This window comes from Meleagris gallopavo, chromosome 3 (assembly GCF_905368555.1).
Source record: "Meleagris gallopavo chromosome 3, MGAL_WU_HG_1.1, whole genome shotgun sequence".
Taxonomy (NCBI): Eukaryota; Metazoa; Chordata; class Aves; order Galliformes; family Phasianidae; genus Meleagris; species Meleagris gallopavo.
This window is the reverse complement of record NC_139406.1, coordinates 82,405,941-82,527,836: the sequence shown is the minus strand read 5'-3', so window position 1 is coordinate 82,527,836 and position 121,896 is coordinate 82,405,941. Positions and strand designations below refer to the sequence as shown.

Here is a 121,896-nt window from a genome sequence, read left to right as displayed (position 1 = left end):
TCAGCAGCCTGCTTCCATCCATGTGCAATGAAATTCTGTGCCCAAGGACATCCCTGGTCACTGCAGAGCACAAACAGTGCCCTGATTGTGCCTTGCCCTCTCCTGGAGATGCAGTCGCTGTGGCGTTCCTAATTACAATGAAGCCTGCTTGTGGTGCCCGTTTTGCAAACTTGCTCAGGCATCCACTTGACAGCAGTCCTTGTGCAGCACTGGGATGTTCCTAAAGAGGAAACAGGATCAGTTTTCCCTTGCATTTGAAGTCTTGGTCCCAACCATGACCTGCTCATAGAAACCCATCTGCTTCCAACTGAGGTTGGCAAAGCTGTACTGTTTTGTGAGCAAAGTTTCTTTGCTCCAGGAGAGCCCTGTCTTTGTTATCTCTGCAATAACAATTTCCAGGGCTGCCACTGTTGCTCTGGCTGAATTACAGTGATCTTCCAGATCTCTTGGTTCAGGCCCCAACCCCACTGTGACTGGTGCTGTGCTAACACTGAAAGCCCAGGTGGGTCTTGTTCTGCCGAGAGCTCCTGAGATCCATGGAGCGCTGCTGGTTAAACAAAATAGGTCAGCACTCCAGACACACATCCTTACACGCACATTAGCCAGGAGAGACGCAAACTGGAATGTTAAGCTGCCAAGTGGCTGTTCAAAACTGTGCACAAGGGCAATTAAAATATTAGCATCCTTTCATGTAAGCAAAGCAAGCAGAAGTGGCAATTAGTTTCTGTTACAACTTGCAGCCCCAGAGGAAAGGCGTCAGAGGCATTTTCTCCTTTGCCACCTGACACTTGCATCCATCCACCCGACAGCTCATGCGGGGACACATGGGGCTGTGGGGGAAATCCAGCTCCACCAGGCAGCATTGCCCTGGGCTGCCTCGTATACTGCTGTGGTCAATGGCACAGCCCAGGTATGTGCTCACCAACAGGCCGCAGGTGCTGCTGGAGCAGTGGGGTTCTTTCCTTACCTTAAATTTCAGCCACAGTGCTGCTGCAGCACTCACAGGGGTAAGGGACTCCCCTGGCACAGCTCTGTGCCCTGGCGTGGCACCTCTAGATGCTGGTATCGCAGACGCCGCACCCAAACCCTGCAAGTACCCCAAGCACGGGACAGAGGCTTGGTTCCCCGTTCCCAGGCACTTTCATGTGGGAAACAACAATCTGACGTCAGGAAACCAACTATCTGCAGTGGGCTGAGCATTCATTTTCATCTGGATGGTGTTTGCTGATTACCACAAACCCAAATTGCAGCCCTGAAGCCACCGAGCTCCTGTTTGCAGGGTAGAGCAGGAAGAGGCCAACGTTTGTTTTCAATTAAGAAAAAAAGAGGCGAGAAAAAGGTTACCAAAATGTCTAGCCTTTGTTTTATTGAGTTACAACAAATGAGCAACAAGTTAGAAAAGTAGGATTTATTCAAACTCCCTAGCATTGTACTTGTGCAGTGTGCTGAAACAGGGGTAGGGCCTGGCAACGCAGCCAGCTTGCGCTCCCGCACCCACGCTGCTCCTCCTCAGACCCGCACGCAGACACTCACACAAAGGAAAACTAGCAGTACTTGAAAACAAGTGCACTCAGGGATCTAGAACTGATCTAACAATTTAGTGGCAAGGATTAACTGGAAACATCAGTTGTGTGCTACAGCTTCTAGAACCGGAGGATGGACGTTTGTTTCTGTTGTCCATCTCTGTGCTAGCTGAAGAAAGGCAATCAAGTTCAGGTTATGAAGCATCGTTTTGTCACCCCAACCCCTCTGGGGGTTGTACTACGTGTTCAAACAAAAAGTGCTAAAAACAAACAGACAAACAGAAAAAAAAGGTGTTCCAGCGAGATCGTCAGAGAGCTGCAGCCCGGCCCGCTTTGTGAGGAGTGGAGCACGGGAGCTGGAGAAGGCGTGCTTCAGAAGAGCACAGGAAAGCAGAGATTTAAATACTTCAGTAGCAGATGGCCATAAAACAAAACAAAAGAAGTCAAAACAGGAAAAAAAACCCAAAGCCCCAACTGAACCAGACCAACCTGACCCTCCCCAAACCTATAGCGCACTGTGTGGGCTGAAATGTAAACGGCTGTGGAGTGGGAACCCAGGATCGGATGTTGATTGGCACCAAAGAGATTCCAAAAAATTGCAAAACTTTCTTCAAAGGCTTAAGAGAGGCTGTGGGCTCTCCTCCCTGGAGGTCTCCAGAAGCCGCCTGGAAGCGACCACGGGCTCCCTGCTTTGGGTGTCCCTGCTGGAGCTCGAAGTGGGTCATGTGGACCCTAAGGTCCCTGCCAGCCTCAGCCATAATGGGATTCAGTGATTCAGAAAAGATCTCCTCTCCCTCCTCCCCACAAAACACACTTCCCTCCCCCAAACCAACCTTAACATTTTCCCATGGCATTGTATGCAAGAATAACTCGCATCTATTAAAAAGTTAACAAAATTTCCACATTGTACAAATCTGTTCCAGTACAGGAAGAGACTGGACAGGAAAGTGGGTAGGAAAGAAGCTGAGGAGTAACCTATATACAAGGACCCTTTTTTCTTTCTCTCTTTTCTTTCTCAATGCAGTAGTAGGACTTTGGCACTATGAACAACCCCACGACGATGCTCCACCAGAAGATTTCTCACTGTGCCTCCGCAAGCACGATTTGAGACACGCTGTCTCACCCCAGGCAGGAAAATAGATGTTCTATTTTCAGACAGAATTTCCCCTTCATTGTCAGGACAGTGCAGCTGATGAGTATCCCTGCAAAAGATTAAAGAAACGTATTACTTTAAAAGGCATTTTGAACAAATACTTGAGCTGTCAGCTAACACAGCATCCAATGTTCACTCCTGAGGATGCACACAGTGGCACTGCATTTGGTAGGAACCACATCCCGAAGCCGATCCTGATGCTGCAGGAGGATGCCAGGTTGGTTCTGTGGTACCAGCACACTGATGATACCCCCTGCAGATAGCTGATGGGGGCACACAGCCCAGCCTTGCCTCTTGCTGATCCTTTGATGTCACAAACCCCTCGGGCAGAGCCTCACACTGTCAGAGCAGACGGACACAAGGCAAGGCCTCTCCACTGGGGATGACTTTCAGCATGGTTTTCCCCACTGAGCCAAATGTGAGAGTGCAAGAAGTGCAAGCACTCGTGCTGAAGCTGCGTGCAGCAGCACAGGGTCGCTCCTCTGCACCCATGCTCACCATAACCCTTATTTCACACTTTTTATGAAGGCTGCTCCGTTACCTCCCAAAGAAGCAGAGGGCTCTGTCTGGCATCCACAACTCCTATGTCAACAGAAAAGGCAAAATCCTCCCTGTCCCAGCAGCCTTTTTTCATACAACCCCCTGCTCCTTCTAAAAAAGCTGAGAATGTTTAATGGTTGCTTTGGTTTTGCTTCTTCCTCTGAAGTTCTTCATTGCTGTTCAGCTTGTGTCTCCAACATGGCCTACTGCTTTCAGGGGAAATGGCAAGTTAGCTTTAGTTCTGCATAAACCACTGCGAAGTCCCACAGTGCCTTCAGGACACCCAATCTGGGCAGCAGGCACTGCAGTCATTGAGTCATCGTTACGGATAGAACATCGAACCATAAGAAAAATGGGAACTTGAACAAAAAGGAAGGGAAACTCCAGTGCTGGTGGCTTTTAACCATTTCAGACACTGAGGAATGTGCAAAGCCACCAACAACTGATGTCAGCTCCAGTGGTGGAAAGAGCTGGGGACATTGGCAGAACCCGGACCCACTGATGCTCATCAGCATGATGCGGCAGGAATAAAAATCATAGAATCACAGACTATCCCAAGTTGGAAGGGACCCACAAGAATCACTGAGTCCAACTCCTGTCTCCACAAAGCACCACCCAAAAATCAGACCCTATGTCTGAAAGCATTGCTTAGACGCCCCTTGAACTCTGGCAGCTCAGAGCTGTGCCCACTGCCCTAGAGGGGTTGTTCTGTTCACCACCCTCTAGTGAAGAACCTTTCTCTGGGGCTTTGTGGCATGCAGTCCCTGGCTGTTCTTTGGCACATCTCAGCAGAGCTCCCAGAGCTGTAAAATGTACCTCGTGGGGTCACAGCTGCACCGTGCAGCAGAGATATACTTCAGGACATTGTATGCTTCCATGGCTGTAAAGAGTATTTTCTTCTTTGCTCATTCCCACCACAAACTGCAGACTTTGGTGTCTGCACCTTGCAGGGCTGGGGCAGATGGAAGGTGTGGGAACAACTCTGAAACAGCAGTTTTTTTGGTGAAGAAGAAGTAAATTTCTGAGGAAAAACAAAAGCTCTGGTCTGAGGAAATCCTGGGAAAACCCCACAAAGAGACAACACTGTGAAGAAAGCCAGCAATGGCTGCCAGCCTGCTCCTGCTGCTTGAACTGTGATTCTTTACTCAGAGGGTGATGAGACACTGGCACAGGCTGCCCAGAGCAGCTGTAGATGTCCCATCCCTAGAGGTGTTCAAAGCCAGGCTGGATGGGTGGCAGCCAGCCCATGGCAAGGAGTTGGAAGTAGATGATCTTCAAGGTTCCTTCCAACCTAAGCCAATCTATGATTCTATGAGTTGATGGATATAACATAAGGCCAGTTTCTATTCATCCAGCTTGAACAAATGGTGATAAGAGAGCTGATTTTGACCCATGGTGTCAGAAGGCAGGAATCTCCACTGATGGACGTGAAGTAAGGCACTCTACTGGTACACAAGGGACCTGAGACTTCATTATCAAGCATCAGGAGCATTTGTACTGATGGCTTGCTGCAGCCACTCAGCATCATGAAGGCACCATACTGAAACAGGGCTAGTGTTGAGGACACCTGATCTTGCTCCATGGAATTCATATGACTTTTGCAAAAGCTTCAAGCAGGCAGAACTGTCCCTAGAGGTCTTCAAGAAGCATAGAGATATGGCAGTGAGGGACATGGTTCAGTAGGCATGGTAGTGATGTGTTGATGGTTGGACTGGATGATCTTAGCAGTCTGTTGCAACCTCAATGATTCTACAATTCTAAGCATAACAGAGATTTTAGCAACCTGAGAATGAGATTTCAGAGCCATGTATGAATTCTGCTCCACTGAGGACAGGTGGCCATGAAAGTCCCACCAGCTGCAACAGAAGCAGCAACTACTGAACACACATCACTTTAGAAGAACCCATTTTCTAAGGCATGAGGTGTATTTAGGCTGTAATGCAAATACACCCTACTGGCTTCTAGAACTACATGAGGAAACAGACCTGAAAGTTCTGCAGCAGTTCAGGTTTTACAGAATCTGCACATGAATTCCTGCCACAACAGAAGTATGGAGACTGAATGCAGAAAAATGTTCACTTTAAAGTGTGCATGTCAGGAGGAGAACTTAACAACAAAGGAGCATTTCTGTACAATGTGAAGTTCAGCAGTGGACATTTCACATTGTGGCTGTGGCTGTGCAAGAATCAAGAGGAGAAGAAGTTCCCCTGTCAGCAGTTCAGCACTAGGCAGTGCCTCCTGCCTGCAGCCAGGATGGTAACGTTGTCCCTCCGAGGTGCTGAGGGCTGTGGTGTAAGGAATAATCAGACTTCTATGTAAGAACAAGCAGGAACAATCTCATCTTCAAGCCTCTTGGTCTTTCAGCCATACTGTGGATGTCACCTAAGACAATGACCTGTTAGTTCAACTCCAAAGTTATAGTTAAAAATTAAGGAAGACAGTAGATTGCCTTCACTAAACTGATAGTAAAAAATCTATCCTGAAAGAAAAAGCAGATGGATTTTTCACTGTTTCCATCAATGCAGAGAATAAAGCTCCCATCTTTCATGCCACCATGGCTGGTCCCATACACGCACCAGAAAGCAGGTGTCAGCAATTCTGGGCTGAGATGTGCTGGGAGAGTAAAGCAGAACAAAAGAGAGAAAGGCTTTGGGCCTCTGTCCTGCAAAATGGTCGTCTGAACTTCCTGAGTGACCCATACGGTGAAAACCCTGCTCTGGTGCATCTCTTCTCAGCAGGTGCATTTTACAGCCCTTTCAAAGCTCCTCACCAGAAGGATAAACTGGTGGAAGTTTATTGCAAAGTTCCTGTTAAAGTTCATCTCTGATGGCCCTTGGGCCTCCTTCCAGCTGTGGAGCTCCATGGTCAGCACCAGGGTGCAGCACGAGAGCTTTGTGAAAAAGCAGTCCAAGGTCCCCTCCTCTGCTACAGAACCATAAATTACTAAGGTTGAAAAAGGCCACTAAGATCATCTAGTCCAAACATCCACCTACCACCAGTATTACCCATTAAACCTTATTTCTCATGGTAACATCTCCACATTTCTTGACCTCCAGGGACAGTGACTCCACCACCTCCGTGGGTAGCCTGTTCCAATGCCTCATCACTCTTCTGAGAAGAAATTTTTCCTAACATCCAACCTGAACCTCTTGTGGCACAACTTGAGGCCACTGCCTCTCATCCTATTGCTGTTACCTGAGGGAAGAGGCTGACCCTCACCTCACCACAGACTCCTTTCAGGGAGTAGTAGAAAGCAATAAGGTCTCCCCTGAGCCTATTCCTCTATGACTGAACAATCCCAATTCCCTCAGCCGTTCCCCATAAGATTTGTGCTCCAGACCCTTCACAGCTTTGCTATCCTTCTCTGGACACACTCCAGGGCCTCAGTGTCTTTCTTGTAGTGAGGGGCCCAACAGCACTCAAGGTGTGGCCTCACCAGAGCTGAGTACAGAGGGATGATCACCTCCTTGCTCCCGCTGGCTGCACTATTTCTGCTAAATGCCATGGGCAACACTGGGCAACACTGCTGTCTCACGTTCAGCCAAACATTGACCAACACTGACAGATCCTTTTCCTCTGTGATGCTTTTCAGCCTCTGGGTCTGCCCCCATTACCAATGCTCATTCACAGCCCATCTCTCTCCTCAGTTACATTACTGTAAGTATCTATAGCTGAAACAGCAAAATTATGTGCAATAAAAAACCTAATAAAATAAAATAAAATAAAATAAATCCGACAGTGCATTTATTTATCACTCATTTAATTTAAAATACCAGATCAGAACTGAGCTTTGGTTTTCTATGTGGCTGCTCCCCATGCACCTCTGCAGCACCAGCACAGTGACAAGAGATACTCCTACCTCTATGCAACCACCACAGACTTCTAAGAAAAATCTGCACCTCTGCAACATGGAGTGGTTCAGCCCTAGCACTAACTCTTCATTTAGCAAATAGCCTTAATGCAAGTGTGGGGACCTCTACCAGTTCTGGCTATGGTAGTTCCTTTTCAAAAGTTTTAAAAACAAATATTGAAGTACCTTACACTTGTTAGACATCAGGAGACTATTAATTCTTTCTGAAAGATGTGTTCTTTAACTGTCAATGCTGTGCTTTCTGTCGGGTATATCCTACCTTAAGGAGACCCCAGCTTGGGAGAGACAAGATCTGATCCTGTACATCCTCATACATGCACAAAACATTAAAGGTTGGTGAGCTCAGCTCAACACGCCATCAAGAAGTGCTGATGGTACTTGCTCCAGTTTGTACCTGTCTAACTGCGATCAGAAACAGACTTCAGGTCTCCAAACAACATATCTTTTCACACTGAAATATCATGTAACACTCCCCTCCTAAAAAAAATGGCCCCGCAGCTTGCTTTTAAATTCAAGATCCTGTGAAGAAAAGCTGCTAAAACACCCACGCAGATTAGTCTGGGGCATTTCCTAAGCATCTATAGAGCAAGCAAGCAGAACAAAGCAGGCTGGAGACAGTTCTCACCTGCAAGAGGAAGAGAGCACATTTGCATGAGCCACTTCATACCCTACAGCATTTTTTTTTGCTTGCTACTGCATACAGAAACATCTCTGGCTCAGGCCCTTCCCTCTAGACAGCTTTTATTCTGTCAAAAGGAGAAGAGGTGCAAAGCCTGGTGTGGTCTCTGTTCATGGGAGATCAGCAACCCCTTAGCAAGCGGACTGCTAGGAACTAGCATCACCTAGTCAGTCTGCATGGCTCCACTGGTATGTTTTACATCAACCTCTGCAGAAGTTACATTTAAAGGACACATTTCAGGATTTAATGGATTGATGCAAAAAAAAAAAAAAAAAAAAAAAAGCCCTTAAATGGGATTTGACTTACAAGGAGAAAAGGAACCAGGCAAACAGCGCTAACCCCTGCCTACCAAGCAGGTACCTGCTTCCATTTACAGGAATGCCATCCCTTGTATTCAGGCACCCAGCAGGCACCAGGATCCAGGTTCAGGGATTTGCACTGAAAAGGGGCTACGGGATGCTAGAAGCGCCCCAGAGTGAGGCCAGTTCCGGGAAGCAGGGCACCCCAAGCATTACCTGTCTATATGTGGGCATTTTCTCCAGGTATACTTTCAGAGTCAAAGTCTGCCAGCTCTGCCTGGCCCTCAGGTGCTGCCTGGCTCCACGTGTCCGTGCAGTCTGATGCGGCATCATCCTCGCCCACAGTCACCTCCACCCAGTTGACCTCCACTGGCCCCTCATTCTCCTCGCATCCGTCACGGCTGTTGCATTCCAACCTGCCTGTATCCTCTGCTTGATTCCCCAACAAAGAGTCTTTCAGTGGTTCGCAGTCTCTTTTTGGTCTCACCACCAGCTTCCCCGAGTTCTCTTCATTCAGCTTTTTGTGCTCCTGGTAATGCTGCCGAGACACCTCATTACCATTCTTTGGACTCTCAATGAGTTTTGATCCCTTTTTCTGACTCTGCTCATTATGGCCATCAGCATACTGCTGCTGGTACTGGTCAACCCATTTAAGCAACCCTGATCTTAGCGAGGACCGGTTTTCCTTGAACCAGCGAACGATTTCAGTTCTTGTGAGCCCAGTCTGGGACGCTAGCTGGTCATACTCTTGTGGTGTTGGCCACTGGGTTCTTGCAAATGTACTTTTCAGTAGATGAATTTGCTCCTGGGTTTTCTTAAGTGTGGCAGAGGATCCCGATAAAGCACCGGGGAGCTGGGAGCTGTTCATCAGTTCTGCTTGGTTTATTGCACCATTAGGCGTTCCTTGTTCCTTAATTTTTCGGTACGATCCCATTGAGTCCAAAACAGCTTGCTCCATGCTGTCCCTTATCTTTCTCCTCTCGGAGAACCAGGAATCAATCTCTCTCCTGCTCAGCTTCGTCTCCACTCGAAGCCTATCCAATTCTCCCTGGGTCGGAAAAGAACATCGTAGGAAACTCTCCTCAAGGGCCCTAAGCTGCTCTTGGCTTTTCTCTTTGAACCTCTGGGGTGCATAATCTGCATATGGGTGGAACGAGCGGCTGTGTCGGCCCAGTGGAGGTGCTATTGGATCCTTCCCTAAAGCATCACCAGCAACTTGCACGATGCCCCGCTGACTTCTGTACCTGTGGTCACTGAACCACTTCTTGATCTCGCTCCTAGAGAGCCCCGTTGCCTCTATCAGCCGGTAGACTTCCGCGTCATCGGGAAACTGGCTTGCTATGAAACTGGCCCTCAGCTCTGCTATTTGCTCCTTGGTCTTTTTTCGCTCGCTGGCAGGTGTCAACGGTACAGCACTCAGCTTGGCAGGACTCTCAGGCACCTGAACTACATGAGGTCGCTTGGCCTCTGGGACGTTTGACAGGGTCTGTATTGTCCTCTTTTGTCCCTGGTTTGGGGCAACAGCAAGTGTGATCGGTGAACAGGAAACTGCTGATCCATTTGAAACGGGAGTTAAAACCAGACCAGTCTGGCCCAGTATCTGACAAGGCAAAGCTGTCTGGATGATAGGAGGGGGAATTTTTGCAGTTGTCAAAGGAGCTGGCAGGACAGTGATGGTTTGGGGGACTGCCTGGATAGTACCATTGAACATCTTCTTTCTTGCCTCTTCTACTTCTTCAGGTGACCAGCTGATACCATGCTTCAAACGTTGCGTAGCAAACCAGATTCGGATCTGTTCTTCAGGATGCTTTGACGCTGCTGTCAACCACGACAATTCTGCTTGTGTGGGGTAAGGAAATTTGTTAAAGGAGTTGATCATGGTTGCATTAGTGTCCAGTGCAGAGTTGTATTTGGTACTGTTCAGAGGTACCGGGACCTTGGGTACAAGGTTAATATTTGGTGGTAGCTGTACAGAGGGCATAACATGAGCTAACACGTCCTGGAGAAGGTCTCCATTTATACACGCAATAGCTTCAGTGGCTTCAGTTATGATGCGGGGGAGAGAACCATCCACATGGTTTTCTGAAACTCCCTCTTCTGGCTTTTTGGGACCCTTCTTGGTTTCCCCTTTAGACTTTCCCAATTTCATCATTGGTGTTTTACTCACACTAATTCCCCCATGAAGTGAATCCTCACACTCTGCATTTTCCACCCCACTGCTCGTGACAGTGACATCATCAGTGGTGGTCTCAATGGACTGCTCTAAAACAGTCTGGTTATTGCGTTTAATTAATTTCAGTTTAAAGTTACTCTCTCCTGGGTGGTACTTTGTATTGTGGTCAGATAAAGAATCATATTTTTTGGTTGTGAAGTTGCATTCAGCACAGACATACAGGGGGTTGAGAATAACATTTGGATGCTGAGTGTCAACATGCTCTGTAAATTCATTTAAGTTCTGTGTAGAGTAAGGGCAGTATTTACACTCATAACCACCCTGGGGTTTCTTAGACTGATTTTCAGCAGGGGGCTTCGCCTCAACCACTTCGCACTCTTTCACTGAGCTTTCTGAAGGCCAAGTTTTTTTAGCATCCTGCTGTGGTGTGCCAGGCCCCTTCTCTTTCGCAGTTTCTGCACCCTCTGGGACTTCCTGTTCCATCACTTCAGAGGTTCGCACCATACAGGGAGTCGTTGACTTTCTTTTGCTAGCCATGGCAGCCCAGGCTGCGCTTCCAGAAGGTGACTTCTATGACAGGTTGAGCAATAAACTGAAAGATCTTGTAAACGGCTCCAACCTTCCTTGTTCACTTGACTCTTGTTTTGTTTAATAAAGGATTTCAGCCCCAACTGTGACTGTCAGCTCACATTTGCTGCATGACACCTGTGAAACAAAGCACACCCATTAGGCACTGATCTGTAAAACATGGCTCTTGCAGAAAGCCATCACTCAAGATAGGTGCATTTACAATACCATTCTGGACAATGCTGAACTCTTCCTTTTGCTATTCTCTCCATCAACTTAAGAGGAAAAATCTGTCCACACAGAATAAAAGCAGTGGACAATTCACAATGAAGTGTGCCACAGGTAGAAAATAGCTTTGAAACAAACAGGGAAAGCTGAACAGACAGGAGGTTTTAATCTCCATGAGAGTCAATTTATTTAGCTGGAAAGGAAAGCAGACACTGTTATAAATACTGTATCTTTTTATAGAAGCTGTAGTTTCTATTAATTATTATTTTGAAGCATGTAGATTTGAAATTGAGCGTGATTATTAAATTTAATTACTTCCCACTGTCACTTACCTTGTAAATATGTCTAGTAAATGATTGTGGTTACTAATGACGGATGATTTCTAAATAAAGCTATGGGGCTTGCCTTGCTCGTAAAAGTAAAGGCAGTGAGAGGAGTTAATGCAAATCAGCATTTTCAGGGGTCTGATTAGAGCAGATCAGTGGAGGCCTATCAAGTCTCTTCTGGAATGAAAGTTTCTTTAAAATACCCTTATCACCAAATATTGATTGTCAGACAGTTAGCTAAGGTCCAAGACCCCTCAGATCCCTTTTAAATAGGGTCCCTTCCTGTAACCCTACTGATATTCACATCAAGTCCTGATCTGTGCACTTAACTGCCTACAGAATTAAACAATATTTTTAAAGCATGATTCACAGTGGTTTTGGAGTTCCCAAATGTAATAATTCCATCAAAATACGTATTTTTAAGAGGATATGAAGTCAGTATCAGTCAGTATGACCACAAAGGAAGAAAAACCACACTGGCTGTATTACGATCTACCCATGCTCATCAGGACTGAGTGGACGGAGTGTAATTTAGTAGCTGTACCAGTCTCATCATGCAAAAAAAAAAAAAAAGAGATAACTCTCCTACTATTTGACAAGATACCTTTTCTAATGATTCCTTGATTCTACTTTGCTATTCTTCGTGATCAGACAGGCTTGGATCTGTAACACTTTTAGCCTGACGGGAAACTCATTGTTTGCCATCCATTGGATGGGATATGAGGGGGCACCAGTGCTTACAGGCTGTCATCGTCATTGCCCAAAGCATCAGCACCTACAAGCAACCCATGTTTTGGGTTTCTGCCATCTCTCTCTTAAAAAAAATAAAATAAAATTCCTTTTAATAACAAGCAAGTAGATGAACAATGGAACAAGTGATGCCCGGTTTTCTGCAGATTTGTGCTGACTGATCTTTACACTGGATTACATATTTTTACATATTCCTTCAAAATTCCCCTCTATTTCCCTGCACAATCGTCCTCCCAGAGAGTATTTTGTCTGAGGTCTATGGCTTGCTGTGTCCCACTGCAGATGGGATCAGAAACCAAACACACAACTATCTGAACACTACTCTTCCTGCCCACTCATTTTTAATGAAGTTTGCAGAACTTCAATTATCTCTGATGCTTCTTCCCTTGCATCAGATCTGGCTGAAATGGGTCAAAAGGTGAAAGAATGGTACAGAATCAGCTCCCTAAGCAAGGCTGCTGCTGGAAACAAGGTGCAGGTCACCTCCTTCTGCCCTGCAGATCCCACTGCACATGTGATGTTGATGTTTGTAGACAATGGAAGGAAAGTGCAATGTCTCATTCTGGAAAAGGGTGGTGGGGATGAGGATGGAGCACAGCTCCCTGATGCTCTTTTGCTGCTCTGCCACCCAGGCCATGCTGCTTCACTTAATGGTCTGCTCCTTTTCTGATGTGTGACCTTCTGCAAAATTCATGCGACAACATCAGCAAAAGGAAGAAAGTCAAAAGGCATCAAAGACAGAGCAAGGCTTATTTATATTTCACTATCACCTCCTTCTTACCCAAAAAAGAAGTAAGAAAAGGCTAAGAACAAAAAGATAAAGGAATGGGATGGAAGAAAAAGAGTGGAGAAAAAGAACTATCTAGGTTACTGCATTGGAGCAATCGAATGTTTCTTAAAAATGTTGAATGTGTTGACTTTCTGAAAGCTCAGCAAGCTCTCTGCCATGTCAGGTAGCTGTGCCAAACTCCCACCTCTCATCAGGACATGGGGATCAGCCTCAAGCAAGGATGCTCTGACATTAAGCAAAGGCCAAGCTCTCTCCAAAACATACATACAATGGTGGATGGGTGAAAAATTCTGTCTGCAACAGTTTTAATAGAAAGTTTTACACACTGTTTCTTTTTTATGGCACAGTGTTCTTCTGTATTTCTAACTGCTTTGCTAACTCTACCCTGAATAGTTTTTCAGCCACACAGGAATCTTTATCCACCATAGCGGATAGTTTTGGAAGTCAAGAACAGAACAAATGAGTTCCCACTCCAGATGTACTTGTTTTCAGAAGGAAAGGGTTAGGAGACCACAACCAGTCAGATCACATTTGTCCTTCAACCTCAATTCCTGGAGCTTCCTGAAAGAAGAGGAGGAAAGTGAGGCCCGGCAACCATGTGAGTGAGGAGTTTATCGAGACCTCCAAGCCACTGTCCTCTGAGGACCTCAGTGAGTGCCTCACTCCAGATAAATCCATGTGAAGTTGCTCTGGATCTCCTAGTCAGCTCTAGCAAAGAACATGGACCAGCCATACCACAGTTCTGAGAGACAGGCAGGGTAAACACACAGTGATTGCACAAACCAGCATTTGTTGGGAGACACAAGATACCCCTCAGCAGCAACCAAAGCTTAGCAAGGTAGGAACATAAGTCACACTTCACCACCTAGCCCATGTTCACCATGCTCCAAGGGACAAAATTCACACCCAGTGCTCAATGAATTGGGCTGCACCAGGGACAGACTTCTGACAAACTCTGCCACTAAATCCATGGGTTGGATCAAGGCAAGTAACTTCAGTTTTGGGCTGCTGTCACCACGATGCATGGCTACAGACGTACTGGTTGCAGTTTTCCCAAGCATGGAGAAAGGCAGCCCTTGCCCCTGCAGCTGCCCTGCCTTATCTTCTGTGAGGTTTGCCATGCTGAATGAGGGAAAAGAGATCATAAAAAATAATTTCCGTTTTATTGTTTTAAATTTGAATTTTTGTTTTTAAATGAGCAGATGCATGAACCAGCAACAGGCAGCCAGGTTAAAACCAAAAGCACTCGCCTCCAAGCAGACAGCTGCCTCCGTGAACCAGCTCCAAAGCAAACCACAGAGACCATCTGCAGCAACAGAGCTTTCGGTTTGCTTTGCTTCTGCAAAGCAATCATGATGGGAGCACGTAGGTCAAAAGCAAGCACGTAGGTCAGAAGCAATGTGTTCTTCTCAGCATCTCTGCTTAAAAAGTACAGTTATGAGAGAGGCCCCAGCCTGGTTTTGTTTAATTTCCAAGAGCTAACAAACGAACCCAGCCACAGCTCTCTGATCTTTCAAAGCCCAGCTCAAAAGGCTCCAGAGCATCAGGCAGAAGAACAAAGTGGCAACTCAGTGGTGACTTGGTGCATGAGCAGAGCAATGCCAGATCTCCTTGCCGCTTGCCTAGCTCCGAGGCTGGGAAACTGCACAGCACCATACAGAGAAAATAAACCATGTTTTCAGGTCTGCCTGTCACTGGAAAAATGTCTGCTTGGGTAACAATGCCATCTTCCAGCAGAGAAAGGTATCTTCTGCCTCTATGAGTTTCTCAAATGAAGAAAGTTTGGGTGGTGAAAGAACTTTCACCTTGGTAAAGCTCTACCTGTCCCAGTGCATTCATCAGTTCAGAGCTGTCAAAAATAAAACCCCTGTGCAACTTGCACCAGTGGTACTAACAGAGCTGCTGGTGTGCATTGGCCTTACAAACAGCATGGTTCATGTAAACAGCTGGGAAAACAAATCACAAAGCTTTCCTGTGCTGGACTTTGCAATCTTTTCATTCCCTCCAATCTTTTCCTTGTGCCTGCACAACACTTCTATACTACTCCCTTAACCAAAAAAAAAACAAAAAAAAAACAAAAAAAAAAACAAAACAAACAAACAAAAAAAAAAACAAAAAAAACCCACCATGGCACCTCACTTCCAGGGCTGGATGAAATGGATGTAAAAGAGACTGGAAGGATAGAAACCCCTACTCAGTGCAAATGGATCTTCACTGTTCTCAGATATACTGTGGTTTTGTTTTTTGTTTTGTTAATAAAAAATCTCTTACAGTGCTTGTGATTTTCCACCAAGCCCTTTCCAGCTAGGACACAGGATACAAGTCCCCGTGTTTTGGAATATTACCCTTCCTTACCAAGCAGCAAATAAAAACCAGTTGACTACTACAAATGTCATGCTTACAGTTTGGCTCAGAGAAGGAACTGCTGCTGCTGGAGAGCCCCATAACCCCCTTATGGCCTTTTACTCCACACCTGTGGAGGCTGCTGGCATGGGAAGGTGCATGGTACAGCAGAGCTGCTCTTCTGCTCCCTATCACAGAGGTCAAACTCATAATCCTTAACATTGCAGTAATATTATTCTCCTACAAATGCAAGGATGAGAGATGATAGATTTATTTCATGGTGCAAGGAGGAACACGCCTCGGGTGATGTTTTTCCTGCCTTACAACTGTTTTTAGCATGCAGCTGCTGCAGCACTATCAAAAAGCATATCAGCTAGCACAGCAAAAATGTTGTTGGTCTCCACTGTGACAGTACACTTAAAAACATTGCTTAATTACATGCAGGAGACTAAGCAGAAGCAAGCAAACCAGGGCAAATAATTCCTGCATGATGGATCAGGGCTGTAATGATTCACAAAAGGGAAACCACAGAAAGAAAGGAAGGTTTTGTGAACTGCAAAGCTGAGCTTTTAAAGAGCATTTAAGTTTGAGCAGCCGAGAGCTCTAACTCTTTCCCTGCTCTTTATAAACTGAGTAAAACAAAATTGATGGAGAGGTATACAGACTGCCACAACAATAATTTTTCAAGACATGAAAAAATAAATTTGAAAATGCTATGTTTTCAGTTCTCGTGAGCTGCTGTAGACATTTTCTAATTAGAAAATATCTGTGTAGATACATGTGGCAGGTGCCACATACAATGGCAATGCGTGTGATGGCCACGAACTTTTCCCTACACGGGAGAAGCAATTTACAATTTACGATTTTTCTTTCTTTTCACAGGTGAATAGCAAAACAAAGTGCCTCCAAGATTTCTGACTCATGTCAACACAACTTGTGGAACTGGGTGCCAATACCTCCACGAAGTGGGGCAGATGCAAAAGTGATGCATACCCAGCTTGGGGGAATCCATGCCTGCAGCATGGCCACCAGAGGTTCTGAAGAATGCATGCATCAAACACTGCACACAGAACACTGAAGGACTGTGGGTGGGATGAAATGGCTCAAAAGGAGCTAACAATAAGAGAAAAACCTGGAGTGCCAAAGCCAATTCACATGAATGCTGCCTTTTTGCATTTACATCTCAGCTTCTATTTAACCATTGTGTAGAGGAAGGACGTGGACAAATGTATTCTGGAAAACACAGGTGCCCCGGAGAAAACCTCAGTAAGCTTTCCTAGATCAAACTGTGTTAGCCAGCACCCTGTTCTTAAGTATTTCAGAGTATACTAGTCATAATATATTCGCTGAACTAAAATGCTCACTTTCACACTGCTGCAAAGCCAAAGAAATGGCAAAAATTGTGGGTTTTCACTGCTGTTGGTTGTATGCACACAAGTGGCCAAGCCCATCCAAGAAATGGGTAAGTTGAACATTGTGTGCTGTGAATTTTCTATTTTAAGTCTTCATCTGCAAACACTGGCTTTTAATTCCCTTTTTTAAATGCAAGTTTATGTTTTTGCCCAGAGACGTTGCGGATGCCCCCACCCTGAAGGCATTCAAAGCCAGGCTGGATGGGGGTTTGAGCAACCTGGTCCTGGTCTGCAGCAGGAGAGTTGGAACTAGATGATCTTAAGTGTCCCTTCCAACCCAAGTTTAGAATCATAGAATCATTAACATTGGAAAAGACCACTAAGGTGACCTAGTCCAACCATCAACACATCCCACCATGCCCACATCCCTTATTGCCACATCTACATGTTTTTTTAACACCTCCAGGGACAGTGACTCCACCACTTCCCTGGGCAGCCAGTTCCAACTACTCACCACTCTTTTTGAGAAGAATATTTTCCTAACATCTAAGCTGAACCTTCACTGGCGCAACTTGAGGTCATTACCTTTTGTCCTATCACTAATTGCTAAAATCTGGACTGGGCCTGATTTTAGCATTTTTGCTCTCTAGAAAGTGATAAGAATAACCTACCCAGAATGAAAAGCACCATCTGGTTCAATATTTATACTGCGGCAACATTTGCTTGTCCCATTTAAGAGACAGGTTTTGCTTTGGGAGATGTCACCCTCCAGTGCTGATGGGATGGGGCAAGCCCAATGGGCCTGAGGTCATGTCCTGTGCCTGTGGTGGAGATGAGGAACACAGCCGGGATTCTTCACTTCCTGGCCACTGCTTCCTCCTCTGGAATACAAGTTGGCAGCCTACAGCTTGAAGACCAAATGGGGCATGTGGCAACCATGACTGGTGCACAAGGGCCAAATCTCCTACCTGGCACAGCCTGGGGAAAGCTGTTTTCCTTCATAGTTTGTGCTTCTGCAAGAGGTTTTAGGGTCCTACTGGACATATGGCTCTATCAATTGGAGTCACCCAATGGACACCAGTGTGCTTTCTGCACATGACAAGTAGGGACCTAAAATCCCTGTGGTGCCTACGGTTGCCCATGCTCAAAACTCAGAAGGTGCCAGTGAGTGTGCTCCTGTGGCCTTGCTTTCTGTCTGGGGAGGGAAAAAAATCTCAAGTGGCCTCTTCCAAACAACAGGACGCATGAATCACCCCAGAATGCCACTGGATACAACAGCAGTTGTTCAATACCCGCCCAGGGGTAAAGCCTCTTTCCAACATCCTCCATCAACGGTTTCCAGAAGCAGTGAGTTCCAGAGATCAGTCATACACTGTCAAAATTATCTCCTCTCATCAGCAACATGTCCGCTTGTAGGGTGGGTACTTGTATGTTCATCAGAGAGAAATAAAAAGCAACAGATTTCTTAAGAGAGAAATAGAGGCACTATAAAAACATTCATTCTAATTAGTTTAATTACTTGTCTGTGCAGCTCCCTGAATCCTCCTCACTGGAGTGGATTAAAGTCGCTGGATTTAAGTAATTTTTCATATTGAGTTTTACCCAGTACCATGTGGTGGAAGGACAAGAAATTCACAAACACAGAACAAAAATTATTTGTATTGTATTGTATTTCAGCTACATGGCCAAAATCTGCATGCAGCCACATTTGATTTTACATATTAAAACTGGATTATTTCATTTGAATATTCAGGTAATTTATTATCTTACTGTTATTCTGAGTTATGCATTAAGCAAAGGATTCCTTGTGGGGCTAAAGTTTGCTCAAGCAACTTCTAGAAACCATTTCCCATTTGTGCAGGTTAAACCTCTACAGCAATGTCAGGTTCGCTTTCTACCTCATGACTATCTAGGTATTTATATATTGTATATATTAATATAGATTTCATATTTTATTATGCATTCTTTCTGTTCAGACTTAACAGCTGTTATAGGGACACCATCAGTTAAATGTCTGCAGAGCAGGAAGAAAACAGGTTATTACAGAATCAAAGCATTTAGTTTCTTTACACACTTGGAAAACTTAAGTGACAACACAGAAGTTTTCCTGCTTCATGACTTCAGAACCTGCTCATCTCCTTCAGCAATTAATCCTGCCCTGGGAATCACAGTACCAAGCCAAGCATCAAATTTTTCAAGTAAAATTAAAGCACTCACAAATGTTTTTGCCAGTGAACTGCAAAGGGAAAACAAAAATCACATGTGCATACTGGGTGTTCCTTTTGTAAGACTTCAGGACAGAAATGAGCTCTAATGTTATTAAAAAGAAAGTTCTAATTTATCAAAAAGCAGTCCCTAAATCCCACTTCTGGCACAGGCTGCACACATCACAGCACAAAAGGGAAAAGTGCCCAGAGGACCTGACAGAGGGGAAGGAACTGACGGATGGCCACCATTTCTCAGCTGTGTTTAGATTTACATTTGAGGGAGAGAGAGAAAGAAGTCTGAATATCAGGGTGCTGAGTCTGAACGACAGACACTGACTTACTGAATGTTTGGCCAACACTAGTTGTCCGACACGTGGAGCATCCGTTGGATCATCTTCACCCAATACAGCAGCAGCACTGGAGGAGTCTACGGAGTTCCCAGAAGAGAGGAAGGAGCTCAATGAGGAACACACAACATTAGTAACCTGCGTGTCTTTAGCTGCACACCTCCCTCTTTGACTCATTCAAGATGTGGTAGAAAAACGCAGATGGTTTGTGATTTATAATGCTGGTGACTCACTGCACCTCTTCCCTTTTCCCCCACCCCCAAGGGCTTCTCTGCATATCTTCACGTTCCCAGATGAGGAGATCAGAGCGAAAATGCTACAAACAGACTGATGTAACATCTCCATCCCACGGAATGACTCTATCCTTGCCCCCTACACCATGCCATTCTTCTCTCCTGCTCCCATTTCCACTTCCAATTGCCTATGCACTATCAAACTCAGTGGCTATCACTTCACATCTTTCAGATTGACACTGCAGTCTGAATCTTGGCACTACCACAAAAGACTCCAGAACAGTTTCCCATCTTATAACACTACGTCTTAGCTTGTAATCGTAACACCTAAAAATATTCACCATCCAAGTAGAAAGTCCTGAGTTACAGTGTCATAAGTTACCACAGGGTTTGAGGTACAAAGCACAAGACATGCACAGTGATGAACAGAAATGTTCTACCTTGAGATTTCCAGAAGCAGGAACTTCAACACACCTTCAAAACGAAACCACCCCAAGAACTGCCAGCCAGATTTTCACAGAAGCTGGACACACAGCGTCCTCCAGATGAACCTAGAAGATGTCAGACAAACCTGATGCTCCAAACTCTTCCGGAAAGTGCCAACTTTAAGCAGATGAAGAGTCAGCTCTTGGCCTAACTCACATGGTTAGATATTCTAATGAACTCAGTAGGCAAACTCAGGTGACCCACACTGAAATGCCACATACTGGTCTGGGGTGCAAACAGACCCCAACATCTGCTTCTGTCAGTTTGGCAGCCCATGGTCACATGAGATCACCTGCTCACTATCCAAGTTCAGGTGAATGACCCTAAACTGCTAGCAGGTGATGGAGGTGTGTTTCCCAACCTGGATCTCTACTTAAGAGACTTCTGTGATACTGATGAAGCACTTGAGACATCTTCTTTTCCCTAGTATTGCTGGCAAAATACAGCTTATTGCTTAAATCTGATGCAACTTCTTCTCTCCAACCATAGCTGGTGCCCCCTCTCCAAACCAAGACAGAGACAATATCCCGGTGTAAAATCAGCAGGTCACCTCTCTGCCATCCCCAGCCACGAGAAAGGCAATCACAGACTGGCTTAAATTGGAAGGAACCTTAAAGATCATCTAGTTCCAAGCCCCCTGCTGTGTATCTTGGTGTACATAAGGTTCACTCTCATCCTGTCGCATCTTAAATTTTCAAGTGCTCTACCTGTTTAAAGGACTGATTGTTTCAAGAGAGGACTCACCTCACACCATGATAAAATGTAGTTCCTCTTTTGGAGGTTTTTCTTCTCAAAAACAAATCACATGATGTCCACTATTTAAAACAGGTAGCTTTCCTAGGTTCTTTCCCCTCATGCAGGAGTCTGCCTTGGGTAGTTAATGACCTATGGTGTTGAGAGGATCCATCGGTCCACCGTCTGGCAGCCTTACAGTTGTTGAGGTAGAATCCTCACACTAGGGCTGTGAATTCAGGCAGCACCGTTCTCCCCATGGCTCAGATGGGCAATTAAGGCATGAAGACATTGTGGCTGAGGCTTCATTAAATGGCCAAGCCAACTTACCGCTTGATGCTGTCAAATGCGATAGGGTAGAGACAATGCAAAAAATCATGCCCTACCCAGGATCATGTGGGAAGTAAGCAGGGCTGGAAATCATACCCAAGATGTCTGTGCTCCAAGCTACCGTTCCATCCTTCTGTAAATTCAGGTCATCCTCTGACTCACAAGTTAACGATATTTAACAGCCTATGCCAAAGTGGCTGGGACTTTTAGTTTAGGTCCCAGTGAATGAGTACCAAAGTCTCAAAATACCCCAACTCTCACAGCCCAGAGGTCTCATGGCAGGAAGCAAGCATCTGAAGATCAAAGGCCTGACCTATCTGCCTTCCCTTAGAAACTTCTCATCAGGGCCAACAGCAGAGATACCCGGCTCTGCATGTAGGGCTGCAGAGAAGCCCTCTGCTTCTGATGGTGCCAAGCCTCCCTCAGTCCTTACAAAAGCTGAAAGTGTAGAGGAAGTTTTTCTGCAGCTGCAGAAACGCATGGCTATCCAGGCTGCAACTGTTCCTCCTGGTCTTCCTTTGCTTGAACATTACAGCTCTCGCTCTTCCTTTTTCTTTTTTGGCCAAATTCTTGAAAATCCAGTATTTTAGGGGGTCTGTTCCATGTGACAACGATCTTCTCATGACAACATCTCATTCAGTATACTTGCTCTCTCTTGCTGGCTCTGGAAGCCCTGAAAATCCTGAAGCTGATCCATGCCCGCCCCAACACCTTTCAGTCAAGCAATTTCTCCTGCTATTGTTAATACAAATTGAGTGTTCCTAGTGTGCATCACATTATCCTTTACTCAGTTCCTTGGTCAGCTCTGAGGTCAAAAACTGAAGGAGTGACCCTCTATAAGATGCTCAGCCACTGTTTTCCATCACCATTATCACACATCATGTCTGTTGAAGTTGTTTTATTATACTTCTGTCCTTCATCTTCTGCAGTTCCGATTTAGATCACTTCTGCACATCATTTCCACCTTTCTGGCTCCCATTTTTATCTCAGCACTTTGTTTTCAATATGTATTCAATTATCCCACCCAAAACTCATATCACATAAAACACTGCTTTAGTATAATCCTATGGACAGTGTGATAGAGACAGAGGACCTACAACACCTTCAGCAAAAGAGGTAAAGAGACACTAAATAGAAGACTCTTGCAAACATTTGCATGCATCCTCTCCATAGCAGGTCGCAAAAACATTTTCCTTCAGTTTACTGGGGTTTAGGGCATCTAGTACTAGACCAAAAGCCACTTGTCTATCATCAGAAGCCAGCTGAAGCATCACTGATGCCCCCGATGTCTATTCCATCTAAAGTTTAAAATTAATAGTTGTTTGGATCTTAAGTTAATCACAGATTATACATACAACTCTTCTAAGAAAACCCAAGCACAGAGTTAAAAGCCTTTCAAACCCATGCTAGCTGATGGGGAATGGGCCTGCCATGCTCTGCACTACACTGAGATTACAGAGGGTATGTGCAGTTTACTCAGTGTCCCTCCTGGTGCCTACCAGGCAGAATAGCATTTTGCCCCAGGGATCATGGGACCAAACAGAGCTCCTTTTTCCTCCCCCTGCACCCTCTGCTGCTCTGATCTGTCATAGGACAGAGCCACTGCTCTCTGCCACACTGCAATGCTTTGCTGTTGGGAGCACTTGGCAGGGCCACAAAGGACCTTTGTTCATGCCAGGCCCTGGGTGCACAATGCAATCCTTCCCCCTTGTCACACACTGCTGGGTTTCCATGGCCGGGTCAGAAGCACTCCCCCCACTGCAGTGTTACCTCCTGCTTCCCATGGCAGCACTGCAGAATGGAGGGGACAGAGGAGAGTCAGGTACTTCTTTTTGGGGCATGAATTCTGCAAACTCCAACGTGACGAGCAGTACACGATAGATCTGTGAGTGCCCAAGCTCTGCCCTCAGTTTCTTCTTCACAGGACTTTTGCTACCAGGCTGCTGCAAAACCACCTGATTAAGACTCTCTGACTTCTAGGTATATTCTTGTCCTCCAGAGGCCAGGAATATGGCAGATAAATTGATCTAACATGATTCCTCTGAGTCACATTTCTCCATTTGCACAAAATCTGCCAGCCCATGTGTGTGCGTGTGTGCCAGTGCAGCGGGGTTCAGAATGCAGCCCTGAATGAAATGAGGGCAAGAAGTGTCCCAGGGTTGAGGATGGGAGCTCCAGGAAAAGATGCCAATGTGGGTCAGGGGAGGGCAAGCACAGCCTGAGATGATGCTGCTGGGAAAGAGTGGGATTTGGCAGCATGGGAGTGTCTCTGTGTTTTCATTTCACTGTGAAATACAAAGAAGAGATGATTGTTGGATCACTCACAAATTATTTAAAATCAGTTCAAAAGAAACAGTGCTTCTTTTTGAAAAAAGCAGAAGGGAGTGAAAAGCATTTCTGGTAAGAAATGAAGTTCCGTAAGATCTGATCATGTACTAAATACAGTCAAGAGGGACACCTGGAAATAGGATCAGACTAGCACGATCCACACCTTCACAGAGTTCTGCCACAGAGAGAGCCACAGAGAAGGACACACTTTGTTTCTTACATTTCTCATTTCAAACATCACAGGATTCAGAACAAACCAGTTCCTATTTCCAAACCCAACTCTGATTTGGAACAGCCAAAGTTCAGATGCTTTGGCATCTGCCTGGAACGCCCCTTACACTCCCAAACCACAGAGGGACAATGTTTCACCCAGACAGATTATTACTTGCCAATAAACTGTCAGTGACAACAAGAAGAAAGAACTGGCAAAACCTCCCATTCATTTCTTCCTTACCAGTGTAAACGTTTGTCATCAGGACACCTTAAGCATGATGAAGCTTACTTGACAGTTACCTCCTCCTGTCTCCTCCCACACGCTTTAATTCCACATACACACTGCTTTCTGCACAGAGTTATTACAAGTATTGGCCTTTCTGACTCCCTTGATCCCCCTTGGGCTGCTTCATAGCACGTCCAGATGAACAAATTGTAACAATGGTTCTTGAGCAATACTTCAGAACTGCAGAAGAGGGGAACCGCTCATTACAGCGACGTCTTACTGAGGAATATTTGTCTAAACCCTTTTAGTTTTTTCAACTGGGTTTTTTCTTCTCCTGTTTCTGGTGAGTAGGAGGGATCTCGGTTGAAAAAAAATCAAGGCTGGTTTATACACATGAAAAACATCTCCCTGAGGGAATGTGTCCCAGTCGTCTCTTACAAGGTCAATTGATTATTTCACGTTGCCTTTTGGCACGTCAGAAATCCCCTGTTGAGCAATTCTGCTCCACTAAGAAGAATCTGAAGAATTTATTTTTGAGTAGCTTCTTACACATAATCAATTCTTCCCAAAAGCAAGAAAATCTAACCACTATTCTCCAAAAAGACGACAGCAGAACGTAATGCAAAGAAGCTACAGGAAGGCAGAAGCACAAAACCAGGAACCAATTTGGAAGGCACTCCTGCTGCTCTCTGCATCATCAGAAAGAAAACAGGGCCTGAGCTTGAGTCTGTAACATCCCATAAGCCTCATTAGTTCAGTTTTCTTCTCTTTTTGTACAATTTAAGCTTCTTTCCGAACCCACCTCTACTTCTTGCTTTAATCCCCGAAGCTCTCCCTCGCTTGCCTCACTCATGGATTATCTTCTTGCTAAAGTTTTCAAAGAAGGCCAAAGAGAAGTCAGAAGAAAAGCATTAACCCATGCCGGGCGCAGGCACCGGCCCTGTCTGCAGAGGGATGGTGTGACAGAAGTGCTAAGTCTGTTTCCAAAAAAAAAAAGTGATTTGGGCAGTTCTTGCTGCCTCTGCAGCCAAATGGAGATGGAAACCCTGCAAAACCCTGAGCACAACCATCATGGAAAGCATTCAACAACAGCTCATGAAGTGTTTGTTCCATAAGAACCCCAAACCTGAATGCTACTGCATGATGTTGGCAGTGAAATAATCTCCACTCAGCCCATGCATGCTAACAGCAAAGTTCTGCAAGAAGTTCAGACTCACATCTCCTCTAACACAGTATGTTACCAATCCACAATGCTGCCTACGAGGGCCACGGAGCGTGAAAAGCAGGAAAATGGCCAGAAACAGATCTGCAGCAAAGCAACCAGAACATGCTCTCATTCCCAGTGACTTCAGCAAACACTCCTCCCTTCTTTCCTGTGTGCTGAAAATAGGCTCCAACCAACCAGACACTGACATTCAGCGAGATGCTAATGTTCGGGACTTGTTTGCCAGAACACGTGTGCTCCTTTCAGGGGAGGAAGGAGAAGAAAAACGGCACTGATTTTGTGATCTGCTTATGTTCATTGAGTTCATCGCCCCGTTTTACGATGTTTGTGAAAACTTCTCTCTTTAAAACAAATAACCAACAAAAACCCTGCCCTGAGATTGGTGCAATGTGGAAATTCTTGCCATGGCAACACATCAGCTCCAAGTGTGCCTTTCTGCATGGACCTCACTGCAGAACAAAGTAGGGCGGGGAAAGAGCATGCAAAAAATTTCTAGTGGTTGAGGCCAGCCTAGCAATCCCACCACCAAGACATGAAGGGAAGGAACCTCAGCTAAAACCACTGAACACCCGCATGGTGATTTGCAGGTTGGTTGATTTGCTTGCTTTGTAAAGCATGGTCCATGTATTTTGTTTCCTAAACAGCATGGAAAACTACCTTTGCAGCACCAAAAGGGAGCAGAATTAAGGAAACTGGACCATGCTCCTAGATGGTCTGCATACACCATGTGAAGTGCAAGGTCTCCAGCTTGAGGACACAGCCCAGCTCCCTTGCTGCCCCTCCAATGGCACCACTGGATGTTGTACTACTAGCACCGACCTGCTGTGGCTTCAGCACCCATTAAACACGTGCTATGCTTTCAAGCTTATCTTCGCAACCATAAGTTTCCCTTTGACACAGTCCCCTTTCCCTAGACCTTTAATGAGTACTTTAGGAATTCAGCACCCTGAGACATTTGCTGGAGGGAGACCTCCAGGCACATCTCATCTTAGAATATTCTTCAATCTAGCTATCTAGCCAAAATCTTTGTGTAACTGCTCAGGATCCAAAGCTGGCACTCAAGCCAGCTTTTTCCTCCCTCCCAAAAGTATTCTCTCTCCATCTTATCACTTGCAAGACTGTCCTAAGTGCTTGGATTGCCCAGGCGGGAACCATCTAGAGTTATTTCTCCTGAGGCTTTATGTGAAAGTTTAGTTGCACAACAGTTTCTGGGGTTCAAGAAAAACTATGTTCCACAGCTGAAAAAAAGGCAAGAGCTGATGCTGTTATCTGCAATCATCCAACCCCAAAATCCAAATAAGGTGGGAAGAGAAGAAGCAATAGTCCAGTGGTTAAGGTTGGGTCTGACAAAGATTTGAAACCACATCTTCAGGGAGTGTTCAAAGCATTATCTCAATCAAAATTCCTTTTCATGATTTCTTTTTCTCGTGGAAGGGTCACTGGAACAGGTTTCCCAGAGAAGTTGTGGATGCCCCTTCACTGGAGGTGTTCAAGACCAGGCTGGATGTAGCCTTGAGCAACCTGGTCTGGTGAAAGAAGTCCCTGCATCAGCTGCAGGAACTAGGTGGTCACTAAAGTCCCTTCCAACTCAAACCATCCTCTGACCTGCTTCCTTTCTGATGCCTTTTGCCTTCATCCCCACCAAAACATGAATGGGTTGAATAAGCTTGGTAAGAAGGAACAGGGCAAACTACTCACATAGCTCCTACTCTATGTGGCCTTCAGCAATGCTCCCGAGCCTCTGAGGAAGAAGGGTGCTCCTGCCTTGGGAGGCAATCATGCCCAATATGACCCAATGCATCCAATTCCTCTGGTATTTCTGTGGCCTCACAGCAGTAAATTAGAGACTGTTATGAGTCATAACATACTAAAATAAAGGGAATATGATGAAACGTAACACAATTATACACAACACTGCTGAGACATTGGATCTGGCTGCTGAAATCAGTTCCCAAACCCTTCCAAATACTTAAGTACACATCAACAAGCTGCATCAAAACCATGCCAGGTCAGGAGGGGACAGGCAAGAGGAAGCAGGTCACCCTGGCTTGAGTAATCTGCAGAATGGAGCCGGCGTCTAAATGCTCAATGGCCTCTTTTACCACTTGTAAAGGCTCAAGCACAGCACACCCGTTTCTTAACAGTGAAAGGTGGCTGGCACTAACCAAAAGTTCAAGGCTTCTGTCCATAAGACTTCTGTCTTAACTATTGTTGCATGAATGAGTTAAGCCTCTTAACATTAGGTCTAGAAAGATGAGTGGACAAGGGGCTCTCTGTGTTCTTCTCATCCCTTCTTTTTAGTTCTAGATCTTAGTCTTTCAAAACAAGGATAGGACAGATTTTACTCCTTTTGTAGAATAAATTAGCCTAAATGCTGAAGTCAGTCTTTTTGGACCAACGTAGATTCCACCAAGGCAAATTAGTGTTGTTGGATTCATTCCTTAGGAAGGATGAAGGATAGCCACTGTGGCATTTCAAGTTACTTCCTTGGACAATTTAGTGTTGGTATCATATGGCAAGAACAGAAAAATGCTCCAATTCCAGACTGCTCAAAGATACATTTCAGTCCCTCAAAAGCTGAACAATGGCATGGCCCAAGCTGTGGGGTTACAGAAGATGTCCTTCCTTGTCCACATCCCAGGAATGCCACCCATCCCGTGCCTTGTCCTTTGGACATTTAACCCATGTACAGGAGCCTGAGATGGAATCTAAGCCCCTGTGGTACAGAGGAACAAAAGCACTGCCTGATGCTCGCATAAAAACCAAATCCAAAACCACACACATAGCAGAAACCCACCAAAAGCATACTAGGATGGGAAGAGAGCAAAAGAATGATCTGAGATTTTTACCAGTTCTGAAGTAAGAAATCAATGGGGTGTTAGTGAAATATAAGCCTTTCCTCCTTGGACAACCCTGTTTCAACATGCAGGTGCACACATGCCTGATGTATATCAAATTATACAGTAACAGCACATGCCATCACTGTTTTTGTAGAGAGTAAATAGTGCCAGGAAAGAAGCACCTTTGAACCCAGCCCTCTGCTTCCAGTCCCAAGTGACTCAAAAGAAGGGCTGTCTGAAGATATACAGTAGAGGGTCAGTTTTACTCACAAGCTAGGAGAGCTATAAATCAGTCACTTTAAAATAGAATAATAATAATGAAAAAAAAAAAACAAAAAACCAAGAAAAATCCCTGAGGCTTTCTGGGAAGAAGTAAAATTGGGGGAAAAAAAGGTAAAGATGAAAAGTACCTGTAATCTCTTTAATGTGGCACTGAAGTTCTTATAAAGAGAAAGCAGAGAAATAATAAGAAAAGGAAAGAAAGGAAAAGAAAGCAGCCCGTTGACAACTAGCTGCAGATATGTTTTTCTAATGGGCAGTAGGTCAGCAGGGCATTTCCATCTGGCCTGCTTAAACCGGAGCTTTGATGATGTTACATATATGATTTCAATACAAATTTGATCTTTGTGGGGTTGAAAGTCTATTCTGTATGTGTGTGTGCATGTATATCACTGCATGGATGATAGCAGAGGGCTTTCCAGTGGGGAAAAAAGGGTGATCTGTAGGTAATGATGAAAACAGCAAGGATTGGGTTACACCTCGGCTGTTTTTAGGGTTAGGCGGGGGAAAGGAGAAGAGAAAGGAAGAGGCAGTGAAAAGGGGCAGAAAGGAACGGAAGAATAACTAAAGAATGGCTTTGTCCCCAGCCTCCTACACCCTGCTCTCCACCTGAGCCCAGAGCAGGTACTACCACATCCCCTCGCTGCTGCCCATGCACACTCTGCTCCCAAGGCTCAACACCTTGGCCAAGGCAGTGATGGTAAAACACTTTGCTCCATTTTCAATGGTGATTTGTATCTACACATAGATGAAAAGACACCTTAGGCATCCTCCTCCAAAAGGACTACAAAAAAGGGAAGACCACAAATTCACATTCTGCTTTTCTTTGACGTTCCACAGTGCTTTTCCAATCTAATTCAATAAGGACTGTGTAGACAGACTGGAGCCTGTAAGAGTTCCCAGTAAATTAGACACTTGACTAACACTAAGGAGCAGAAGTCAAGGTTTGAAGCACAGATTAGGCACAGACTGAGTAGATTTGGAGTCTGGCTTTCAGAAAACCCTACACTACAACCTCAGTAATCTCTTAAATTTAGTTAATGCAGGCTTAGGATAGGTTAGCAGTAATTAGATGAGACTATTCTTTCTCTTAAGGTGCATAAGATCCCCGGAGAACATCACTGTTTGTGCTGGCAGAGATTTGCTGTATACTCAACTGCACGCAAAACACAAGAACATGCAAATGCATTTAATCAGATAGATCCTAGGAAGACATAAATTGCAGCAAGAACAAATAAGGAGTTAACAATTTCTGATAGTTTTACTTTGCAAAGGGCAAGATAGAAAGGAGGATGCTTTTTTTTTTTTTTTCAAATTTAATTTCACAATCCCTGTAGATTATATTCCAGGAAATTACTCTGTTATGTGAATACTGTTACTGAATGACATTTTGGTCCCATTATCTCAGACTCTTCTTGGCACGTGTGTCAGATGTGATTCACCGTATGTTTAATGACATGCAACACACTGGTTCAGATATATCCTACTAATGCAACAAGCCAAGAGAGCCTCTATTTTCTTACGCTTCGTGTTACAACTTAACTCAGAAATGCCTCAGTTAGTCACACAGTCTTCATCCAATTTTAAGATCTCCCATGTAGATTTATGGAACTTTAAACAACAAAAGAAAACCTCTTGAGACAGATAAAACTGCTTTTCATAATCTTGAGAAAGACAGAATACTATTTAACTGCTAGCACTGGGAGTATCCTAATCCCAATACTTTCTCCAGCATTTTTGAACTATTCTTGTAGAAAAACTTCCCTGTATGATACAATGTAGGATTTTTATAGTGAGACTATTTTCCCAGACCAAGTTTTTCCGCAATTCCAGCTCGAGCACTACAAAAACAAACAAGCAGCAATCCCTGCCCAAAGAGTTTACACTGTTTCCTTCCTCAAAGCGGAGTTAGGAGGATTATCAGCTGTAAACTGCTTTGAAGGTAAAAGAAAAGAAAAAAAAGAAAAAAAATTGTGTGCTAAATATTGCTGTCCCCATGAGTCAACATAGACTCCTCAAGATGCTCTACTAACCATTTATACTACGATAAAAATAGTAATTTAGAGCAATAAGCTAGACGCTTTACAATTGGTGGCTCAGGGACAACAGGCAGCACCAAGTGTTACTGTCTGTGATTTGCCTTGCAGGCAAATCTGCTCGAAGGTTAAACCTAACAAATTTCCACTCATTCAGTCAGATGCGTTTTGTTCAGTCCCTTTAGCCCAATGAAGGCAAAGAGCTGAAGGTACTTCTGCCCCACAGAGAGCACAGAGCAAATGGTGGTGGTGGCCAGTACAACTCCAGGACACTGGAGGTGTCCCACCCACAATGCCCTCACCCTCACTGAGGCAAACAGGATAGCCGGCTCCTTTGCTCAAATGTGTGAGGTGATATCTCAAAAGATAAAAGATTAGATCCCACTGAGTCACCATCATTGCATCTGAAGGTATGTGCTTCAGGTGGACGCAAAAGAGAACACTACACCTGAGCACAGTGCTACTGATGCACCATGGAGCACAGTGGGGCTTTCAGGAGAAGCAACTTTCAATTCTACTGCTGACCAGAGACCTGATGGGAGCAGAATGCGTGGGTTGGGAGATGCACTGCAGAAGGGTGATGTCAGAAACAGGAACACAGGGATTGTACTGTGTACTTCACCACCTAAACTTACTTGATTTGGCTTTGATTATCTGGCTCTGAAGACCTGTCATTAAATGCACTGGGTTGAGAAAGCAATAAAAGCACGCACAAGCAGGACAGGAGGGCAGCTGGGTTGCCCAGAAGCTGTGCAGCATGCTGTGTGCAGCCAAGCAGAAGGGGATCTGCAAACACAGCACGGCACAAAGCGGCAGCTTCAGGAGGAGGTGATGAGCCCTGGCAGAGATCTCATACAGGATGGGGCTAAGGGAAATCCCAGTCACACAAAGCCCCTGTTGCAACCTAGCTGTATGGAAGTCACCATCGCTGCTCACCGCATCCCTGACCATGCTGCACTGCTGCTGCAGAGCGGCACTGAGTCCATCTCTGGGGATTTATTTTTGGGTGGTCGGCCTCACTGAAACTGTTATCCGCTGGGAAGGGAGATGTGTATCACCGTCACCTTGTGCTTACCTCAAATGCACAGCTCTCCTTGTCTGCTTCCTACATCTCTAATCCTCCTCTGACACCCAGCAAGAACAAAGAATAGAACATCCTGATTGGAGAGCACCCAAAGGGATAACTGACTCCAACTCCTGGCTCCACACAAGACCACCCCAAATCCAAACCCTACATCTGAGAGTGTTGTCCAAACACTTCTTTAACTCCTGCACCTTGGGGCCATGCCCACTGTCCTGGGCAGCCCGTTCCATGCCCACTGCCCTCTGGTGTAGACCCTGTCCCTGACCCCCACCCACCCTCCCCTGACCCAGCTCCATGCCGTTCCCTTGGGCCCTGTCGCTCCCTGTGAGGAGCTGCAGACCTCATCTGCTCCTCAGTCCTTGCCCTACAGACCATTTCCCACCTTTGCAGGCCCAGGATTTGGTGGCTTTGTACCACATCTGGCTGCCCCTCTGCCTCCCCACCACCTCAGCACTCACCCAAGCCTCTCGTCACAGTCAGCAGTTCATCCGAGTGACACAATTACTCAGCCAGACGTGGCTGGAAGGAGATACTCAGCCATCCCCATGACACACAGAAAATGTACACTTCATTGCTTTTGGAGCTTCTCTTAGGAAGGGAAGCAGCACAGCTCCTACAGCAGCAGACCCAAGCACAACTTAGGGCTGCAATACGCAGCACTACATATTACCCTAGAGCTGTGGGATGCTCAGGTTCTGCCCTTTTTATATTGTGTTCAATATAAAAACAGCCCCTACAGAATCACAGAATGGCTTAGGCTGGAGGGGACCTTAAAGATCACTGAGGTGGGGATCGAGGCCATATTATTGACTGCGATACCGGGTGTGTGCATGGATCCTAAGCCAATAACAGGCATTTGGTCTCACTTTGCTTTGATATCCTTGTCACTGCAATGCTCTGAGCACTGGGGAGATGCATCCTTTGTGCCAGCTTGGACCTTTTTGCTGGCTTACTTACTGTGAATTGAAGCCCATATAGCACCCTGCATTGTGGCTCACCCACATGAGGAGGCCAAGCTGCTGCAGCTGTGCCAGGGACCTGGCAGTTGAACTCCCTTACTGCAGTCCACATTTGCAGCAGAGCTTTTATTTCCCTTTGCAAATAATATTTCAGCTTTTTTAGGAAGAGTCCAATGACACATCAATGGAATCACAACTCCCACTGCACCCCTGGATCACATTCGGGCTCCTTAAGACAGCCACCAGCTTTAAGAGAGGCTTAAACAGAGGGATCCCATGTACAGAAATACGGGAATGCAGAAGAGTGCTTTAAAGAACTGCTTAATGCACTATTTGCAATACTACAGCAGCAACAATATTATCACTGAGATTAGTGTTGCTATATAGCATGACTCCAGCATAAATAGAAAGGAAAGCTTTATGTCTCAGTGCTGTGATGCTCAGCCCCATCCCAGCCTTCTGGGAGAGTACCAGTGCCAGGGACCTGGAGAGGCATGATGGAGACATGCGATGCACTACCTATAGTTTCAGAATCTTCTGCATGTGTCAAAACACTGAACAGCTTTCCCCTCCCTCCAGGAAACAAAGGTGTTATTTTCCAAATGCCATTTCACTACAAGGTTAAGTGATGCGATGCAAATGGAGACAAAGTGTGCAATACAGGAGTTAATCAGAGAAAATAGGGGCCGGGAGGGAATCCCACGGGGGTGACACATTTATTTCATTATTATACCACAAATGACATTAAGTATCCACCGAGTCCCTGAAGGCAGCATTCCTGCATAAGAAGCAACCCCACTCACCAAGCACAACTGAACCTGCGACCATTCTATAAATAAAAGGTATTTATAAAGAGAGCTGTTAAATATTTATTTTTCTCTTTAGACCCAGTTCTCTGTTCATCTGTGTCTGCACAGCACCGGGGAGCAGAGGAGCTCACCTAAAAAAAGACCAGGAACCAGTCCAGAGTCCGGCCCCAGCACCAGCCTCCTCCACAAGCTGGCGAGGGAAAAGCATCCAACCTTGCATAGAAGAACAGGCAGCAAACAAAATGGGCATGAGCTCATCCTCCAGGCAACGGTAGAGTGAGGAAGTCCAGCAACAAAGCGGCATTTAAGAAATGCTACCAAACCCCGTCCTCATAGAGCAGCTTGGTGTTAAGCATTAAAGAAGCGACAACCTTCAGTTGTCAAGTGTAACTGCAGATTTGCATTACATTTGCTTTGTGTCTTGGGAACACGCATACGTTTCTCACAACTAATGAATTACAGTGATTTATTCGGTTTTCTCCTTTGGGAAGCTGACAGTTCTGACGGGGGGGGGGGGAAAGAAAAAAAAGCCACCAAAACCTGTGGCTCTGAATACACACTTCACTGCTAACCCTTTGTAGTAGTGTTTGTAATAGTTTTTACTCTGGCTTTCCAAAAGCTGAGTTTTAATTAAATATTAAAAAGCTATTTGTTAAAATAACGTCGCCATAGCAACTGGAGAAAGCTAAAACACCCCGGTGTTTCTGACTCACGGCATATTAATCAACCTCCAGCTATTATATCATGAGCACCCCCCGCCAGGCCCTGTGCCCCTCCAGCAGGGCAGCGGCTCGCTGCTGGACTCTGCCCCAGGTTCAGCAGGGCTAGTTCCTGATCCCGGCCAAGCATGGGAGCCATGAGCTCCACTGCAGCTTCCTGTCTATTTCATAGAGTATCGTAGAGTCTTACCACAGAATGGCTTGGATTGGAAGGGACCACAAAGCCCATCCAGCCCCGACCCCTGCCATGGGCTGCTTGCCCCAAACCACACCAGGCAGCCCAGGGGCCCCAGCCAACCTGGCCCTGAGCACATGCAGGAATGGGACACCCACAACTCTTCAGGGCAGCCTGTGTCAGTGCCTCACCACCCTCTAAATGAAGGGTTTTTAAAATTGCTGGGGCTTGTCCTGCAGCAGGTGCTTGCCTACCGCCAAGTCCAGCATGTGGAGCTGAGACATCAAGGACCCAGGCAACTTTGATTTGAGGAAGTGGAAGCAGAGGCAGAAGTGTGGCTGCATGGCTCCGATGGAGCCAGGGAGAACCTTCCCCTCCCCAACAGCTTCATTTTGCTCTTTTAGCCTCCCTCTGCTCATCTTTTTCTAATGGAAAAAAAATACCTAATCGCATAGTTATTAATCAAAGGGAATGTGATGAATATTACAGCATTTGTACGCCAGCGTTGGTTTCCTGCTGCTTTGTTTGGGTGTCACAGACTGTGACTATGACAACCGCAAGCAGTTATTGGACTGATGTCATTTGTGACATCATGCTTAATGGAAAGAAAGGGAAGAAGAGACACGACCAGAAATACAAAGAATGGAATAAAACCTGCTTTCTTCTCTTTTCCTCACTCCTCCCAAGCCGGGTCCTGGGAGATGGCTGCACTGGGGCTGCTGGAAAGCTGGAGCAGCTCTGGTGTTAGCAAAGCCTGGGACGTGCTGAGTACTGGGGAAAAGCTGCCCCCGGCTGTAGGATGGACGTAGATCTGATGTCACATGGAGGAAATCTCCTCACCCTCTCCTGGCTGAGGGCCGAGGGCACCATCCAGAGCCAAAGTCCTGCACAGAGTGCTGCCACATACTACTGGCAAAGCTTTGCTTTGCTTTGGTAAAAAGTGTTTGTGAATTCACCGCTGAGTCTCCAAATAACAAAAAACAATCCTGCAGCCCTCAAAACCCATCAAAATCATATGTGGCAGAGAAAGGCTTCCTGCAACAAGAATCAAGGAGGATTCACAGCACACGGCTGGAAGTTCCATCAGAAAACAGTTCATTTTTCCAAGCTTTTTCAATCCACAAAACGTGCTTCTTTGCCCTCCACAATCCCCTGCCGGAACTGCCATGTCTCACCAGCCCCGATGCTGCAGCTTGTGCTGGCATCCCTTGTCCCCTGCACAGCATCCCAGTGTGGGATAGGTACCACTCTGCCGTGATGTGTCTCCCTCATAGAATCACAGAATCGTTTGAGTTGGAAGAGACCTTTAAAGGTCATTTAGGACAACCCTCCTGCAACGAACAGGGACACCTACAGCTAGATCAGGTTGCTCAGAGTGCCGCCCAACTTGAATTTGAGTATCTTCAGGGACAGAGCATCCAACACCTCTGCTCCAGTGCTTCACTGCCCTTATTGTAAATCACTTCTTCCTTATATCCAGTCTGTCCCTTGCAGCAGGACAGTGTCTTTGAGAGCTGCCACGTGACACAAACTCTCTCCAGCAGGCAGGTCACACTCTGTGAGTGTCAGGAGATAACAGGGTGGATGGAGGAAAGCAGAAAAGCAAAGCAGCCTTCTCTCCCTCCTCTTGCCAGCACACCTTTCCAGGCTGAATGCCCAAAGCATTTTGCAGGACAACACCAGAGATCAGAGATAAAGGAGAAGAGCTCTTCTACCTCTGGTTTCTTCTCTACCTTTTTGTTTCTCAGTTGGCATTGCCATGCTGCAACCACCTCCCACTGCACAGTTCTTCTTGGCTTTGGTCAAACAGCCTTTCACAAACCAGACCATGAGAAGACAGGAAAATGGGAATTTACTGTCTCCTTTCTCTGCTGAACAATGATGCATCTCACTGCAATAACTTTAGAGTAACATCTGAGACTACATGAGTTACCTGGGCAGCTTCCAAGCTTTATCTCTCACCCTCTTAACACAACCATGATATATGCTCCTGCATCGCTGCTTTGCTTTGACTCAGCAACACAGACAGCATTTGCGTGGCACCAGCACTCTGCCTTTGAAGAGCTTGAGCAGCACAAGCAGGTCCCCCTGTTTGCTCCTCTTGCAGCAGCAAGCACCGTGTGGGTGCATTAGGACACACATTCGTCAGGACTTCAGAGATGCTTGCAGAGCAGAGGCCGAATTTCAACACTGCCTACTTAACAGAGAATGAAACATCTGAAAGCAAACGTTGCCTGAACAGCATTCCTAATGTATGGTTATGCTATACAACATGCTACACAGCACCTTTCTGCTGAATGCATCTTTCTAACTCAGTCTCTACCCATCTCATCTCTCTGCAGCTAGTAGAGTGCAGAGAACGAGGCCAGAGTCCCTCTGAGTGATGCTTTGTAAGCGACTGACAAGAAATAAACCCACAGCTTGATTAGCAGCTCTCCTGTGGCAGCTTGGGCACCAAGGAAGGAGGAGAAAACACTTTTGATTCAAAGGAAGACTAGACGATGGACCTTTCCGAGGACAAATCCCAAACACCATCATGATCTCATGCCATTTTTCTCCCAGTAATAATGGGACTCACTGCTGGAATCCATCACAAAAGGCTGAAAACAGGATTCCCTATTGCTGGGTTTTTGCTTATCCATTTCTGAATGCCTGCCAGTTATTTATTTAGCAATTTTTACATCTTTTTTTTTCTGAACGCTGATGGACTCCATTTCATTCCTGTTAACATAACAAAGCCCCTTCTTTTTTCAGGCTGATTTCAATTTGGGGTTTTATTCTGCTGTAGCCCAAATAGATTTGTGTTGGTGTAACAGAAAACAGGCTGTATGCCACTGAAATAAAAATGGAAACAAAATTCTACTGATTTCCAAGTAACCATAGATTTCTACCACCAACAGAAGAGGGTAAAAATGGGATTGGACTGATTTTAAAAACCTCAAAAAAAACCCAACCCCTGTACAAGTGCTCTGATAGGAAAATGTATGGAAAAACAGTGAATTCTGGTAATGCAGAAGGAAAACCCTTGGTGTGGTCATTGCTTCTCTACGTAACTATATAAGTAGATACCTGTTTAGCTATATACATAACTACAATAGCTATGTATAGCTATATATATAGTATGCATATAAGTATACATAGTCTACTTATACAACATATACACACACATATATACTCTCTCTCTCTCCCTCTCTCTCTGTATAAGTTATGTATATATCTATATACGTATATACACACACATAAGATACTGGCTGAGCTGCTTTGAAGCAAGGAATGGAGCCAGGCAGGCAGATGTCTCACATTGTGCCAAAGTACCTCTGAAGTTCCTCGATCAGATCAGACAGGAGCCAAATATTGTGTTGTTTTCTGTGCTGATGACAGGGCTGTGTTGCTGTATGCACGCACGCACACTCAAAAACAACCTCATGGCAAATCCATGTTTTTCTCCCCTTTCAGAACACGCAAGCTTTCTTCCTGAGAAACTCCTTGCCTCAAGTCTCCATTAATGTTTTTTGTCTTTTAGTATCTGGTAGGGTTTGAAATCAACAAACAAGTTTCAGACGGTGCTAATGGTCCATTCTATTGACCGTATACATAATTAAATGCATTCATGTGGTTCATATCTGCAACAAGATAATTACTCAGCCTATGTGGTAATACAATGCTGACTTTATTTTGTGGGTTGCAAAGAGGTGCCAGAGACACACAACTGGTTCCAAAGTATTGGAGTTACTTGCTGTAAACAGTTCTAAGTGTCTTCTAAAAAAATTTCTTTTTATTCTTCCTTCTGTTCGAGCAAGCTCGGGTTTCTCACTTAAAAGGAAAACAGAAATAAAACATCTACTCACTGCACTGTATTTCTTACATCCTGGGAATTCAGCGCTACCTTTGAAGGCGAGCAGAACTTCAGACACCTACAAAAGAGAGGGAAAGCTGTGTCAGTCCAGAAAAACTGGGGAGAAAAACAGCAAAACAGCAACCATCCCACTCTGCTGCAATTAAGTTTATTTGACAGCACCCAAGAATGCTGACTGATGGGAACTGCAGCAATGCCTCTTCCATGACTGCTGACAGGACCACGCAGATGTGCTCCAGGATGTCGTGCTGCATACCTCAGGAGCCCCTTGGGAAAAAGAAAATCCACATTTCCAAGGCCAAGCAGACAGCGGGGAGCGATCACATAGGGACATCCTGAAATTCGGCTGCTGTTGGGCTGGAAATACCCACAAGCATCTGCTGCAGCAGACACATACCAGAACCACCTCTGGCTACTGGGAGCCTCGACAAAATGCTTCTGGCCCGCTGCCCTTCTCCTCCTTCAAGGGACTCACCGGCTGGGTCCTAAAGCTAACATTGGTTTTCCTCATTTTCTATTTATTTGTTTTTTTTTCTTTTTTTTTTTTTCTGTAGATGGGAGGGAAAGGTCTGAGAAATGCCCTGCCTGAGGGTGAGAGAATAAACACCAAGGATATATGTAAAGGTAAACGAGTGGCCAAAGGGTGACCTGAGTGAAAGCAATACATCCAGCCAAACTCACCCCTCGTGAGACAGAAGCTTATTGATTGTTTTGGCAGTGCCCAGAATGAAGCTAAAGCTGAATTTGAAACTTCACACACTCTGTGCTATCTGGATATGGAAAGGTTGGCTGGGAAACTTGACAACAAGTCAGAGAAATAACACAAAGTCTTGTGCTCCTTTCCAGCAGGCTAGGGAGTCTGAGGCTCTTTTCAAAGGAATCACAGAATCATTAAGGTTGGAAGAGATGTCTAAGATAATCCAGTCCAACCATTAACCCATTTCCAGCATACCAATAAACCACGTCCCTCAGTGCCACATTTCTTCAGCACCTCCAGGGACAGTGACTGCCACCTCCCTGGGCAGCCAGTTCCAGACACAGTTTCCACATACAAGACAGAACCAGATTTCCTGAAAGAATATCAGAGCTACTCAAGTAGCCAGGAGCTACACAACTAAAAATGCTTCTTAGGAGCTCAGAATAGAAAAAGCTGCATGTTTATTCACAGATAAATGGCAAACTGCTTCCCATTTTGCTCCACCTCAAAGTAAGGCTAAATGCTAGTTTCATCACATTGTAACAGAGAACACCTCTACCCGCCGAAGGGGTGGAAACTGCCTGGCACTGGGATTTTGGGACGGAATCTCCCATTCTCCCATGTTGTGCTGTAATTCTAGTGCCAACCAGTTTCAGTATTTAATGGGATCAGTTCAGTGATCTTATACAGAATCCACTCTCTGAAATCTGCCTTTTCAGTGCTGTGTCCAACATACAAGTGATTCTGCCTTGCTAAGAGGCCTCAGACTATCCCTGCAAATAAAATGCTTTTAACCACCACCAACTAAATACTTACAGTGCTAAGTAGCCCTGTCATTCCTTTCATCTCCAACCTCCAGTTAGAGTTAATTAAAATAAATACATTACATACATGGTCATCGCTTTTTAGGACTGTATAATGAGCCTTTCAGTTGTTGGTGCTTTTCCTAAAGACCCAGCTGGTGCAGTTTCTGTGAGGCTCCCAACTTTAGGAAACATGAAGCTGGAAGAAATCTCCAGAGTGACTAAATCCAGCTCCTCGCCTTTGTGTTCATACCACGCAATCCTCTTCAGAATGCACGGTAAGAAATTCTACCCCTTGCTGCTATGAAAACATGATTTAACACAGCAGCTCAGAAACAAGTTGGGAATATACATATACACATATTTCAGATCTTACAAACAGTCTCCTGGTGATGGGAGATGTACTACTTGCTTTTGAAAGTTTGGAGTGAGGCAATAGTGAAATAGGGAGTCACAAACACATTTCGCACAGAAAAGTCTTTTTTTTTTTTTTTTTTTTTTTTTTTGCAACTGATGGGTGATTAGTAATACAAAGAAATTGGGTCTTGCTCAGCTTTGTTCAACCTGAGTAATCCTCCTTCAGCAACTCCTCTTGAATGGACCAATGCAAATCAAAGCACCAGGTCAAGCCTTGCGTGGTCATTTGGGACGCTTGCCATAAAGAAGTTGCATGTCATAAAAAAACAAAACTAAACTAAAAAAGCCCACAAATAAACAAAAAGACTTCTTGAAGTATTTCACTTCATGAACACCAGCAGATTCCAAACATCACAGCTCTAACACCTGAAAATGGGATTATTTTTCACTGTTTGCAACAAGATTTCCTCCAAAAAACTGTTGAAATAACTTTAGTGAACTGAAATGTAAATCTGGAGCTGCTCTTAGGGCATAAAAGAGAAATAGTTGTACTTTTTAGCAGCTCGACAGTAAAGTTCCTCTGAGACTCTCTCAACCTAAGGAAATAATCAATTTTGCAAAAGAACATTTTACAAAGAGAAACGGAATTGGGAGTCCTGAAAGCACTTGCTTTCCCCAGCTGCGCTTGAGTCAAAATAAAATAAAATAAAATAAAAGCCAAACTCCTCCTTTACCTCTTTTCCTGAAAGATGTCAATTTGGGAATTTAACCCCACAGCCTGCCTGCCCAAAACACTGATGTGGAGCACCTCTAACACCAACCCTCCTCCAGCTGTCAGCAGCTCTGTGAGGCTTTGGTGACCCATCACCATGCTCCCACAATGAGCTGCCTCATTGCCCAGATTTGGGAAGTCCCATGCTCTGGCTAAGGGAGATGCAATGGGTTGGGTTCTCACCCCTCTGACCATCTAAGCTTGCTTGGCCATGCCCTACCTGAGATACATGACATAAAGGTCATGGGACAACAAACACCCAAGTAAGCCCCTCAGCCCCGGGTGTCTGTATCCCAGGAGGCATTTATTAAGTTTTCAGTCTAGCTTATATCTGTATTTCCCCCAAAACTACCATGATAAAAATTACCACCTTAGTTGAGCTGAATTACTTTGAGCGCTAGAACAGAAATGCCTTCTATCAAATTAAATATTCACAGCTGTGTAGGAAAAGGATGGTTTACAGCCTGACGACTACAGACTGTTATTATGGCATGATTAGGAGACACAAGCTTTCCTGGAAGTTGTCTGTCTCAATGCACTGAAAATCCCCATTATCCTGGTGGGTCCTGAGCACCCCAGTGTCTATCAGGGCACTGCTGTGTGTTGTAGCTGCTCCACTCTGGGTATTCACCCAAGACTGGTGACCCTCTGCAGAAGGAAAGAATGCATTCATGAAGATCCCTCACTCCAACACACTTTTATAAAGCTTATGCATTCCCATATGTACGACACATGCTTAAATAATACAAGAATAGTACAGCTGAGCACAGATGCAGGGAGGAGAATACACGGATGGTACTTCTGGCAGTCAAAGTCCTACCCTGGGTTAAGCCAAATCACTTCACATTTCCTCTGTTTGCAATGCAAATAATGAATGCACAGCTGGAAGGTTCAGTACAGGTTTAATTAAAATCATTACTGCTTCTATCCCTTAATAAACCCACAAGAGAAGTCCAGTTTCCATCAAATACCTGAATATGCACTGGACAAGCTATTTAAATAGAAAACATAGCCCTGAGGCCTCCAAGCACGTTCACCAGATGCCACATCGTGTGACTGGGAACACCCAATGATGCCTGGATGTCCCTGCACCTCTTCATCCCAAGACCTCATCTGTGTCCTACAGGGCACTCAGCTGCCCTTCTCCAGCGAAGAGATGCATGAGGAGATGAATGGCAGCAGCTCCACAGCCTCCCACGTGTGATGGGCATGGTAGTGATGGGTCAATAGTTGGATCAGATGATCTTAGTGATATTTTCTAACCTTAATGATTCTATGATTCTACGGAGGAAGGCAGGCAAGACTGGGAGAGAGAAGGTTGCTGCAGCTTCTGGCATAAATGGGCATGGCAGGCAGCTCCTGTGGGGGACCATCCTCTCCACCCTCGTAGCATGACAGCTGTGAGCACAAGGTTGTGATCCATGCTGCCTCTCCACTCAGGCCATACAGCCTTCCCACACTTCCCTTCCCACTGACATAGCTCATTGGGAACCAAGTTATAGAACCAAAGTGAAAGAGAATGGGAAAGCACTGCTCAAAGTTATCTATATTTACTTTTCAACACATTACTTAGCTGTGGATGTTAGCACAAGAGAAAGATATACTACTTTCTATTCTATTCTCTTAACTGTTTCTAGTTTCCTTCAACAAATCAATGTGTTTTCTTAAAGGGAGAGAAATTTGTCTCATATACCATTCTCAATTTGCTGCAAGGGCTTTGAAGAGAAGAATGCTTGGTTGTGTAAGAAAACTTAGTGATGTCCTGCAGTGCTCCAGCCATAGCCCATTTATTTGGCTTTTAGTAGAGTTGAACTATTTCACATTATTCCTATATCCCTTGCCTTTCAGATTGTCGCGCTCTGAATAGTTACCTATGAGATGAGGTACCAAAGGCTCATCCAGAGCTGGGAAGTTGTCCTACTCTCTTTCTGCCAGAACCAGGACTGACAACTGTTTTTCATCACTGGTTGCTACAGTAGGACTACTGTAGGACACTTCTGCTTCCCAGCATATGCACAACGATAACTTTTTTTCTCAATCAACCTACTTGTGGACTATTCATCTATGAGGGCTGCTCTAAAAGTCATGCTTCCTATGTTGGCCTACAATGTCAGAGGTGGATGTTGGTGGTATGGCAGTAGTGGTTCAGCCTTCCCACCAATATTCAGTTATATGTTGTTGCTGTGTGACAGATGGCAACAGAGGGGCAGTCTAACAAAATGGTATCTGACATGGAAGTGTGTATGGAGTAAAGGTGTGTCACTGAATTCCTCCATACAGAAAAAATGGCACCCACTGACATTCATCAATACTTGCTGAATGTTTCTGGAGACCAAACAGCAGATGTGAGCACAGTGGGGTAGTTGGTAGTGCATTTCAGTAGTGGTGACAGCAACATGAAAGATAAGCCATGTTCAACATGGTGATGCACAACTGTTGCATCATGAAATGAAGTGTCTTGATCAGCTCATCTGCACAGCTCAGTGGATTACAACCATGGAATTGTGTACAGAACTGAATATTAGCTTCAAAGTGTTGGAAACAATGGTGACAATGTTGGAATATCACAAAATTTGCCCCAAGTGGGTCTTATGATTGCTCACACTGGAACAGAAAGAACCCTGTATGTAAGTTTGTGAGGACCTACTGAACCAATCTGAGAGTAAAGGTGATAGTTTCCTGGATCACATCATTACTGGAGATGAGATGTGGTATCACCACTACAAGCTGGAGTCAAAACAGCCATCCTAAGACTGGCAACGTGAATTCCACATCAAAGAAAAAATTTAGGCAGGTAAAGTCACATGCACTATCTTTTGGGACAGGAAAGGGCTGATGAAAGATGGACAGTATGGACAACATTTTCCTATCTACGATGCTGTCACAACAGCTGTGAAACAGTGGGTTACCTCCAATGGTGCAGATTTTTAAGACTGTGGCATGCAGGCTCTTGTTCAATGCTGGTGAAAATGGTGGTGACTGTGTAGAAAAGGAGTGTTTTGTAGCTAAGAATTTGCTCAATCAAATAGTGCTATTGTGCTCTTTTTACCTGTTGTATCCATGGAAATAAATAGGAGGCACTACTTTCAGAGCAACCTACGTACCACCTAGTTTTCAGCTCCAAGGGATGCCCAGCCCTGGTGTTCAGATCCATCCAGGTATCATCATACAAGTTTGCCGAGGAGACGCAGAGGCTGTCATACACTGAGGATGCAGACAAGTATCATACACTCTCCTCCCCCACGAATATTTAAGCTCAAAACAATGGTGATGCTAAAGAGGAAAAGATCAACAGAGAAAGATAACTGCAGTGAACAGAATGCAAAAAGCATTCTAAATCCACACCAGCCACCACAATTTAAACACATGTGCCAGCTTGGAAAGGACAAGGGTTACCATTCGAGATTCCCTACAGTTGGGATCTTGCAGGAGCATATGCCAAATGATGTGAACAGCAGTCAGTGAGCATCTCCCCATATGTGTACAAACCTATTTGAGTTAGACTGCAGCCAGAAAAATCACTAGCTGTTTTCACCACTTAAATTCAGTGTCAGAATGACACAATTTAAAGCCTCCCAGTACTGTTGTTGGGTTTGGCCTGGTCTCTCCAGTTTCAGCCTGATTTCCACACCAAATGACACTCAGCCATACAGCAGTCTTTCTCATGCTCTTAATTCATTCCTCCTTTGTTTCTCTCAACTCCCAAGCTGAAAAGAGAAGAAAAACAACTTGAAAAAAAAAAAGGAAAAAAAAGAAAGGACCAATTGAGGCCAGCCAGCAGTTACATTTTGCTGCTATAAAAATAAATCTGAGAGGAGGGGTTTCCTTCATCCGGCTGTTTAGACCATTCCTACTTTTGGCTGTAAGTATCAATGCATTTGCAAATCGCTGCCAAACACAGCAGCCGTCAGTGCAAAAGTGGTACGAGAAACAAAATGAGCATAGGGTGTAAATATAAAGCAAAAAATCACTCCGTTCAAGTAATGGTGTTTGTTTCTCAGTTGTGGAAAATATGCGCCGATAGGTGCTGGTAAATCTTTTTATTTTCAGTAAGAGCATCTCTGTATTGACATCAGGGAAACTGGAGCTGAAGCACCAGCAAGTGCTCAGGTGCCAATGTCTTGCAGAAATGCTGTGAAAGGGAAAAGTCTGCACGTATCGAGCACTGAAAAATGGATGCAAGGGCAAAACTGATGTTTTCTGTGATTGCCATGCAGAGCAGGGCTGGCATCCTCTTGTGGCAGAGATCCCTGTCCTGGTGCAGCTCCCTGGGCACCCCAATGCTCTGATGGCTCTGCCTGTCCCTAGGACTAAAAGTTTGGTAGGAAAAACCCATGAACCTGTCACTTTTTGTCTGTTTCTCTTTGTCCTGAGGATTCCCAGCACAGCCTGGGCACTGTATCAGGATATTCTGTTAGGAATCAGTAATTTGGGTCCCATCCTTTCCCTCCAGCCAGAATTTTATTTTTTTAAGGCAGAGAATACAAAGAGGTGGAACAAAACTTTCTCCTTGCAGCCTGCCCATCCTGCAGCTCCACCAGTCTGTCCTACCCCTTCATCACCCTCATGACAGCAATGGCTGTACTGAACGTGGATTTGTTATGCCTCCAGGTCCCACATAACAAAACACCCTCTGATATTTTTGGAAGCCAAGAGAATACAGGCTCAGGCACTGAAGCTTCTATACATATATTCAGACAGGACCTTTTATTATTTCTCACTGATCTAAATGCATGTAAATTAAATTAAGATTTGAAGTCTTGTCTTGAAGAAAGTCTGCAGCAGCAGAAGCTTCTTCCAGGATTCTACCTGATTTGGGATCCAGGGCACAATTACATTTCTGAGAGCAAATCCACGTACTGCTTAAATGCATCTCTGCTACACACTCCAGGAGGAGAAGTTCCGAACGAAGAAAAATAAAGCTCAATTCACATCCTACTGTGAATAGCTGTTAAGAAGAAACACACTTTCACCATTTAAAAATCAGATAAAAAAAAGAATAGTTCATATAACATTTACCCTATCTTTCAAAATAAGCTGCAATATGACATTAATTTCTTCTTTCTCATAATATATTTAACGAGGAGAAAAAAAAAAAAAAGCACACATGCCACACATGCACACCCCTTTATGCACACCCTTTCTCCAGTGCTCCTTGTTATTCTTCCAGAACAATTCTTCAAAGCTGTGGAGATCACTGTATGTCACCTTTTTTTGAAAGATCAGATACACTGCATCAAAAAGCATGCAGGAAAAGTTCTAGGGCATGGAACCAATTTCTGCACACTTTTATCTGGGTCAGCTTTTCTACTGATTCTGCAAATACCATATCATTTTTTTTTAAGCCAAGATTTTTTTTGTTGTTTCAAAAGAAGAAAAAGAGAAGATCAGAACTTAAGTCAAACACCCACCCGAGCCAAGGACTAGTTCTGTAACTGCAATTCAAAACGGTAGATATAAAAAATAATAAAGTCTAACTAACATTAAAAGAGCATCTGGATTGATTTCTAAATTCACTAAATACCATTTTCCCATACTGCCTCTTTCTTTATTGTACACATTTAATCCTCACTGTTACACGCATGAGACAGCTGACAATGTCTAGGAAAGCTAATGTGAGGCAAGCACATGAAAAGCACTCACACATGTTTTATCATTAATGTATCTCTCCATTTCTCTGCCAACTGCCAAGTCTTGTTCCATGGTTATGACCTATTTGGCACAGCTTCCAGCTTTGCTTTATGTTATCTCATCAACCCAAGTGTCTGTCTTAAGGTGCTCTGTAACAAAAATAACAAATAAGAGCTGGCCTTAGGTGATGAAAGGCTGGATTTTGTTTTAGGATGAGATATCTTGAGGTCTCTTATCACCTCTATCTGCACACACAGTTGGGAAATGGAGAAGGGGTACTTCTAGGACAAAGCCTATCAACAGGTGACAGTCTGTAGCAGTAGCAACTTGAAAGATTGCTTGCAACTCCAGATGACAGCTGAAAAAAAAATAAAGTAGTTGGGAAGTCTAATTAACTCCTAGTGAAAACAAAACTAATGAACTAACTGACTCACAAGTGCTTTTCCAGCATGCAGTCCTTTTAACTCTGAGATGCTTTTTGCACATTTTGATGGTGTTGGGAATAACTGGGAATAACTAAGTATTGCCCAAGAGCCTGATTAGCAAGTTTACTTCTGCTGGAAGCTAGGCACACATTTTGGCAAGACTTGGTTTTGCAGGGAACCAGGCATGTGGCAAGTGGGGACATTTACATGAGTGCTTCTGACTCAGAGCTGGAGAAGGATCTGACTCAGCTAAGTATCTCCTTCCTGGCCCTGGGACACCAGCCTGGAGGATCACCAGGATGGATCCCTAAGCTCTGTCAGAGTTGCATCTTTACATTCCAGTTTTCCCACCTTGAGAGCTGAGATGGAAAAATGAGTCACAGTGTCCTTTACAGTAACTGTGTGATGCTATCAGTGCTCCCAACCCAGCAGAAAAATGAATTTGGATACACAAATGACCAAACCCCAACACTGGGCTGATGGTCCCCCCTCCCTCATGCCTTCCCTGCTAAGCTGAACGTTCTCCATTCTCCAGCACTCTGCTGACAGCTCCATCTGCTTGTATTCCAGGCATCACAAGGTCATCATTACCCACTGCAATTTGAGGAGACTAGTGGATGCACCTCCCGCTCAGCAGACTCGCCCAAGGAGATGCTTCCCCAAAGCCTGCTTGTCTCCCAAGAATGGGCTCAAGGGGCTGGGCTAAATCATGGAATCATGAAATCAGTGAGATTCGAAAGACCGCTAATATCTTCTAATCCAACCATCAACTCATGCAGGTGACTGCTCTGGACTATGTCCCTCAGTGCCACATTTACCCTTTTCTTGAACACCTCCAGGGATGGTGACTCCACCACCTCCCTGAGCAGCCTGTTCCAATGCCTCACCACTCATTCTGAGAAGAAATCTTTCCTAATTTCCAGCCTTAACCTCCCCATCATCCTGGACCAGCCACCTTTCTGCTCCCCACCAAGCCATGCTCCGCTCAAGCTGAAGTGCAGTTTCTAGTACACTGCTAATTGCAGAATTGTTGTTGTATTATATCCAGACTTCTGCCTTTTGCTGTTATTAACTGATTGCTTGGAGCTTTGCAATCTTTCGAAGAAAATGCCTTGAAAAATTAGGCTGGGGAGAATCACATTAAACAGGGAAACGAAAACGTCTTCCTAGCTGTGCTGTAAAAAGTAGGCCAGGCTTCTCTCCGCCAAATCTCCATGTACCCCTGCAGCAGTAACAGTTGGCACAATTCTTAAAATACGTACAGGTTGTGACAAGGCTGGCTGATTAAAGACCAGCTCAAAGCGCTGGGAATGCTCAAAGCATTAGTGGTGAGTTTTAAAACTGGAGAGACATCGCGGCTTCAAAAGAAACCTCTCCAGCCTGGTGCTCTTCCAACAGCTCCTTTCGGCCCTGCGCAAGATGAGTGACCAACAGAGACCTGTCCCTCCTCTCCATCACCTCTATGGGGATGTGCAGGACTGTTCTACCTCAGCTGCTTCCATCACTTTCCTGTCAAGTATTAGTGACCCACCACCACAGTAGATTTAACGTGGGAAATACTCTCATCGCCTTATCACAGCAAGGCTGACTGGAAATTTGGCTTCATCACACCCATGTCTCCATTATTTCAACATTAAGTCCCCATATTTCAACAGCACAAAGTACTGCCTCCATCTCCCAGCTCTGATTGCCACAGGCCTGGCTACTCCGCACAACCCCAAGCCCTTTTCTGTCTGCCTATGACCTCCGTACTTAAATATTCGGGCAACTTTGCAACTAACACAATGCTTTTTATGCTTGCGCTCTTCCACAAGGACTTCAATAAGCAGCTTTTGGCCACCCGTTCCACAGCAAGTCACCATACGTGGGGTGGTTGTCTTTGACAGAACTGTTGGGCAAATGATAGGTGTAGGCGCACGTGGAACTTGGGCAGACTCTTTTAAACCAAATTTACAGACAACTACAGGCAAATATTGTGCTCAGGTTTATACACAATACCTCAGTGCAGGAAATGATGGTTTGGAAGTAGCTGGCATAGCACAAGTTTGCCTCACAAATTGTCTCCTTGTGACACTCTGTGATGACTTCCCAATAATTATGGAGAAGCAGTGACAGTGACCAGGGTGAGTCCCCAGAGCAACCTCCGTTGTCTCAGTGCAAACGACTCAGATTAAACGTAACTCAGGCTTTATTTGTACTTATATGCTAGCATTTTCCAGATTAAATGCAGGGGATAAAGCAAAACCCTCAGTGTCTCTACTGGCCTTGATCCTAACTCTGTCACAAACACACACATATCCCACTGAAATGACCAGGCCCCACTTGAGCCCAGAAATCCCTTTATGTAGAGTCCTTAGCACTACAAAGAGGTCTGTAACACTCTGCTCAGAGATTAACGGTGCTCAGTCATTTCACTCTTGGTGGAAGCTGTATTTGAAATGTTTTCCTACTGTCCTCAGAGGGGTTTAACATTTTACACGTGTGACAAAGCATATATGGGTTGCAAGAAAATAAATCACAACTACATAGCATTGCCTGAAACCTAAAGCATCCATGAACCAAACTTCATCACTAGCTTCAAGATGCTCAAATCACCTCTGGTACTAAAATAAAGGCAGAATGTGGTGCTGGAAGATTAAGGTCTCTCCAAGCCCTGTCAAGTTATACTGTCTGTAAGTAGCAACCAAGGTAGGGCTTTATTGTCACGGAATGCCAAAAAATACCAGGCAGTGCTTCTGATCTATCTTAGTTTGGTGCATATAATTTTAATTAAAGCATTTAAGTAAATACAGATGCAAATTAGGCTCAGTATAGCATCTGGCAAATTGCTATCAGAGCCCCGAGGCTACTGGCAAATTATCAGCATGCACCTCCATTGATGTGAAGTTACCAGATCCAGCCTGGTCAAGGCACTGTGTATTTTGTTTTGCTATTTGGCTTACACTGGAAGTAAAACCTCATACTGGTACATACATAAGAGGTTAAATTGTCCTCCGTTTTAAAAGGAGCTCTTAGGAGGTAAACCAACATCATTAAAATCTGTTCTTTAGACAGCCTACGTCTAGCAAGAAGGAAAAAAACCCTTCTGCATTACAGCAACACCTATCAAAGGAACTCAAAGCGCCTCTGAAATGTTAATTAATCCACACTCTTCCCAAGGGAGATCTATTTTAAAGATTGTTATATGTAGTTTGCATTATTCTTGCATTTGCCAAAGGCTCACAGGAGGGAAGCCACAGAGATCGAATCTGGACCTGGAGCCTCGATTGCCTGCTCCTCTATGTTCTGATCACAAGACCTCCCTCCCCAAAAATCACAAGAACTCACTCGCACCAGAGAGGTGTGAACCTCTTTGGCCTAGATATCACTGCCTCAAAGCGGTGTTAACTTCAAAACCTTGTTAAAAGTATGTGAAGGCGATTACATGACAAGAGAAATAAGGGAAAACAAATCACAAGGGGAGAAATTTTTCTGGTTTTTGCAAATTGAAGGAATCTTCAGATCATGCTGAAAGGATCTTTGGAAAATGAAAAGGCACAGCCAAGATAATGTTCACGGTAATACCCACATCAGCTCTGGCTGATTGTTCCTCCTTTCAAGGAACACTTCCATCTTTACAACCCTGCAAGCAGAGATCAATTCTCCTTCTTTCAGAACCTGCATTAAGACCAATGCTTGGAAAGAGGCAATAGCTTTTAAGGAATAACTGCACACTTAACTTGAGCAACAGCAATGATGCTTAAGCATGTGCTTAACAGTTTCCTTACAATATACTTGCGAGTTTCCCTGAGTATGAATTTTCCACCAGTACAAAGTCAAATAACATTTCCAATTTATTCAGAAATTCTCCAGGAAAAAAAAAAAATCATGTTACTGATGGCAAAGAATAGGCAAGAAAACACAGTAAAACACAGTAAGATTTGTAGTCCCATGAATCCGTTCACAATGTGATAAAATGTGACACATACATGACATATCATTACTATGACAACAATGTTTGGAAGGCATTTGCAACCAGCATTTTGTAAGCATATGGTCATGTATTGGCCCCTTCCTGTGCTCAAAATTAAAAACAAGACAGAGGGTCAGGAGCTAAAAGCATCAAGTCACACACTGGCTTGTTTGCATTCCTGTGCCCTGATATCAGTCATAATGATTGTATATTCATTTAAATGCTTTGCTCATCAACTTTTTTTGTGTTTAGTGTTTAGATTAACATATATATATATATATATATATATATAAACAGGTAAAAACAGCGAGTATTGTTTTTTAAGCATTGGGATGTTGGTGTGAATCTCTCCAGCAAGAGTGAGAAGAATGAGTTTCTGGCAGCAGAAAGTATGGAAGAGGGAACGGGGAAATGAGATGTGATTAAGGACATTACACCGAGGTCCCGTGCCCTGTGATCTACTGGGACTAGCTAAACATGAGTGCTTCACACCCTGGGAAGCCAGGTGTCCCAATTCAGCAATAGCATATATATGGCACAGCAGTCACATTTCAGTGTTTCAGGCTCAGCTCCTTCACAGCACCTTTGCATTTTGGCTGGATCTTGCTTTAGTAAAATCATTTTGGGGCCCACTTTGCAAGAAGAATAAATGATGATTTTCACTGGATGGGGAGGAAAGAGAATACAAAGATGACACAGTTCCCGTCTCTGATCTGAGACTTAACTGGGTAATGCCAAAAGATTGAGTTATTGAACCAGCTTTGCTAAAGGCAACTCCAAATGTACAAACAGATTAACAAGAGGCTTGCAAGTCTGGTGTCCCCTTAGCTGCCTGTGGCACTGAGCTGGCACATCCTTAGGGACCATGTGGAAATCAGTGCCTCCTACAGTGTACTGAGAAACCAAGCTACTTGAATAGAAACTCATTGGACTTTCAGAACTAGGGGGGCAGAGCTGTGCTGGGAGGAGGCAAGGGAGATGCTCTGTCCAAGAGGTAAACTGGTACTTTGTTTTGTGTGTCCACATATTTTTCTTCTTTTTATTTTTGGATCTTGCAACATTATCCAGTATTAAATCACACTCAGCCAGAATAACAGCTGCTGTGCCCTATCCCAGAGAGCAGAGAGACATCAAAACCAGCCCCACAGGGAGAGCTGAGACATGCAATATTAAACTGTGGCTTTCACCTCTTTGTTATGGAGGTGAATTTGAAAGCACTCCTTTAAAAATTATAACTTAGATACTAAGAACTCACGACACAAGAAGCACCTCGGCAGCAGGTGAATATCCTCATCGTACTGGCAAAGTACTATGTGGTAGATGAAGCCAGTGCAGAAAGCCCACTCTCTACAAAAGCACAGCAAAATGACCTCATAGGACTGAGGAAAGGTGGTTTTTCCCAGCTAAGCAAGCCTTTCCTTGGGGCCATGCCAGCATGCATGTGTCACTCAGGAATCACACCTCTTCGTGCTCTTGGCCAGTACAGCCTTGCTGGCAGAAGTCTGCAGTGTAGGCATGGCATAACCCCAAGCTATTTTCAGAAGAAAACGAGATGCAATCTAACTTTCCAGCATCCATTACAACTTTTGTTTTACAAAATACAAAATTCAGCCCTTGTGACTCTCCTCAAAGAGCTTCACCATTTGTAGAAGGGACAGCCAGATAAAGCAAGTTAGAGATGCCAGTGGTGTGAAATAAAAGGTTTTACTAAAAAGCCAAATAGGATAGACCTCACTGATAGGCAAGCTCTAGATTAGTGCTGTTTGGGGAAAGGATTCAGCACCCAGAGTGAAACTATAACGCTCATGACTTGCACACTCCTCAACTGTGCAGAAGGAATACAGCCATGTGAGCATAGGCAAGCAAGGTGAATTTGCACTCCTGAAGCTAAGGCAAGCACTAGAAGCAAAGCACATCAGTGAGAAATATGAGAAACTAACCTTTTCATAGAATCACAGAGGTTGGAAAGACCACCGAGATCATCTAATCCAACCATCGACCACCAACATACCACTAAACCATGTAACTCAATGTAACATTTACTCTTTTCTCTTCAATGGATGATTAAAATACTACAGGACAGCTTCATCCCAGACTTAATCAGGACCCACCGTATTTACTCAGCTATCCATTTCCCGCATTTCTACCTCAAAACCTGTAGCCACAAGGCTGGTTTTGCCCTTTCTTCCTCTTCATTTAGGCTCAGGTAACATTCACCTGAATCAGAATTTGCCATGTCCCGAAGTGGCTGCTGGTTGGAGTACCCACTAATCTAAATGCACAGTATTCATCACAAAAATGCAAACCTCACACTTCAAAACCTAGGTACCCACCCAGCACCACAAGGCAAACATGGATATGGCTAATGAAAAGTTGTTCTTTATAAAAAATGCCGGAGACTCACAAATCCCATTAGAATTATAGAATCATTAAGGTTGGAAAAGACCACTAAGACCATCTAATTCTACCATCGACCCATCACATCATGCCCACTGACCTACTGGTACTCCACCAACCGCTAAGATACCAAGACATTTTAAAGACTACATTTCAGAAACCATGATTTGAAAAAAGAGGCAATGGTTTTCACTTTGACAGCATATGACAGGAATATAGCAGTAAAAAAAAAAAAAAAAAAGGAAAATGACTAATGAGTTCCAGTGTCCGGCAAAGTATGGTCCAGTCTTCAGCCTGAAAGTGCTGAAATCAAGAATCTGCCTAAGAGTGCAAACAGATGCACATTTCCTTGTAAGTGTTCCATGCAGCTCAGCAAGATGCAGGAGACACATCTGGAAACTCTCTGGCTGCAGGCAGCTCTTCAAGTTACAACACCAAGAACCAAAAGCTGATATTTCTCCAAAGAAACCTTCTTCTTCTTCCAGTTATTTTCTAGGATGTTTCTACTTACTGGAAATGTTGTGTTTTCTCACATTGTTAATACCTGACCATTGATGCTTCTGATAGGATGCTGTCCCCAGTGTTTTGAACCATACTGGGTTTCCCTCTTCTCAGGATTTTGCAACATCCCTTACCTGTAATTCAATCCCAAACTGAAAGAGTAGAAAAGTCTGTTTTGGGTTGACTCCTCCTTATTACCAAGGAAGAAGTAATGAAAAGGCTGTCCAAACTTATATGAAGAGCTTCATGCCCTTGGTGAGATGAGAGGGGAGATCCCTCAGGATCAGAAGGAATAGAACAGCTCTATGAAAGCAGAGGTAAAGGCACAATGGGCAACCGAAAAAATACCAACTAGGATGTGCTCTGCAGCCTTCACTGCAACTGTCCCTGGAAGAACTCCACCAGTAGAAGGGCAAATGAGGAGATAGGGGAGGGGAGGGGAGAGGAGGGGAGGGGAGGGGAGGGGAGGGGAGGGGAGGAGGAGAGGAGAGAGAGGAGAGGAGAGGAGAGGAGAGGAGAGGAGAGGAGAGGAGAGGAGAGGAGAGGAGAGGAGAGGAGAGGAGAGGAGAGGAGAGGAGAGGAGAGGAGAGGAGAGGAGAGGATAAGGACTTTCACATTTATTTACAACACTGATTGCTCTGCAGATGTCTGTGGGAAAGAAATATAGAATCTAATCTGTCTGGCACACCACCAGCTGAATGCAGTTGGGATTTAGCAGACAGGCTCCTTACTGCTGGTAGATGTAAATGATAGGAGGACTATTTTATCTCCAAAATCCAAATAAAATAATTTTCCTGCTGCTTCTTGGTACCGGTGGAGCCAGAACAACTAAAACTTTCACAGGGAAAGCAGTGTTCAGTGCTCATCTGTCTGATCACGTAGAAGCCTTGTCTGGCATGGGATGGGAATGACTGAGAGCAGCAGTTTCCAAGGAGGCTTGGGAGCCTCATGGGACTGTCAGCTTTCAGGAGCCTCGTGGGGCTCCTGTCTCTGTTTCACCACCCTTCTATTCACAGAATCACAGAACCACAGAATCAGAGTGGCTTGGGTTGGAAGGGACCTCAAAGATCACCCAGTCCCAGTCCCCCTGCCAGAGCTGCTGATCACTAAATCAGGCACTAGATCAGCTTGCCTAGGGCCCCATCCAATCTTGCCATGAACACAACATTCAGGGATATACTACCTAACTTTCCACCTACAATGAGTCAAGTCTATCGTGAATGGTTCCAGGACTGAAGCTTTACCAGTCTGTGTCTCTGTAGGACTTACAGATTCCCTGAGCCAGGCTTAACACAGCTTGTGGCTTTTGAGTTGAATTAGCAGATCAGGCTCCAAGCCCAAGGAGAACAGAAATGGTGATGAAAGGAGTGGTTACAAAGGGACACAGTGCTTGCTGGGAATATGGCATGGAGATCTCAGTTTCCCGAATGGCTCCACATCACATTAAACCTGAGCAAAAAACAGCAGTGGGAGAAAGTAGGAGATAATAGGTCACTTGACACCAAGCTCAGGTTGCCTGCAAGAGAATTCCTCCAAGAACACAGAAAACCTGCTAATATTCCCTGACCTGAATCCTCCCTTTCACGCTAACCAGACTTTAATCAAAAATACTACAGCAGTTTTGGCAAAAACATTTCCATCCTCTGCTAGCTTCCTATTGCTTGGTTACAAATTTTCAACGTTTGTGTCTCAGTTTCCCTATCTATTAAGCAAAAGTAACATAACTTCTTCTGGATGGAACTTTCACATCTTGGATTTTGTAAAGCATTGTGCAAAAAGCACTACACAACCTACAGATCATAGGCAAAGCAGCCAAAACTCTTAAGGGCAGACACTAGAGTGGGTCAGCTGGCTATGAAACCTGCTGTGTTGCCTGGAGTTATGGGCACCAAGGGAGCAACTGAGCCAGCAGTGCTGCAGCAAGTGCGTGCTACAGGCAGCCTGTGCCACTGCAGCCAGACACAGTGCGAGCTCAGAAAGCCAAAAAAAAGAGAGAGAAAGAGAGAAGCTGCCAACTTCTTCATATTCATGAGCTCTTTAATAATGCTCAACAAAACTTGGAGGCATGTTCACTGCTGTTGCTCCTGCCCTTTTGCACAGCGAGCAAGTCATAAATATTTCAGGGGAAGAGCCCAGCAAATTTGCCAGATTGGTCGTAGTCTTTTACAGCATTAATGAGCAGGCCATTAATAGTTAATGAAACAGCTGCTGGTGATCTCAGAGGTAAAGGCAAGATGAGAACAGCAGTGTTTGCCCACTCACTACAGCGTGATAATGTGAAGGAACAGCTTGATCCTTTTATCAGATCCTCCCCAACAGGACAGGATCACGCAGATGGGTGGAAGGCCCCAAGTACAGCTGCACCCAGCCCTTCTGCAGGCCGTACCCCTGTGCAGACCCCAGAGATGGAAGCTGCTGCAGAGGAGCTGCACCACTGTCCCAGCGCTGTACTGGGGTGAGGAAACTGAAATGTATACATGGTGTCCCAAAAGCATGTCATAGAATCATGGAATGGCCTGGGTTGAAAAGGACCACAATGATCATCTAATTTCAGTCTCCCTGCTATGTACAGGGTCGCCAACCACCAGACCAGGCTACCAGAGCCATCCAGTCTGGCTTTCAATGCCTGCAGGGATGGGGCATCCACAACCTCCTTGGGCGACCTGTTCTAGTGTGCCACCACCCTCTGAGCCTCCTCATATCCAACCTAAACCTCCTGTCTTAGTTTAAAACCATTCCCCCTTGTCCTGTCCCTATCAACTAATGTAAACAATCATTCTCCCTCCTGTTTATACGCTCCCTTCAAATACTGGAAGGCCACAATGAGAACTCCCTGGAGCCTTCTCTTCTCCAAGCTAAACAAGCCCAGTTCCCTCAACCTTTCCTCATAGGAGAGGTGCTCCAGCCCTCAGATCATCTTAGCGGTCCTCCTCTGGACCCCTCCAAGAGCTCCACGTCCTTCCTGTACTGGAGACCTCAGGTGTGGACAAAGTATTCCAGATGGGGCCTCACAAGAGCTGAGTAGAGGGGGACAATCACCTCCCTCTCCCTGCTGGCCACCCCTTTTTTAATGCAGCCCAGAACACAGTTGCCCTTCTGGGCTGCAAGTGCACACTGATGGCTCATGTCCAGCTTCTCGTCCACCGGGACCCCCAAGTCCTTCTCTGCAGGGCAGTGGAATCTTTCCCCAGTTTGTATAAAAACCTGAGATTGCCCCAGGCTAAGTGCAGCACCCTGTATTTGGCCCTACTGAACATCATTAGGTTCTCATTGGCCCACTTCTCCAACCCGTCCAGGTCCCTTTGGATGGCTTCTCTTCCTTCCAATGTAACAACTGAACTGCTCAGCATGGTGTCCAGGTAGAAACATGCAATATGTATGTGCAGGTGTATGTGTGCAGCTCCAGCGGTGAAAGGACAGGTCCCTGTGAGCAAAGCCATTCAGGGAATGTGACTCAGGAATTCAACCCCAAGAGTCAAAACCACCAGAAAGCGGTCTGCATCAGCCCTCCTGCTCCTACAGCCAGAGAATCCATCAGCGCTGGATTCTCATACATGAAGCTTTCCCTGCTGACCAATTGCTAGAGGTCTGCAAAAAGCAGCAAGGATCTGTAGGGAAGAGGCTCTCTGACGACCCTGAGGTGGAAGAGGACAACACAGACCCACTACTAGTTGGCACATATTGAGGGGCTTGTAATCAGTCTTGGCCTTAGAACAGAATGCAGATTACACTTTGTTTAGGCTTTAACACTCAGAATTGGCCATCAGCAGCCTTGCAATTATTGGGAAGAAAAATATGGAAAAAGAAAGCTTAATTTCAAAGTTATAATCTTCATACTGCACTTCAGAACAGAGTTGCTAAATAGCATTGAAGTCAAATACAACTGCAGCATAGGGCCCTTCCTTTAAATGCCCAAGCTATCTGCAAGGTACCAGCTGGAGATTCTCCGTCCACACACCCTGCTTTTGCCTAAAATGTATGCTTCTGGCCGAGAACCTCCTGGCACGATGCTTGCTAGTTTGTAAGCAAACTGGTCCTTGGATCTGCTTGCCATCAGACAAGACTCTGCCTGCTTAATTTCAGTGCAGACCAAGGGTGGCCTCAACAGATCGTCCCTGTAAAATAAGGGTTTACTACACCCAATTTGAAGCAATTATTTTATTCTGTAACTTGATTAAAGGCTGTCACTTACCAAATACACCTTGAAAAAAATATTACTATGTACACATAATAAAAAGTAAATAACTAGCAATAAATGTTCAGTGCTTCCTTTTAAAGCCCATAGCAAGCAACTTTCCTTCATGATTTAACTGGGGAGCACCTTAAAGCCACCATAAATCTTGATTTAAAGACTTCAACACCTTGAACTATTTAAATCATTTTAAGGATGAAACTTCATGAATGAAGAATCCCACCAAACCCAGATGTGCATTGGGCTTTTCCTCACCCTCATACCAGATGTTTTACATAATTCAAGAACAGATATTCAAAAACCACTGACAAGTCAAAAAAGGTTAATGACTGAAAAGATATACTCAACTGCAAATTTTACTCCACCAGCTTCCTAGCTTATTCATCTCTTTCATTAAAAAGAAAGTAACAAGATTTTTAATATTTTCCCTCCTCTGCTAGTAGTATTGTGAAATTTCAGTAAGATGCGTGTCTTAGAATTTGCTGACTCCAACTTTTTGAGTGTTTTTAAACTGATTTTAAAACATCCAACAGGCATGAGGATCACTCGAGGACCAGCCAAAAATTCAACAAACTGACACACAAGCCAGGCCAAGACACAGAGAAGGTGAGCAATGCTTCAAGATGGGCATCAGTGGATTGTAAAGGACCAATAATAAATCATAGCAAACAACAATCCTTTCCTCTGCCATGCATGGGAGACAAGGAAGGGTCCTCCAGTTGGGCTGCACCTGAGAAAGGCGACAGGGAAGGTCGCAAAGGAAAACAGATGATCAAACTGCAACCCTTGGTTACAGAATCACAGAATCATTAAGGCTGAAAAAGAGATCTCTAAGATCACCTAGTCCAACCGTCAACCCACCTCATCCCCACTATGCCCAACAAACCATGACCCTCAGAGGCACATCTCCATGTTTCCTGAACACCTGTTGGGATGACGACTCCAGCGCTCCCCTGGGCAGCCTGTTCTAGTGCCTCACCACTGTTTCTGAAAAGAAATTTAAATGTACACAGAATTTAACAGTTCACTGTGCAGTGGTTTCCTGTGCAAATATATCCTTTTCAAAACACAGCCAACTACACCTTGCACCACTGCACACAAAGCATCCAGAAAGTCAGACAATTCTCATCCTCATTCGCTCCCTGCTACCTCTGCAAGTACAGCACTCTGCAAACAGCCTCAAATCCTTTGCCATGAAGTATCACAGGCCTTTACTGCAACATCAGTTTTTGGAGGCAGCATTACTAGGATTAAACATCCAATGTCCCCTTTGCAATGCAACACTCATACCTTCAGTGGGTTGTTCAATGCTGCATATTTAATAGTGCATTACCAACCAGGTCCCTCACTCGATCACATACCAGGGAATCATGGAATGGCTTAGATTGAAAGGAACCTTAAAGACCATCTAGTTCCAGCCCCCCGCTGTGGGCTGGTTGCCCCTCACCAGCTCAGGCTGCCCAGGGCCCTATCCAACCTGGCCTTGAACATCTTCAGAGAAGAGGCATCCACAGCTGTTCTGGGCAGCCTGTGCCAGTCCTTACAGAGTGAAGAGCGTCCATTTACAAAGGAGCAAGAGTGGAGTGAAAGAAAACAAATTCAGGTTTCAGGAGATAAAGTTTAAATCCAGAAACTCAGTGCTCTGATCTTCTAAGTCAGTAGAGATAGGGCTGGAGCTCATGCTCTGCTCAGCATAAGTAATGCCTTGTGACACCTCTCTCTAGCTCAGACGCGCGCCAGGGGCTCATGAGCTCTGTGGGCGCGTGGCACCAAGGGGCACAGACCCTGGGCAGCAGTCACAGCCAGCACAGCCCAGCCTCCCACCGGGCTTCAGACAGCCCCGATGCCTCCCCGGAAGAGATTTCCCACTGTAGGAAAGCATGAAAATAAGGTACGTAGAGATAAACACTGGGACACTGGGTAACAAGACAAATGAGCAGAATTTAAGGCACCTCGAGAACATTTAGGCTTGAAAGCAAAACACTTCAGAGAGCTAAGATTTATTTTTTTTTGTATCTGCTTAAGTGTGGATTTTGAAACTCGTGTTTGCCTTAAGCAGTATTTCTCAAACCACCCCTAACCCCTGATTTAACTACAGACACACAGACAGGATGCTGGCAGATCTGCAGACAAGAAAGGCACAAACTGTTCTAAGTGATGGCAAAACTACAAGGATGCTCTAACTCCAAACGAAGTGATATCCTATAAGGGTAGCTGTAGAAAATAGTTTCCTCCAAACACACTGTTCTTCCAGTACTTGAAGAGAACTTATAAGCAGGAAGGGGATTGACTTTTTTTACATGGCCTGATGTACAGGACAATGGGGAATAGTTTTAAACTAGAAGGGGGAAATTAGGTTAGATGTTAGAAGGAAATTCTTCACTGAGAGAGCTGTGAGGCAATGGCACAGGCTGCCCAGAGAGCTCTGGGTGCCCCTTCCCTGAAAACATTCAAGGCCAGGTTGGATGGGGCTCTGGACAGGCAAACAGCACAAGGAAAGTGGATGGAAAGTGGCAACTGAACACAATCTCACAGGTCCCCGGCGAGCAGCAGCCCTGCACCCAGCAGCCCAGCCAGATACCATCTCTGGCACAGAAACCCCACGATGCTCTTCCAGCATCTTGTCACCACTGACTTCCCAAAGAAAAGCTGTGCCGTGTGACTGTAATGACAAATGGCATCGGCAGTGTGACTGCAGGAAATGCCACAGGAATGCCCGGCGGGGACAATAGAAAGGATGCAGGACAAAGGACGGTGTCACTGCCTTGGGCTGAGCTTCCCCAGCTCTCAAGGAAACTGTAACACAGCGTGGAGGACAACAGGCACCAAAGCCCTCATCAGCAGCGTGCTCTGAGCATATCATTTAAAATACATCACTTTTCGAGGAGACAAAAGATGGGCAAAAACTCCCTGTGATGCCTGACAGTTTGTGCTGAAGAGGATACTGAAAAAAAAAACAACAAAACATATTTGCTTTGGAGGTGGGAGGCAGAAAGAGGGATAGGGAAGGCATCTTGTCAAAAACACTTCAGTCTGCAACCATCAGGAATTTCCTTTATTTCATGTCAGAGCGAATCAGCAGTGCTCCCCAGCAAGGCAGCAAACCTGAGAGATGCCACTGCTCTCTGCTTCTGCCCAGTGTTCCCTGCTGAGAGCCCCAAACCCAAACACCTCACTGCTTTGAGCTGGTTATGCTTGGATTTTCTTTTTTTTTTTTTAAAGAATGAGTATTTTCCACTTTTGTTGTCTGAATGAAGCGTAACATGAAGTAACTGAAACTAATAAGCATGAAATTAGGTTGAGAGATAAAAAAAAAAATAAAAATCTCCAGAACTTGGGAGAGTGAGAAAAGGGAACACATGGATCGGAGGCACGGAGATGGGGCACAGGTTTCTTGAGAAATACTGGTATTTTACTCAGCCCCTCTGAACAGTGCCTTCAGTTCAGAACCTGCTTCATCAGAGTGTTATTTAGGTAGAAAAATCACAGCAAGATTCTATGTAAAAATAAAGGAATCACTTTTTTTGGTTTTTTTTTCTCCAATTCAGCTCTGCTTAAGAGACACCCATCAGGTTTCTGCCTTCCTCCTCCATTCATCAGACTGCATGAGAGGTGAAATAATCCTGAACTAGAGGGGTTATGGTCACTGATGCAGAACATGCAAGAAAATATCTTTTTTTTTTTTTTTCCTTCATCCAGCAAGTCAAATACACAGTGAGCACTTAGAGAATTGTGGAAACAACAGACAATTAAGAACAAATGAGATGCCAAAATCTACAAGTAACTCGAGGTTTCAAGTTTAAAAAGCATTTAGTATTTAAGAGGAGAAATAAGGTCAGGAGAGAAAGATTGGGAGAAAAATGGGGAAGGAAAACTAAGATTTCAGGCCCACGATGAGTGAACATGGGCACTGGAGGAGTTCCCAACTCATTTCCCTGCCTGTTGATGTGAAGGTAATTCTCCTTGCCACTGATGCCAGATGGGACCACATCACAAATCACATCACTGAAATGTTAAACATTTTATATGTACACATATAAATACATATATAAAAATATATCAGTAAACTTAATAACACATATAACTTCAGTGGTTTCAGCAGTGCCACAGACACAGCACAGGTCATGTCCCACCAGCACTTTTGCTGATGCAACTCATCAAAACCATGAATGGATCTGGGTGGACAAACCCACGATCAGTGAATTCACACGAGGTGCACGCTTGTGGTGTGGCTGTGGAATTCTGACCACTGAAATGCTCATAGAATCACAGAATCACTAAGGTTGGAAAAGACCACAAAAACCACCTAGTCCAACCATCAACCCTTCACAACCATGCGCACTCAAGCCAATGGCCCTCAGTGCCTCATACACACGTATGTACAAACTCTCCAAGGTCTCCCAGGAGGACTTTCCACAAGTCTCCTCCTGTTCACACATCTCACCCAGAAACCACACATCCTCCTGTCAGACAGGGTCTCCCAGTGCACAAACGTGCTTGTGGAGCTGGTGCACGTAAAGCACCAACTTCTGCAAACAGAGATCTCAGGTTTTGTTTCAGAGCCATTTTGGGGTTCTCTCAGTTCCAGAGAACAGCTTGCTGGGTGCACTGCCCTGACTCAGGAACCATAGTGCTCGAAACAACAGAAGCGTCTCCTTTCTTAAACACAAAACAAACAAACTGAAAAACCAAGCCAACCTCATGATATGTAAAGCCACGGCATTCTTGGAGAGGGGGCTGGAATGGTGATTCCTGAACTCTCTTAGGACAACAATGCTGGAATCGAACTCACCTGACTTTATCTTGCAAGAGTGCAGTTCATGTCATCCCATCTGGGGCTCCACACAAGCATTACTGTGTGTTAAAAGTACTTTCAACGCTCTGGAAACCAACAGCTCTCGCAGCTTCTACATAAGAACCTAAAAATCGCTGCTGACCTCTGACAACTATGATTCTATGACAACACAATGCTGGCACTTCCAGTAAACTCCAGACCTACTTACAGTAACACCACACATGTGAGTTCCAGCCGACATGGTGCACATACACATACCTTGATAGAAGACTGGGAATTATTTTAATGGATGTAAGCTAAAGCCTTTAATGCCTTATTTTGTTTATTTACCTACTTGGTCTAACAGTCACAGAGATTTGAAGAACTCATTTACAGTAAGGGTAATAAAGCACTAGAAAACCCAAAGAGGTTGTCGAGTCTCCTTCTATGGAGATATTCAAGACCCATCTGGATGCCTATCTGTGTGACCTATTGTAGGGAACCTGCTTTAGTAGGGCGGTTGGACACAAAGATCTCCAACAGTCCCTTCCAAACCCTGCAATTCTGTGATGCTGTGATTCTATGTGCATGCCACAGCAATGGCTTCACAGTCACTGCTAGGGAAAGGCCACTCTCTCTGGATTACGGTTATACTAGAAAAAAAGTTAAACTAAAATTACACTCTCCGCATAAAAAGTAAAGAAAGCTCTTTTGCTATGTGATAGCCATGCTAAAATCTCAAGGAATTCACTTGAGACCATGTACATTTCTAACCAAATTATAATCAAAATGCTATTTTTATTTATTCTCAGTGGTTGTTTTCATTCCTTAAGTGGATGCACAGAAATATGGGTCACAAGATCCCAACCACAAGAACCTGCAAGCATGATATCTGAGGGTCATCCCATTTAGAGCAGAGGGAAAGGAAACAGCAGAGGATGTCACACATGCAAACACAGTGATGCCATGCCTGGTATAAGTGCTTCCTTTTGTATGAGGGTGAGCTAAACCTGCTGGGTTCTGTAGTCCGGTCTGCTGCAGTTTGAAACTGGTCTGGGAATGTACAAAGAAGAAAATGCCTTCATCGTAGTTAACGCCAGCTCTCTTTTGGGGGGCTTTTACTAAAAACACATTAAAATCCTTTCAAAGAAAAAGAATCAAAGTATGACACTGCCAGCTTGGGGTGTCTCCTGCAATGGGTTATTGCTCCTACAGACACTGGAAATCACAGCTTGCAGCCAGGAGGAGAGAAAAGCAAATCTGTGGCACTTGTGGACAGAGCAGCTGAAGGAGAGCTCTCCTCCCATACACCCACAGCAGAGGACAAAACTCAGACAGAAGAACTTCTTGTGGAGGCTAGGCAGGAGAAACGTCATTTTATGGAGGTGAGTAATCACAGGACTTTGGGCTGAGCGCTGTGGGCTCTGCACGTCCAGGGACTGAGCTCACCACAGGTACGAGAGCAGAGGACAAACACCGGGAACTCACAGCCCTGCATCTCTGCAGCAGACACGCCGAAGCAAAGAAGGGACTGGCCAATGACTTTAGAAATTCACGGGCTTCTTAGCATTGATACTCTTGCAACTTGCTGGACCTCAACTGGCTCGAACTAATCCGGAGGTCCATTTGCAATTCTGCGTTACAAAGGGCTGCTGAGCTCTTCCTAGGACTGAAGCCACATCTACATGAGAAAAGCTTCACCGGGACAAAAATGTGTCACAGAGGCAAAGAACTTGGGTCACAGATACCCCTTAAACAACAGAATCCCTCTTCTGCTCCCATCACCCCACTGGGTACCCAGGCGCGCCTTCTGGCATTGCCACTTCCAACCGGGTTCTGCTGGGGACAGCCGGGCCCCCACTGCTCCCACCCATACCATCTCCAGCCTGGGAAATCCCCTGCCCAAAGCTTAACCCGGAGTTTTAAAACAAGCACAACTCTTTGTAGGTGAGCCGGATGACGAGGCAGAGAGCAGCAGTGATTCACAATCATCGGTTGTAAAACAGTATTACAGAGGCACTTGACATCTTAGTTCCCAGCCCCAGTTTGGAAAGGGACTTTGCTGGAGTTCCCGTCACTTCTCTTCTAAAAGATATGCCAAAACTCCTCAAACCGATGCTCGATTGGGACGGGACACAAAATTCAAGTGGAAAACACCGTGCCTGCCCGGCTGACGGCCCCTGCTGAGCTGTAGGATGGCTCCAGGCAGAGCTCCCTTGCAGCAGCCGCTGGAATCACCGCACCCCATCACCGTCCCACCCTGGGAGCACTCCTCTTCCCCCCCGCCTTACACCTTTAGATGCTTTCTCTCCTTTTGTGCTCTGACCCCAAAATCTTCTTCTGGATTCCCTTTTGCAGGAGGGCCCACAGGCTTTAAAGGAGCACCTGCTCGAGGGGATGGGGATGCTCCATTGGAGAGGTGCCCGAGGAACCCCAGGAAGTGGCAAAAACTAGGGTGATACCACCCAGCTGAAGGTATTCCTGGGCGCAAAGTGAAAGAAGGGCAGCAGGAGCCCACAGCCAGGCAAGTGGAGCTCTTCGTACGTCCCAACTGCGCTTCCAAGTTTTATTCCCAGCGAAGAGGAGACAAAACTGGACCCTTCTGTTCGCCCCCTCATCCCAAAGGAGGAGAGAGAAGAAAGAAAAAAAATGAGACAGTTGCGCCAGGGCTTTGGAAACCAACTGAAGCCAAAAGGAAGGACACCCCCTACCAACAACAAATAAATAAATAAGTGGACGCGGCATGCCCAAGGCCGAGCTTCCCGAAATCTCCCGATCCCGGTGTTAAGGGGCTCAAGCAGAGACTTTCGCGATCGCAGCGGAGCGGGCGGCTCCGGGTTGCCGGTTCTGCTCCCCGCCGCCCCCCGGCAGACGCGGGCGGAGGGTTCCGCGCGGCGCAAAGAGGGGACGCGGTGGAGGCGGAAGGGGGGAGGTAATAAAACCGCACGGAATCACGGCACGACAGTCCCGGCCAACTCCAGCCGCGGGGAGCGGAGCGGCCCCGGGACCCCACTACCCAGCGCCCGCAGCCCCCCCAGACGCCTTTTTCATTTTTTTTCGGCTGTTGTTCCCCCTCGCTGAAAGCCGCCGGCTCCGTTTTACACACCGCCCCGACAAATTCGCCCTGCTCGCCTCTACGTAACGCCCTGTCGAAAGCGGACGCCATATTTTGTGTTGCTGATGTCGACATAGACAAACGTAGACATGTTTTTTCCCCCCCCCCCGCCTCCTCCCGCCGCCGTCCCCCATCTCCCCGAACTTGAGATCCGCGGGGCAGCGCGGAGAAGGGCTGCGCCGGGGGCACGGCGCTGCGGCGAGACGAAACGTAAAAAACCCATTCCAAACCCCCTCCCAGCACCCTCCCGGCTCCCACCTCTCGGTAACCCCCCCCCTCGCCCCGCAGCCCCCGCGCTGTCCCGGGAGCAGAGCGCTTTATCCGGGAGGAAAAGTTGGGTGCGAGCGGCCGGGGCGGTGGCGCGTGTGGGCAGGGAGGAGGGCGGGAGGGGGGGTGGGGGGGAACCCCGCCTGGGAAGTTTCCTACCTGCGCTCAGGGCGGCGGCACCGCGTGTCCCGGGTGGAGCGGCGCGGTTCCGCGCTCCCCCCCGGTTCCGTTCCGCGTCGCTCCGCTTCGCGCCGCCGCGGCAGAGCCCCGCGCCCGCGGGACCCCGCGCCCCCCGCCCCCACCGCGCCGGCCCCCGCGGGCAGCCGCCACGCGCGGACGTACGCACCGCCCCGACCCCGCCGAGGAATTAAGGAAGAAAAAAGCAAAAAAAAAAAAAAAAAAAAAAAGAGAGAGAGAGAAAAAATGCCAAAAAAAAAAAAAGAAAAAAAAGAAAAAAAAAAAAAAAAAAAAAAGGAGCCCTCGATCGGCGGGGATCTACGCCAAAACCCACATGATCTCTGACGTCAGCCTGCGTATTTGCATACGATACCACCGCCGGCGCGGCTGCCGGGGTCTCTCGGCGCAGCGGAAAGTTGGGAGCGCTGCCGTGCCCCCCCCGCCCCCGGGAGCGCCTCCTCCGGGGCCACCAAGCGGATTTCCCACGCCCCCCCCCGCATCCCCCCTCCGCTCCGTGCTCCGAGCGTGGGCTCCTCCGGTGGCCGCGCGGTATCGCCATCGCTTCGGGGCAGAGCCGCGCCGCCCCTCCCGGCGTCTCCGGAGCTTTGGGACGCACCCGGAGCGAGGTGGGCTTCGGAGCGCTCAGTCGGGGCTTTGCGGGGGATGCTGCGTGTTTCCAAGCGGTGCCTCTCTGCTGCATCGCGGGAATCCTATCCCTCATTTAAAACTGTCGTTAAACTCTGGTGTCTCTGCGTCGCTACCGAGGAGGCGTAGCGGACGGCAGCCGGGTTATTCTCCTTTTTTACTTCAGCGGGTTAACGACAAGAAGTAATTCACCGGCCGCATCTCGCTGCTGGGTGCCAGCCGGCTCTGGGTAACGGGACCGCGAGAGGCAGAGCACCGTGGAGCTCCGGGCGCGCTGCGTGCGGGGCGGAACCTCCCGTCACATCCATCCCGGGAATGCCTGATGCTATCAGGACGGCTCCCAGGACTCAGCCGTGCCCGCGTCCCATGGCGGGGAGTGACGGCTTCGGAGGAGCTCGAAGTTCCCGCGGCCGAATAGAAAGTAGATGTGTCCAGGCGATGTCAGAGGGATCTCTTCGCAGGGAAACCCCTATCGGAGCGGGCGCGTATCCGAGTGCCGGGCGGAGCGTGCAGCGTTTGCTGGCGGGATGGGATGCTCCGTGCCTGCCTGCAGCCAGGCCGGCTCCGAGCGCCCAGCTGCTGGTGGGAGAGACACGGGAACCCCGGCGATAAGCGCCGGAGCTCCGCTGATTGTCTCTGACTCTGGGTTTTCCCGTGAGATTTTTTCTTTTTTCTTTTCTTTTCTTTTCTTTTCTTTTCTTTTCTTTTCTTTTCTTTTCTTTTCTTTTCTTTTCTTTTCTTTTCTTTTTTCTTTTCTTTTTTCTTTCTTTTCTTTTTCTTTTCCTTTCCTTTCTTTTCTTTTCTTTTTTTCTTTAACAGGGAATTTCCACTTTCTTGTAAATACCACCGAGTCTGTTTTAACTCTTCAAGAGCTGTTCGGCTGCGTTTTGGAAGGAAAGAAAAAAAAAAAGCCTATCTATTTTAGCAACCACTCCTCCCCTGAAAGGTGAACTTTTTTTTCTACGATCTCAATTTCCTAAGATTAGGACAAGAAAAAGCCAAAGTGTGACCGTTACGCTTGTTAATGTGAAGGGTTCTTTACGAGCCAGATCGATGGTGAAAAAGTCGTCTCCTTGCGGTAGCCCTAATTCTCATTTACTTTAAGTCCTCTTTAGATTTCTTTTCTTTTCCTTTTCTTTCTGCCTTGCCGAGAGCAAAGGGCCCTTTGGCCCTAAGGCGGTGCTGCCGTCGGTGCTTTCAAGTGCAAAGCGGGGCCGTGGGTGGAAGCCCGGAGCTTCCTTTGGGCCCACCATTGCGATCAAGCGGTCTGCGCTGCGTAGAGCCCCTTCGCAGATCCCTCTGCCTTCCCCCAAACGTCACTCCATCATAGAAGGCCACCAGATTGGTCAAGCGTGACCTTCCTCTGGTGAAGCCGTGCTGGCTGTCTCGGATCACACGCCCATTCCTGACATGGGTGATGTCATACGAAGTCATTAAAACAGAGCGCAGGTTTGAAGCGAGGAACACGTGGGCTTTAAAACTCTGTCAGTTCCTATTGCCATCCTCAATGAAAAAGCTAAGAGTACTTATTGGCCGTTGTGTATTCAATGGTAGTGCTCAGAGAAACTGCGGAGATCGTGGAGATAAAGACGAGGATACCCACTGCTCCTTTCAGTATCTAAAGAGGGGCTGTAGAAAAGAAGATGATGGACTCTTTAGCAGGGTCTGTGGTGATGGGACAAGGGGAAAGGGGAAATGGTTTCAAACTAAAACAGGAGATTTAGATCAGATATGAGGATTTTTTTTTTTTTTTAATATCTTACGATAAGGCTGGTGAGGCACTGGAACCGGTTACCCAGAGAGGTGGTGAATTCCCCATCCCTGGGGACATTCAAGGCCAGGCTGGAACAGACTGAGCAACCTGATCTAGCTGTAGGAGTCTCTGCTCGCTGCAGGGGGGTTGGATTAGATGGCCTCTAAGGATCACTTCCAACTGAAACAGTTCTATGATTCTCTGTGGCTTCATATTTTCTTGCACTCTGCAAAATGGAGCTCAATCACAGTCATGAAATTCCTCCTCTGTTTGAATGTTGAGCAGAGGGACCAACAACCCATGTGGCACCTCAGCCCTGATGCTGTGCTTTAGAAAATGGATAGTTGGCTGGTTATCTCCAACTTCTGCCCCTCTGTCAGACATAGAATGGAGTGGGACAGAATGGAATAGAATAAAATACAATAGAATAATAAAATAGTTCAGTTGGATAGGACCTTCAAATGTTATTGAATCCAGTTCCCTGACCTCCTAATTAATGCGGGCATTGTTCAAATGCCTCTTGACAGTGGCAGCCATGAGGCATTTCTCAGAATCCTGTCTCAGTGTCTGTCCACCCTCATGGTAAAAAAATTGTTCTTGATGTCCAGTTTGACCTTCCCCTGGTGCAGCTCTGTGCCATTCCCATGTGGTCTGTCACTGGTGATGAGGAGCAGACCCCTGCTCCTCACTTACACACTGTGTAACTGATTTATGGAAACCTCATATTAAAATAATGCCAGGTATCCGTATCATCAGGAAGTGGAACTTGCTTATACCAAAAATGCAAAAAGGAAGTTTGCATTTTTTTTTTCCTGAAGGCCTCTCTTTTCAGTGAATAGCACTATGGAAGCCATACCAATCACAGGGCACAGTGAGTGTGCACAGTTTCCCAGGAATACAAGGGCAGAATGCTGGCTTGCTTTAAATCTCGTGCTCTCTCCATTTCCTCTGTCCACTTTCTCTAGATTTAAGGTGACATCCACTCTGTAAAGACCTCAAATAAAGTTGTAAACTCCTCTGTGAAGTAATACATTGGTCAGAGACAATGAACTGTATGCTGAAATGTATCTGTATATTATTTACGGCAAGGAGATGAGTGTCTGACATATGCACTGTCACATATGTTTCAGTCTTATTGAGTTAATAGTTCCTTTCCGACTGTTTATTCCTGTGCAGCCGAGGCTGAGTCAGCACAGCAGATCTCGTTCCCTTTCCCTGAGCTACAGCTCAGAACTGTGCTCCGGAGAGACTCCGTGTGTATCCTCGAAGGAGACGTGCATCCTTCGGAAGCCAAAACAGAGGCATATAAATAAAAGAGCCAGAGAGTCATTTTCTGCTGAGTGTGGCTGCGTGCTGCTCATGTGTGTGCTGCCTAGAGCTGTGGCATTGGGGGTTGGTTTGTGTATGGGATTCAGGAGTGGGGGGTGGCTGGGGGCTTTGGGATGTGTTTGCTCCACCAGGGGAGATCTTGGGCTGGAGGCTGAGCTGCTGCCTTGCAGGAATAACCAGGCTGCAACTGCTCAGTGTGCACCTTGCTGCTAACTGCATCCCACCCTACTTCATCCACCACACCAGTATGGCAGTGCCATGGCTCTCAGCTGCTGTTTGTCATGACAAAAGCCAGCTTTTGGTATGGCCCTCAGTAGAAATAAAGGTAAGAGCAATTTAAAAAGAGGTCAGCAGATAAACACTGCTATTTTTTCCCCTTTCTTGTGGAGACCAGTGCCATGGCAGGAAGCAGCATTGGCTGCTGGTCAAGGCACAGTGTGCAGACTGGTGCGGGGGAACACAGCTCTTTAGCCTCCTATATTTGCCACTCACTCCCCAACCTATATAAATATTTTTTCACCAGCAAAACAACTACCAAACCATCCTTTCTCCTCTGCTAAAGCACTGTCTTTTGCTTTTCTTTCAAATTCAAGTTGAGGCGGAGAGCACTGATCAGATGCTCTGTCTGCAGAATGAGATGCTAAAAGGAATTTGCACAGGCTCAAAGCACTGCTGAAGTCTGAATCCAGACAGCAGGACTGACCTTATGCTCTGTGATGCCCTTAAGCTGGTGGAAGCTGTCCCTTCAGTTCATATGGCTGATAAGCCAAGGTGGAGGGAATCCCCCAGGCACCAGCTTGCGGTGCACCTGCACTCGTCACCTCAGCTTCAGACAGGTCCTGGCAAGAGGCACCCAGACTCTGTCTTTTTCTGGTTCATAGACTCCAGGAGAGCTGATCACTTCTCATGGGAGCCATCTGGCTCATTCTTTGGAAGATCAACTGTTAGTCACCAGACAAGTGAAGAACGTGCTTCCCTGGAGTCTGCTCTCCCTGATGAATAGGACTCAGCCCAAGGTCCTTGAGATGCTGCTGCATGCAGAGGAGAGATTTTATCCTGCTGGGGGCTGCTGAGCTGCTCAGGATATCCTGAGTTGGAAGGGACTCAAAGGGATTGCTGAGTCCAACTCCTCACCCTACACAGGACCACCCAAAAATGGTCCCTGTGTCTGAGAGCACTGTCCAGATACCCCTTGAACCCCGGCAGCTCAGGGCCGTGCCCACTGGTGCAGACCCTGTCCCTGACCCCCACCCGCCCCTCCCCTGACCCAGCTCCGTGTCTCTCCCTCGGGCCCTGTCGCTGTCACACAGAGCAGAGCTCAGCGCTGCCCCTCCACTCCCTGTGAAGAGCTGCAGCCGCCATCAGGTCTCCCTCAGCTCCTCTGCTCTGGGCTGAACACATCCAGGGACTCCAGCTGTTCCTCATATCATGTCCCCGCAAGGACAGGAGCACGTTCATACTCTTCACGTGCTGCAATTGGTATCCAAAGGCCCTGTAGGGCCTGATCCAATTCCTTGCTAAGGGCTGGTGAAGTCAGGGGGTTACATCTCCCCTCCTCTGGGCACTTGGTGCCACAATGCAGCCCCAGCCCTGCAGCATCCCACCTGCCTGCTGCCTTCCCTACTGTGGGGCTGGCTGGACAAGTGGGCTGTGAGATGTGCTGGGATGGGGGGACCCTGCAGCCGGGCATTGGGAGCGCAGCCTCTGCTTTCCTCCTCTTCCATCAGAATTCATTGCCCTTTGCTGAGAGTGCCAGTATCAGGGATTTTTCTTTTTCCTTTTTTTTTTTTTTAAACATATTTTTTTTTCCTATTGCTCTTGCTAATTACCAAAGCAATTTTTAAAATTTAAATGAGGGCTTCCTCCCTCACAGCCCATCTGCTGTGAAATCATCACACGCATCCTTTTGTGACAGCTCAGACATCGCCATGGCAACGCGCTGTGATGCGATCAGCCCTGAGTTATGACCTCACTGCAGGACCAGGCAGCCCGGGCTGCCCTGGAAGAGGAACAAAAGCAGCTCCTGCATCAACCCAATTGGGCTCTGTGCTTCAAGAGGGTGGGATTTGTCCTGGAGCAGAGAGGTGAGGGCCTTCCCCAGGGCTTGCTGCAGAACTCCAGTGCTGGGCTGGGGCAGCATCCGCCTGAAAGCCAAACGTTTTTCTCCTTAGAAACACTTTGTTTGAGCAGTCATTTTATTACCCTAGCTCAATTCTGTGGAATCTTTTACGACTTTTTCCTTTCTTTTTTTAAATTTTTTTTTCCTGTGTACCCATAGATTAAAAGTGCTGGAGACCAAATTCCCCATTTCCTGCTGGGAGTTGAGTACCGCATGGCCGCTGGCAATGCATGCTTCACCTTTACACTCCGTGACTTTGCCCAGGCCACATCTAGCAGATAAGAGAGCTGGGGCAGCAGTTCTGCTTTCCAGGGCATTCATCCCCTGCCTCCCACTGAGCCTGGTGCAGAGGGTGATAACTGTCGCAACTCTTTGTGGACAACTGGAGGGGATTAGTGACCAAAGGCCGCCCTGCAGGTGTCACCACCAGCGTTACCCATTCTTAATTAACCAAAGAGCTAGATCCGAGCCCCTGCTTCAAAGTGGAGGATTTTGTTTTCTTGTCTTTTGGTTATTCCTGTAGATTTGGGAACAGATTTTAATAATCAAATTGAGCTTGCTCTTCTAAACAGCTATTTGTATTGTTTAGGTAACTTACTGAGACAGCTTGGATGTTTGTTTATACTTTAGTACGAATTTTCAGGATGTGCCTTGATCTGTCCTCCAGACTAGAATATAACACATTCAGGCCAACAGTACAAACAGAACTAATGGGGATTTTTGCCAATCTAGGAATGCAGGCAGGTTGGTGACACCATGTGCCACCTCTGGAGATCTGGAGAGTGAATAGATAGTCTGGGTTGGCTCCTTTATTCCTTGCCAAATGGATACGAGGACTTAAACAATATGTGCCTATTGAATGATATGTGGTGACAAAGCTGAGCATGACTGGAGAGGATTTCTGGGAAAGAGGGGGAGAAAATCCAGGAGAAATTATATACTTCCTTGCTGTGCAGCAGAGAAGCATTAGACCATGATATTTCTATATGCTGGTAATGTCCAGGGGATCCCATTAGGGCTGTGGTGCCAGAATCTGCACAGTGTCATCAGAACACGCAACCTTTGGCTGCTGTTGGTTCCCCCATCTCTTATGGTGGAGCTGCTGCACAAAGCAGACAGTCCTGGCACATCTGTTCCTCCACTATCCCTTTCCATACGTATATCATCCATACAGCCCTTGTGTGTTATCAGTCAGGTAATCTCAGCTTGCTTTACCTGTCTGCACTCAAATGCTCGCTGCAGCTCTGCCTGTCAGCCATTTGGGAGGACTGACCTCAAAGACCTCCACAAATTTTCAGTCTCACAACCAAAAAAAGTTGGAGGAAAAAAAAATGGAATCAAACACAGTGATTTTTCTCCTCACAAAACTGGCTTTAAAAATAGTCCCTGTCCCAGCCTCTTTATGCTACTTCACACCCTCCAGCAAGTTTTTACAGCTGAGCTGTGCTCCAGCCCCAGAAACTGCAGTACAGCCCTGGAACAATTGAAGTGCAAATGGACTGACCCTAATCTAGGAAGATGCAAGAGAAACGGGTCAGATGTTACACTAAACACTTATGGCAACGTGTTTTAACAGCAGGAGGAGAGAAGTTTGTTTACTCTGGACAGATTTAATATAAGAAGATTGATATCTTCTCTTTTATGAAGAGGAATGTAATTAGTTTATTGGTCTTTGGCTGTATGTATTCAAAAATAACAGTACTTCTGTAGCTCTGAACAGGGTCTCAAGATGCATAAAAGATTAACTTGGGAAGCACTACAACACACCCACATCATCAGCCCCTATGGTTATAGTGGGACTAGGGGAGCTGGAGATAGAACTCTCCAGTGCCTTTGGCGCTGGGTAAGAGTTCATAATCACCAATGTTGTGAGTTTTGCCAGCACCATGCAAGGAACCTGTGGCACAGCCAGATCTCCTGACCATAAACCTGCTGGGTTTGCTCCATGGCCATCGATTATCTCTGCTGCCGGCCCCAGCAGGAGTGCCCAGCCCAGCACACTGCATGTTACAATAGACACGTCTGAGCAGCCTGCATCTTAGCAGAGGCAGCAGGGATTTTCCTGCTTTTGCAGGAAAGTGTACTTGTATTGCTGTCAAAAGTACAGAAGCAGCACTGCAGTGCTCATACAAATAAATTGGAGCTTCTATGCCACCGTGGCTCATACAGCAGTTCCTAATGCCCTTTTGGTATGTGGTCTGCCCTTGGGTCCTAGCACACAGATTCTCCTTGTGTGCTGGGGAAGCTCTAGGAGTTTGTTTTGCTGAAAGGCCATGCTAGTAGTATCTCCAGGAGGTTCTGGAGAGTTGAAAAGCGAGCTGCTGGAGAACATGCTAAATTACAGGCTAGGCCATGTGTATTTACTTCAACTAAAGGGAAAAGCTTTTCTGATCTCGATAAAACCCAGAAAAGCAGCTCTCTCAGTGCAAAATATTTTGTCACAGTAGCCAACTTAAATGTCACCCTGGTTCAGTGTCAAATTTAAAAATATATTTTTCCACAGAGGTGGTTAGGCTCAGCTCAAGTGCTGCCTGTAAAATACTGATTTTCCTGCACTCGGAGTGTGTCTGGGGAAAAAATGGTACTGTATGCAAAATCTCTTGCTTCAACCTCTGGGAGCATTTATATTACAAGATGCAAATTAAATTCAGTGTCCTACTGCCAACAGCGGTGTTGTATCCAGAGTTGAGCAGGCAGGATGGGAACTGGGAGCTGTGATGCACGGGGGTGACCCAGGGAGAAGCCTGGGAAAGGCAGTGAGAGGACATGCACCAGGAGGGTGATTTGTAAAAGCATACACCTTTATAAGGATGTGAACAGTGTTTGCAGCCCTGAAGGCCAACTGTATCCTGGGCTGCACCAAAAGCAAGGTGGCCAGCAGGGAGAGGGAGGTGATTGCCCCCTTTTGTGGATCCCTCAACCCTGGAGGCACCCAAGGCCAGGCTGGATGTGGTTCTGGGCAGCTTGGTCTAGTGGTTGGCAACTGTGCACATAGCAGGGGGGTTGAAACTAGATGGTCATTGTGGTCCTTTTCAATCCAGGCCATTCTATGATTCCCAGGGTTCTGAAGGAGTTGGCTGAGGTGGTTGCTGAGCCGCTCTCCATCATATTTGAAAAGTTGTGGCTCTCAGGTGAGGTCTCAGATGTCTGGAGGAAGGGTCACTTTACTCCCATTTATAATGAGGTTCAACATGACAAATGCAAAGTTTTGCACTTGGGCCGTAGGAATCCCAGGCATCCATACAGACTGGAAAGAGCGGTTCTTGAGAGCAGCCCTGCAGAGAAGGACCTGGGGGTCCTGATGAATGAAAAGCTTAATATGAGCCAGCAGTGTGCCCTTGTGGCTCGGAAAGCAAATGGTATCCTGGGCTCCATCAGAAGAGGGGTGGCCAGCAGGGACAGGAACTTGATTGTCCCCATTTACTCTGCTCTTGTGAGGCCCCATCTGGAGTACTGTGTCCAGGTCTGGAGCCCTCAGTACAAGAAAGACAGAGAGCTGTTGGAGAGGGTCCAGAGGAGAGCCACAAAGATGATCAGAGGGCTGGAGCACCTCCCCTATGAAGACAGGCTGAGGGAGCTGGGCTTGTTCAGCCTGGAGAAAAGAAGGCTGCAGGTTAAACTAATTGCAGCCTTTCAATACCTAAAGGGAGCCTATAAACAGGAGGGGAGTAAACTCCTTGAAATTTTATGATTCTACTCTGACCTCGTGAGGTCCCATTTGGAGTGCTGTGTTCAGGCCTGGGGCCCCCAGTACAAGAAAGATGCAGAGCTGTTGGTGAGGGGCCAGAGGAGAGTCATGAAGATGATCAGAGGGCTGGAGCACCTCTCCTATGAAGAAAGGTTGAGGGAGTTGTGCTTGTTTAGCTTGGAGAAGACTTCAGGGAGACCTCATTGTGGCTGTTCAGTACTAGAAGAGAGCTTACAAGCTGGAGGGAGATTGACTTTTTGCACAGTCCAGTTAGTGATAGGACAAGAAGAATGGCTTTAAACTGAAAGAGGGAAGATTTAGGTTAGATGTTGGGAAGAAATTCTTTACTCAGAGGTCAGTGAGGCACTGGCTCAGATGCCCAGAGCGCTGTGGATGTCCCATTCTCAGAGGTGCTCAAGGTCAGGCTGGATGGGGTCCTAGGCATCTTGAGCTGGTGGTAGCAGCCGTGTCCGTGGCAGGGGATTTGGAACTAAATGATCTTTATAGTCTCTTCCAACCTAAGCTCTTCTATGATTCTGTGATTCTATGATTTTCCTGGCTATGAACTGTATAAACCATCTAGTCTTTTCAGTATTAAAAAAAAAAAAAAAAAAAAAAAAGAAAAGATAAAGGATCCCTCTCTTTCAGTCCCTTGAATTTATTTGTAACAGCTTTTGGAAGTCAGTAGTAGGGTAAAAATTAGGTTGTGCTAATGGTTTCCCAAATGCTATATTGTCTTGGGACACAAGGGTCTCTCTGTGACCAGAGAGACCACTTTAACTTATGTCTCAACACTTTGATGAAATGCATTTCAAAACAAGTGCTGTGTTAAGGATGTTGTGATGGATACTGAATTTGATGGATAGTGGTAAAATGTAGATTAATATTAATCATATCTGCATAATTTAATGAGGGATAAAATACCACCTGCTGTGTGGTAAAAACAAATTACTACCTCTTTGGTTATTTTTGACTGGCTCTGGAAAGAAAATGGATTTTGACTATACTAATTTGCCTTTAATGTCGTATATGTGTAATTAAAAATTCACACACTGCAACTAAGAACAAATACCATATAAAATCACACACAGAAGAGGCCTACAATGTTAACCCACCACTTCCCAGAGGTATCCCACCCCAGCATCTCCTGCTTGAGTTGAAGAGCGGTTTCCTTTTCTTCATTGGGGGTCTAGAAGACATCTCCTGCCTTGTTACAGGTGAAAAAAAAATCTCTTCAAAGACAAAGATGACCTTTTATTCATGGAAAGAGCCAGATGGAGATGTATATTTGTAAGGTTAGACTGGGCGCAGAACCTGCCTGCCAGTACCATTTATTGGTACATCCGTCTGGTGCCTGGTCCACCAGCAGCCCCAAAGGTGGAGATGCCCTATGGATCCAGAAAGGGAGCGGTGATGCCTTGGAGTGGGCGTCTCTGTTGGCGGATATAAAATGGGTGCATATCACATTACAGGAGGCGTTGCAGTCAGATAGTTCTTGCACTTACTGCCACAATAGGCCTTTTTGAGGACCTGAAGAAGAGAAGGCTGTGGGGTGACCTCATTGCAGCATTTCAATACCTAAAGGGAGCCTACAAACAGGAGGGGAATCAACTCTTTGAAAGGTCGGGACAAGGGGAAATGGTTTTAAGTTGAAAGAGGGAAGATTTAGATTGGATATCAGGGAGAAGTTCTTTACCAAAAGAGTGGTGAGGTGCTGGAACAGGCTGCTCAGTGGGCTTGTGGATGCCCAGTGTCTGGAGGTGTTCAAGGGCAGGTTGGGTCCCTGGGCAGCCTGGTGTAGTATTAAATGTGGAGGTTGGTGGCCCTGCCTGTGGCAGGGGGGTTGGAGATTCATGATCCTTGAGGTCCCTTCCAACCCCAGCGATTCTGTGATTCTATGATTCTATGACCTGGTGGAGTTTCTGGAGTTTCTTTTGCAGCTTGGCACATCAAGTCTCACCAGAGCTGCTGCTGTGGAGCTGCTGTCTCCTCACATCCTCCTTTTCGGAATGATGATGGGAATGTTTTGTGTGTTGTAAAATTAAAAAAACATAAGGGCGGGGTGCTGGACTGCCTCGTCTGCTTCTCTGGTGCAATGATTCCCTCTGAAGTGAATAGTAGAACACTAATGCATAATCAGTAGAGACAAGCGATTTCAGAACAGTGTGATTGCACTGAGAAACAGATGCCTACTGGAATCAGTCCACCTTTATATATAGTTTCAGCAGATCTTAGGAGCAGAGATATTTGTTTCACGAGAAACTCCAGAAGCCACAGCTGAAATCAAAGCTGAGGGGCTTCCTGGAGGCACAATGGCGCAGTCCCAGCAGTTGGTGGCTGGGAGGCATTGGCTGGGTTGAGATCATCAGTGTGGATCCACAGTGTGGATAGGGAAAGCACTGCGAGTGCAGCGCTGGATCCTATAGGCCCAGAAAGTGCTCCTGAATATCAGCTAAGCCTCAGAGACTTGAAACACAGAAAGTGAAATCACAGAGAAATTTTGTGTAATAATTACTGGACAGAACTTCAGTGGAGAATCACAGAATCACAGAATATTCTGAGTTGGGAGGGACCCACAAGGATCGTTGAGTCCAACTGCTGGCTGCACACAGGACAACCCAAAATCCAAACCAAAAGATGATGAGAAAATGACTGTGTGGTTGAGAGAATTTCCTGCTGGAGATCAGTTTAGCTACTGATGTGTACTAAAGTTAGAAGAAATGATTTCTAAGCATGGATATGTTGAGAGATTTGAGGATGGCTGTACTCTTGCATGGTCCTGACTTACTCACCACTATTAGATCTTACCTGGGAAATTTGGAGAAAGGAGATCTGAACGGTAAATACATGCAGATGGGTGTGTAGAGCACTGCCTCTCCAAGCTACAGCTGACCTGAGTCCTGTGAGAAACTGTCAGAAACTTGAGCTCAGTTAAGGACAAGCTGTATTTTCCGCAAGTGATCCATCACTGATTGTAACAGCAAAGCATAGCCCACGAAATCTCCAGCACCTGAACAGGGCATGGGAGAAAGGAAGAAGCCTTAAGGCTTCACAGAATAAGGAACAGAGCAGTTTCTACCCACAGAGGTTAGGAATTTCAGCTATTGTTTTAACACAAGAGCTACAACCTTCTCTGACTACTAGTAAACAGGCAAGGCTTAGGCCATCCAGGTGGCACTTATTTAGTTTTCATTTTTTTTTTACTGTCTTCAAATCTACCACCTTTCATAAGCAATTTGCCTGAAATCCTGGTCCCAGTGGAGCAAAATGCTAAGTATCTCATTGGCTGTTTTGTGGTAGGGGCTAATTATCCAGCAGCATTGGCTGTACTCTGAATTTACACACTGAGAAGTCACGTAAAAGTAGCATATATATCGTGGGAGTTTTGCGTTCTCTGTATAAAGTACCGGAGTGCAATGTGATTTGTCTGTGCCTGCCTGAATTTTTATAGGATCTACACCTACAGGATGTTCCCTTTCTGTTGAGGCACCACCTGGCACAGGGGTGAGGTGCAAGGGCAGCATTGGTGCCATACTGTAGGACAGCCCTGTGCAGTTAGCATTGCCTATAAAAGCCCAGACACCGGGAGAGGGGCACAAGAAATGCACCGAGCATTAATAACTTCACTTCTGATAACTGGGTAAAGACAAATGTTTGTGCGGTGTGTGGCCTGGGAGTAAAGTGGTGATTCAAAGTGCATTTCTTATTCAGAGCATAAGTGTGCCATCTTATTTATACTGTTCCAAGGGGAAAGCGTATGAACAGAGAAACTCGTGTACTCTGTTTGATCATAACAGTCCTTCCAATAAACCCCAATATTGTACGTAAAAAAGGGCATCATCACAAGAGCTGTTCCCTTGAAACCACAGTTCTTAGTTCCTCCCTGGTGTGGTGGGTTCAGAAGGGGCTCTTTGCCTTGGTGCATTCCCTGCTGTTCACGTTTTGGGAGCTGAGGGGAAGGGTAAAGCAGAGAAACCAAACTTCTTTCTCCTCCATCTGCTTTTAATGTCACTTGTGAAGGAGCTATCATAAGTTCTTCGTTTCACATTTTGATCTCGTTTCCCATTCTGCAGCTTCATACAGATGCAAATTTTCTGAGCCATTTGGTCTGTTTGGATAATAGAAGCCTGTTAGGTCTTTTGGAGGGAAAAGTTGATATAAGTTGCCAGAATTTGTGTAGATATTTTCCAAGTGCAATTTTCCAACTGAAGCCCAGGGGTTGGGCAGGCTGGGAGCTATTGGAGGGCTGTGTGCTTATTTTGATATAAAAAAAAAAAAAAAAAAGGGAAACAGTGCCCTTTCCTAGTGACCAGCTTCTCTAAAATGATGGTTCTTCTTCTATTTTTTTTTTTTTTTTACTGAGGAATTTCTTTTCTAACTAACTTTAAAAGGAAAACAGATTCTTCTGCAACCATGTGGTGATGAGAGGTGCTCACATGCTCTGAATCATGAAAAAAAGTATTAAAAATCTATAGTGTTTCTTAGAAAGCAGCCAGAGCTGCCAGTTCCCTGTGAAATTTGTGATGGTAGTAAACTTCTAGCACCTCTAAGGACATAGATGCTAATCCAAAGACTTCTAACACCACTTACTTCTCCTGTTTTTCATGGGTTTGTTGTGATGATCCAGGCGTGTAGTACTGCATCTACTGCCTTGATGAGCAGTATTGAAGCATGCTACATTAATCTGATGGGACTTGGAGTGGTGAGAGGCTCTGAGCTCTTTTTGTAGCATCTCTGGATATATTTACAAGATAGAAAAGAGTGAGCATTAAGAACAGTAATGGAGACTCTGAGTTCCCTGCTGATGGGATGCTTTAGGATCTGGTTCTCGGAGACTCGGCTGGTGCCTGTGGGGACTGCCCAGGACATGGCTAGCAGCTCACTGAGTGCTGCCTTGCTGACCTGTCATGGGTGGGTGTTTGGCTGAGGAGGTGTACCCAGGTTCTTAGGGCTGCACTTCTACTTCTCACTCCTGCTGATCTGACAACTCTTTGTCTTTCCTGAGAAATTTCTCCTTCTGAAATAGATTTTTATCTTAGCAGTCTTTTCCAACTGTAATTATTCTATGAGTCTATGAGGGCATGATGGGTTAATGGCTGGAGTAGGTGATCTTAGTGGCCTTTTCCAACTTCAGTAATTCATGTTTCTGTGATTCCTTTCAGGTTTGTTTTCTTCCTCTGTTTTCAGCAGTTCTACAAAATGAAATAGAGAAACATGGATTTCTCCCTCACCTTCTCTCCCTTCTTTCTTATTTTACTTGCTTCTGTTGAAAGCGCAAGTGCTTTCTGCTGCCATGTCTTCATAACTACTGTTCATGAGCTGACTAACTTGCATGCAAGGCTCTGTATGTGGGTATAAATATCTGTACTGACAAAGTGAATCCAGGACTCAGTAACACAGACGCTTTAAAACATCTCAAGACACCACTGCTTTATGAAGCTGTGTGCAGTGAGACCCATCACAGAGCTTCTGTTGACCTCTGAAGGTGAACGCAAACCTCATCTCAGTACAGCAAATGGGATAAAAACAGCCTCTGTTCTCCAGACCTGCTTAATTGCTGTATGCTAGAAAGCTATGTGTAAGCTAGAAAGCCTCCTGCACCTTTCTGAAGAAGGAATATTTATTTCTTAAAATTCTAAAATTATTATCAGAAGATTTTTCTGTTGGAACTGAAACACAGCAAAGAAACTTTAAACAGCAGGGAAGCAGACGGATACAGGTGGCCCAGCCATAATTTACAGAACAATGTTAATCAGCTCAGTAGTGCTGAGGATCGTGATACTCTGGCTGTTTTTATTTCCCCGAGCTGTTCAGTTAATGGTTGGGCTAATCAGTAGCTGTCAGGCTTGTGCTGAATGTACTGAAGGTTTTGGTGATACTGCTTTGTCCACTTGAAGACAAGCAGTATAGTTTGCATTTTGAAAGAATACCAGTTAGAAAGCAATCTCCATGTGCCCGCAGCTTACTCAAGGTGTTATAATTTTACCTGATGCTTTCCTTGCTGCTTGTCCTTCTGAAGCTGTTCTATTTATTTCTGTTATCTGCTTCATTGTCGACATGCAGAACAGACTGCCTTCTTTATCATCAGACTGCCTGCTGCAGCCTGGCTCTCCTTGCTGGGGTTCCAAGGTGCTGTTACAATTATAACCGGGATGGAAAGTTTGAATAAGCAGCTTTTCTGAGTGATGAATGCATGTGAGAAAGTCTCCTGGAATTTTTCCTATATTAAAGTACTATTTTTTTTTACATTAACGACTCCAAAATAGCTGAACTTTGTCTTGAACTTTTCAGTGTGCCTTTCCCATAGTGTGTATTCTCTGAGCTGCTCTGCTGCCAAAGGGGAAACTCTGGCCTGAGGCAATGGCCAACCCGGTTGTCTTTTGCTGCTTGATTTTGGGCAGTGGATGTTTTTGTTGTCCGAACTTCTGTAAAACTTCAGGTCACATTATAGCTTGAGTATATCTCTCCAGAAAGCAGTTAAAAATATCTGGTTTTGAAGATACATCTTGCCAAAAGGTATTTTTAATTGGTTAAGGAAAAACTGCTTACTAAATGACAACACTCTTTTTATGGACATGTTGCAGTGCTGGTGGTAAAGGGATAGAGGTGTTCTGTGTTAGTGGTTTTGCAGCTTCCTTTGCAGCTCAGCAGTGAAGATAAGGGCCTTGGAGAAATGCATTTGGGAAATAACCTTTCTCCGTACTTTTAGGGGATAAGTTACACTTAGTCTTTTGCTACTTAAATTTCTTCTCTCTAAAGTGCATACTGTAGACAAGTTAGGTTCTGTCCTGGACTGCCAGCATCTGGAACTGCTGTGGCATTTTGCCTTGGAGCTGGGAGGTAGGCAGGTCCTGCTTGTTAGGAGTTACGAGTTACGGACTTTTACTAAATAATTATCAAAGCAGATCTTGATAGCTGGTGATCTGGATTACATGGTGTGTCTGGTGAGGGCATTTGATGGAGATTTCTGCTAGCTCTTAGCTTAGAATTACAGAGTCATAAAATGGCTTAGATTGGAAAGGACCTTTAAGGTCACTTAACTTCAACCCCAAATTGTTGACAGAGACTAATTGTGCAGTGGTTCGGTGGCTCTTGCAACTGTTGCCTGCCCAGAACTTCTTCCTGAAAATGTACAATGGGCAGGAGAGCATGACAGAAATGCAGGGGGCATTTGAGAGATATGGATTTTCCTAGAGTTTGTTCTCAGCACCTGGTTATTAGACTGTGCCTGGATCCATTTTAAGTGGTCTGAATTACCTGCAGAACCACCACACCTTTTACAGCTTCCTATTAAAAGACTGAGGAAAGCTAAGATAAAAAAGATCCATGGCAGTTACAAGCTATAGGTTGGGGTAAATGAGGCAGCCTGAATGCCAAATAGTCCAGAAAGTTTGGAAGATCTTGGATTAGACTGGAAGTTGTTGCCTCAATGTGTCCATGAGCATATGGCCTAAATTGTCTAAAGTGAGGAGGAAAAATTGACATGTAATGAAGGCTTCCTTTGTGTTTGACTGTCTTACAGGATTCTCAAAATTGCAAATGGTTGTGCAAACAATGTCTGGTGCAGTGAGGACAAATCTGAGTTAGTAGAAAGAGGGATTTGCTGCTTCTGGGCTCTGGGGTCAGAGCTCTTCACTCAAATTTGCTTAGAGATTTTTTTTTTCCCTGAGCCTAGAATAAAGATTATACTATAAAAGCCAACAGATGCTTAACTGTTGTGTTATGAATGGCATCACTGTAAATACCTCAGCTTGTTGCCTTAAACAAGTAGTTTATTTGAGAACTCAGCACTGCAGAAAAAAATGAATGTTGTATTTTGGGGAGGGTAAAGATGGAGACTTTGCCTTCCCTCCTCCCAGTCCTGATTCTGTACCCCAACTCCCCCGTACTCTTAGCAGGGAGATGTTTTCTCATGCTTGGGTACGGTGTGGGAAACTTTCCCCAGCCTCCATACCATGTTCTTTCAAGAGCTTTGTGCAGTGAAATGAATACTGTAGCTTCCATTACAGGTGCATGAGCCAGGCCAGAAATCTTCAGGTTCAAGACTAATACTCAAATGCTGCATCACTGTGTAATTCATAACCTTGTAGTTATGTGACTCCAACCCTAAAACACCCAAAATAGGGATGTAACTCCATAAGGGAATTCCAGACAAGACATTTCCCTGATCTGTTGCATTTGCAAAGGGTGTTTTGGCAGGATACAAAACACTGTGCATGGACAAGTGAAGGGCATGGAGCCATGCCAGCCTTTGGCCAAGGCAAAGGCTGAGTGAGTGCCATAAATGCCCAAATGTTAGACATCTCTGCTAGAATGTAGGCTAGAAGCTGTCATTTTCATGCAAACTTGTACCCAACAGGTGAGGAACAAAATAGTCAGGCTCAGAGTTGCTTACCCATGTAGAACAGCTTCTTGATTCCCCTTTTTCCACTTTTGTCTCATACCTTTTATCACTGCTCAGTAAGGGTCTAATCTTTCCAGCTGCCCCATGCAGGGCTGGCCTCAGTTTGGCATATACCAGGAGGCCTGTCAAAGAGCTCCCATGGCCTTGACAAGGTGAAAACACCTGCGTGGTTGCCTTTCAGAGCTTGTCTGCCAGGCATGTTTGCTATATGATGAATACAAAGCCAGATCAGATTACTGGACAATGGAGAATTTCACCCTCATTTGAATCAAGTTGCATTCTGGGGGAAATTCTTTCTTTCTAAAATTCATTAGTAATTAATGGATGGGCTTTGTTTGTCTGTTTCTTCTTGAACCTGCCAATTGAAACCAAAGGGACTCAGGCTAAGGGGCTCAGTTTGAGATATTCAAAGGTATTCAGACTCTCAAAGCCTGAGATGTAGGATCAGCAATGTTGTGCTTGGATGGGAAGGGCTTTGACACATGAGACAGCTAAGACTTTGGGTAAGAGTTGTTTGTGCACAGCATCTTTGGGGATCAAGTGAGAATCCACAATCTGAGGAAGAGCCATTCTTCTGCAAGTCCCAAAGTTGGCCACTCCAATTTCCAACCTCTCCAGGTCCCCCTGAACAGCTGCCTGCCCTCATCCACTCCCTGATTTGGTATCTTCAAGCCCGCAGATTCAAGTCCCATCATGTAGGTCATTAGAGGAGACATGAAGCAGTTCTGGTCCCACGGCTGGTCCCTTAGGGATGCGACCAGTGCTGGCTGCCAGTTGGACTTTGCACTGCTGGTTAAACCTCTTTGAGTCCAGCTGCAGCACAGCCAATTTTCCACCCACTTTATTGTCCTCTTACCCAGCCCTCATTGCACCAATCTGATGATAAGAATGCTGTGGGAGACTACATTAAAGGCTTCACAGAAGTTAAGGTGTACGTTTTCCACTGCTCTCTCCTTGTCTCCTTGTCTCCTTCTCAGTCACCTCACCATCAAAAACAGACTTTTCCTGCATCAGGCATGTTTTAACTTAAACACAAGTTTAGCCAGCTCCGTACTGCCCTCCCTCCACCCTCCAGAATGTGGTGTTAGTGTGGATCCAATTAAGTTTATTTGCATCCCTTGGAGTTGATCTACCTTTAACATACACTCATGCTGCTGCAAAAACAAGTGAACCCAGTCCTGAGCAACTGAGTCCTAAATATTCCCTCCAAAAATGCCTTGCATTCTGTGAGAAAGGACAGATGACATCCAAGATGGTCTAATTGTGCAGCAGAGCCTTGTTGTATTTATGTGAAGAATTACTACGGTAAAGCTCCAAATATTAGCAAAAGCAACCCAAGTAAACAACACATAACATTTGCATCTCTGTCTCCTGCTCTCATAATGATCACTCATCTTTATGCGCAGAGTTATATGGGTTTTATTGCTAATGTATTTCTCATTAATAGCCTGCTTGAGTTTTACGGTGTATCTTTTTTGGCACAAAATCAATTAAGAGTTTGCAATTATGTTTCCAGATAGAAGATACTGTTTGTATTCTGTTGCTCTTTAAATCTAGGACAAAGAGAACTAGGTGGGAACATCATGCATAGTGCTTGGCTGAAGATACCAGAAGATTATTTGCAAGATATTTATGGCCAAGAGGACAGAGTTTGCTCCTGGAGTTACAGTGCCTTCCCTCAGCTAGAGGCAACAGCAGAACTAGCACTGCAGAAAGAACAGGAACTTCAGGCAGATTTTGTCCTGAGGCTTTGCAAGTTGAGAAATACCGAGGCTGTGCAGAATCTCCATGTTTAATGGAGAAAGGGCAGCAGTAGTAGTAGTAGTAAGGACAGTGGCACAAGTCCTGCCTGTCCTTGGAGAAGTAGGACTGGCCTTATGCAGAGCTCTTCCCACACACTGGTGAGACCTCGTATGGGCACACTTTGTGCAATGTTAGGCAACATGCCACATGAATCATTTTGCAAAGGCTGGAAAAATGTAGCAACATATGGAGCTGAGTTTGGGGAAAGAATTGAAAACAAACCTCATAACTTGTGCGGTTTCCTCCCATGGCAGCTGTTCATGTGTGCTCATGATGTTTGATAAGGGCCTCTCTGCTCACTGTGGAGGAACCTGGAAGTCATCGGAGGAGTGCCCGCTTTCCAGAAGACTTTCATCACCTCTTTTCACAGCTGCTTGGGATGAGGAGTGAATTCTATGCTGACCTGTGGAAAACACAGGCTGCTTCCCTACATGAGCTACATGAATCTCTTGGACAGCATCTCCATAGCCCCTGACCTAGACCTCATCTACACCCAGCATGGCTTGACAAAGGATCTTACAACCAAGCTGAGAGTTACTGGTGGACATAGCATAGCCACATCCACACCTGATTAAAGCACCATAACTGTAATGCATCCCCATTTAGCACTGTAGCTCCCACCTGGAGATTCATCTCTTTCACCAGCCACCACAAAACTTGCAAGGTTGACAAAAAACAAGTGGGTGGCAGTCCTTGCTTAAGGATGCTGTGAGAATAATGCTCAAGATGAATGAGTTGTATCCCTGCTCCTGCTACAGACATCACATAGGACACTGGCTAGCTGGTCTCTACGGACCTCAGCTCCTCAGCCATAAAAAGGAGAGCAGTTGTGCTCTCTGCCTTAGCTAGTTGCACTGCGGCTTTTACAATGGGAACATTGTTGTGCCATGGGGCACCTAGTTTACTCCTGGGATAAAACCTCTAAGTAATTTAAACCAGCTGAGAATAAAACAACTTCACTAGAAAATAAGCAGCATAAGAGTCAGAATAGATAAACTCACCTCAAAGCAGGAACTCTGATGAACTGAAATCACAGTTCTGCCAGCACTAAAGATAAGGTCTAGTTAGAACTGTCAAATGCTTCTCACTGGGGTGCGTCCTTCAATCTGGTTGCCACCCAAGCTCATTTGGCTCACCCATCTCCAGCCTGCAGCTCTGATGACCACAGAGGTAGACTCTGTGCTGTAGGAAAACCATAGGTAAACTCTTCTTGGCTGATTTTTGCATCCTCTTCCAGGACATTGGCACTGAACTGGGCTGCTTCCCCTGCAGTTAATGGGGCTGTGAGTGGTTCACTATCTTCTCTCAGGGGCTGTTTGGGTTGTGGGTGTCCTTAGGAGTGACATGTCACCATTGGTAACTCAGTGCCTCTGGGCTGTCCTCATCTCCTCAATGGTAAGTTGTATGTACAGCGTCATCCCGGATACTTAGGATTTGGACTCTGAAAAGCAGAACTGTGACATACACTGACATCACTTATCATTTCCCTGTCAGACAGAACTGGGAAAGGCATTCTTTGGGCCAAGGGTGAGGGAAGGAGGTAAGGGAAGAGGTCTCCTCCTCAGTGCTGGCTGGGCAGTCCAAGGGAGTGGAGGTAGCTCCCAGGCATTGCTGTCATTTGGCAGCCATCTCATGGAGCATTTGCTTTGCATATCCAGAGGCAGGATCAGTACCCATTCAAGTCACAACTTGCTGCCTTCTGTTGATTCTCAGATCAACTTTTGATGAGAAGTGGGGATTTTTGCTCATCTTGTTCCCCAAAAAGTGGTCTGACAGCCACAGTTTTGCTGGGCCAGGTCAAGGTTTCCCATTGACCCTCATATCTGTGTCTCAGTTCCCCCAAAAAAGTCTGTGAGAACAACCTCTGCCTTCTGCAAGTAGATAAGAGGATTCATTCCTCGAAGATCATGTCTATCCCAGGTTGGCCTCAATATACTTAACTGAGTACTCTACCACTCAACAGATTATGGGATGTATTCTGCCCTCCACCAGGTAGACCTCTAAAGACATCAGATGACAAACAGTTAAAGGGCACATTTTTTCTCTCAAATTCTGATAAAGGGAGTTTAAGGTGATGAGAATTTGTCAGCTCCTGCACTGGGAGGATCTGCTATTGGGTAAACTGGATCCCATCTCTATGACTGAGAGGTTGGCGAAGTCTGAGCAAACTCCACTCTTGGTCTTTCACCTGAAAACACCCTGTAGCAGAAAATTAGGTATTTATTTTGTTGGCTACTGCTGTATCCATGCTTATTCTTACTTGGTAAGGGCTCTGCTCCAGCAAAACTTGAGTGTTTGTTAAATACCTAAATGGAAGGGGGATAATTATGTACTTAAAGTTATTTAGTAAATGCTCTGTTGGAGCGAGGGGTGTACAAGAATTATCTGCGAAGTTGGCTGCATTAGATAGAAGCCAAGGTGGAATCTGGCCAGGGATTCTCTCACTCATTTCTGTATCCCAAAGCACTTCACGGAGCTTAGTGGGCAAAATATGGCCAAGATTATTCTTTCAGTATTCTAAGTTTTCTACTAAAATCATCCATATTCCGGACACTCTTTCCTGTAATGCAGATAGGCTGTGCCTTTTGCCATATGGATATGTACAGACCTGGCAACTCTGTTCATGGTTGTCATTTATTTTCCTTTGTTTGTGTCAGAATGAATCTCAGATTTTTTCCTCCCCAGTCTCTTCCAGTGTTTGAAATGTGCATTTGTGCAGGAAGATGTTTTCCCGTAGCATTTTGGGATAGGACCAAGCTGGCAATTGCACTTGTGTCCTGCTTTATTTTCAAATATTTGCAATGGTTCCTCCACTTTTTGCAGAGGTGGCTCAGCCACCCATGCAGTGACAGCTGAACTGCCATAAACTGCAGCCTGATGTACTAACGGTTCCTGAAATCAGAACCATTTTACTGTAATATCCTAAGTTGTAAATGGTGGTAATTCATTTGCAACAACTTGTGAAGCAGCAGCCAGAGTTTTGCATTAGGACTGTGGTCCTGCTTTTCCCCACCTCTCCACTGCAGCCCGTTTTGTATTGTGAGTGCAAGAATTGCTTTTTTAATGCATGGAAAAGCATCTCAAACACATCAAGGGGAACATGTTTGATAAACAGCACAATCTATTTCTGCAGAGCTGCCTCTGTTTCAAAGGACCACACTGGCCTGAGGTGTCAATGCTGTCCTGGTGTAAAATGTACAGTTACTGCACAAGAGGCCTTCAATCTGCAAGTGCAAATGTGACACAAATGGGTCTAATGTGCATGGGACTTGTAATGGGTGACAGCTTAAGAGCTGCACTTAGAAAATATGGTCCTTTGTGTACCATTCTCTTTACTTGGCTTTCATTTACTTTCTCAAACACATGGGGGAGATTAAGAACAGAGCATTTACTACTCTCCAGTAACTGTACTTTGGTGATCTCTCTCTTTCTTTCTCTCTCTCTCTTTTTTTTTTTAATCATAAAAAGAAAACAAGAGCTATCACAGAGCTCTGCTGTGGATCAGTGGATCAGCAGGCATGCTACAGGAATGGCAATTCTGCAGTTGCACTTCTGCAACGCTGCAAGTTGGATCAGCTGTGTTTTTATCACTACCCAAAGTCTTAAACCTTGTAGATCTACAAAACAACCAGTGCAGACTGTGCAGTTTTGAATGGTGCTCTGCATATACAATTCTGTCTCCCTTTGTACCGATGTTCAAGGAGCAATATAGGGAAGAGTGAATGAGAATGGCCAGGTGTATGCAATGTAAGGTTTCTTGATCACTGGAGGCTCTCTTTTCTCTCTGCTCTTGCAGCAGCCACGTGAGAAGTCTGTGCTTTAAGGTGCATTGGGAGACATTTCATTTAAGAAACAGTGAAGTGTATTTCTGTGAGCACTTTGCAGGTGTGAACAAGGCAAAACAGTGTTTAATTGTTCCTGTCCTCATTATACCTATCTAAAGTTACTTTTCCCTTCCAAAGGTATAATTTCAAGCTGTCACTAGATACATTTTCCGAGGGAAGCCAATTTGCTGATAAGATTGAAGCTATATGGTGCTTTTTCACTGCTACCAGAACACGTTTTTGTGATTGCCAGTTCTTCCCCCTTGCCTTTTCTTTCTGACCAAAGTACAGATATTACCAGTTCACATTACTCACAGCCAATGAGACAAATGATTTAAGAGGCATGGTATTGCTTTTGTTTCTGTGTATAGTAGTTTAGGGCACTTCTTTCTGGAGGAAGTATTCACTCATGCTGCCTATCTGCCTAGGAAAGCAAGGTCCAACCTGATCCTCCCAAGCCTGTAACTCTAATAGTGACTCATTAAGGTAGCTGCTGGCCTGTTAGGTCATCCCTTAGACTTTTTTTGATCAAACCAAATGAATTCTCCCTCAGTATTTCCCTCTGTTTTTCTAGAATGTTCCTAAATGTTTTTCTCTAGTCTCTTGAGATAGTAGGATTGCCCAAATCCTTTATCAGCTGGAGGGCCAAAAAGCAGTCTCAGTAACCTAGCATCAAGTAGACATGGACAAACATTGATGCCCCCTGATGAGTCTTGCTTCTCCATACATAGTCCAAAATGAAGATTTTCCTTTTTCTCTTTGAGAATACATTGCTGGCTCTTACTCAGATGGGGTCCTATTATTTTTCAGTTTAGAGTATCAAATAACTTTGACTCTTTCACCTTCAATTGTAACTTTATTTAGTAAATTCAGATTTTATGAAAAATTTGAAGACTTTCATTTCTGAAATGGGATCACAGAATCACAGAATCACAGAATTGTAGGGGTTGGAAGGGACCTCCAGAGATCGAGTCCAACTCCCCTACCAAAGCAGGTTCCCTACACCAGGTCACACAAGTAGGTGTCCAGGAGGGTCTTGAACATCTTTGAACATCTCCAGAGAAGGAGATTCCACAACCTCGCTGGGCAGCCTGTTCCAGTGCTCCGTCACCCTCACTGTAAAGAAGTTCTTGCGCACATTTGTGCAGAACTTCCTATGCTCCAGTTTCTGGCTGTTTCCTCTTGTCCTGTCTCCATACACTGCTGAAAACGGTCTGGCCTCGCCACTCTGCCCCCTACACCTTCGATACTTATAGACCTGGATCAGGTCCACTCTCAGTCTTCTTTTCTCAAGGCTAAACAGACCCAGTTCACTCAGCCTTTCTTCACACGGGAGATGCTCCAGGCCCTTCACCATCTTTGTGGCCCTCCGCTGGACTCTTTCCAAGAGATCCCTGTCTTTTTTGTACTGGGGAGCCCAGAACTGGACACAGTACTCCAGATGAGGCCTTACCAGGGCAGAGTAGAGGGGGAGGGTCATCACCTCCCTCGACCTGCTGGACACGCTCTTCTTAATGCACCCCAGAATGCCATTGGCCTTTTTGGCCACGAGGGCACACTGCTGGCTCATGGCCAACCTGTTGTCCACCAGGACACCCACGTTCTTCTCCACAGAGCTCCTCTCCAGCAGCTCATCCCCCAGCCTGTATTGGTGCATGCAATTATTCCTCCCTAGGTGTAAGACCCTACACTTGCTTTTTTTAAACCTCATCCGGTTTCTTACTGCCCAGCTCTCCAGCCTGTCCAGGTCTCGCTGAATGGCAGCACAGCCTTCAGGCGTGTCAGCCAATCCTCCCAACTTCGTATCATCAGCAAACTTGCTGAGGGTGGCCACTATCCCCTCATCAAGGTCATTGATGAAGATGTTGAACAAGACCGGACCCAGCACCAACCCCTGAGGAACAGGAGTTACAAGTCTCCAACCGGACTCTGCACTGCCAATGACGACCTTCTGTGCTCTGCCAGTCAGCCAGTTCTCAACCCACCTCACTGTCCACTCATCTATCCCACACTTCCTCAGCTTTGTTATAGGGATGTCATGGGATATTCTTTACCAACAGGAAAACGTTCTGCTGAACAAAAGGTATTTACAACTTTGTTATGATTAAGGATATTAAAGTGTACATCAGCCATGCTAAAATGACTTTCTTTTTTTTTGTTTTTTGATACAGGAAGAATAACATCTCCAAGGAAAAACCCTGTAACATGAAGAAGTATGTTTCTTGGGGCGTTTCTCACCTCATCAGATGGTGTCTATAATAGTAATGTCTTTATCTCTGTTCATCATTTGGAGTCTCTGCATGCTCAATGGGTAGCAATAGACACATCCATAATATGATTCATATAATGACAAAGAAGCTGTCTACAATAGCGTGAACTGCTGCATTCTCTCCATTCTCTTCACTAACTATAAAGTGATATCAGTTGCCCACGAGCACACACCAAGTGCCATTTGAGATGCTGTAGTGCATTTGACCTAACTATGTGGGTTTGGCAGATGAGGTATAGAATCTCAAAGTGACCTTTCTGGAGCCATATTTGGAGCCAGACATTGCTCCACTGAAGCACTCCAAAGACATTGCAGACATGAAATGCCTGCATTAGATGAGTGAGTCAGTTGCAGCATGGCCCAAGTTGCTTTAGAATATCTGTTCAGGAGATCATGCTTGATCTCTGATGCTGCTCAGGGAAGAACTAAGTTTATCTTGGTCCAGTGCCATGTTATCCAGTTCTGTGTGGATCTCTTGGATCCCCCAGGACATATTGAACAACATTAGACAATCCTATTTGTCCAACAAAACCATGTCCTGAAAATGACTGCAATGTGAATTTACATTCCTAGTACACATGTGTATGGCTAAGCTTCTCCCTCTGGATCTGGAATTGAGTTTCACCCCAAAAGTTAAGTATCTCTAATTTCCAATCTTTAACACAGCTGGGACATCTATAAACGAGATCTCACCATTGATCTTATTCGGGAAATTGTTTGCTAGTGGAGCTCAATATAACATGGCATTGCTGACGTATCTATTCCACAGAACAGATGGCTGCAGTCATTCTCTGGTGGTGACTCACCAGACAACTTGGAATTGCCACTCTTTGATTATTTTTCTGTTCTAAGATGGAGATCTGGAATTAAACATATTGCAGCAACAACATAAATTTCCTCTTAGGATGTGTTGGAGGCTCTTGCATACAGAGATATACACAAATAGTTAACATATTTTTTGCTTGTAAGGGGTCTCAGCCAAGAGGATAGACTATACCCACTGCAACCCTGCTTGAGCAGGAGTGTTGGACCAGATAACCCCCAGAGGTCCCTTCCAGCCTCAGCTGGAATTCTGTGATTCTGTGATCATACAGAATTGAAACTTGCCTGACTGTAGTGGATCAGTACATCTGTCAGTCAAAATACAAATATTTTCTGGATTAGGAGATTGGTATTCATCCAAGACTGGCTGAAGTTGGATGCAAGACTGCTGAGCTGGTGTAGAGGGAAGAAAGCTAGATGAAGTGCCTGGCTTCTATTTAGATGCTGAGATCCTACTGATTTAACAGAGATTTCCTTAAATCCTGGGCACTTAGAATGAAAATGTTACTTTGGATTAGGATCTAAGATAGAAAAAATCACAGATGGAGCTCACCTATCTCCTGCTAATACTTTCTGTGTCCATCACCGCTAACAGTTTCTAAATTGGAGTTTAAAGCTATTTAAACACCAATTTTTGCTCTGAGATTTTGCAGTTTATCACAAAATCATGCTCTTTTGATAATCCAGTCCCTACAAATTAGACTTAACACCAAAAGCTAGTGCAGGTCTTAGCTCAATCTGTATCTGTAACAGTACTATACTGTGATCTGTATTATACTGTGTGATATTTGAAAAGCTTTCTTCTGATACACGTAGTACTTCCTGGGTTACAAAACAACAACAACAACAACCAACCAAACAAAATAACAAGGTAGTGAGATATATCAATCTCTGCTCTGATCTAGGACAACTCGAGGAAAATTTCTGGCCAGCCCACTATACTCCCTTATATGTGACAATTATAAGTTAGCATAAAAATGTAACTTCTATACGGGTCTGTACTGTGTTCATCACTTTGATTGGCATAGAACAGTTCTCAAAGCCCCAGACCATTTCTATTTGGTTCATAGCACTTCGCATGGGGTTGAACGATGGGTCTGGGTGACCCCTTGAGGTACTGTATGGGTTAAGAGAGACACCCACGAGGCTCCAATGAGAAAGGCACTCCAATGAAACAAGTACCAAAGAGATGGAAGCAACAGATCAAGTTTGTAAATTAACTCTTATTTTCTATTATCAACAAACCTGCTAAATAGATACTGGCATTAATATGCAACATCTGCATAGTGCCGCTGTTGTGAGTGGGATGCTCTACTGGGACAGAGAAGAAGGCTACCCCAGGAGACCATAGAGCTGCCTCTACTGGGGGTCACAAATGGGTCAGATCAAGATTAGCTGGGAGGCCTTGTAGGCAAGTTTGCTTCTGTTTTAGTCTGGTGTCTTGTGGGTTCACAAAACCTCTCCGGAAGAGCGTCTCCCTGCTGTCTGCATGAGGGTATTTGTGCTGTGATATTTCTTTGAAATGGGGTATGTTGTGCTGTGGGAGCCCTCAGACAGGTAGCCCAATGAATGCCAATGCAGTCTAAGTCCTGTCACAGCCTCAATGTGCCTCGATAACTGACTTAAACATTATTCAGCCTTTCATTTTATGTCCGCTGGACTTGAAGTTTCACAGTATCTCACAGTTTCTTGATTTTTTACAGCGTTCTGCTTGTACTAGCACTGCAGTGCACTTCTCTAATTCTTCTTTTTATACCAGTTTCTCCTTTGTCTTACACTTAGGCAATCATTACGCCATCTTGGTGATATTCTTTTGGCTTTTAAAACCAGGGTCCAAGCACACAGTATTTAATGGAGTGAATAAGAGTGTAAGTGAATGAGTGAGCACATCCACTGACTTCAGTGGGATTAATTAACACTGAGCAGATAGGGAGCTGGCAGCAATCATGTCCTGAGACTGAAAATGCATTGACCTCTTGGTTTGAACTTTGCCTGTGGACTTTCCTGCCTCTGGGGATGCGGCACCTCCACAGACATCCCACCTGGATGTGAGCATCTCCAGGCATATATGATGGGCTGCAGCAGTGATGAGGAGAAACGAAGGTCATGTTTAGGCTGGAGGCGACCAATATTTCAGCTATCCTTTTCCTTAAAAGAGCCTAGCTTTTTTCTTAAAACTCTTAGAAACCTAGTAAATCATTTTCAGAGAGTAGTTTTTCATCCAACAAATAAAACTGAAGCTAAAATAATTAATGTATATTGAAACATACAACAGTATAAGACCCTCTTTTAATGAAGGTTTTCCCTGCTGTAGACTCTTGTTACTGTATTACAGCTACTATGGAAGTCAATTTACCTACTCCTAGGCATATATTTTAAAGCTTATTTAAGTAGTATAATAAAATATAATAATACAGAGGGTACCCTGGGATTTACCTCAAAAATCCTCTAGCACATGCATTTGAAGAAGTATTCACAAGCCCTAGTTTTACTGGAGGTGTTTATAGCTCTTCATGAATTTCTGTGGAGAGACGGAGGGATTGTTGGTCCTGGTTTGCTGACACTACAAAACGTAAAACTTCCTCGGGGTTTTGCAAAAATTCCATGTTAGTGTTTAAATTACTCTTAAGTTGTGCTAGATGTAGCAACGTGTATTTCATTTCATTTCATTTCATTATTCTTTGGGACTCTCAGTTTGCTCTGATTGACACTGCTGGAATTTCCAAAGCTAAAATTACAGCGTACAGAGAAACATGCTCAGTGCTGAAGGGATGATGGATCTTGCTCTGTCTCATTTACAATAATTTTCCTTGCCCTAAAATCTTAGAATGACTAAAAAAGGGTGATCTAACTAATCCTCCTCAGGAAACTGTGAGCTATCCCGATTTACTCCTATGAAAGAGCTTCCAAAAGTATTTTCAAAGAACAAAGGGAAAGATCCTCATCCAGGATGAATTCAAAAGCAGGCTGCAGTAGTGGGACTGTTTGTGACCTCCAAAGACCTTCTGGGAGTCTTCACAAGCACGTGAATTTTCACCTGCTAAATTCTAGGACAAGGAAGATATTCTTGAAATTATCCAGAGGGAAAGCCACTGTCCAGTATAATAGCGGAGAAATTCCTGACTGTAGAAGGATTTAACAGTCACAGAATCATAGAATCATAGAATGGCAAGGGTTGGAAGCCCAAGGATCATCAGGTTTCAACCTCCCTGCCACAGGCAGGGCCACCAACCTCCAGATCTGGACTAGACCAGGCTGGGCTTGAATACCTCCAGGAATGGAGCATCCACAGCCTTTCTGGGCATCATGTGCCAGCACCTCACTGCTCTCTCTGTAAAGAACTTCCCCCTGACATCCCACCTTCACTCCTTGAGCTTAGCAGTCACTGATATCAATAAAATTCTTGTTGCACCAAGACTGGTCTTCCTTCTTCAACCAGCACACCCTGCCTCACTTTGTCATCTGTGACCCTAGTCCCCCTTGATTCAAGCTGGAGTTTGCCACTCTGCTTCATTTATTTAGGGGAAAAAAAGCAACAAGCCATATTTTCTTTAGAAATGCAATGCAGCAGCCTGACTGCTCCTCAGAGCCTTTGCATTTAGTCAGTACTTAAATTCACAATCTTAGATTTATCTGTACACCACATAGGTGGTTCATTTCAAACTGGAAGGAGTTTATATTTCCATCGGGGATGGAAATGGAATCAATGGAGTCAATGGAGTCAATAGAGTCAATGGAATCAGTGGAGTCAATGGAGTAATACTTGTTGACCTCAGTTGCGTGAGGTCAGTGCTTAAGATGACTGACTTTCAGTGTAGCTAGAAGGATATTCATTCAATATCTTTGTTCTCAGTGAGGTCTCTTTATTTCCTCCTGCTTAGGATAGCATGGCTGATTTATCCCACATGGTGGTTTCTACCTCGTTCTGCCTCCTATTTCCATGAACAAGGAAGAAGGAATGAGCTGGAGGCTGCACCTTCTGGCTCCCTCTTTGTGAGCACTGATCCTCCTAGTTCTGCAAGTTTCGGTTTCTGACAGAGAGCTGTACTTGATGTGATTAGTTTTTCAGTGGCATTCTGGGCTTGGGGGGTGTGTCTGCTTCTGGACAATATTGGTGAAGGCAAAGCATATTTGAATTACACAGCACTGCTTTGGACTGTGAAAGTGGACACCAAGGTTTGCTCAATGGAAACACGGAAATGCAAAATCTGCCATTAAATAGCCATGTTCTGGAGTCTAAGGAAGGTGTAGGTCAGACCCCAGGGCTGTGCCTGCATCATGGCATGGAGATGGAACTGTAGGTCCTGGATTAGTGCCTGGCTGGCTGCCCTGAGCCCTGTATCAGTGTTAGGTTGCAAAGTGAGCTGCTGGGATGGAGTCTTGGGGCCCCCTCTATAAGATTTGCACCTCAGCTGCATCTCACTTACTGAGGAGCTAAATGACATCAGATGGTTTGTGAGAGCTAAAAACATGGGTATCAGTTTACCGCATGGCTAGTGGTTAAGTTTTCACATGTCCCTGCAGGAAAGAAGTATTAAGAAGATGAAAACAGACTCTTTCATGGGACAGCTGTGAACTCATCTGCATCCCAATTTTTTTTGGCAAACTGCTTTCCTCCAGCTCTGGTTCTACTTCTTTATTTGTAATTTTAGGATCAATCTTTGTGAATGTGTACTGATCTTTCAGAATGAATATTACCTGTTTATTATTTGTTTTCCTTCCAAAATGCAGTTTGCGTGTGAAGCTCTGCAGAGTGAACCCAAAAAGGAAAACCAAGTGTGGAGAGGAAATAGAGCCTGAGAATTTGCATGCTTAATGCCTCTTCAGACTTGGTCCTGTTTTGAGAGGATGGAAGGGACCAGATGTCTCATGGGGAGCAGCTGAGGGAATTGGGGTTGTTCAGTCTGGAGAAGAGGAGGCTTAGGGGAGCACCTACAACACCCTGAAAGGAGGGTGTAGCAAGGTGGGGGTCAGCCTCTTCTGCCAGGTAACAGTGACAGGACAAGAGGTAATGGCTATAAGTTGCACCAGGAGAGATTCAACCTGGATATTAAGAAAAAATTATTTCCAAAAAGAGTTGGTGAGGTATTGGAACAAGCTGTCCAAAGAGGTGGTGGAGTCACTATCCCTGGATGTATTCAAGAAGCGTGTGGACATGGCACTGAGGGACATGGTTAATGGGCATGATGGTGACGGGTTGATGGTTGGACTAGATGGTCTTAGAGATCTTTTCCAGCCTTAATCATTCCATGATTCTGTGAATCTCTGCAGTGGGAGCCTAGGGAGTGAGGCTTGGACAGGAGCTGCTCCATCTACTGGAGGTACCAGGGGAGAACTGCTTAAATGAGGAGCTGACAAATATGAGTGTTTCTATGTCCATCAAATGACAAGAGGCCCTGTTTGGCCTGTTTTAAATTGCAGCAGTGGAATGTTCAGAAGGAGCTTTTATTTTGGAGGAGGATGCCTGTCAGAACAGAAGCCATTCTCTCAGGCAAAGTACCTATTTGGTGGCCTTTATCCATGGAGCCATTCCATAGATGTCTGGAGCAGGCAAGCGTTTACACATTTGGCTAACATCAGCCTGCAAAACCTCATCTTACTCAGGCTGTTATTTAATTTTGTTAGCCCTTGATGGATCCTGTGACAACTGCTAATGGTATTAAAGCATCATGAAGCATAATCAATCCTACATTTATCAATCCCATCAGATGGCAGTGAGGCGCTGGCACAGCTGCCCAGCGCAGCTGTGGATGCCTCATCCTTGGAGGTGTTCAAAGCCAGGATGGATGGGACCCTGGGCAGCCTGAACTGCTGGGTGGCAGCCCTGCCTGTGGCAGGGGGCTGGACGACCTTGAAGGTCCCTTCCAACATAAGCCACTCTGTGACTATGATTCTATGATTCTAACCATATGTGCAACTAGAATTTATGATTTACAGTGAGTACCTTCCTGACTTGTCCATTTGTAGTGTCACACATGATGAGGAATTTGAAAGACAGCAACAGCCCAGCTGGAATGACACTAGAGCTGCATTTGCAGCAGCACAGCTGACATAGCAAGAGTGACACAGCCAAAATTAAATAAGCACTCTGGGAATACTTGACAGTGCGAGTCCCAGCTGAAGCACACAGCAGGCCTGGTGACATCATGGACACTTTTCTTCTCCTGAAACACCTCAAAAAAATGTGTGAATCTTATTTTGTAAAACATGGCGTTCTTCAAAGTGTTGTCCCATGATTCATTTGTTTTGGGTGTGGTAACAACACTCAGTTCCCTGTGTACTCATTAATTTTCTTCCAGTGGAGAATTTCTCTCTTCCTTATAATTATTTGGGGGTGGAAAAAAATTCCTGGTACGTGCCCTAATAGGACAACTGACTGAGTAAGGGGAAGACTGAGATCTCAGTCTGGCCTGGGTGCTTGATCCAAAGTCTGTTTGTACCCATTAATTTAATTATACTGTGGATCTAACCTTTTATACCATCTAATTTTAAAGGTTTCTGTGCTTGCTCCAGTAACTATGATTTCAGGTTTCTGAATTTTGGAAGTGTTTCCTTCTGCAATATGCCAGAGTTTTGTCACATAAAAGGAGAAATGATCTCCTGATCTGGAGACAATCCAGCTATTATGCTCTGAGGGATTCTTTAGAGTTCTGATTCAAACCTTAAAGGTCACTGATACTGACACTTTCCAGGCATTGTTATCTCCTTCTGTAAGATGTGATCAGATGTGAAAGTGAAGCATAATTTTCTGATCTTTTTTTTTTTTTTGGTCTGTGAGTCTTCTAATGGAGCAAGATGCTGGAGAAGACCCACTGTTTGGGGCTATGTGCTGCACTGTGGGATTCAGCCTCATCACAGTGATCACAGTGCTATTTCCTCTGTGCAACACTGATGAAGCTTTGGGCTAGTTGGATATGGTTTTGAGTAATTGAAAATGCTTTCCTAGTGCTTGTAAGTACATTTGATGGCAAACAGTATGGGTGTGGACCAGATCTTCTGTTTCAAGGAAAGTCTGATTTTCCATTCCCAACTGGAAAGAAAAAAACCTGCCCTTTCCCAATAAATGAGACAAAATGTTTGGTCCTAATTTCCATCTTCTATAACTTTGGTTACTGATTTTTGTTTTTAAAGTCCATGTCAGGAGAAAGAAAATCAAAACTGCTGCTCAAACAGGGGAAAATGGAGTGAACTTCACAGTACGCCATTCATTTCTTTCCTAGGGCAAATGCTATTGTATTTCTGAAAATGCATGAATTATGAGAAAATTGGGTCTCTTTTTTTGCCCCAAAAACACTGTAATGAAAACTTGCCAATCAGCTTTACCACAAGTGCACCCTTGGAATGGGCTTACCAAAAAAGCACCTGGTGAGCAAGGAACAGAAGCAGTCTTGGGTCAAAGCAGGAAAAACAAATCCAACCTACTTTAAATGGAGTTCTGCTATCAAAAAGTTAGACCCTTTATTTCCATTTGTACTTTTGGAAATTCTTATCATCCTGTTCCCCTTTGTAATTCACTGAATAGATGTATATGGCTATAGTGGATTAGAGATTTTATAGCAACTTCATTAAGATTGAAAAATGGAGATGGAAAAGTTAAATAAGAAAATGAATAATTCAGTTTCTTGTAGAGTATGCTGTGTCTTTTCAGTGAGATCTTGTGTATGATGAATGATGTTCAGCCTGTATCACTCCATGCGTGGGGTTTGGTGCTGGGTACCTCACACGGCATTCAAAAGCCAGCATGGGTCTTGGAGATGGGTACCTGGGGATTTAAGTCACCTGAATGAATGCAGTCAGTACTCTGGTGGATACAGTGCTTTAGGTGGGCTGAAACTGGGAGAGAGAAGTATGCAATTTGGCTGCTGTTTTTTAAAATGTTGTTAACAGTGTTAATGTTATTAGTCAGCCTTAATCAGTAACATAACCTTGAGAGAAAGTAAAATCCAAAATGGTAAGTCCTTTGAGTTACTTCAGTGCCAGAGCTTTCCTAATATTCTTCATGTCTGTGCTCGCGTGTGTATGTGACTATGTAGAATGGAGAAGCAGCAAGCTCAGACTTCGGCTTCGGTGATCAATTTTGGAAATGATTATTTATTTGATAGCACCTGAAAATAGATGAGTTTCTTGAAAGGAAATTATATGGAAAATGAGATTGCAGTGCAATGAAGGATTTGACAGTTCAACGAGGAGAAAGAGTAGGGAAGAAAATGGGTTATGGAAATTGGAATATGTGGTTACTGAAGTTAACTGAAGTGTGGGTGGCTAGAAATAATTTTGCATGTGAAGTGCATGTACATCCTTTTTCTGGAAAGCATGTGAAGGAAGTGATTTTTTATTTCAAGGACAAAGGCTTCTCTCAGAAATGTTACTTGGGATCTGTAGATTAATGTGAACTAAGAATTATTGTTTATTGAGGAACAGGTTTTTGGAAACAGCCAAGTAAAATGTATTTTTGATCTCTCATCTTTGTGGCTCTGCAGTTTTTGCTTCTTGCCCTGACATTTTCTCTTTCTTTATTGGACAAAAATGTGGACAGCTAAAACCAGTTGGAGTATTCCTCTGGAAACACTGCTTTAAAACAAATCACTTCGTTGTCAAAATAGAAACTGATGTGGAAAATTCCTGTTTTTCTTGAAAAACAAACAAAACAATGCAAAAATGAAACAATGATTTCTTTGGCTCCTGACAGCTAAAGGCCATAGCATTTTTTTTTGCTAATTGGGTTGAGGGCCAAAGACATTTCTTTTTTCAGCAGATGAAACTTGAAACTTTTTGGATAAAACTTGAATTTTTTTACACAAAACAAAATAACCTTTTGCTGGACTATTTGTGAGGCTGTCCTAGTAATGCAAATTCTTATTCATCCCCATAGAAATGGGCGGACGCAACCATACAGATTACCCATCAACAGCTGTGGGTTCAGGATTTTCCTTTACTAAAATGCTTACTTTGGATGCCATAAATCATGGTGCAAAAATGCTCAGCTATGTCTTACATTTGGATTATATTGAAGTGTCTTTTGAACCTCAGTGTGCTGTAGGAAAGGAGAGAATTATGTGCAGAGCTCTCAGATATGCAGCATAGGTGCTTAGGCCAGGTAATATTAATTGCACATGAGGAAATTGAGATCTTTGCCCATTTAAAGACCATCGATCATTTTCAGAATTAAACAACTGAATAGTTCTCACATGGAAGTTAAGAAGGTAAGGAGATGTAGCATAATCGTATGTGATTGCCAGGTAATGAAAGGTTCCAGGGTCATTACTTTCTTACAAGAGGTCTATCTGCTTGCCTGATAGGTCTGTAGCATCCAAAATTCTGACAGAGATTGCCTGGCCCAGGAAGCTCTGTGCCATCCCACTCCATAATTCACAAAGAACTCACATGCCTTGCAGTTAACCAGAAAAGAGACATGAAACTGGCAGACCTTAGGGCAGGAATTTGCCTCCAGCTGAGAAGTGTCCCCCATTCCACTGCAGAATGCAGTAATTTAATGGAAATGGTGAGACAGAGATATGTTGCATAGGGCACAGGTAGATCTTAGCCCTTTCTCACTTGTAGCTGCCCAATGTGTGAAGGTGTGGGGACATCATCCATACTGCCAGCACCCTGGGGCTGCCCTTTCCCTGTGCTCTTCTGTGAGAGCTGAGCAGCCCACCTGCTTCAGGAATGGAGGTGGAGTCAAGATGGAGATAAAGGGCCTTTTCCATGGTCTGCTGCCTTCAACACTTATTCTGGACTACGTGAGCTCTGCTTTGTTTGTTATATCCAGGCCAGTGCCCAAGAAGTGTTAATACCATATGGTGTCTTTGCTGTCACTTAGTAAATGCTGGTGTGGACATGAGTGAAAGGAATCTGCCCAGAAAAAAACCAAGAAACTGTGCTAAACGTCACACCTTGGGAAAGGGCAACACTGAGATGAGACCAAATCAAAAGATTTTTCATGTTGCTAACATCTACAGTAAGAAACTTCTTGTTACTTCTTGATTTATGTTTTGTTGACACAGTTTTAACAGATATGATCAAGCTCAATTTGTCTGAGTTTGAAAGATGCACAGTGCTTCAGGTAAAAGAGTGTAAATATGTAGGCTGATGGTCTTTGTACTGCAGAGCTGTGGCAGCACTGGAAAGGACTAGTGGTGCATTTGAAGGCTTTTTCACCTCTGTCATGAGTAGCTCTTCATGAAAAAGACTTTGAATTCAGGACTCTAGAACATTACACTTCATCACACCTGGACATGAAAGATTTTGAACAGTGCTTAAGTCTTCCAGTAAAAGGCAGTATTGCTCCCCATTTGGGACACAGCTCATGTACTGAACAAATAAAATATGAACAAACAGAGGAATGAAATTAGAAAGGAATCAGGACCTTCAAGAGCTGTGGAGAGCCCTGACTGAGTTACAGCTCCCAGCAACTCCTCCTCTGGAGCTCGCTGTCCACAGCAGGGTAAGTCCATGTGCAAACTGTGGATTTCCACCACCAATTTTTCTCCTGGAAGCCACACTGTGTGTTTCACACTTTTCACTTGGATTTTTGCCTGTACAGCAGCTGTGCAGCTGATCTTTTCAGTGCCCTGAGAAGCTGAACTGGGAACCCTTTCTTGGGTCTGTGCCAAGAGTGCTAGAGGCACTGAAATGTGTGATACTTGAATAGCAGGATGCTCGAATACCTGGATGACAATTACATTTCACTGTCATGTTGATAGTTTTACATATACTGTCAAATTCTACCAACAAAATGATGAAAGCATCATAATATCACAATCTGTATCATGTCTGGGTGTATATGATCTCCACTGTGCGTGTAGGTACTGGTGTGACACAGCTAAACAACGGCTTTCCCATGTCAGTAGATAGAAAACAATCAGACTGGAGTAATAAACTGTAGCTTAAAACACACCAAAAAAGTGTTGTGCAAACTGTTGTTCCAAATGTCAATGTCAATGAGGAATTTTCTTTATACTTTTTGTTTGCCTGACTTTGTATGTATGTGAAGCCCTGTATTCTTGCTTCATGAAGAAAATAGAAAATGATGTGGGGAGAAGGAAGGAGTCAGCATGAGTAAGGAATGACTGAAGAGCCAAATGCCTAGGGACTCCCCAGATTTACACTCTTTGATGGAAGACTTGTGGATTCCATCAAAGATTGCCGGTGTACTGCCCACGGAGAGAGACTGGAGGTGCTGAGTTCTGGACTCTCTGTATGTGCATCTGCTTTCCACCTGCCAGGGACAAAGAACTGCTCTCTGGCCCTCCAGACCTGGTTGATTCCAGTACTTCTAAGGACACCAGTACCTGACTCTTCTTCCCTCTATCCCATACCTCCAAAAATCTAATCCCAAGGTTATTTTATTTTCTTCCTGACTGATGCTACAGTCATCAGTCCATCTGAACTGTTCAAACACTGAGAAGAATACACAGGTATATACAGGTAAGCATTTTCATTTTACAGGTATTAACAAGAGAAATAACTTCCTTGGACAGTGCAGTGGTAGCAAGGGCAGGTAAGAAGTCAAGAGTTCTTGAATCATTGCACTGTGCTTAATCCTTCAGAGATGGAATGCCTTCCTTGAAATCCAAATGAGACCACATCCCACAGACAGGTGGCCATGAGTCTCATCTCTGGCTTGGGAGTGAGCTGTGCCTGTTCATTGTGAGCTACAGGTTTATAAGCATCTTGGGGCTGATATTTCTGACATTTGACATGACCACATAGAAAGACTTGGTGCCAAAACCTCTTCTGGTTTGCTTTTGCTGACAGGCATTTTAACTTCATCTGCGGATATCTCAGAGCAAGTTGTAGCAGTTTCCAGCCCTCTAATCTTGTCAAGGTATTATAATATCACTGCAACAAGCAGCTTTCTGTTGGCACTTAGCAGTGGAGCACATGCCAGAGATTCATGTGAATCATAGGGAAATGGTTCCCACTACTGAGTACATTAAGTTAAAGGAGAAAGTTATTTCCATAGTAACCACATATGGTAGGTCAGATGGTGACTTTCCAGATTTACCACCAGTGGTTTTGATCCTGAATTATTTATACAGTGAATTTAGCTTCTTCGGTCTGCTTGGCTGGTTGCCGGTGAATCTCCATGTTAACACGTGGGAAAAAAGGGAAGTTTTATATGGAGCGCCAGAAATGCTTAGGCTTGATGTTTTTATTCATAGATGAATTAAAGAGGATCATGGCAAGGATCAGTGCAAATAACAGTGGAAACACTTGAGCTCTCTAATCTACATTTTACTACAGACAACGTGGTCTACATTAATTTGAACATGTTATAGGTGGAGCTGGTAGCATTTGCAGTGCCTGAATTGCTAAACATGCTTCCTCCATAAGACCTATTTTTTCTCACTTGAATCTCCGCAAAGCTTAAAGTGCTACAACTGAAATCCATCAGTTCTCCTGCTGCTTTGGACAGTGAGTTTTGGAAGAAAATTTCAGCCAATTGCAAGCCAAATTCTGGAGAAAAATATTTCTTAGCTCATATCAAAGTTTTCTAAAAAATATTTTGAAGTGAAACCTATTGGGAGCAAGCACCTCAAATTGCATGGTACAGTGATCTTAACACTGATATGTCTACATTTTTTTCCCCAAAATTATAGTCAAATGTGGTGAAAGTACAAATTTTTGGTTAATTTTGAGCAGATTTACATTACCTACTTCTTTTCCAACCACCTGAGCAATTTTGGGCCCAACCTTTGATCTCTTACTATGAGCCAGGAGCCAGGAGTTGGACTCAATGACCTTTATGTGTCCCTTCCAACTCAGTATATTCTGTGATTCTATGGAAGGAGAAGTCTCCTGTGAAGAGCACAGGCTGCTGGGTCACACTATATCACTCTCTACTGTGGGCAAAAGAAGAGTAACCACCAAGGAGATCCCGCAGAGACAGGCAACAGAGGTTGAAGGATGGATTCATGCTTCCGGACAGCAAAGCCATGGGCTGTGAAGATCCTTCAGTGAGAATTCAAAGCTATCCTAGTGCACTAGGGGCCCATGGTGTAATTCCAAACAACAGAGCTGGCAGTGGCCTGGGAAATTTGCCTGCAGGGGGCTGTGAGGTAGGGGCCAAGGCAGCTGGTATTTGGTGCTGGGCATCGTGAGTAAGAAAGTGATGAGATTGGCTGTAAAGCCATCATAGTGATGGGAAGTATGTAATTGTAGGCAGGAGGTAAGCATGAAGACATACAGCTTACATGGACATAGACTCAATGGATATACAGCTGCCAAGAAATTAGAGATACTGACATCATGCAATTGTGCCTCTCTTTTTAACTGTAGCTTGTAAAAGTGTTTGATATCAATGATATACATGGTTACCAGCAAGATCTGTATGCTGCACTCCACCCCATACCATAGAGCTGAAAGGATCAGAGCCTCATGGCAACCCCTTAGACAGCAAAATTAGATTTAAATTCAAATTCTTTGAATGGGGAAGCTATGTTCAAGTTACACCAGCATCTCTATTAGGAAAGTGATTTGCAACAGATTTGCTTAAGCGAAGATCTGGCCAGCTTCTGTGTTTTGTTCCTTTTCTTTCCCAGATTTCTCTTATCTTGGTGATTTCCTGTTCCTTTATCACATCCTAGGAGTCAGGGTAGAGAAGGATGAAGCTGCTGTATGTTTCTGGTCTAGGGGGCTTAATGCCTTCTGCAGGCTTAGTCATGCCTTCACTCTCTCTCAGTGCTTTCCCCTCTCCCCTGGGTCCCACTTGATGGAAAACCAGATATCCACATGGGTGAGGGCGTTACTGAGGAGGCAGAATGAAGCTGGTCCTTCTGTTTTAACCAGCTTTTGAATCTCCTATCATGGTTGGCATTTCTACTATTGATAATTATGGAGATCAGGAAGCCCTTGGTATGAAGGTACCTCTAAGTATTTCATTCCTGGGCCTTCACTCTCTGTTTTGAACTCTCAGCTCTGCCAGCTTTTAGCTCTTGGACCCACAACTTTTCCACTGGGACTGGTTGAATGTTTGTTGAAAGGTTTTACAGAGACCATTCAGTTGCTCATGTGAGATGAGGGGATGGCACAATGCTCAGCCTTTGTCTAAGAGAGGAAATATCCATGCAGCCATCTGCAGTGGACAACCAACACATTTCTCTCTGGAGAAAGGTTTGCTGAACCCTTTGGGCTGACTGCTGTGGAAGCCTGCTGGCAGCAGGCCATAAAATTCTCAGTATGGCAGAAGAGAAATCAGTGAGAGTTTTCCATTCATTTCAGTGAAAATAAAACTAATTCCTAACAACATTATGTAGTCATAAAAAGCCCCAGAATAATGGAAAAAAAACAACAACCAACAAAACCAGAAATAACAACCCAATAAACATGGAAACAATTAGGGTGGCAAACAGGCTTGCTAGCAATTTGTTTTTCAGATGAACTTAACCATTTTTTTTCACTCCAAAATGTGAAAAAATTCATCCACCCAAATCCTTTCATGTCATCTCCAAATACTACTAGTGTGTCTTGATTTGAAGCATGTAAGAAGTGCTCACCAAAGCTTCTGAGTTGCTGATGAGAAGATGTCAGTGAAGAAGAAATTAATCCCACTGTTCTAGCATCCTTCTTCAGTGATGGGGAGATAGAAGCTGACTCAGAGCGAGTCAGGAGTGGGTGGTCATATTCCTACTGCAGGTACCTGAGGTTCAGTGGGATGAATGTAGATGGACAGTTTTCCTTTTGATGCTGGCTCTGTTATGTGATTTCATATGTTGTATCAGTTTTTTAATCTAATTTCTTATATTGCCTCTGCTCCTTTGCAAAGTTCTCTTCACCAAGACCAGGGCCTACCTGGATTATTCAGTAGGTGAGAGATGCAAAACTGAATAATTTGTGTTGCGTGGAACCTTTCAATTTCATTTGGATCTGCCCCTGGCTCAAATTGGAATCAGCTTGGAAATCAAAGCATATGGCTCTGGTTGGCTCTGGCCCTCTGGTCAAATCTCATACGTCCCCAGTGCTGAAGATTCCCCACTTTCTCTGGGTACTTTCTTCAGTACTGAGCCATGCTCAAGGTGAAATCTTTTTCCTTGTAACTTTTTATAATATTACTTATGTCTCTTTGCCATCCATCTCTGAGAAGAGATGGACTTCATCTTCTCTATGCCTTCCCATTAGATAGTTGTAGATGGCAGCAAGATCTCCTCTGAGCTGTTTCTTCTTTAAGGTGAACAAGCCCAGATCATTCATATTTCTTCCCACAATGTGTGCTCTAGTCCTTGACCACCCTTATGACCAAGTGTGAGACTCACTATAGTCTGTCATTATCTACATTGTGTCTGGGAGCCCAAAACTGGACACAGTTTTCCAGAAACAGTGGCTGCACTATTGCTGGATTGAGAAAAAAATTCCCTTCCCTGACTGACTGGCTTTGCTTTTGCTAATACGGATCAGTATGGGGTTGGAAAGGGGGCATTGCTGATCCAGGTTAAGTTGGTGCCCATTAGGATCCTAGGACTGCAGAGCTGTCTCTCAGTCTGTACTATTCCATGGTGATGCCACTCCATACCAGCACATTCAAAAGCACAGAAATCCCATCTGTTGCAAATTGTGCAGTTCTGAGTCAAAGCAAGTCACACACAAATTTTACAGCTGTCTTTGGGCTTCTTCCTTTTTCCACTAGAGGGACCCAAATGCAAATAAAACTCTACCAGCTAGGAAAAAGTGTGTGGGGGATCAAGGATATATATATTTTCTCTCTCCTAAGATTTGTGTTAAGGGCTGGATTCACCTTTCTTTGAGTTTGAGATGGAAATACTTAGAGACTTCAAACTAAGACCTAGAGTTCCTATTTCAGAACAATTTTGCAAGACGAGCACCTCAGACTTCAGTAACTTAAATAAGCTGCAAGCCAAAGACAAGTTTTAACTGTTAGCCAGACAGTTGCCTTTTGTCAGTAGTGAATATTTCAGTTTCTATGTCAATTTTAGCAGTGACCTCTTTTACAGTGTGTCCCTGAATGGACATTGGTTTTTTTTTTTTTTTCTGCCATATGATGGCAGAGCGTGGTTTCTGTTTCAGGTAAAGGATGGAAAAAACTGCTGCTCCTCACTGAGTGTTCAAAACCTGTTAATAGCATAGAGGGAGGGGACCTGGATGTTCAGTCCTAGCCCTCTGAAAAGAAAAGTAAAAGAAAAAAGTGCTGAAAGCATAAAGATGGTAGCTGATGATTTTGGGATGTTATAGTGGAAAAACACAGGATAAACCTTTCCTCCTCTCACATAAACTTCCTCCACAACAAGATTCGCTTATGAAGTCTACTTTAACTTCAAACCACCATTGTTTAGCTCCAAGTCAGCTGAATAAATGTCCTGCATGGAAGACCAAATCTGAAGCAGGTACTGGGGGAAGAAGAGACAGAGTCTGCATTAAAAAGCTGAAATAACTAGACACATGACTGTGGCATAAACATATGCACCCACAGACTCTACTGAAACCAAACCTCAGACATCTTCTAGGTACAGAAGTGCTTAACAGAGGAACGAATTTTTACCACTGTCCATGCTGCATGACAAGTTTGGCTGCAGAAATCTGTGACTGTCTGTCCTCGTCCAGGAGGACGGCTGAGGGTTTTCTCTCAGCATATGATCCTGCTTTGAAACAGAGTTATTTTTGCTGGAGGCTGGGACCAAAGCACTCCGGGGTGGATGGGTTTAGTGACCAAGCATCCAAATGAGCATGATGGGAAAGGAGCAGGCAGCTTGGTTTTAAGCGCTGAACATCTCCCCTCATGGTTTATTGTGACCCTCTTCATTTGCTTTTCTGAATTTCCAGGCTCAGATCTTTCTCTTTCTCACTCTTTTGTTGCTGGTAGGTTTCATCTCATGCTACACCAAGAACTTTGCAACCCAGCAACTTCTCTTCCACTCACCTCTTATCAGGGTTAAAAGGGGAGGGCGTGAAGAGCTGCCAGAAATTGGTCTTCTGAGATCTGTTCTGCCTGTCAGACAAGTTATTAAAACCAAACCTCCTTACTGTCTGCCTGGGAAAGACAGAACTTAAATCAGTTGAGAACCGCAATGGAAGAGAAAGGTGCTGACCTTGGGACTGGGAGAGAGAGAGGGAGAAAAGCCTAAGCACATTCCCGTGGTTATCAGGCATGGGTCCGCCATACCTATCTTCACCTGCTATGTTGTCCTCACTGATGGGCAAACTCAAACTGAAGTTAAGCTTGGGAGCTCTCTGAGGGAAGGAGGTGCTTTCACATAGCTCCTGGTGGAGGGACTACTGGTGGGATAGTGATTTAGTCAACTCTGGATTTAGGAGTAGACTCTACCAGTTAAAAAGGTATTTTTTGTCTTGTACAATTTTAATAAATTCCAGTAGCAAAGAGTAATATTTTTAGGCTGTTATCAGCATCATAACAATTGATCTTGCCAATACAAAAATGCTGTAAGAAGAGCACCACCTGTTGATGTGATTAAATTGGTACAAATGCCAACTTATGACTGGACATACTACTCCTTCTTTTGCTTTCCTACAGCTCTTTGTATTTCTCTCTTGCCTTATTGTTACCTGTCCTGTACACTTCTCTCATAATCTGCCGCTGACAGTTATCCATTAGGCATAATTTCCTGACCATCTTGTGTATAACTTAGACAAGCTGTAAATTTTGAGATTTATATGGAGTCATATGAACTATGCTCCTGAGACACTTAAATGAAAAACATTTAAATGATCAGTCTTGGCAGGAAAAATACAACTGGAGAGCTATAAGACCGATCCATAAGAAGTAGTTAAAGCTAGTCAGTGGGAGTTGATTAAGACAAAACAGGCACTCAGCTTTGTCACTCCTTGGGATGGAGCCATCAGTGGCTGTAAGTCGTGTAATGTTGACTTGAGTGGGTCCTAGACAAGAATCACTCTGATTTGCACCATGTTCCAGTTTAAAGCTCTCTGGTATCTGGAAGCCAGGTGGGTCTGGAGAATCCCAAATAACCACCAGCAAAACAGCACAACTTGAAGGAGATCTGGGGGTCTGAAGGGTTCATAACTGCAGGACAAGGAGAAATAGTTTTAAGTTTAGGGAGTGGTGATTTAGGTTGGATGTCAGGGGGAAATTCTTTACAGAGAGAGTGGTGAGGTGCTGGAACAGGCTGCCCAGAGAGTCTGTGGGTGCCTTGTCCCTGGAGGTGTTCAAGGCCAGGTTGGATGGGTCCCTGGGCAGCCTGGCATAGTATTAAATGTGGAGGTTGGTGGCCCTGCCTGTGGCAGGGGGTTTGGAGATTCATGATCCTTGAGGTCCCTTCCAACCCTTGCCATTCTGTGATTCTGTGATTCTGTGGGTTCTGACTGACAGCAAATTGAATGTGAGTCAGGGGTCAGAAGTGTGCCTTGGCAGCCAAAAATGTCAATTGGACACTGGGGTGCATGAGGTCCAGCACTGCTAGCTGATCAAGGGAAGGGATTGTCCCATTCTGCTCCGTGCTGCACAGCCTCACCTAGAGCACTGGGTGCAGGTTTGGATGCAGCAGTATGAGAAGGACATAAAACTATTAGATAATGTCCGGAGCAGGACTACGAAGATGGCGAAAGGCCTAGAGGGCAAGACGTATGAGGAGTGGCTGTAGCTACTTGCTTTGTTCAGCCCAGAGCAGAGGAGCCGAGGGGAGGCCTGATGGCGGCTGCAGTTCCTCTCAGGGAGCGGAGGAGCTCTGCTCTGTTTGACAGCGACAGGGCCCGAGGGAACGGCGTGGAGCTGTGTCAGGGGAGGGACGGGTGGGGGTCAGGGACAGGGTCTGCATCAGAGGGCTGTGGGCACAGAATGGGCTGCTCAGGGCAGTGAGCATGCTGGAAAAAAAGTGTTTGGACAATGCTCTCATATATCGGGTTTGAACTTTGGGTTCTTTCTGCTGAACCTGTTCAAAAGAAGCACTCTGCTACCAGCTTTGCTATCCCAGGCAGGAGAGGAAGCAGGGAATGGTGGTGCTGGTGACTCTCTTTGTCTGCAGACTCTTCTTAGATTTGGTGCAGAAGAGAGCAGCCTCCTAAAGGGAAGAGAAAAAATAACCAATTTTAAAAACAGTTATTTGCAAAATGCAAAAGCCATTCAGAAACCTTCATTCCACAGGGCCAGGTTAGCACTTGAGCTCTTGTGCAAACCCAGGTGTGTATAAGGAAACAGTCTATGCCACAGAAATGTGAATAAGTTGTGTGATACATGCGTCATACATAGTGAATGCTCAGAACTTAATGAGAGTTTCATAATTTAAATTTGCAATAAAACTAGTCAGTTTGACTGTTACGGCCAACTGCAGTGAAAGAGCAAACTTGAAGTCCTCAAGATCATCTGTTATAAAATTAAAGCCATGTTTTCTCTTATTAAGATAGACATAATCATTTAAACTCAGTAATAAAGCTATAGTTCTCTGGGCTGGTTGACAAAGGATCCATAATAAAGGAGAACTAATCCATTCTGGCATAGAGAGAGTGAGCAGAAAGAGATTATATACTATCATATATTATTTCTTTCACAGGATCTTTGTTACATGCAGTGCAAAAGGTGAAAAATGTTAATTGAGATGATGTGGGACTGAGGCTATTGTCTGTAGGGTCCCAGCCTCGTTAGCTGCAGAATTTGGAAAGTGTGAGCAAGTCAATGGATTTCAGAAAAAGGAAGTGTGGCCTAATGCTTAATGCAGTCAAATACCACCCTGAAAGGCTGGATTCTTGCCCTGCTGTTGGTGTAAGAATTGGCTGGTTGCTTGCCCAGAGGTGGGATGCTGCCCTAGGGTCTTTCTGCTGCTTGGAAAAACTTAAAATAGCTTTTTCCCAGTCCTTGGGCAATGGGCTACAAAAGGATAGAAGATAGCGCTGGGAGAACTTCCTGGTGTTATTGGTGGTGTCAGGAAAGCAAGACTGGTCCAGTCAGTGCCACGGATTCAGAGAGCATCCATGTTGCTAACCCTAGAACAGGCAAGGCATCAGGGCTAAGACACTAGTGCTGTTAAGACAGAGCTAGCATTTCCTGATGCCTACATCTGGACAGATAATTGCTTGATGTATGGGCTTTATGCATTGCCTTCTGGGATGGCTGATTCTCTCCAGTGATGTCTGGACTCCAGCTCCGGTGATATAAGTCACTCAGCTGGGGACAGCTTCCAAATCCTTAGGTGCTGTCACACTCAGAGTCACCAAGACCTTTTCCAACTCTGGGTAAAATAAAATATTTGACATCTACCGTTTTTTATATCAGTATTCTCTCATTACCATCCCAGCCTGGTGCTACACTGGAATTTCTGTAATGTGGATTCCCATGACTTTTCTTTTCTATACCTGTTGAATACGATATGTAGCAAGACTGAATCGCACTTCAGCCTATGGTCATGTACAGGTGAAGAGGACATGAATCAAGGTGCTAGAAAGCTGAGGAACCACAACACACTTCTCACCATAGTGCAGCAGAACTAGAAACTGAGACCAGTCTGTGGCCAGTGACCATGCAGCACTTGCAATGGGCTTAGAACTGGCCGTACTTCACTTCCTCATTACTGACTTGTGAGTCCTACCTGGCATAGCAGGACATGTACATTTGAAAACTGACTGTTGGTTACATCTGAAAAGCACTCTTTGCTCTGAATTCTACTTCATTCATCTGACTAAATGGAAAGTGAATTCCTCAAATTGAATATTAATTAAACTAAATAAATGCAAACCAGAAGGAAAACAAAAAAAGAACTGCTGGTAAGCACCATCCACCAGTCTGTGGTTGTATAATATGCTCGGAGAGCACTGTTCTCTTAAGTGAGTTAATAAAAGACACCAAAACACCCTTTGTGACTGTGGTTATGTACTGAGCAGTCAATAAACCCCCACTAAGATTTATTGGGTAAAATCCATGGGAGTGGTGGAAACGGAGGAAAGAAAGAGCAGTCTATACGTCTGGTGCCAGAACTTTAATGCCTTCCTATCAGCTCCAAGATTTTTCTGGCTGCTACTTGTAAAATTCTTTGGATATTCCCTGAAGTTTGCCCCCCTCAGCCCAGTACCATGGGTTTTGTTCCTATCCATCTTAACACGTCCTCCTGCTTGGTCTTCACATCATCTCTCTTCTGACTTCCACTCTTCTCCATGAGAGAAGAGCTCTCCTTCAACAGAAAGGGCCATGTAATTTTTTTCTTTCACTTAACACTTTTTGCTGTTTTGCTTGTTCACCTGAGCTCAGGTGTTACCTCATTTTGGCTTGCAAAGGATGTCCCATCTCCAAGAACCAATACCCTCCATGAAAAGTGATACACTCAATGTTAAGTTGGACACTCAATGCCCACTGAACTAAATTATTCTACTGATCATGTTGTAAGGATCTTTCTTCTTGTGCCTATACACAGCATATAGGAGGTACCTAATACTTCATGGCAATGTTCTGTACCTCTATCTGCTTGTCCACTATTGGTCATATGTCACACCTACTAGCACTTTGCAGATATCTCAGATGTTCAGGATATCTCCCTTATCACAAGAGCCCTCTGTATAGTAGCCAAATGCAGACCTAGATCTTGGCTGATGATGGTGGTATTTGAGACCCTGCATCTGCATTCAGGTGTCTTAACCTGTCTGCATTCTTCTGTCTTATTCTTCAGCTGATCTTCATGGGTACTGGCTGGGCATCTGAATAGATTCCTTAGGATCCAAAGACATAAGAGCTGTATCTCCAATGACTTTAATGGGAACTGAGACTCTGATATGATAAATACCTGCAGGGATCTTAACTTGTGTCTTACTCTTCAGCTGAATCCTACCTGAGGCTCTTCATGTATTATGAAGAAGTTCAAGGCTACAAGTATTTGCAATCAAGGGCACTAACAGTCCAAACTATGCCTCATCAGTTTCATCTGGAGTGTCCTTCCACTTCTGTACATGGCCTTGGAGCTTCATTTCAACCTAACTCGGGGACACTAGTCCTTGTCCCACAGATGCAGTAGGATGCTGGTCTCCAGCTTTGCCACAGTCCTACCCTGCTTGGACATGGGTTCCACTGAGACCTTCCCTGTTCCTATGGCTCCTCTGGCCATTCCAGGGATGTGCATAACCCTGGTTCATCTCATGAGGCTTGATGCTACTCATAGCCTATCCTCAGGCCCATGGAAGCACACGATACCTGGGACTGAAGCCTGATCCCACCTGCTCCCCACAACCTTCCCTGCTTCTCAGTTAATCTTTGATAATTAATTCTTGTATGCCTTCTCTGTGGTTAGTTTAATCAGTGTTGGGGTATGTGTCGCAATGAAAATAAGCTACAGTATAAATGGGCACACTAGAAGTATTAATATCAATACAAGTATCATGATCAGCTTTAATCACAAATCACAATAAGACCATGCAGAAGCTAAAGTGGAGATAAACTGAGCAACTTTTGAAAAAATAAGAAAAAAGAGCTATTTCAAAAACAGTAGTTGATTTATTATTACTTTTCTTCCACGTATCTAATTGAACAGAATTTTCTGTTTATGAATTTGATTTCAGATATTTTTCTAATACTGGGAAATAGTCCTGACTCAATCCTTATATTCTAATACTCCCACAGTTTTAGGAGTATTATGAGTCTAAGTCTGATTTGTAGTTTTTTGAAAAGATGCCATCTTCCCATGATAGGGAATCAGTATCCAAGACCCAAACAGTCCTTAATCTTGAAGTCTTCCAAATTTTGAACTAGCTCAGAATGTGACTAGCATATAGCATAAGCCCATTTTCTATTTTATTTTAATTTTTAAATTTGTTTTATTTTGATTTATATATTATGTATACATACATCCTATTGGGGTATAAGGACTCATATTTTACTGCAAGGAAAGCAGTCACAGCTAGCTGAGAGTTGGATTTCTTCTCTAGCTGAAAATGACTGACCCTTGAACTCTGTGATGGAATTCAGTCAAGGTGAAGGGCTCAGTTTCAGAACTTGTGAGATGCTCTTGAGTACACAAGACATCTGGGTGGATCTAGAAAAAAACGGTCCTACAAGAGACAAATGCCATTCTGGAGTCATGCCTGAAGGGCATGTGAAAACTTTGGGGACATTCATCAGTGGTGTTCCTCAGGGATAGGTACTGGGACTGGTGTTATTTAACATCCATGTAAGAGACATGGACGGTGGGATCGAGTGCACCCTCAGCAAGTTTGCAGATGGCACCAAGCTGGGTGGTGCAGTTGACATGCTAGAGGGAAGGGATGCCATCCAGAGGTACCTGGAAAGGTTTGAGAAGTGGGCCCATGCCAACCTCATGAAGTTCAACAAGACCAAGTGCAAGGTTCTGCACCTGGGTTGGGTTATCTCCAGCACAGATGCAGGTTGGGCAGATAATTGCTTAAGAGCAGCTCTGAGGAGAAGGATTTGGGGATATTGGTTGATGAAAGATTCAACATGAGCTGGCAATGTGCGCTTGCAGTCCAGAAGGCCAACCATATCTTGAGTTGCATCAAGAGAAGTGCAACCGGCAGGTCGAGGGAGGTGATTTTGCCCCTCTGCTCTGCTCTCATGGCAACCTACCTGGAGTATTTTGTCCAGTTCTGGGGCTCTCAACACAAGAAGGACATTGAGCTATGGGAGCAGGTCCAGAGGAGGGCCATGAAGATGTTCAGAGGGCTGGAGCAGTTTCTCTATGAGGACATGCTGAGCGACCCCAGAGAAGAGAAGGCACCGGCAGGACCTTTTAGCCGCCTTCCAGTATCTGAAGGGGACCTATAGAAAAGCTGGAGAGGGACTTTTTAGAAGGACATGTAGCTACAGGCCAAGTGGAAACTGTTTTAAACAGAAAGAGGGTAGATTTAGACTAGCTATTAGGAATAAATTCTTTACTGTGAGAGTGGTGAGACACTGGAATAGGTTGCCCAGTGAGGCTGTGGATGCCCCCTCCCTGGAAGCATTCAAGATCAGGGTGGATGGGGCTGTGAGCAACCTTGTCTGGAGTGAGGTATCCCTGCCTATAGCAGGAGGGGTGGCACTAGATGATCTTAGAGGTCTCTTCCAACCTAAACCATCATATGATTCTATGATCTCTAAATGCACCAAACCACACCCTAAATCATTACCAATTGTAATAGAAATACCTGATGCACAGGCATAGCGGAACATAGTAGAAGAGACTGCCTAGGGAGGTGGTGGAGCTACCATCCTGGGAAGTGTTCAATAAATGTGTAAACGTAGCACTGAGTGTTTGATGGGCATGGTGGTGTTGGGTTGATGGTTGGGCTAGATGATTTTAGTGGTCTTTGTCAACCTTAATGATTCTATGATTTTTGTCTTCAGATGTTTTCATTTGTACTGCAATCTCTCCATTTGTTTTGGATGAAATGGACCTGCAGTTCACTGACAGGGCCAAACTTGGTGTGATGCTGCACAGTGAATGTCCAAGAAGAAAGCCCAGATGCAGAGGGGAGTCTGTGTGAGGCCTAAGCTCAAAATGTGAGACCTGACAGGCTTGTAATTCATTGTCTGGTACAAGTATGGAGATATCACTTGAATATGGGTTGTTGCAACTATTTAGGAAGACTGCAATGTGAGTACAGGCCAAGCAAAAAAATCAAGTGATGTTCAGATGAAATTGATAAGCCAATGAACTGTCTCTTCCTGCATCTTGAATGAATGAAGTTTAAAAATAATTTTTTAATGGGAAACATGCCCATGCATTGCACAGTTTTGAAAATTGTCAGGCTGGAGCCAAGCAAAATAAGTTTTAGGATTTTCTCAGCTTCATAATTGTGTTATTACACTGTACCATAGCAATTGGGCTGTGGCATTAATTCTACCCTCCAACATTCAAAAGAAAAGGAAGTTTTTCTTTAATTGACAGATAAAATTTTACTCATGAGGTATTAACAGGCTTAGCTTTTCCTACTGAATTGTATTCTGTGCTTCTGATAGTAAGATTTAACTTTGTCACTAAGGAGCTCTTCTATTTGTGAAACACTAATAAGTAGCAAACAAAGAGGGAAAAAATCCCTTAAGGAGGTAGGTAAGACCTGCAGTGTTTTTAAACTTAAGTATCAACTGTTTACATACTTTGAGTGGACTATCTCTATCTTGTCTGAAAATCTACTTTGAAAAACAAAGATTTGGTAAACACCGTACTGGCACTGTATGCTCTCCTTGCCACTGGATTCAACTCTTTACAGGTTGTTCTCATGATCACAAACCTGTGATGGCAGGGGAGCTAAAGCTGCTCAGGACTTCCATGAAATCCATCATAGGAAAACTGATTGCCTAAGGGTCACTGCTGAATTGGTGCAAAATCCTATTAGCAAACATCACTTTTCTCTTTGTGCTCAATTCAGTCTGTCCATCTATTACCATCACTGTCATAATGTCGTAAAAACCTGTTTGCAGTTTTTCTTTGTCCAGTGGGGGAAAACCACAGGTAACTGCTTTTTTTCTTTCTGGCTATAGACAACAGTAATCTCATGTGAATATTTGTCCTTTAGGTATTTGGAAAACTTTGACAAAGAGCTTTGCAAACATTTCACACCATTTCAGTAGTAGCAGGAGGGTCAAAACACCTTGAGGTATCCTATGTGTTTCATCTGCTAAGCACAGGAGTTGAGGGAGAACTTGCATTTTCCTCCGCTGTTGTCTTAATTGATGGCCCATTCCATGAAGGTTGGCCAGGGATGTCCTTCCACCACAGGCAATGGGTGAAGATTCTCTCCCGCAGTTGATGTAGTAATGTCGATGGGTTTGGTGTGGAACCTGGGTTAATTCCTGAAAGATAGCTCTCTGAGGTTACTGTATTATTTTGTGAGTGTTGCATATTGCACTGAAGGTGGATAAAACAATTGCCTCTTCCAGCCTTGGACAGAACTTAACCTGAAATGTCAAAGTAAAATATCCAGAGCCTTTAGGCGAATCCTATCACCAGACTAGTTCAGTGTCTCAATTATGAAAGCTGTTGTTGATTCTTTTTTTTTTTTTTTTGCTCACTCTTCTTCATTGTGATATATTGCCCATTAAAAGGCAAAAAAAAAAAAACCCAAAAACACCCAACCTAAAGCACTGCACTAATATTCTGTGTAGCACACTGGCTCGTATAGCAGAGACTGATACGGACTAGTTATAGAGCATCTGTTCTTGTTTACAGAGTGCTCAGTTGCAGCTGAATAGCTTCCAGAAAATATGAACTATAATCCACGCAACTGAACAATCCTAGAAAAAAATACATCATCATTGTTGCTGTTGTTACTCATTCTAATATACTGTGGAGGTGAACCAGAGCTTGAGACTTGTTTACCATTTGGTGTCTCTATTCCTCTCCCTTAGCAGAGGTGGAGACGAATAATTTAGCAAGCATTTCAAGACTGTGTTTACAAAGCAAGCATTTGAACATGTTGTGCAGATGAGCAAAGAGCAATCATTGCTTCTGATGGGTCATTATCAGATTAAAACTTGTTTGTTCTGACAAAATTTGTTCTGTCTATGGTGTGTGTTTTTGAGATTATGAAAAGTTATGATATTCATTGTTGTTGTACAATGAAAGTGTTGGAGCATGTCCAGAGGAGGGCCATGAAGATGGCCAGAGAGCTGGAACATCTCTCTTATGAAGAAGGATTGGGGGAACTGGGCTTGTTTAGCTCAGCGAAGAGAAGTCTCCAGGAGACCTGACTGCAGCCTTCCAGTACTTGAGGGGAGCTTATAAACAAGAGGGAGAGAGATTTTTTTATGTGGGTAGATAGTGACAGGACAAGGGATAATGGTTTTAAACTAAAAGATGAGAAATTTAGATTAGATATTAGGTGGAAATTGTTCAGTCAGAGGGTGGTGAGGCACTGGAACAGACTGCCCAGAGGATACCCCTTCCCTGGAGGCATTCAAGGCCGGGTTGGATGGTGCACTGGGCAGCCTAAGCTCGTGGGTGGCAGCCTTGTCCATAGCAGGGAGTTGGAACTGGATGATCTTTAAAGTCCCCTCCAACCTAAGCTGTTCTATGATTCTATGATTCTATGAATGCAGACATCCCAAGACATTTTGAAGGAAACATCACTTCAAAGCCCAGTCCAAGAAGCAGGTTCTGACTCACTGTGTTATGCTTTGCTGTGTAGTGCCTATTGAGTTTAGTGAAGTAATGTGTAATGGTGTGCAGAAAATGGAGAAAAAGACATTTCTGAATTGCAGAAACTTTGTATGAGGTGTCTAAATCTCTATTTCAGTCACTAAAAACATTTTTTCTTCTTCTTGATCAAACTGAGAAACCAAATTCTGACTAACATCTCTGTGAGTTACTGAGCTTTACTATTTAGGTGTCTTCAATTGAAGAAGGAATCCCTTATGAAATTACCTTTTCTGAAAGAAATGCTGATGAAGGATCTTTACAGTGAAACATCACTATAGAAGGACAAGCCAAATTCTTGCAGTACTTCCCATGGCTTCTCCTAAACTATTTTTTTTTTCTTCATATTTTGTTTGTGGTTAAACAGCTTCCAGAATTTACCAAAGACTCAACCACCAGTTAATGTAGGGTTGTGTGGTATATATTTAAGAGCACAGGGGGTCTCTTTTACTGAAAAGGACACTGAGATATAAGATGCCATATATGGTTATAGAATGTCTCTGCATGTGAATAAGTTGTTCCCCAAGACAAGTCACTGGTGTAGTATCTATATCTAGTATATCTAGCTCTTAAGTACTGGAGGCAAAGGTGAGTAAAAAGCCCTACATAATTTTGTAATATGTAATATTAAATCTGAAATGGAAACTGTAAGCTTCTGACTTGAAAAAGGGGAAAATTATTTTCCCTGGAGGATAGTTATACACGGGAGCAGGTTGCCCAGAGAAGTTGTGCCATCTCCATTCTGAGAGGGTTTTTCAAGACCTAAACACCGAGCAGCCTGGTCTGGTCTCATGGCTGTCCCTGTTTTGAGCAGAATGCTGGATTTGAGACCAGCTAAGTGCCCTTCCAACACGATTTATCCTGTAAGTCTAATCCTGTGTACCTTGATGGTGCATTAAAATCTCAGTCAAGCGGGTTTATTTGTGTTGGTACTGTGAAATGGTGTCTACCTAGACTTTCTAATCTAGCTGAATCAAGCAGATTATCTGTCCTGGAGTGTGAGACATAGATTGGTATGTATATCTAATGGGATATACAAAATTCTCACTCCTTATAACAGCAGTTCTTTCCTACAACTCTACACATTCATTCACCAGGTTTAAGACCAGATGGGTGCATGCTGGAGGGATAATGGACTAGGACTCTGGGGGTTGCATCATACATTTTGATTGAAAAATTTTTCTGTTTGTTGATGTAAGGGTGGAAGATTTAGCAAAATACAGAGTTGTGTGGTCATGAGGCACCTTTTTATTGCCCCTGCATAGAAGAAGAGCTTTAAGCATTAGTTGGTCTGAACATCTAAATATTCATCTAAATGCTAGTACAGCACTGCTCTAAAGAAATTCCTGAAGAAGAGGGTGTCTGGGTTATTGCTATTGGTGGAAACAGAGTTGGAACTGACTTTGTGTTAACAGGTTGGATTGAAAGGATAGGGCTATGTTTTGGATGACTTTCAAAGCAAAGAGAGATGTATTTGATGAGGAAGCAATGGAGGAATATTGCTGAAGAGTTGTAATAAAACAATCAGATGAAGAAAATAGATGATCTTATCAGTTCTATTTTGAATGGATTTCCAGAAATAATCCAATATAACTGAATATAGCAGAAAAAAATCCTGCTAGCCGCTTTTTAATTTATGCAGCTTATATTTTTGATCCTAGCCCTGGGAGATGAACCCCAGTGCTATGTGAGGATAAATATCAGGCCTCAATAAAGCCTCTGAGTGGTGTCAACATGCCTTGTCAGAAACAACCTACCACATCAACAGGCAGAGAGATACCTCCATCAAACCCTTGCTTTGTTGGCTGAAATGGCTTTTTTGTTCACTTGTTTTTTTCGAAGCATCTTTTTTGTATACCAGAGAATAAATTATCACCCTCAGATATTTTCATTTTTTCTCTGGAGCATTTTTCTCCATGTTCCAGCCAATTCTGAAGACATCATCTTATTTAGTATTTGCAGTTGACAATTGAAACCCTTCAATGCGCTAATTCTGAAGCCAATGCTGTGGTGAAGTCTGCTGAAATGATCTCCCTATGATGCATGTTCTTCTTGGCCCTATGTTGCCATGTTGTGCTAAGGGAAGAAGCTGACATGGGAGCACAGCAGAAGACACAGTTGCTGTGATTCCCTGTCCTACACCACTTACAAGATGGGTTGTGTGAAAATTGGGTGAAATTGTGGAGTTGCCCTCAAGAGACACAGATGGTTATTTGCTTCAGATTGTGCTCTACTATCCATGAATTTGCAGTAATTTTCACTGCTAGTGGCTTGCCAGCTCCATGTGAACCCATGGAGCAGGTCTGATTTGTGTGTCTATGGTCTACAGTCAGGAGAACACATCAGTCAGCAACTCTGTGGTGGATTCAGGGAGAGAGATCTTTGTAGAGATGCTGTCCACAGGGAGACTTTCAGACAATGCCAAAGGACCATTTTGACACCTTCGCGTGATGCTGTCTGTCTT

General features: G+C 44.7%; 1 protein-coding gene and 1 long non-coding RNA gene across 12 annotated transcripts; both read right to left on the bottom strand.

Annotated features, from left to right (window-relative positions):
- Nucleotides 1–1,340: 1,340 nt before the first annotated feature.
- ZHX2 (zinc fingers and homeoboxes 2) lies at nucleotides 1,341–66,554 on the bottom strand. 11 transcript variants are annotated; one of them, XM_085221634.1, is made up of 6 exons: nucleotides 66,355–66,554; nucleotides 37,671–37,736; nucleotides 19,822–19,932; nucleotides 19,143–19,228; nucleotides 8,282–10,943; nucleotides 1,341–2,725 (listed from the first exon to the last, which is right to left on the bottom strand). In XM_085221634.1, exon 5 carries the CDS (start codon nucleotides 10,773–10,775, stop codon nucleotides 8,286–8,288), a length of 2,490 nt encoding a protein of 829 aa, XP_085077760.1. In that variant the 5' UTR covers nucleotides 10,776–10,943; nucleotides 19,143–19,228; nucleotides 19,822–19,932; nucleotides 37,671–37,736; nucleotides 66,355–66,554; the 3' UTR covers nucleotides 1,341–2,725; nucleotides 8,282–8,285. The 11 variants fall into 11 exon arrangements, with proteins under 11 accessions (XP_085077760.1, XP_085077761.1, XP_085077757.1 ...); XM_085221635.1 differs by lacking the exon at nucleotides 66,355–66,554 and adding an exon at nucleotides 66,073–66,189; XM_085221631.1 differs by lacking the exon at nucleotides 66,355–66,554 and adding an exon at nucleotides 65,721–65,944 and having other exon boundaries at nucleotides 19,143–19,257.
- Nucleotides 66,555–67,172: 618 nt separating this feature from the next.
- On the bottom strand, nucleotides 67,173–86,769 carry LOC146544795 (uncharacterized). The gene is made up of 2 exons (XR_014882676.1): nucleotides 86,481–86,769; nucleotides 67,173–68,012 (listed from the first exon to the last, which is right to left on the bottom strand). It is a non-coding gene; the product is annotated as an uncharacterized LOC146544795 (long non-coding RNA).
- Between the last annotated feature and the right edge of the window lie 35,127 nt (nucleotides 86,770–121,896).

Bases quoted from the DNA above. Each gene is read 5' to 3' on its own strand.
- ZHX2 (XM_085221634.1), bottom strand. From the start codon at position 10,775: ATGGCTAGCAAAAGAAAGTCAACGACTCCCTGTATGGTGCGAACCTCT.